The following is a 121,075-nucleotide window of genomic DNA, read 5'->3' as shown; positions in this document are numbered from 1 at the left end:
TGCGTGTAATAACAGTCCTTAACGGTGTACTGTCGGCGTTAGCTGTCGACAACCAAGATCCCAAACAGCGGACTGCTATTATACCGTGCTGAGGGGAGCCAGGCTCTATTGAGTACTTCCTACGCATGTATAAACAAAAAAGGTGGGGCAGACTCTCTTTTTTTTTTTTTGCCTTATACATTATTACCTAGAACACACGACATACAAAACGGACGTTACGACTTGTGAGGCGATGTTTCCCCCGGCATAATCGTTTTCCAGGGGAGAGAAATCCTAAAAAGGAAGGCGGGTTGCAATTTCAATGCATGCAGCTGCCGCATAAGGGCCTGATACTTGGCAGTACGTTTCACCTGCCAATACGCCGTGCTTACATGAATTTCGCACTTCGTGCTTACCATTTGCCATTCGAAAATCATCAAAAGCCGTAACTCATCTACTGCAGCTAGGTAAGCTGCAGGACGTGTGGTGTGTCGAACGCACCTGCATTGCATCGCAGTTGATTGGCTCTCGTATGGATTCTTGTCCCTTCTCGAAGAATACTACGAGCAGAAAAGCTCATATTTAGGCCCTAATCACTATGTCCTGATCGTGTCTTGCACATAATATACTCCCGCTGCCGTGTGCAAAAATAAATGAGCAGCACTTGTAGAATTTTATTGCAGTACGCAAAGGCGGTTGGACGCAGTCACTCGCTAGTACATGAGACAGCATTCTTATATAGCACAGCACACTCTTCACCGCAAACCAAACCAAAACCAAACTTGACCGCATAATACCCCTGTCACACGGGCATTTCGATCCTTCTCGAATCCGATCTGCATCGAACTTCCCGAGCACGCTCGAGTTTTGACGCTGCTACACGGCCACTTTCAATGCGCATTGAATGGTTGACTTGTGCAGATGAATAAACGGGACTCATTAATTTCGCGTTTCCTATATAACAGCGATATTAGTGGTAATTTATCGTATACCGATGCAAGCATCATTTGTAGCTTCGCGCGCATGTCCGTCTTAAGTTATGACAGTTCACCGGGGTCGAGGATGCAAATGGCGGCCGTCGAGCCGTCTTGAAATTCTCAATCCTGTTATGGGAACTGTCTTGAGTCAAGCAGGATCAAAGTTCGATCCTGCTTGGAAGCGGCCGTGTAGCACCATCCGATCTGCATTGGGTTCAAGCAGGTTCGGTCGAGCAGGATCGAAAATGCCCGTGTGACAGGGGTATAACACGCTCCAAGTGAACCATCATCCCGAATGACATCGTTCTCTTCCCTTATTTGCTGTAAACGGAACGCGTACACCTCTGTGTGGCACTCATGGAGTTATGTTAATTGTTACAAAAGAGCGTACGCCCCGCGCAGATCAGGGTTGATAACGCTGTCATTCTGTGCGGTTGTTGGTCTTCAGCGTGTTATGTGGTGTTCTGTTCTGTTCTATTCTGTTCAGTTCTGTTTTATTCTGTGAACGACTTGTATACTTACATCATTTCACGTCATCTTCATATCTCTCATCTAGTGTTACACATATAATGGGGTAGGGTACTGCTCCCAACGGTGAAAAACCTCATGTCGTAGTCAACAACAACAACAAATGATGACGATGAGATGGGGTCGATGTCGTAGTCATCATTTATCCATTGCTGTTGTTCTGTTTGGTACTGTGCTGAGTGAGATCGCAGATCGAGATTCGCTGACGGCCAATGTGTGAACAACTATCGCAACTTATATGTGTATATCTTGCTCAGAATCGTCATGCCAAACATTTGATAAGTATTTAACCATAGTTTCGGTTTACAAGAGGCTACCCTCGTGTACGCTATTCAAGAGACACATGCGCAAAGTATATCACTGTATATGCAATAAGGTTGAACATATTTCGGAACTTAATTAATCCATCACACAAAGCAAAAATTCCAGATTACTAGACAACATCCTACAAGATGACAGGGATCCTCACTGACCTCGCTATCGAACATCCTACAAGATTCACAACAGTGAACTAACCAAGGAAACACAGCTGTCACCTAGTGGTGACTGCGGTAACTGATTCAACAACGTCACTTTGGTATATCATTCAAAGCACACTTCTAAAGTGCCGTGGTGCCCTCCCACGAGTGGCCATATTTGACTTGAAGTGGTTTTTCCAACAAAAGATTTCTCGAGTACTTGTATCACCGGACTGTCGCCAACAGAGCTGACATCGCGCCGCGACAATGTCTAGGCGTCTGGCCGGGGGTGCTCCCGGTCGGCCGCCGATGAGCGCCTTACATGCGATAACGAACACAAGGACCTGCCGCCACACTCATTCCACTGCCGCCGCCATCATGGTTCGACCACCCAGGTGGAAGAAACTGTTCATGAATACACGCGGAGGATGGCTTAAGTCAGCGGCGTCAGGGAAGGGCTATACCTGTTCCAATCGTACAGCCACAATGATGGTGCTTTTAGAGGGCAGCGGACGACAAGAGAGCACCGTGTAATAGGGACGTGGGCGACGGCTTCCACTCACAAAAAATAGCAGGATATATACAGCCGTTCATAAAATGTCCTTTTATCGCCTCACTTAACTTTCTCTTTGGCCTTTCTGCTATTATGCTGCAGGGTACTCAAGACTGCTGTCTTCTTTATAGTGCTTTTCTCTGCCGAACGATGCTATACATATTTTGTGAGTAAACAATAAATTGCTAACGTGTAGACTGATACGATGTTATTGAGCTACACCCCAAAGAGAAAAACTTGTATATCTCCAAAAGTACTATTATCTCCTCCCTTTTTTCATTAATTTTTCCTCCTCATTTCGCTTCCGTTGGTTGGTCAGTTTCTGCGGAAGCGAACCACAGAGAACTTGTAAGTTGGCGTGGTTTCTGTTCCAAACGCTTCGGGAAAGGTTCATGTTGATCGACAGGGTCGTTATGCAAATGCCACGCAGCATTTACATCCGCCTGCCATTGCGCTGCTTACCGCGTACTGTTCACAATAAGTGTCACATAAGTAAGGGAGACATCTTACATTCTTTCCAATAACTGTCCCCACGGAACATTTTGAGGATCAAAGATGAAAACACACACATACACACACTCTCTTTCGAGATCCTCTTGCTTCTTGCTTAGGTCTTGCACATGAGCCTATTGAGAAACGATGTGCACACGTTGCTGAACATCTGCTGGTACAGAAATGATCGTGTGTACGTTGCTTCAGCGGAAGAAATGTGTCCCGTCGTATTAAACTGTCGTTTTTGCGAGCCCCTCCAGTTTAGTGAAATAAATATAGAGAGTAAAAATAGAGAAACTGCTTACTCTCGAATGTTTCCGCAAACGCACCGCCGCAGGTGACTCTCTTAATGGTCAGGGTGCAATTACTCCACAGGGGACAAAAGCAGAGCAGTGAACGACGGAAGATAGCCAGTGTGCCTCAGTACTGAACCTTCGCAATTTTTGTGATGGCACCGCGCCCTTTGTCTCTGATGACCCATTCGTAACAGCCCGTCTGGAGTAGCCGTTTGAAAAATGTACAGTTCGCATTCGATGGAGGCGTCTGGGAGGGAAGCTGGGTAAGGAATGACTAAGCGACAGGCATCCATCACTCTTTGTACCAATTTAACCAAGGTTGTAATCAAGAAAAGTATCAGAAGTAATACAAAGGGGGAATACGTATATCTTCCTTCGAGGCGTGTGGACACGTAACGCTATCGCTTAATTCGTTCTAGTATTTTCTGCATGCGGGCTGTACTACGGGCACACTAACTACAGACCATGCAGACCAGTTAGATTATTGATTAACATATCTTTGCTGTTTACGTATCATTTTCGGAAGCCTGTTGCTGGGTGCGCGTTCAAGTTCATTTGTTTTTCTCGTATCTGTCATAGTGGAGGCGTGGCGACCTCCTGTACAGACCTTAGGCAGCGCTCCTAGCTCCAGGATAGTATTGACGGTCGCCACGTTGCAAAGCGATTGGCGCTATAGCAGTCCTCTGTTTTTCGTTACGTGACTTCCTAACCGACTCAGAAACTCGTACAATGCTTTAAGCCCGCCCGAGCCGCGTGCTGGAGATTGGCCAGCATCGACAAGACGAAGTAGTTCCGACGCGTGCGTGCTCGTCTTCGCCGAATAATCAAACAATCATGTGATTGTGAGAGGCTCCGTCTTGTGAGTTAGGCTTATAATATGTGCATCCGGGCCATTTCGTATTACTGCTTTCGGGTGCGTCGGCGTCGGCATTTGCACTTGTCGCGCGTCGTGTTTTCGCCTGTAGAAAACGCTCCATGCGATGATCAACCTTTTTTACGAATTGGGTTGCGCGTGTAGAGGACACATTGCAGTCGACGAACGGCAGTACCCATATTGATGACACTACACATATCACTTCCTGTGCCTAATACACGAAAAGCAACGCTTCTGGCGGCCACTATCGCGGCTAGCCTGAAAGCTCGATCGGCGCGTGTCCTGGCTCAGGTCCGCCATCCTTAATCCAGCTCTGTACATGCCGCGGGTGGAACGTGTACGACAGTTCGAAACTTCGCCTGTCCCTGTCGCCTAATGAACCTTCGAGGCGGCAGGCAGATGCTGCTGCCGCCGCCGCGGACAGGTTGACATGAAGGTGGGGTGCTGACACCTGCAGTTGCGAGGCCTCGATTAGAGCAAGTTTTCGCTGCACACACAACTCCCTGTCTTTGTTCGCCCCCTCCGTGTTCCCTTTAATATATGTGAGGCTCAACCTTTGATGTCGACCTCGCGCCATGGCGTGGCTCCCCCCATCCCCATTTCTGATTGACAAAAGCGTTGTTTCCTTATTCCAAATGCATAAGTATAGCATTCGCCCTCTACCTACTTTTAAACTGATTTCCCTTTCCCTGTACATGTTCTGTGCTATAGTTAGTCTTCACCCTCTCGGAACCAGCTTTCCCGTATCTTGTGAAATGGAATATCATCGTCGTCATGTGGGCACGTACGCCGTTCCATGTCTTCGACAGAGGTTACTCGGGACCAGACGTACGGTGACAGCATCCTTTAAAATGATGTGCGACTTTTACGTGGAGTATTCGGTACATGGACTGTACACGGACATCTACAACGTTCGTCAACACACGGCCTACATCGTGGAACTATTGCGTATGAGGATATCCGTCGTTGGGATCAAGTATCCCGCACGTTCCCTGGATCAAGCATGCATGGCATGCATAGCGTCGGCTATACCTGCAAGATGTGTTCAGGAGTTCGGCAGAGTGTTGGTACAGGGGAGCAGTCGACTACAAGATGAATTACTGGAAAATATGGCTTGCAGCATGCCAGAACGTTGTGGCATATGCGCTGCTATGCAGAGAGACAACACAGCTTCTTGAGAAGTGTCTGCACCACCTATGATGACAAGGACGTCAGTGATGTTCACGACAGAAGACTATTGCATTACGTTCACTTTGTAGCGATAGCCGTATCGCGTTACGATGGTATAACCATAGGCGCTGACCGCTGGGTGGGGTGGGGGTGGGGGGGCTTCGGGACCTGAGCCCCCAAAACTTTCCCAGGGGGGTCCAGGCCCCTTTGAGAACTCTACCCAGGTAACACTCAAGGTGAACACTTCCAGGAACACTTCAGGGATATCCTAAGAATCGCATGCTTCGTGCGAGTGATCATGAAAATCCTGTAAAAGTTTGCCTCACAACGTCACAACACGGAATTCCCGACAACCAGCCCGACCTCTCTGTATGAATGGGGGAGGGGAGGGGGGGGGGTGCCCCGGCCCCCTCCGGCAGATTGAAAACTATCCGCCTATGAATGGTAACCATTGTTACAAAATGGCAAACAACGCTGTTTCTAGGTGGAGTAGCTGTTCCGGTAGCTTTCGGAGTAGTAGTAGTAGCAGTAGCTTGGAGTAGCTATTCCGAGTAGCTTCATTTGGATAGCACAGGTAACGGCTGACGGAAAAGTAAGTTTAATTCAATTCATCCAATGTACTGCCGTTCTGCACGAAACCTGCAGAGCAAGCAAAACATTATTTCGATGCGACCGAACTGTCGCTGTCCGTACATCCCAAGGCCAAAGCCCTCAGCATCCTGTTCCACAAGGAGTCCCCCAAGGAAGCATTCTCAGCCCGACAGTCTTTAACGTGGTGATGGCGGGCCTACAATCACTAATTCCTCGTAAAGTGTCGTTTTCCGTATATGCAGATGACGTCGCCCTTTGGACAGTAGGAAAATCACGCCCAGCCATACAGCGCCGCCTGCAGCTCGTTTTAAATAATATCCATACGTACCTCACGTACCTTGGGATGGACCTTTCACCCGAAAAGTGTGTCGAGCTCCCTTTCACGCGAAAAGCAATGGTCAATTTCCCTCTTTGGCTTGGTACTAAGAAGCTTGAGCCTGTACGCTTCCACCGCTTCCTTGGCGTGGTAATCGACTCGGACTTGCGCTGGGCTCGGCACATTGAACACCTTGAAACTAAAGTGCAGCGATGGCTCCCCGCAATTCAACATCTTTCTGGCTCAGGATGGGGCTGTGATCAGCGTTCCCTGCTCGCGGTTCACGCGGCATTGGTGAGGGCGACTGTGCTTTACAGTCTTCCTACTCTGCACAGGATATCAACAACTTCATTAAATACACTTCGGTCCCTGTTTGCTCGAAGCCTTCGTCGATGCCTCGGAGTTCCAAGAATGGCTGAAACACGGCAAGTACTGGCTGAAGCTGGTGAGCTCCCGATTGAGGTTCACCGTGAACGGGAAACGGCTCGGCAACAACACATCGCTCTACAACACATCGCTGATTTTACACCGCGGGAATGGGCAGTCTTCACAGACTCCAAATCTGCACTTCAAGCAATTGAAAATTCCGTCCTACGAGGCCCATCCGCACCCCTAGTCACAGATGTATTAATGGCTTACCACACTATCTACGCAGCAGGCCACTGGCTAGTTCTCCAGTGGGTTCCAGCCCATTGTGGTGTCGTGGGGAACGAGCAGGCCGACAGCGCCGCAGAAGCAGCACTCTCGTATCGGAAACGAACCAGTATTGTTCTGCTGAGAGGAGACCGCCGTTCAATTCTGCGACGCCTATTGACACCCCTGGCTTCCCGCCAATGGACAACTGAGATTCTTCCCCCTCTATGTTGAGCAGAGTTGATCCAACGCTCGCTTTCCGCATGCCACGAAACACCTCTCGTCAAGATGCTACATTAATCCACCGAATGCGCCTCGATGTGGCCTTTACAGCTCAGTGGCACCGCTTGAGACAAGCTGACTCTCCCACCTGCTGCCACTGTGGTGTTCTTGAGGATCTGGAGCATATTCTTCTTCATTGCCCCCACTACCACCCTTCCCGAACCACACTCTCAGAGTCTCTTCGTCAGCTGGACTCTCGCCCCTTCTCCCTATCGAAATTGCTTGGTCCCTGGCCTAATCCAGCCCACCAACGCTCTGCGCTCAAAGCTCTTCTGACATTTCTGGACACCATCGGACTTCGATCGTTATTGTGAAGGGGCTCGTTATTTTATTCCCCACATTTCCACCAGCAATGGGGTAGAGTATCGCCTGTGGCGATGAACCTCCCCACTCTCCAAAACCAAAAATAAAGTTGTTGTTGTTGTTGTTATTTCGATGCTGCTTTCTATCTATCTGTCCGTCGATTTGGCTGATTTACCATAACTGAAAATCAATTCGCAAACATAACCGAATAATCTGCGTAAAAATACTATATAATGCAATCTATTATCCCATTCCTAAAAATATAGCTGCCAAAGAAGTCAACATAAAAACATGCCTCATATTTCAAGGTACATCTTTAACGTCCGACATGTCTTGTTTCCGAAACCCTCATTGCTTCAGTGGCCTTGTTGCGGTTCAATATTGTTTACTGTTGCGTTCTATAACCCTATACACGAAAAAAGGGGGTCATGATAAGTGCCCTTGTGCGTGAGCCTTCTCATGCCTTCCCAGACATTGTGTAGGGATCGATCTCGGAGAAAGAATAATTATTGGCATTATCATAACCCCAGAGGTGTTCCGTGAATTAGTTATAATTGCCAGCCGTGACACTAATGCACAACAAGCGATGTCATTAGTCACCTTGCGGTTAATTAGAGCACTTTACCGAAGTATGGAGATTACAACGTGGAGGGAAGAGCAAACATTAATGCTTGGTAGCGTCCATGTTCAAGATTTTGCGGTCATACCTAAGCAAAAGAGGACCGAGATTGTATTTGTTATTGGCGAGACAAGCGTTCAAACAGTTTTAAATCGGAGACAGATATTCCATCGTTGTATAGCACACATCATAATTGCAGTAAGTTCATGTTTATACTGTAATATAAGACATTGACGTACACTCAACATGCTTAGACGGGTAGAAATCCAGCGAACCGATAGGGGAGTATGAACGGAACTGCCTCAGGACGAGAGCCGCCGATATTTCGAACAGAGACTCTCTCGTTCGAAATATCGGCGACTCTCGTCCTGAGGCAATTCCCTTCATACTCAACGTGCTTGTTTCACAGTGCTCTGCGCTTCCTCTTTACGTCGAAAAGATATTTCGACAGCTTTACGCCTCTAAACGTGTTTGTACTTTAACATCACCTCAAATTTAATGCATCTTCATGAAAGAACTGATGTTCTGAGGCTGGAACAACACAGAAGGGACAAATACATACAACGCCTCAATTTGCCTAAGAAATTAACGATGATGGATGAAAGTCACTGAAAAGGTTAGCTAGCTGTAGGACTCGAACCCACATCTTCTGGACTGCCTGTATCGGATCGCCTGCTCTGGATCGGCAATCCAGAAGATGTGGGTTCGAGTCCTACAGCTAGCTAACCTTTTCAGTGACTTTCATCTTTCATCGTTAACGCATCTTCGTTGTCCAGGATTCGACTTGATGTCGCTCTTTTCACCCGTCGAATTATTTCAAAAGCGCGCTAAGCTGCATGGACAGAACCGATTTAGGATATAGTAGTGAAGTTTTGCGACAGAGAAGCAAACGGAAAAACGCTCCAACAGATACATCTATTTCTTCCGGAACTGCTCGAGACGTTCTCTATACACATGCCTATATACGCTGGATACATCCGTACAACGTTTACAGCAGACGATAAAAAGGAGGCTCTATCTCGTTCTAGCGTCCCCTTCCATCTTATTCTTGTACGCATTTGCGCATTCGGGAGGCAGGAAAAGGAGCACTAACATCTTTTACACGCCTAAATAGATGTATAAAGCCTCGCCGACCGGGATTTTGACAGAGGGAGTTTTGTCTTTATGAGCTTAATTTTTTATTCAGTCTCTCAACCCCCATCATCTCAGCCGGGCTTCCCTCGCTGATGCCGTTTCTGAAGATTTGTTTCCGCTACTCGCGCCCGTAACGGGAGTCGAGTATCTAGATATGCACAAAATATAGCTATATACGTCACAGACACACGTACGTAGCACTTCCCCGAAGATTATATGCTCCCTCCTCGGTTCTTCCCTGCCGATTGCCCCTTCTTGCAGAATACCGCGAAAGGCATAAATTTTCTTTCTCCAAAGCTGACCGTTATGTTCCTTTTTTCGACGATTTTGACGAGCAGTAGAGTGCGCGTTTTGTCCGTGCGCTCAGTTTGGAAGACCTGACGAGCAAGCGCTAACATGGAAAGCGGTATCTCATAGTAAGCGATTGTCACGGAAGCAGGTCCAAACTTGAAAGTTAGTAGGGGGGAAAAAAATGGCTGCATCTTTGGAGATTCTGTGAAACACGTTTAAATGTTAGGGTATCGCAAGTGCACAGACATCGGTCACGACGTCATTCTTCAGTGGATACCTGGCCATATCGACATAAGTGGTAACGAGAAGGCGGACGAAATGGCGAACATCGCACACCTGTCATCGACAGAACATCTTGTCACGTTTTCTAAGCAGGACATCAAATCTCTCCTAAAATCTATGAGTGATGACATCCGCAGGACAAAATGGCACCAAGCCGACAGTGGTCCGTCACTGCTGCGCACGCTAGACCCGGAGCTGAACGCCCAGACACATAGAAACTCTCCTGCATCGTCTACGCCTGAATGTGCCCTATGGTCGCCAGTTTCTTCATAAAGTGCGCAAGGTGGACTCGCCCTGTCTACTGTGCGGGACAGTGGAAAACCCTGAACATATCATCATGCGTTGTCCAAAACATGCTGCAGAAAGAGGCATCTTGAGGCATGACCCTTGGCCATCTCGACAGCAGGGACTTCAGCACAGAGAAAGTCTTAGGCGTATGGGGCGCTAAGCACAGGGACGCGGCCTTCAATGCTCCTGTCAATTTCATTGTGAAATCTGGACTAGAAACCTATACTAGACGGTGCGTGGACATTACTATGATCATTGATGTGAACGGCGCGCTCGGTCCTGCGTGGTCGCGGTCGAGACGCTCGCCCCGGTGAACTTTTGCGGTGCGCTCGCACCTTCTGTGGTGCAATCGTACTTTTCCTTTCTTTTTGGGGGGTAGCAGAATTCGCTTGCGCGAATTCAACCTCCCCTTGTTATTTTACCAACCACCAACCAACCAACCAACGTTTAAATGTGGTACGCTCTGAAAACAGAAATTCACCACATTAGCACGGTGAAAGTCAGCCATGAGAATGAATGCCGTCATCACTCCTGATTTCTGGAAAGCGATGGGCGTACACCTATTTTGGTACATCTTTTTGTGACAGTTAACATAACATCAGAAGTGTCATAAAAAAAGCATAAGCCGGGGGAGAGAACGCTTTCATTCGGGATGATAGTTGACTAGGAGCATGTTATGCGTTGAAGTACTGTCCGGTTTCTCTTTCTTTTTTTTTCTTTTTTGCTATGGTCGTGACGATGCCCACTTCTGTGTGACCAGCAACGGCGTGCCGACTTAGAGATTACCCCCCCTCTGTGCGGTGCGGCTGTGCTATCTGGGTGATTTGCCTGTGATTTCTTCAGACGCTTTAAGACAAATGTCGGAACAGTTTCCTCTGAAGTCGGCCCAGGGCGCACGATGCCCTTGCGATAGCCGCGACGTTGTCCGCCTGAGCGTGGTCGACTATACGGCCAGCGGTTCCACAATCACCTCCATCACCACCACCACTACCATCTGTTTTAAGGCAGGCGGATCGCTCGGAAATACCATACCACCGCCACCATCTGTTGTGTAGCTTTCGGGCCGGGCTATACCTTCACATTTCTCTCCACATCTGTTATGGACGGACCTACGCGGCTGTCGACGTTGGTGGCCTTTATATAGCTATCGCTTTAATACCCAAATGTGTCGTTCAACTAGGTGCGTTGTGAACGCCAGCTGACGAACGGTTCAGTACACAAATAAAATGCGAATACGAATCGACTGGCCAAAATTAAAGCGGTGCTGGAATTGACATATTTATAAGACACAGAGAGCAGTCATCACACATTTAAAGCTCATTGTATGGGACAGTAATACATTAACTCGTAGAGTGACAGGATAGACCAACAGGCTGACAAATAAGCATTATTGAGTGGCCCTGTGTACTGACACGCTCCTACATAGCAACCATCTCACCCAGAGGTTAATTCTTCCGATCATTTCCTCTATCTAACACTCGCATGATGAACTAAAGTGACACCTTCCTATGGTCATGCCGGTAATTGTCTTCTCCGAAGAGTTCCCTCATCTTTACTCTTCCTCACATCCCTATAGCATACAAGAGTAGATAGAGTTCTTTCGACAAAATTGGTCGCTCGCTCGCTCTCGAGCCCCTTACGTCAAGGATTCGGGAAACTCAACGGGTATTTAGGCTCGGTATACGAACGCGATGCAGCTTTCGAGTTCGGTTATGTGCATTAACTGCCTCTTTGGCGGCCGGATGGCAATCACCTCATCAGAGAAACGCAAGTTAGCCAAATGCCGCAGTGTGATTTATGTCGCGGTGCGGCAACGAAGTGCGCGGCGGAAGCGGGTAATTCGTCCACAGAAGTGCTTTCAGAAAACTTTCCTAAAGTGCACTCGTGGCTGCGACAAGATCCATTATGTCAGCGCTTCCCCGAGAGCTTCTCCAACGCGCCCGTAATCGCGACGTACTCCAGCCTCCGTTGAACAACAGTAATGAGGCGGACCTTTCAGGGGCTGCGCAAACAAGGCAAAAGAGCCCTCTGTGTTCGGATCGTTTAATCGCCCCAATAAAGCCGTCAATTCCTCTCGAGGAGGTGGAGGGGTTTACCCACACCATGGGGTTCGCTTTTATGCGGGAGACGACCTGACAGGATTGGCGGTGGAATATGGGCTGGTCACTGAAAAGGGGGAAACATAAAATGGCGCGCAGTCGAATTGAGAGGGATTGGAACGTGTGGCACTGAACCCGAAGGAGGACGTGAGGATGGAAACGTTCTGGAAGCAAAGGAACTCACCATTCAGTACGGAAATGTAGGGCACATGACTCACGGTTCTTGGTTTCTTTCTTCTCCTTCTTCTTTTTTTTTTTTTTTTTTTTTTTATTGGTACAGCTTGGGAAAAAAGTTTACGGAACACTGGGGTGTCGCATTTCTCCAATGGAGCGACAACCTATCAGCAAACAAGAGTAGACACGCATGCTGAGAGATGGTTGGAATTGCGGACCAACCGTTTCTTATTCGATCTCTTCCTAATATCTAGCAGGGGGCAGTTCCGATGAAGAAATACACAGGTGCCGTGTTCCGTAAACTTTTGCCCCAAGCTGTACCATCCCAAAGCGTCGGCGAGCCAAAGAAGGAAAAGTTTTGTAAAAGACACGCAGCATTTGTAATAAATACGTTCCTGAATGGCTTTAAAAACAAAAATCTGCTACATCGGTCGCGAATTAACTGGCAGTCGCCTTCCGCAAGTCAGTATATTTTTGCATTGCACCTAACTAATTAATTGATTGACAGCAATTATGAAACGCTTCAAGTATCAATTTTGGCGCGGAGTGTTAACTACAAAATTGTAGAGCACCTTCAGACACACCTTCAGGACTCAAGTGATCGCAAACAAGTATCTCTTACGTTGTCCTTTTTTCAGGCTCAAAGAAACAAACAAAACTAAAAATTTGAAGAAAAGGAAGTACCACAGATCTAGGGTGCCTGAATACGAGCTCCCTGTGTGGACGCAGAAGGATCTACTATTCAGGCACCCTACGCGGAACAAAGCGTCCCTGCGCACGATCTCTCCTATAGTATGATGGATTAGAACGACTCTTCTTTAAGCTCACCGTATATAGTCCTAGGTTGGCACCAGCTCTCCTACCCCTACTCTAAGAACGTTGGTTGGCGGCCCCATGGAAGTCGAAGTGGACGTCGTTCATACAGCCGGACTTGCAGTCCCCCCTGACGGCAACATCTCTTTCATTTAAACGTTAACTTCCTCTTTGTTAACGACTAGCATACAAATATGTTCGTAATAAATACAATCTTCTTTTTTTTTCTCTAAGAACTGTAACCCCTGTGGCGCACATAGTTCACCCGAGTTAGAAACGAAATCATGTTCATTGGATTTAACCTTTTATGATTTCACTTCAAGCAATCATTGTACCACAGGTTCCTTATAAATTCAACCATTTATTAAACGCGTACTCAGCACCTCGTCAGGCGATTGATCTTGAACAGTTCGTCTCAAGTTGTACTCGTTGGAAAGATACTTAAGATTGACATCATTGACATCAATGTATACCAGCGAATCATGTTTTAAAAGGAGGAGTAGAAGAAGTCGTAGCAAATCGGACCGCGAATACCAAAAACTGGCGGTGGCATGACACTACGCCGGGCGATTCTGCCGTGCGATGAAGCTACCGAGCCCTGTTTCCTCAAGAGTCCGCACGTATTTCTTTATGTACGTCACGTAGATGAATAATTCTTGTTCACTTCTCTTGTGTGCAGTACAATGCATACCGTCGATCAGTTAGCCGTTCAATAGAGGTCGCTTTTCTGTCATTCTGTTCTATGGATCATTCCTCTTCATGCAGTCTTGTTGAGAACTTCTTCCTTGAGCTCATCCATGTTCTTGCAGGTGTTCGATCCTACGGTGTCGAACAAACGGGCCTGTGGATGCATTTGGAACGCATTTGTGGACGGGCTTGTGGACGCACGATCTTGGCTTATAGTGAGATCCTTGGCTTGGTGCGGTCTAGAACTCCATTGTTGACGATTCCCGCTGTTCATAGGATTTGAAGCAGTCGTGTTCAGCACCATAGCTCAAAGACATCGACCTTTCTTCTGTCTGCCTTTTTGAATGTCAAACAAGCGCACCCATAACCTAACATGTATTACTGAGAACAACGCATTTACACTCTAAATGAGTAGAAAACTGTAATAGAGTTCCGAAACGTACAGTCTCGCCGAACGAGGTAGGCATCTGTATCTCGCAGACAGCAGTACACCTTCTCTTTGCTCGAAAGCAACTCGCCGAGATCAATTCAGTTACCAATCACTATTCGGGGTGACTCATTCAATCAGTCACCAAGAATTGGTTAGAGTCACAGTTGGCTCTTGTCTCTCGTCGGATGCTCAAGTATACGGTTCACCAAGGTAAAAATCTTTGCCCACATCAATGTCCCACGCTATACTGCAGGTTCCCGGTGGGCTGTTTCGCCAAATCCCTCGGGACACACAGTTGCCTCGTAAGACAACTGTTGACGCACATCCTATGCCGTCGGATGCATCGGAACGCATACTGCAAGGGATGCAGACAAGAAATTAACTCTGCTTGGACGGCCCGCGCGTTCAGCACATCCAACACACTGGATGTTACGGAGGCCAGAGGGTCCCCAGGAAATTGCGCTTCCAGGGCCATGGTACCTTCCGTAGCTTTGCTCGTCGACTAGATATCGCCGACATTATCTGCTTCGGTCACTTCTTCGGTCTTCGGGGGGGGGGGGGGGGGATCTATTTCTTTTGGCAGGAAAAGTCGACCAGGAAGGACGACTTGCTATTCCTTGGTAAATAATTCCTTAGTGGGTAGTCAAGTTCCTGGGGTAGTCAGAGTCAGGCGATGTGGGGTCCGAGGTTTTCCGCCGTCCCACCCACGATATCACAGGCTGCTGAGGAGACCTGTATCCCGGAAGTAGTTGAGAAGCGCTGCGGTTATAACACCGCTGCGTGTGCCAAGTAATGTTGCAAGAGAAATGTTGGGGTATCTCCGAGGCTGGTCAGGCGAGACTTCAGCGTGTCGCGGAAGGTCTTGAAACGGCGGGAGTCGAGAAGAAGGTGTCGACTGAACGTTGCAGGTAGAACATGGGGGTGGCTTGCTGGTCCATTTTGAACCGCAGCGCCGGAGTACGGGCAGGACGTTGAGGCGGAGCCGATGGATGACAGATTCTTCCCTAATTGAGACACGACTGCAGAGAGTATTCTCCATCGTTGGGTCCATGTACCCCAAGAAGGGGTTGGTTCTGTCAGCGTCTTTGACACACAGCTTCGTGCTGACAGTCGGTCTTCGGCTCATACCTCGGAATAGGATGTTGCCGAGACAAGCATACACCTTGATGGATACATCTGGAACCTCCACAAGTGTCTGTAGATACTCCTATATATATAGTCTCCACACTAGAGAGAGCACTCCACTAAGAGTTCTTTAGCTGTTGAGCTAATAACTGTGGCAGCCAAGACCACGTAAGCGTCTTCATGGACGGCTCAGCCGGCACGACAGGTTCAGCGTGCGCGTGTGTGGTACCAGGACTAATGACTGAAGGGGCTCGTCTTTCATCACTTGCAACCTCATACATCACTCGCATCACTGCGAGCATTATGCTGTGCAGATAGCTGCTGAACAACTAAATTTTGTATCTTTTTCGCTGCACAATGGACCAGCTACGGAGTATGCAAAGCTGTCCTTCAAGCTTTGAGTTCTGTAATGCAATGGAAACCAGTACGCTGTTGTGTTGCTTGATATGTGATGGGAGGCACGCACCGTCAGGTTCACGAAACACTCTTTATTCGGCCGTCTTGTTGATCCTCTTGGATGCCAGCACAACAACCAGGTCATACTGAATGCACGTACATGGTTTATAGACGGTATCATGTATTGTGGATAATACAGTGACATGGGTAATATATGACACCCTCTCCACCTTATAGAAACCGTATAGAAACATTTTTGAAAAATAGGTGAAAACACAAAACGAGTAACGCAAGATAACAAAAAGGCCCAAAAGTCACAGCGCCCCTGCTTGCAGCTCTAGGTATGGTTGAGCCTGTCTGGTGGCATACCACTTGAGCTTCTGATGAGATACCGCTTGGGAGAACCACAGTCCTGCGTGGAAGGACTGTCAGGGTGTTGATCCTCATTTTGTGGAGCGTTACCCTGGTCTGGCTTTGTTGGTCGTCACTTCTCGAGACACCCAACAGTTTGTCGTCTTCGTTGCTATATTCCGCGTCAGGTGTGCGCTCGTACTCCGATCGAAGTGCTTTGAAGAAACTTGCGTTGCGTTTGATTACATGGTTCCGTCTTTTTGCTGTGATTTGGTTACCTTTGACTTCTGTTACAATATATGGCACCGGGTCAAATGTCGACGTCAACATGTTAATTTACTTCTGTTTGACCAAAACAGTATCTCCTTTCTGAAGAGTGTGTTCCTTCGTATGACATTTTTCGTCTGCTCGGGCTTTCAATATTTCTTTTGCTCTTGTATCGTTCGAGAGAGTAGTGTCGTGTGTGTCCGTGGTCTCATGGTGTACCGAACTCGGCAAGGTGGTCATCATTTTCCTTCCAAAGAGAAGCTGATATGGCGAAAGTTTTGTAGCGGCGTGTGCAGCGCGGTAGCAGAGCAGAGCGCGAAATAGAGTTCCTGTGCGAAGAGTTTAAACTCAGCGGAGTTGAAATGAGGTCCGTTGTCAGTTTTTATTTGCATCGAGATGCCGAATTGTGACAAAATTCCTCTTAGTACTGCTATGGTTGATGACGCTGTGGTTGGTGGAACGACCTGAAGGATTTTCTGATCCTTTTTGGTGTTTTACGGTGAAGCTGTAGGGCTGAATTCGTAGACACAGTCGTTCAATCCTCGCAGATGGTCGCGAAGTTAGATTTGTCAGTATATTCAGAAGTGGCTTGTGGTCAGTGTGTACCACAAGTTGTGTTCCGTAGAGGTAGATGTTGAAGTGCTCTATGGCACAGACCGCAGCAGGAGTCTCTTTCTCGATTTGCGAGTGACATTATTCTGCCTCTGTAAGGCTACGGCTGGCATAGGCCACCACACGAGTTTTGTCACCACCATCCTGCGCGAGGATGGCTCCTAATCCCTTTGAACCTGCATCAACCGTGGGATGGGTGGTTTTGTTCTGGTTGAAGTAGGCCAGGTTTCAGCTATGCGTGAGCACATCTTTTAGCTGGTCCAGTGCTTTTTGATGCTGTGTTGTCCAGTTCCATGGTGTGTCCTTTGTCAGGGAACGTAAATATGCTGTTAGCTGAGCTAGGTTAGGAATGAACCTGCCACAGTAAGTGATCATGCCGAGAAGGCTTCTCACTTCAGACACATCTCTTGGGGGTGACATACGTAGGAAGCCTTGAACCTTAGCGGGATCTGGTCTGATGCCTTTCTCTGAGAAGATATGGCCGAAGAATGTTAGCTCACGCTGGAAGAAGGAGCATTTTTTGGACTCAGTGTGATTCCACAGTAGGCGAGACGTTTCAGGGCAGCGTCAGGGGAGTCGTTGTATTCTCTTTCGGTCTTGCAGTACACCAGGATGTCGTCGCTGATGTTTATCACGCCAGGAATGGCCGCAAGTACTTGACGAATCATATTTTGAAGAAGTTCGGCGGCTGCGTTTATTCCGGAGTTCAACCGCTTGTACCTGTAAAATCCCATGTGAGTTGCGAACGTTGTGGTATGACGACAGACTCCCTTTAGTAGTAGCTGATGCTAGCCTCGTTTAGGTCCAGTTTCAAGAACATCATTGCACCGTTTAGACAGGTAACGAGGTCTCCTAGCGTAGGTGAGGGGCATGTCATATCCATCATCCCCAATGTAATGTAGCAGGAGTGATTTCTTTGGGGCTAGACTTGTGATATTGAGACCAAGAAGTAGATTTTCAAGTCTATTTATCCAGCGCTGCCAACGGTCCCCTTCGGTGTGATCCGAAGAAAGGTCAAACGGAGGAAAGGCCTGTAAGGCAGCGGGTACGACCGCCATGTGGAATGCTTGTTGCTCACCTCTTGTGTTCGCAGTAGTACCTCAGGATTCAGTGGCTTTGTGACTTCAGTGCTGTACGAGGAGTTGCACGCATCACTCGAATGTGCCCGAAGGAGTTCGCACTCCTCGCCAGTTGTTGTGTTGCTTGATATGTGATGGGAGGCACGCACCGTCAGGTTCACGATACACTCTTTATTCCGCCACCTTGTTAATCCCCTTGGTTGCAGGCACAACAACCGGGCCAGACTGTATGCACGTACATATCTTATAGATGATATCATGTATTGTGGATAATACAGTGACATGGGTAATATATGACATACGCTTGCTGCAGTATTTAGAGATTGCACGTGCTCATGCAAGAATTTTCGCAAGTGACCTCAATATTCGTCTCCAGTGATCCCGGATCACAGTGCAATGCCTGTGCATGCCGCCTCTATAGAGGCGACATTAGCCGACATTCATTTTTGACCTGTTTTGACGTTTCCATTCAGGCAGCACGAAGACGAAAATGGGAACGTTCGATGTGGGAAAGTCTTTTTGTCCTTTGTCCAGGGATTTCCCTACACCGCCCTTGGTTTTCTGCAGCACCCCCCCTTTTTTTCAGAAATTTCTGAGATTGCTCAAAACAGCTCGGCTACCAATACAAAAACCTATAAACATGTCCCCATAAAGATATACTCTGTCCCCCTTGGAAGCTCGATACCCCATCCCCCACCCCCAGAGGTCGATTTCTGGGGAAACTACTGCCTTAGTCTTCAGCAGTTACCAACCCTATGCAAATAAGATTGCCTGCCCAAAGCTAGAACAACAATGTGGCGAGACGAGCACTGGCTCATAGGTGTTGTAAGACAGTTACCCTTATGGAAATTCTATCGCACACAGTTGTCGCCATCACTGCGGTTGCTTGTCGAATACCTACTCTTCTATATGACTTCGCTTGAATGTCCCCTGTAACGGAAGGCGCATGTACAGGCTGGCGAAGTCGCCACCACCGAGCTCCAGCGCATGCAAATCAGGAACACATATCATCTTCTGGTCGTGCGCCAAAAATACGAGACAATCCGCCGACGTGTCCAGTCGCGCATTGCTAGATTGGACAATAGACCATTCAACATATCTGAAGCCCTCGGCTGCTGTGCGAACACAGCACCAGCACCGCATAAAGTCATCTGCACGGCTACTGCAAGTGTCATGACGTGGCTCTCAAATCTCGTTCCCATTGTCTCTACAAGCAGTCTTCTGATTTTCTAGGAAGATTCCGCCTCAGAGAGCGTCTCCATATTTATTTTGCTTCTTCACTACAGAAAAGAAGCCAAAAAAGTAGTTTTTTCAATTCGTTATAAAAAGTGTCGGTATAAGTGAGAAATTTTTTAACCATAAAGGGTATTGATTCCTGCGTTGGGTTATCCTCCGACACAAAGGTGGCAACTCTAGTTGTTTCTAATTTGAGCCCAGCCCCAGATAGCTTTTTGGGAATAGCAAGCCTACACCGTGGCTAACCTTTCCCTTCTCTTTTTTCTTTTACTTCGCATTAAACATATCCCCCCCCCCCCTCAGCCCCACTGGATGGCGCGTTTCAATCCCAATACCATGGACATAACGCTTGGACGTAAAATAAGGGCCCTGTGCCGACACTGCACAGAGCACTCATTCGGACAGAGTATGCCATTTCTGATGCATGTATATAGGGGCTTTGAAATGTCGTCAACAGCCATCCATGCCTAATGGCGTGAAATGAAGCCATAGGAATAAACAGACACCACTTTATTTATGGAAAAATAATCGAATATATAGAAATATAATGTAATCGAAACATTTTTGTTTAATTCCGTGTGAGCGCCGCGAAGCGACGTACAGATGTGGACAGATGGAGAGAGGACAGCAGGAAGGAGTGGGGGGCAGAGGGGTTAGTATGCGTTCTGGGCCGACTTCAGGAGGAACTGTGCCGACATTCGCCTGGAATGTCTTCGGAAAACCCTAATCGAAACAGAGCTGGGCCCTCAACTTTCGAATTGCACAAAAGAAAAAGGTAAGAGAACACAGGAGTATACTGCAGCTGTGTTGCACTCATGTTTGCACAAGGTGGAAAAGGCAGCAAAGCAACAGAGCGACCACGCTCACATTGACAAAAAGGAAATCAAGACAAGATGGTGGCTGCGCGACAGCCGTGCTTTTTCTCCCTGTTAACATGATAGGCCAATATCCTGATTCCTTTGGAGTGACTGACATCACGTTGCGGATATCTCAGACTGACAGCGATACGGAATCAGAGAGCGCTTATGATTTCCTATTGCTCCAGTGCTGGACAAAAGTCTACGGAACACGCTCCGGAGCTTTTCTTCCTCTGAGTGACACGATAGCGGCGAATGGGACTGTGCGGACTTACAGACATGTGCCTACCAAGTCACCTGTTTGCAATTCCGTACGGTTCCAATCGTTGCTAGCGTGTCACTCGGAGGAAGGAATGCGCTGGAGCGTGTTCCTTAAACTTTTGTCCAGCACTGAACATAACAGGAAGGTCGATTTTTTCTATGTGAAAGACTTTAAATGATAAGACATAAGCCGCGTTTACATGAATACGACACTTGTGTATCGAATCCACTTGTCGAATCGAGGCTTCCCATGCAAACGGACCGATTCGCTAGAAAAGCGCACTGTATCGAATCCGGGAAATAGACGTGGATCCAGACGGTGAAGGTGGCATGGCCGAGTGAATAGGATTGGTACCGAAAATAATAACGTTTCCGTTTCTGTTTCTGTTTCTCATACCCGAAGATCTCCGCTTATTGTTTCCATTTCCGTTTTCATTTCCGATCGAATTTTGATATCGGTTTCCGTTCCCGTTCTTAATTGAAGTAGATATTCGGTTCTGTTTTCTTTTTTTGGGTTCGAGTTCCGCTTCAAAAAATAAAAAATAAAGAAAGAAAGAAAAGAAAACCGGCTGTTCTACCCTAAGCAACGCCGTATTCTGTGTCATATACTAATTGATTACTTATACTGTGTCATACTGTGACATACTATATTTCTGTGTCACGGTTGAAGCACGAAAAAAAAAAAAAAGAACGAAGGAAGATTGTGGCCTTCTTGGAGCACTCATACTTGAATTTGCTGAATTTAGACTCACGATTATACGGCTTGACACGGATTGGATTGTACTGTCTAGTCCGGAGTGCGTCTTGAAAGGCGGATGTGAAGTGCGACCTCCTCGCTGGCTTCTCTGGGACGTCTGCACCTGCAACATGGGGGGGGGGGGGGGGATATGAAAGTGTATGAAATGAAAAAGGAAAGGTCAGCGAGACAAAGGTCAGCTTGTTATTCAGAAAAATAAATAAATAAATACAAAGAAATGAACGGATAATGCAGTGTCAGAGAGTGTACACAGGGCACTAGGCAATCACAGGTTGTTCGTAAGGCCCGAAGCTTGGAGAAAGCGGAGAAGGGCAGTGGTGACGGCCCATTGGGTATAGGCCGGAGAACGGCACCCATGCAACATGGTCACCAACACTCACACTTGTCATGCGTTTAGTTGTAATTGGCTGCAATACGCTGTGAATACCACATATATATATAAATAAATTTGTGGGGCCCATTCAGGAATAAGTACTGGGGTCGAAAAAGAGATTACAGTCCTATGAATTCTGTTTCTGTTTCGGTGTCTTGTATAGTGGAAACGAATATATATATATATATAGCTGAAATGAAAATTGACACACAGACTACGAAGGTACGGGAAGTAAGAAAAAAGGGATAATTTATTTACATTTAAGATACTTGGAATGCTAAAAGGGTTGTCGACGTTTCGACAGTGGCACTGTCTTCGTCAGGACTAAAGTCCTACTAAAGTCCTACTAAAGTAAGGACTAACTTTAGTCCTGACGACGACCACTGTCGAAACGTCGACAACCCTTTTAGCATTCCAAGTATCTTAAATGTAAATAAATTATCCCTTTTTTCTTACTTCCCGTACCTTCGTAGTCTGTGTTTCAATTTTCATTTCAGCTACATATATTCGCGGTCGTCCGAACCCCATTCACCAAGTATATATATATATATACCATATATTCTGTTTCTATTTTTGCTTCCAATTGAATTCGGGTAGAAACCATTTTTCGTTTCCGTTCCTGTTTCCGGTAATAATCCCTGGGATAAAATCATCCACTCCTTTGTGGCTACTCCAAGGTCGTGCTGTAGACTGGGAAGTGGTGAGTTCGAATCCTACCACCAGCTGTGCTGTATGAGGTTTTCCCTGGGTTTTACGGCTCTGCTAACTTTCCAGACGGATGGCGGCACAGTTACCCCTGAAGTCGACCCAGGACGCATGCTAACTCGCTTGGCTCCCCGTCCTTCTTGCTGTCCCCTCTGCATCTGTCCACGTCTGTATACGGTACGCATAGCCGCAGTTGCTTCGCGGCACTAACACGGAATCAGAAAAGAAAAACCGGGACGGGGAATGCACATTCACACAGTGCATGTAAACGGAAGATGCGCATCCAGTGTCATGAGTGGGTGCAAAAAGACAGTGCGTGTACGTGAGTCAGCGGCATCGAGATCGGCATCAACGGTACAGAGAACGAGACCGATCCTCGTGAAGACATTCTGCGAGAGACGTGAAGAACCTTGGACCGGACCGGCTACTACCACCACCGACATCTTCAAAACATCACCTTCTGCAGACCTGTCCTGACATCTTCAATATATATTTTCCAGGCATCCCTTCAACCACCGAGGTCCACCTTTTCCAGGGTTGCCATTTACATAATCGTTTCGGGGGATCACCGCAAGGCTTGGAGTCCGCTCGGCCTAGACCATCCACATTATCGCCATTCACTGGTATTAAAATATTAAAACAATTTTCGAATTGTTTCTGCGTCGCAATTCCTGGTCGTGTCACGCTAGCACCTCGTCCCAACCTTCAGTGATGGTCGCCTTGACCGACCACCCCAACTAACATCACATCCAGTAAAGCGAAGAAGTATGGGAAGATGTCCGCTGTGGGTCACCTACAGTCATCCGCTGCCGGAGGAAATGGTGACAGCGTCACGTTCACAGTCACGTGCTATTTTTTTCTCGCGAAGGAACGCCGGCGTTTCTCGGAATAGGTAGTGAACTGTAGTAGTTGTCTTGCGACGTAAAGCCCACTAATTATATATTATTAAATATCAGTGAGCTCCTTGACATCAGGAGGCAGATAAATGTAGTGTAATTTCTACTTTAAAAAAAAAGTTCAAGAAGAAATGCGGGCTCTATAGGTTACAAGTGGACTAGCTGAGTGCATATTGGAAGAACTTCGAGTCTATAGGCACAGCAAGATATATCCTATAATTTTCTTTTTCCTTTTTTTTTTCCCCTCCCCCGTCTTTTCTTTTTTTCTCTCTCTTCCTTTTGGGAAGAAACCAGTGGACGACGGGTTCAGGCTGTTTTCACGTTCGACGTGAAGGCGCGGGAACGGCCGCGGAAGTGGACCTCTACTTTTCAAATATGACACCGCGTGTCATCACTTTCGCTCCGGTCTCAATGTGCGTATACATGCAAACGCAGACGAATCGACTTCATTCGAAGTGCGACTTGGATACGATATGCTTCTGTCGAAGTCATATAAACGCGGCTATACGATTGTTGCGGCTCGTTCGACACTTTCATTTGTTAATTGTCAAATTGGTCGGTTAGTTGGAGAATTTGTTGTTTTCCCTACTCAGGGTTCCGAAATAAATCAAGTCACTCAAAGATTCACCACGCAAAATATTAATTAAATGCCGTCAGTAAACGTTACGCAACCCCACTAATTTTTGCAGAAAACGGCAAAGCCTGCGGGGTTTCGGTTTCTCCAAGGGTATGCGCGAGAGCTTCGTCTCCTATACCAACGGCGCAGGTACCACGGCGAGGCGACGGAAGGAGAATCCTTGGAGGAACAATGTTGCCGGGTGGGAGGCACATTGCGTGCGTCTTTACGCGAGACGCATACTTCACATCATGTAAGCGACACCTAGAGAAACAATATTTTGCGAGAGTACAACGCGATACATATGCGTTGTAATCACACAAACTTGATCCTCAAGACACGATTTTTTTTTTTTTTTTTTTTTTGTGATAGCGCTTTAAACGCAGTTTTGCTGACCCACACACACACTCTTGAAACTCTCAAGCATACGCGCTTTGTTTTGAATCAGTTTTTCACAAATGCACAAAAACGTTGTTCACATGGCGCTAAACATAGATCATGAAAGCGGCGGCGTATACACATTTTACGTCATTCAATGTCGAATTTACGTGGTAAATCTGTGGAAACTTTAGTACTGTGCCACCCTCAAAGTGAACTTTTCTGGCTCGCTCAAAAGTAAAGAGTACCAAAACAACAAAATACCTCAGACTGTTGCGCTTTACAAATGCTTCACATATTCAGAAGTGCTAGCACAGTGTAAGTCGCCGTCTTTTTTTAGAACGCAGTTTTCACGCCTAAAAGCGCACGCGACGACCCTTGACATTATCGACGCTATTTTTTATTTTTATTTTTAGCAGCTACTATCACATAAACGAGGGGGAAAACAAACCACGCAAGGAGGACAACATGCTGTCTGTATAATGGCTGCACTGTCTCATGTGCACATATCTGGCGTAAGCATCAAGCCCCACTCACGAATCGGGCAAAAAATACGGTGGGTGAGGCAGCACCTGTTCATCATCTCAACTGAAGGAACTTGAAAAATACAGGGAGACACCATTAAATACGCCAAGAACGCCATATGTATGCCGAGCGCTAAAATGGCATGGTACATGCAAGCTAGATGATGGACAAATTCCATACTGCGAAAGCCTGAGCATGGGCAAAAGACATAATACAGACGACTCAAACAAGTCGTCTGTGTTGCGTTGGTATGCCCATGCTCGGGCTTTTTCAGTATACAGTATGCCGAGTGAGTTTTTTGCCGAAGAGCTGCAACACGCATCGGTTCGCTGCGAATGACTTCCTTCAACTATAGATATCTTAATTCCAACTGCGTCCGCAATCTGCGTAAAATGATTGGTAGAATCCTCACTTAAACACGCGTCACATCTTTCCCAGCTCTACGCCTCCCGTAATGGGAACACGCAAGATCGCAACAGACACGCTGAAAAGGACCTTCGACCATCCCGTTACATTTGCATACCACGGGCGCGTTACACGTGTACGTTCAATCAGGTCGACGAAAAGATCACTCTCAAAAGCAGAGAGAATGCAAACGCTTCTTTAAGGGATATGAGTCGAGTGCACGAGTTATATAAAGGCTGCAGTCCCTCGTGTCCCTCAGAGCACAAAATGGGACAGAAAAGCCTGCTTCAAATCACGGCAGTGACAGATCCTAAATGAGTGTCGGGAGTGCCGTGTATTTTGCGGAGCAACAGCAAACAAAGTAGGAGCAACGACGCAATCATCGCGCCCACTGTCGGCAAGCGGAAGCATCAAAGGGCCGCGCGTGCCCTCACGGGAGGCCCTGCAGGCTAACGACGCCATCCGCCCTATGAGCGCAGGAGGGGGGCCTGGGGCCCCGCCCTTACAGGTCCTCCGCCTGAGTAGTCGCAGGCGTGGCTTACCGCGAGGGAGGCGGAGCTCATCCGAAGGACTCGCAGTCGAAGTGCTACGGAAGGAGAAATATCCGCGCCAGAGCTACACTCCCGCCCGACCACACACGCGCTCGCGTTGCTCGCTAGCTCAATTTTCCGCATTTTCGAGTTTGACGGGGTGGGGGGGCGCCGCCTTTTTTTTTACCACCTCTCAGGGGGCGCCACCGAACGTTCACGACCGGAAGCCCCAACAGCAGCCGTGGGGCAACTCTCAGGACGGCGTGAAGCGTGGAACAAGCCGTGAACGGATACTGTGTGTTGGTGGAACGCCAGGACGAGTAGACTCTATGGTGGCCGCGGGTGGTGGACTTTCGGCGCAGATGCAAGCTGGCAACCCGCCACGATCCGGCCACATGTCGGCTCGGGCCATGGACTTCTCCATAGATGCACTCATCGCGGGGAGCCGGAGGAAGCGGGTCCATCTGACGGATGACCCCGACGGCGGGGACAGCTCGTCCGACGCTGACGTCGCCGGCGACTTCAGCCACGCTGCGATTGCACCACTGGGTGAGTACATCGCATGCTGGCCAGTGAACAAAAGTACCCTCGGATCGAGGAACATCACGATCAGCTGGACTGTTTAGTACGTGCACCTGTACAGTGTGTGAGTTAACCGAGTGTGCAATAACGTCAGCATCATGTGTTATCTGGTAATACATCAAGGGCGCTGTAGCTCGGGGACAGTGACGGCCATAGCAAGCGAGTCACTGCTCCCAGGTTATCGTGGCTTTCATATACCTGTTGTGAGATAGTCGTGCTGCTGTGTTTGCAACAGCGAATAGTGTGCGAATGATAGTACTTTCTCGCGAGTACGTATCCGAGGAAGGTCCTTATAGTATGTCGTGTTCTTGTGTGAATAATGTTCATAGCGCCAAGGTACAATATTTGTCGCACAGGTGAATCCTCTCCAGATAAAGGCTGGCCAGATAAAGAGGCAAACGTGTCATTCTGCGATTTGGCATCGAACGATATTTTTTCCAAGGTGGTTAGATGATAAACAAATTCACTTTTAAAAACAGGAACTGATATTTTCTTGCATTCTCTCTCTGCAGAAAATGAATCACTACGGGATTAAAGTCACCAAATAAACCCTTTGGTATAATAACGTGTTTGCATAGCTTTCAATACTGTGTATTTAGAGAGAAACAGTTGTTTGTGCAGCTCAGCGCTGGGGGATCGTTAGCAGACGACAAAACAATCCGAAAGTGTTCTTTTTTAGCAAATTGACTACGCAAATTACACAAGACTGAGAGAACGCTTCTGCAGTTTCCGACTAAGTATGTTGCCCGTAGAAACAGCTGTAGCTCACGACTTTTACTAACTCTTGTGCCGTCACACGAAGTTTCCCTCACCGCTACAGGTTCCGAACATCATGCGAAAGCCAAAAGCACTTCATTTTGGATCACCACAAGGAGATGCATGGAATCACTGACTATATAGCGCTTTTAAACTGCACGCAGAGCAACCAACTACAAACCAAGCACACGGTTTTCATAGTTGTTATTGGACAGACGCAGAAACCTTGCACGTTGCATCACACGCACGTTATACCCAATTTCACTTACTATTTATTTAATTACCTTGCTCTTACCTATAGGTGGGGTATCTCAAATTATATTAGACTGCTGCAGGATTACAATTACGCGCTGTCTATAACTCCGAACCCGTAAAATAGTACCATTTAAATTGTCTGTGACTGCGATTGGAGCGCCGAGATAATTGTCCGTGATTCCAATTACGAGTAAGAGCGAAGCGTGACATGTGAAAGTGAAAACCTGTCTAATTTGGAAAGCGTTCCGGTCGGGTGACATTCCATAATAGGAAGGTTTTCCTCCATCACGTTGCGCTTAAGACCATTGAAAAGCCTGCAATATTTCAAGCAACAATTAATGAGTGTGAACGTTCGTTCGTTTCAAGCAATGCATTCGCACGGTTGGTCCCCGCCATTCTTTTCGGCACGCATGCAGCACAGATAGGTTGAGGCGGTACATGTACATGACGCGGTTCAACAACTCGCACATAATGTTACGTAAGCGTGCAAGACAGGAGGGGAGCAATCCCGCGGGTCAGCTTCCCTTGGATGCTGCATGTCAAGACAAAATTGGGAGAGTTTTTCAAACAGATCACGCGGGCCACAAATGTTTCCGACAAATACGCGATGAAGCAGCGTGTATAGCGTATCTTCACTCCAGAAAGTAATACTAGCGTCACATTGTAAGAAGTTATGGAACGACGTCCAGCACGGGTGATGTGTGTATCCTGTATATGTCAGGAAGTGCATCTGACCTCACCATAGTAACCTTGACATATGCTAGTTTACACACATTAGCTATAGAAACATGAAACGTTTCGCATTGCAGTATGGCTACCAGGCAATTTGCGAGTGTCGCTCTACTGCAAGAAGCATGCAGTTACTGATTTGCTCACTCATCCGCACTACATGTATTTATTGTTGTTACAAGAAGCTGCGGAAGAAAGGAAGAACATTGTCCCTCCTCTTCCTTCTCACTGGTGCTACAGATATGGCTGTATCCATGCTGCCGTTATTAGTAGAAGCAATGAGGAGAAATCTAATGAGGCAGGTCCTCGTTCTCCTCGCACGGCTTCTTTTGCATTATCCTGACGGAGAACTAACCGCCGTATTCTCACTCAGCCCTCAGGGATGCCTCAGGGCTGAGTGAGAATACGGCGGTAAGTGTGACTCAGTAATTTTGTTTCAACAGGCAACGATATTCGCACTTTTCTCTCTCTCTCTCTATCTCTCGCCGCTTTGTAACCGCTTGGGAGTTTGTGATGCATTACCAGCCATGCGCTTCCGGATTCTGAAAAGGCAGAGACAATGTTACTCTAATTTGGCAGTTCGAGTCAAACAATTAAATTCGTCGCAATACAAATTTGACGTCGATGCTCGAAGGGCATTAGACACGAGCCTCTCTCGTTTGGACTCCCGAGCCTTCGACATCACGAAACTACTAGGTCCTCCTTTGTCCGACAAGGCGCTAAGGGCACTTGAAGACATTTTGCATGCAACCGGGCTTATGGACATCCTATGACACGCTGAATGTGTGATGTGTCCTGTGTGTGCCCCCGGTGATTCCGCCGCTTTACTCTAACTTGGGCGCAGCTCTTGAACTTTTGCCCTACATGTTGAACTCCATTATCATCTCTGTTCGTCTCTGGACATCATCCTTTTGCGTTTTCATCATCTCATCATCGGATTGAACTTTCTGTATTAAGTGTACTGGGGTAGCCAGTTTGACTTCGTCGAAACTCACATCCCCATTTTTTTCTTTATTCACATCACATCACATCACATCACATCACAAATTTGACGAGAAAATAACTCGTAGTATACGAGCAAAGGTCGCAGCGACAAAATACATCTGACCCGATAATAACTGTCGGACAAATAATTTTAACGGCATATTTTTTTACGGGTTAGGCGATGCACCCTGCACATAGACGCAAGCGTAAATGGACCGATATTGATTTTGCGTAACTTATTATTTAAAACAACAATTTCGTCATGCCGTCAACACCTCGTACAAAAGATGGTGTTAGCGTATCCACATATTAGCGTATTATGTTAGCAATTAGCGTATTTACCATACACTGCAGGCACCCATGCATCCATCCCATAGGTTGGTGAAAAACGTACTTCAGATATACTCATCCTATGAACGCAGTGTTAGCAGCAAATATTACACACGAGGTCAAACGTAAATAATAAAAATGTAGCAAAGTGGTCGCTGAACGTACCATGTTCCTCAACTGAGAAGTTCTGCCACTTTGATGATCAAGGAATGATGCAATTCAGAGTAAAAGTCCGCACGGCACGCACATTGCAAGACGCACGGTTGGGTATATACAGGGTGTTCAAAATTAAGCTTTCACGAGCGCTACGCAAACACAGCGATGACAGGAAACCGGATGATAACTTTACGCTACTTGTGTAAGAAACAGGTGCTGCTAATTATGTAGCACCTGTTTCTTACTCAAGGAACAGAAAAAATAGCACCAGTTTTCTTTTGTTCGCCTATTTATGAAGTGCTAGTGAAAGCTTAATTTTGAACACCCTGTATAGGGCGACAGTCGTTCGCAAGTGGTTTGGTTTCGCTGCAGTTGCTTCCTGCCAATTAAGAGCAAAGAGTGTCATGCAAAATTCAAGTTCAAATGTGTTTATGATTCTGAGGGGTTAGCCCTTGCATATCGATGTCTAGGAACTTTGTTTTCCTGTGTATTCCTGTTTCGGAATGAATTGCACGAGAGCTTAGGCGTATAGCTAAAAAGTATACAATAAGCACTACTCAAATAGTTTTTATATAGCTAACATTATAAACAGCTGCAAGTTGCTCACTCTTCCTATGGTTTTATAATCATGAACCGCTCGGTGCTGCACGACGATAATATCTATATATAGGGTGTTTGCTCTAACATGTCCAGAAATTTTATTTAAAGCGAGCGATAAAAGAGAAACGAGCGCTACTTTTCAGTTACTTGACTAAGAAACAGCTGCTACTAGTGAAGCAGTACCTGTTTCTTACTCAAGTAGCAGAAAAGTACCACTTGCCTTTTTTTTATCGCTCGCTTTAAATATAATTTCTGGAAACGTTAGAGCAAACACCCTGTATACACTTGTCGCCAGTCGAGCATTGTTCATTGATTTTTCAGAAAACTGAGCTCCTTCCTAAACCGGATAAGTTGCAAAAATCAATAGGTCATGGCATGCCTCTTCTCATCGGAAATGGTTGAATTATGTGCTTCATCCGAGATTCCTACCGAGATGCCAATACATAGGATAGGATGAACGAACCTTCCGCCAATCCATTACTGAAACCCTGAGATTGGGGAAGAACACAGACACGACACGGACAAGACAGGGACTGTATTTCTTCGTGTCTGTGTTCTTCCCCAGTCCCAGGGTTTCAGTAATGAATTAACGCAGTCACCAGCTCGCCTGCTTCTTCGCCATTTTGTCTAGGACCGTCCGCGTTATCGCATGGTTTCATTACAAGATTAAGCTGATTTTCAAAGCAGTCAGTTCTGTGTATCACGGTTGAGGACACTTCAGGTCGTCATTGCTGGGGCATTGGGGAGCGTTTAATGTTCTGTTGTCCCACTTGAGTGCAACAAGACTCAGTGATTTACTTTATTGGGGACACATCTTCTATAAAGTACTAAGAAGTAGTAAGAAGAGCTCACGATCATTCCAGATGACGTCGACATTTTAAGGCCGTGGCATTGTTTTTCTAAGTGGTTGCAACGTGGCCCTACAACTTTTTGTATCGTTAATAGAGGTTAAATACGCATGAAAAGAGTGGATGTTTTACGTGTTACATTTTGTTTCTTCTAAATAGTAACCAATGTGTCACCTGCGAACATATCACGTACCTCTGCCTTTATTTATTGTAAGGGTTCTGTCCGTTTTGAAGAAGTTCTGTTTCACGTATTTTAAGCTCGTCCTTTTTGTTCGTGTAAGTCTGAGTTACTTCCTGCAACTCATTATTAACCTAAAACCCCTCTTGGGCCGTGGGCAAATCGATCATCACAGAGGTTGGTCATCGAAGCAGACGCTTCCTCACGTGCACGGGATAGCCCTTCTCGTCTTCAATTTCCAGTGATGTTGTCGCGGCAGAGGTGCACATCTGTCGATCGCGCTCTCCCAACAAGGAAACATGTATCCTATGTAGGTTCCGCTCACACGAATACGGAGTAGCAGATACTTGTAACCTTTCACTGCGAATTCCCCCTGACCTTCAACACCTTGGATGTGAGTTGCAGCAACCCCGATGTCACTGGTTACGGGAGGCAAAGGAAATATCTCAATTCCAACGACAGCGAATGCATATTTCGCGACACAAACAATATGACGTGACACACACACACAAGTAAACACTACGTGGCGGTCACAAACTTTCCACGGCGTTACATGTTCTACGAGAACACCGTGCATGTCAGCCGATAGAAAAAGCATGAGCGAAGCTCTGACGAACGCTTGCGTTATCTGCTGCACTTGTGAGTCGAACAGCTTGGTGGTTGAGTTTGCGTAGATGCGTTCAGAAGGATCGATATAAGACTAAGTCACAAGAAAGGCACCACCTTATTGGTAATATGAGCTACGTGTGCTCTTGTGTGACTTTATGTAACTTCTCTTGAGATGTGGCTGGCAACGATTGGAAAACCGAACACCAGTATACCCCGGATTGTACCAGCATATTATAAAAGACGAACTCTGAGATGAAGCCAACATACAAACAACTACTATTTACAGCACGATGGCAGTGGCAGCGAGTGAAGCAGCAATCAACCCATATGCACATAATCATCGCCTTTTAAACGGCGTCCAAACGCAAGAGAGAATTACAAATGAGAGCGTCCCACACTGACTATAACTCTAGTACGTCAGATGAGCGCTAGCAGGCACGTTAATCACGTCCCAGTCCTGTACAACGAACTTTTCCCGTGCTATACACCGGGGCGCGACTGACCCCTTTTAAGCCACTGCCAGTCTACCAGAGTTCTAGCTGGTTCGCCTGCTCGTGGCGACCTAAAGAATTATAATCCCCATCCATGTTGGCCGGAACTACGCGTCGTTCTTCAAGGACCTTGCAAAAGCGGGCAGCGAACTGAACGACAAACGCACGCGCTTTCTGAACTGTAAACTGTTCAAAATGGGAGCACGCCGACGGCGAATCGGCGTCTCATGCAAGAGCGATATCACAAACACAGTACAGCACACAACCAATAGCGCGTGATGTGGTCAAGGCGGCAAGCGGCCTGCGTTCAGCCAGTTTTCCACGCGTCTTTAACGTTTATTACACGACATCGAGAATTGTGTAATGATCATGTCACGTTTACGGGAATGGAACGTAACTTTCAAAGTAGAAGTTGTACGGCTCATACGTTACGTCAGTATACGAGACTGTGAGAGTGTGCAATATATACCGTTTGCCCTTTGAATTTCGTTCTTAAATTTGAATCAAGAGCTTTCCAACGCATGCTGCCCCTGTCCCAACTATATTTTATGTATCCCCATCCTCCTATGCTTCAAGAAAACTGGCACAGAAAGAGGGAAAGGTTTTCTTTACGTTACAGCGTAACTTTTTCGCGATATTGGTGTGTGTCGCTAAGTTCCAGGCTATAACATCGAACAAAACGTGCAGACGGAGGAGTCATTACAATGCGGAATATCGAGACAGCAAAATACGGAGACTCTGCAGGCAACTGATTGAATTCCCCATTCATTGTCATTAATTTATGTGTTGTTGTTGTTGATTGAATTCTAGCGCGTGCACAAATATAGAGTTCTATATGCGGATAATCAAGAATTGAGGTGAGATGACACATTAGAGGATGCAGGTAAAATTCTGTTCTTGAATGGCGCTACAGTTATAGTGAATATAGATACAATGGATTTGGGCTTTCCGGACTTTGGTTTTGTGCGCGCACGGCCCCTATCGTGCTATTTTTTGGTGGCGTTAGGGTTAAAAACAACGTTGCCAATGATTGAAGTTTCGATGCGTAATACCAACTTAGACGTAGGACAGAAGACAGAAATTTTAAATGTTGAACGGGAATTGCCACCTCCCCCTAGGTTTGGTTTGCCGTGGAAAGAAAATTTTGATGATATTAGCTTCCACCGGTAAGGAAACCCAAATAAGTTGTATGTATGGGTAGTAGGTAATAGCTAATTATTAAAATGTCGAAGGATTGCCGGTGTCCGTAAGGAATTTGACTAGAGCTCTGAGCGCTGGTCGCCTTACATCTAAAGCGACTAGCTCCCCAGAAGCTTCCTCAAGTCAGACCAGGGTGTCTGGACAAGTCAGTCCATGTTACGTCTATGGGACATCACGAACGACGGCGGCTAGACCGCGGCCAGCTTGTAGAGCAAAGGGAAGCTTCAGGGGGCTTGGAGTCGGTAAAGATGACACAAGAGGAGCCTGGATACTATGTAGAGCAGCTGAGGTCTAACATGTTGGGTGAGAGGAGCGAACACTCAGTTGGAGATCCTCCTCATTGTTCCTTTCTAAACCTGCAGTTTTTAGGCACATTGCTTTGATGTAAGGCAACCGATCTCCATGAGACAGTAGAATGTTCTTTAAATTCGCGCTGCACATTACTAAGAAGAGCACCGACCTCGAAACAGTGCACATAGGAGCTACGTATTGACATTCAAGATGCTTATACGCCGCGTTCTTCAGATTACACGAGTGCGTGCCGGAAGGCACAGGGACATTATCGCGGGAAAATGCGTACGAGAGCTGGGGAAAGAGTCCCCCATGTAAAGCTAGGTCTGCCGCACGTACGGGGTGCATTAGGTGAAGTACGCTTTACAGGCGTAGCCCGTCACATCCGCGGCATGGCGAGTCGCGCCTTGAGCGACACTAATCGCGTCATTTCATACGGCGTACTACGCGGTCAGTGATCATCAGTCCACGTCAAGACACACACACACAACCGAGCATTGGGATAAAAGCATCGGTCGCTTTTCCTGTGTTTGCGCGTGCGCGCGTGATTATTGGGCGATATTGATAAGTGATAAAAAGATAAAAACACTGAAACTGCTGTTTATTAACGTACAAACTTTCTTGCAGTAGTCTGCATTTCGTCAGGTACGACGAAATACAGACTACTGCACGCTTGTACGTTAATAAACAGTAGTTTGTGTTTTTATCTTTTTATCACTTGTGTCGACCGCACTTGACAAAGTTTCTGCATTTCTCGATTGCGATATTGATAACTACAATATGACACCTTGAACTAAACTGACATCCCAGATTTCCTTATTTTGCTGCATGCGCCCTCGGTGTAGTAATTATGGGGTCGAACATTTCCCTAGTTATTTTTTTGTTTGTTTTTGTTTTTATTTCTTCACGAGGTCGGCAGAAAACTTCCACAATGAAGCCCAGCTACGACGAGGTGTGTTACTCTGTTCTTATACATTCTTTCACGACTGGGACGCCATATTAAATGCTAAAATGAGCAAGCAAGTTCATTATAAACACGTACCTGTCACAATAAAGTTATTAGCCAGTCGCATTTGCCAAATTGGAAGTTTTAGTGGCCCCAAAGTTATAACTGGCAAACTTGGCGGTCGAATTATTTGCTCTTCGTCCGAGTGTTTGAGATGGCCATGCTTACAACAAGTAACACCGCAGGCATCGGGTGGAACATTTTCAGGAAAGCAATCACTCTATTTCAACTGGCACTTTATTACGCAGACATCCAGATACCGAGTGCTAGTCAAACAGGTATATGCGGTATGTCCGGTAATGAAATGATATTCCCGACATTCTTGACGAGTTCCAAACAAATTGCAAGCTGCACTTCACTCTGAGATGCCAGCAGTCGCTACAGATTTAAAAAAAAAATGCACTAACAAATGAAAAAATATATAAAGAATACTGCCCGGCGTGGAGTTTCTTATCGATGGGAACCATACTTATTGTATATCGGCGATGCTGCTGGCTCTCTGGGCCGATAACCGGCGCCTGTTGGCGTCGATCAGTCGGACGCCGCAGAATGCATACTCCCATCTGGTATCGGCCTTCTCCCTCTCCTTCGTCCCTATTTGACCCGCCCATTTGCCCTCCCGCCACGGCTTGTTGCTGCCTGGAGGCATCTATACCACTATGATCGGCTTCAACATTGCTTAACTTGTGTTGCCGACATCGAAGGGAACGCCTTAATTTCATCACAAATGCTTACTCAACGAGTAATCGTCACACCTTCGTGGGGCCGCCCAGTGGTTAAGTGGGACAAAGCTCATCGCCTCAAATGACGTGGAACGTAATTGATTGGGTACTCCAAATGCCTGTTGCTTATAGTCGCCGATACTTAACGTAAATTCTACAGTCACCGTTACGCGTAAGATATTAGGGTAGCAACTTTCAAAAGCTCAAATACTGCATGTACCGCATGTATGCAGTAGATATACACCTCCTACGTTAGACTGAGCCTGTCTCGCTCTACAATTATAGTCATTTTCAGCTTGATTTGTAATCCAAGGAAAATGTTTACCGGAACAACGCCCAATCCACACGAGGAGCAGCAGAGGACCTAGTTTTCGACGGCGCCACTGGATATGAAAGAAGAGTGCATGAAGTACTTGGCATATTTATGGTAGTATTACATCCCTTGAGGAGCTATCCACGTAAGCTGTTCGTAATCCATGTACAGACTGGTCCAAGCTGAGTACTACGAGGTTCAATTTTCCCTCGAATTACTCGAATTACGAAGCCAAACAAATAATTGGTGTATCATATTTTCCGTTACTCGGCTGTTACTGTACCATTCATAATGACAAAAAGGAGCTGAACGCGACGAGTGGAATGGGTACAAAAACGAGGATGAGTTTAAATGAACCTCCAAGAGGAAAAAGAAACACTGCAACGCCGGAGTCAGTCAGCAATAACTTTAGTTTTTCGCCATACCTCAGCAGTGAAAAATAATCGCCATTTTCCCTTCAGTTCCTTCTGCCTTGGCGCGTTAGTACGAAGGCGGCGGAGAGAAGGAGCTGCAGGCGATCGATCGCTCTCAACTTTTCTCAGTGTGCTGTGACTAAGGCTGAACGCTGGAGTTACTCCTCTTTATTAGACATATGCGAATAATTGTTTAAAAACCGAAGCAAATACGAAGCGAATAGTTTATAAAACGGAGTCAGTACGAAACGAATAGTTATAAAATCGAATAAGTACGAACCGAATAGTTGTATAACAGGACCAAATATACACGTGCAGCGCATGTACGGATATAGACATGTGTAAAGCGATATATTCATACGGATCAGCGCACCCTGTTTTATGCCCTCTGTTGTACCGTTTTCGGGCTTTATTTTTTTTCTTCTGTGTTAGCGCCGCGAAGCAACTGTAGCTTTGAGCGGCGTACAGACGTCGACATATGGAAAGAGGACAGCAGGAAGGAGTGTGGGACAGGGGGGTTAGTATGCGCCCTGGGCCGACTTCAGGAGGTACTGTGCCGACATTCGTCTGGAAAGTCTGCCGGAAAACCTAGGGAAAACCGCAGACAGCACAGCCGGTGCTGGGATTCGAACCTGCGGCACCTCCCAGTCTCGGCGTGAAAGGCGATCATCCTAACCACTACGCCACGTGTGCAATCACCTTACGAGTGCAGTCACAATTTATTTGTTGTTTTTGTTGTTTGAAACACTTCAAAAAAAAAAAAAACGGTTTGGAAGAAACATGGATTCGATTCGAGATTCGGATATAGAATTCCGTATTCGATTCGGAAATCGGATCGAATATAGAATTATCCGCTTCGGTATTCGAAAGATTGGAATATATACACTTGCCGCGTCTTTATTCTACCGGCCAAAAATTGGGAAGCTTACACCCCTGTGGGTCCTGCGAGTCTGACAGCATGTCGGAGGCGCGTGTCTGCGCTGGTTTCCGATAAGCCAAGGCGCCAGCGTCAAGCACTTGGGTATACACAGTGTCCCGCATAACGCCTCGAGGTGCTTATGTTCTCGAGTTTTCCAAATCGGGGTTTGTATAAGATACAGCAGCATGGCACCATTCTTAACAGTGTATTGGCGGCCGTTTGTCTCAGAGATATTCCTGCTAGCAGAGTGTTTTATCACACGCAGCAGCAATCGTCAGATGCAGTAATTGCAGTTTCGAATGTTTACTCTAACCCCTCTTTGTGGGAACACGTATCGCTAGCTGAAGCAAAATGAGATTGATAAGTGCGAACCGCTTGCCAGCAGTGAAGTATATCGCATGATATAGAAAGACTCGCGGAAGATAATAATGCGCAGACAGCTGAACACGTGACACAATGGAACTGCGCGCACGGTGTAGTGGTGCGTATACCATTGTCGGTTTCGGCAATATCTACGAGTTAAAATGCGACGCGGAACAAGATCCACGCCACTCGCGCACCGGTTGTAAGAAGGCCAACATAATTTTGGTACAATGGAGTAGCATGCAGTACTCAATATTCCTCGTTCGTATGCCGTTTTGAGCTAATATAGAGGCAGCATCCAGTACGACGAGGTCGAGGCTTGGTTGAGGACGAGGTACGCTGACATAGCCGAAGGAAACTGAACACGCTGGAAACTCGAAAGGCTGCCAGCGTGCCTCGTTCTGCGACGGGACCAGATTCATCTAAAACGGCGCACAGACCACACTTCAAAAGATCTCGTCCTGGGACACAAAAGTCATTGCATAGACTCCGTACTGTTTGAAAAATGAGAGAGAGAGAGAGAGAGAGAGAGAGAGAGAGAGAGAGAGACTGGGTCGTATGAACGCAACACAAGGCGAAACACCAAGGGAGGTTCATCATTACACTTTCACCAAATTACTTCTTTAGCAATGGGATAGAGTATCGCCTGTGGCACCCGGTGGCACACCCACTCTTTATTAAAGTGTTGTTGTTGACAAAGAGGTAATCATTGAAAACTAAGGGTACTAGAGAGGGACTCCATATTTTTCTTTTTCGAACCAAAGAACCAGAAAGCGACTTAGAATCACATCCCTTGATTGTCTCGAAAATACGTTAGTCTTCAACTTTGCCGCTTTAAACCTTACCGGTGAAGATATCAACTGACTTATTGGAGCGATGAGCATAAAAGCCTTCTTTGTGCATGTGCACAACAGTGGCGATAGGAACCGCGTTTCCCTCTTGGGCGGCAGAAACATTTCCATAGCGGGTCAAGATAGGCGATAAGCCTGACACGTTGTGGCGGCCAAAATGTTTCCTCGCAGTCATAAAGCACGTTCTCGCCGAGACGGCGCCTGTTATGGAGGAAACAAAAACTGCGTGACACCCTGATAGCTACCGCACTACGGAGAGAGTTCCGGAGCTCCCTGGTGTCTGTGTGTGCTCTTCGCCATGAAGAAAGATACTATGGGGCTGATAATTGCACAAAGAGGAATCGCGCAGAGTGCATCTTTCGCTTTTTAAGGGATACGGGATCGATACCGCTCGCCTGACTTTCGTTAAGGCACCATATTGACTGAAGCAATTGCAACGATCTGCCGTCGTTATTAGCCATTCCACACATATACCGGTACGAAAGTGATGCTTGGAAGGCGGCGACCGAAAGCTTATCTTAGGTTGACGCATGAGTGTGTGACTTCAGACAAGAAGGGAGCAGATATCGCCGGCTAGGATCAGTGATTGTGGTTACCTCTCAGATCACGAAGGGTTCCAGATTCGCGTAGGGAGACATCGTTCGGCCCGTGGATTAATTCTGTCTATCCTCGAGGTGTATCTGCATAGTTCGTACAAACACATTTTACCACAGTGTGTAAATCCCCAAGTCTGACATCATGACGCTGAGGTCAGTGAAAGAATACACCTTGCGGTGTGGTCCTTGTAGTCAGATGCGGACATTACCGCGTTCGTGAACGCAAAACCATTGCAACTGCCATTGTACAGCATACAAGCAGGGCGCCGAGCTGCCTCGTTTATCCGAGAAATTAAGCCGATTTATCATACCATGTGCAAGCCCCACGGGGTCAATAAAGATAGGGTACGAACAAGAGCGTCGTGCATCTACCAGCCATAAAACTTCAATGTGACACTTCAAACATAATTTTTATGACATGTATTAGAGACTACGACGCGCTTTGCACGCTACCAAGCTAGACGCTACAACAACAAAGGTAGTAAAGTGTTAGCTTTCTTAGGTTACTTATATGGGGTTTGGCGCACGGTAATTCGGATTGGCTACAAATGATTTCCGGCGCACGTCAAATGAATCTCAGGTGGTCGAAATTATGTGCTGTCCTATATACCCTAGCTGCGACACGTGCACCATGTAGCCACACAATTGTGGACGGGCTCACCTTACGTGTAAATCTACTCCCTATTATTATTTTTGGCTACAAATGCAGTCATGAAATGAAAAAGAAAAAAAGAAAGAAAAGAGCAACACATGGCGATGCTAAGGTACACATATAAAAAGACCAAGCAATAATTGGAGAAAGATACGTCTAGTAGGGACTCTGATCAGCTACATGTACTGAAAACGAAACAAAAAATTTCAAGTACTTGAGGAAAATGGACCTAAACCAAGGGGTAAAAATACTGCACACTGCATACTGCAAAACATTGCATATGCTGCAGTGCTGCGAGCGAAAGACTGCCGCACAAACGACATAGGAATATACCCCGTGCCCTTGACTGCACACCACTTTCTGAAAAGTCAGTCATGCTGTCGTGTTGATGCACAGCAGATACCGTTCTTTAGATTTTGCAGAAAAAAAAGAAAGAAAAAAGAAAGCAGAAACAGCAGATCAGAAACATCATGTGCTTATACAAGGCTCGTTCAAGGTTGACCGAGACTTTTGCCCGAGAAAAATCAGTGACCAAATGTAATTGCATAAAACTTTCCGAGGGCTTCCTTCTCAGCATAGCGGCACTTGCAGCAGAGGCAGCTATCATGGCGGCGAACAGTGTGTCTGTAGCTGTGGAACAGCGATGCATAACCAAATTCCTTGTGAAGGAGAATGTCAAACCAGCTGAGATTTTGCAAATATTACAGGCACAGTATTGGGAACAAACGATGTCAAGGGGAAGAGTGTACGAATGGTGCAGACAGTTTGACGAAGGACGGGATGCGGTGACGAACGAACCACATGGACACGTTCGTCCGACTGCAGTCGCGCCAGTGAACATCGGAGACGTTGAGCAAGCCATCCTCGGGAACCGACGAGTAACAGTTCGGGACATTGCAGCCCAGCGTATTATTAGTGTCGGCAGTGCGGAGACAATAATTCACGAGCACGTGCTATTCCGTGAAGTCTGTGCAAGATGGGTTCCCCGACACCTCACTTGTGTCCAGAAGGGAGCACGCATGACAGTCTCTGAGTAGCTGCTGAACCGGTTTCAATCCGAAGGGGACGAATTTTTAGAATCAATCATCTGGAGGCATCATTTCACCCCAGAGACAGAAACCCACCCATATTCCTTTTTTTCTTCTTAGTAAACATATACAGCCCCAGAAACGCGAATGCTGGTTACACCATGTTAGCTGAATAGCCCATACAAAAGAGTGCAATGACAATTCGGTGATAATTCGTGGTGATGTGATGTGATGTGAATACGTTGTGAGACAATTATTCTCATGAAACACATTCTGCCATTGGTCATTTAAGACCTGTAGGAAGCTTCTGTGAACGAATCTTTTTCATCTGGACGTAAGTAAAGTTACCGACGTCAAATAATGCGTGCCTAACTAACATACGAGTATTATGGGCTCCCAAGCAAGTACTGGGACACTAATAATAAAGGCTTCGTGCGACACATCAATTTTATTGCCCCGAAAAGGAGTAAATCAAAACACATTTCATTCAAAACTTCAGAGCTCTTCGGTTGTCATTCAAAACGATATAAATATTATATGTCGACTTAATCGCTAGCAGTGATCACACCTTTCAATATTTCACTTCACAATGTCGCTTTCATGCAACCCTCGATAATATTGACGTTTCACGGGCGTGCTTGGTACGCTATTCCCACGATGTACGCGGAGTCAATATGCATGCACGCCAACAGTCAACAAGCGATCATGCGGCTCGTGGAAGAGTGGTACAAGCAGGACTGCACAGAAGCGGCCTCAACGCAAGCGTCGTTCTCTGAAGTAACGATCGCCGGGCAGCAGGCGCTCCACTTGCCCACCACAATAGCGTTGAACTCGACTGTTGCATCTTTGCGTGCGCATTAGGCACGCTCCAGCAATGCGCGCGCATTACGCGCTGATTCTTGTACGATACCGTCATTGTTCAAACGGGCAGATGTCGCCAGCTGGTGCCGCTCCTGTCGGCCGCAACGGGATGCGCTTTGCGATACGCTTTCGATAACGAACGAGAGAATTGTTTCCAGTTAACGAATCCAAACACTTAACGAAACTGTGTGTGCAAGCGGTAAGAACTTTACATGGTATTGGTGTCGAAAAAGAAAAACATTAAGATGTTGGCTCCATGTACACTCTTAGAGTTAGAAATGAACTTCAACGCAAAGCGCGTTCCTAGTCAACCATCATCTTGAATGATATCGTTATCTGCCCTGATTTGTTGCAAACGGGAGACATGCGCCTTTTTTGTGACAATTATGAAAAGCATAAGTGTCGCAAAAAAGGCGTACGCCTCCCGTTTTCAATAAATCGGGGCGGATAACGACATAATTCGAGATGATGGTTGGCTGGACCAGGCTATGCGGTGAAGCTCATTTTTAAGAGTGTACATGGATGCAGGCTATAGATGACCCTCTGCTTGCAAACATGTGACGTCACGAGAAGACCGGTTCGAGGTTATATTTTGCTATGGTGGGCAAGGAGCGGGAAGAACTCCTCGGCTGATATAGGCTGATAAAGCTGATAGTGCCCACCAGCATGCCTTGCGCGGCGGCGGTTCGTAATCGATGACGTACGGGCTCAGGTCATCTATACTCCGTATCACTTGTACAACTACGTGCTGCATGCTAACGGAGGGTAATGAATCAATAGTAATTAAGAAATAAGTGTAAAGATAGATATGGCGCTATATACCACCGGCATGGCCGCATGCGCTCGTTGGTGGTAGGCAAGGTCATGCTGAAGACTCGGTGGTGGTGGTGGGTTCGAATCCTACCACCGGCTGTGCTGTCGAAGGTTTTTTCTGAGTTTTCCGGCATACTTTCCAGACGAATGTCGGCACAGTTCCCCTGAAGTCGGCCCAGGACGCATACTAACCTCCCTGTCCCCCACTCCTTCTCGCTGTATTCTTTCCATCTGTGCACGCTGCTGGTAGCCACAGTTGCTTCGCGACGCTAACACGGAATCAAAAAGAAAAAAAAAGAAAGAAAGACATGGCTCTGGAGACTGCCAAAAGACTAACAAGCACTCACTTAAAGAAGGTAGAACCGAAGGGCCAAAGAACCCAAACAGTGAAACACATTGTGCGCGCCCGATCTCGATGAAATGATACCAGAGCATCCGGAGCTCGCCACGTATATGGGAGGGCCAAGCGCCCAAAATCGTCAAGAAATAAAAGGGTGGACTATCCACACTCGATCGTGTGACCTTCTTGGGTGTAATTAGATGAGACCCTAACTGATTCCTTTTTTGGTGTAAATCAACACCCCAAGACGGATGTACACCCTCCAGGAGAGGTGCTGATTCAACACCATCTGGGGTGTAAGTGAATGATACCCCGATTCCTTTTTTGGTGTAAATCAACACCCTCAAACAATGGCGTAACGTGTGCACCTTAGTTTACATAGTGAGTGTATCATGCATATCAGCCAAAGTAAATGCATAAAGAAAATGTAATGAATTGTGGACCAATATGATCCCAATATGGCAATTCCAAACTGGTGCCATATTGGAGTGCCGCGAGCAAGGACTGAAGGTGTTTTGGGAAGTTTTTTTTTTTAATTTGTGAGGGAAGGTTTTTCAAAGTGCACGTGAAGGATGAAAATAGTGTATAGAATACCCCCAATGTCTACAAGTGATTTGTTTGCTGCGGATGGGACACTTCCGGAAGCATAAGCTTAATTTATACAGTGTCGTAATTTCGGCTGTGACTTTGTACGTAAAAAGTATTTTTTACGCACGTAGGCCTGCTCTCGAGTACAAAACACATGTTAGGAATCTATGAAGACAGTTGGCATAAATAAATGCAGATTTACTTCCTTTCTCTACAAGAGTGGAAAGGTGACCTCGCCCAATTGCCGTACATGCGGCGAAGCAGAAAACACCGAACAGATCTTGCTTTGGTGCTCCCGAAACAGTTCACATCGACAGTATATTCGTGCTGCCCTGGACCCACCAGACTCTCGCCCGTTAGACTTTGGGAAGCTGCTAGGGTATTGGCCGGTTGCGCTAAGGCGACGAGCGATTGGAGTCCTGGTGAAATTTATTATGGCCCCCTTCCAGATATTTATAGCTACGTTTCTCTTCTTGTTTTTCGGATTCGCCAAAATGTGCCCTGCAACATACGACGGTACCTACACTACGGAAGTAGGAAAGCGGACTCCCCTAACTGGCCGAATGTGTGGGTCTGCTGGAGGACACAACATATCTTGCTGTCCTGCCGACAATATTGTCAGCATTGGCAACATCTCCAGCCAGCACTAGCCCAACTGGACAGCAGACATTTTGACGTGGCGAAGGTCCTATGGGTCACTGGCCGCAGACCCATAGGCCACCAACACCACAGGCAGACACAGGTACAGAGTGCACCCAGGTACCAGATACACCAACAGACACAGGCCTACACCAACCAAGTTTGTGGATTTACAGTGACCACGAGTGTGGTTTCTGAGTTCCCCGTGCTCTTGCTTTCGTTTATTTTCTTTCCTCTCCCAATTACGAGAGCTGGGTTACCGTCCCTTTCCACGAGCGCCACATACTGCATTTCAGTTTTTTTTTTTTTTTTCATCAAGACAAACCAACCGTCTCAACAGACACAAACGATAACAATGACAGCGACGCTATGTGCTCTCTGTCGCCCACTATTGCCAACGCACTGTCCACGTAACTACTTTGACCGGAGGAGGCGGCGCCTCTCCTGGGCGGCTAGCGGTCTTGTAATCAAGGCCACGTCAAATATTTACTGCCTGTTTTGCTAGGTGCACCCGTCTTAAAGATAGCTTTCTGAACGTTGTCTGAACGGTCTGAACCGACGAAGTCTCCTGATGGAAAACCTCCGAAAGACAGCTGTAATTAACAACTGGAACGCCAGGTGTGCCCCTGAGGAACATTACGGACATACAACTTGAAGGATGATACATTTTTTCATTCATTAAAATGCACTGATGCGCATCATTAATTTTAGTCGTGCAATGTAAAAATTCGTACAGTATGAAGGGTATAGTAAACATCTTTGTGCATTTGCATACAGACTCCCTTGGCAGGTACAGTGTACCCTAGAAGCGTATAGTTCATTAGCGCATTATTTTAAGGGTACATTTCGGTTACATATAAAGCACAAGTGCATGTTCATCTCGGTAGACCTTAATGCATGGGTGCGCCTATATTTCCGTATTTATTGTGCATTCGTTTTCCATCCCTTACCGCTGGGACTTGGACGCTAAGCGTCTCCTGAGCAAACTATACGTCACAATTTATGCCTTAGACCCCTTCCGTTACGCGTAGTTCTTTAAATCTCTGCAATGGCGAATATGCATTTCTTACTTCTGCCACGCACTGCCCAACCGCATAAAACAGACTCGAGGTAAATCCCAGATGTATGATATGGCGCATCGCTGAACACAAGGATTGATTCCCGAATCTGGCTCCAGGAAGGAAACACGGGCCAAAGCCTAACGAGCTGCATAGAGTGAGCGTGCCGTGACCACGTTTACGCGAGCGCTATTTTCCGTTTCATTCAGCAGCTCGCCCCGCGGCCAGGTGCAGCTTTCAGAGGGGCTTGGTGTCCGAAGGATGCGCCGTGATGCCTTTGCTCGGAACGTGGACGGGCGTGAAACAAGCGTGGAAGCGACGAGCGGATGCCGACAGACAATGCCAGCTGAAAGAGCGGAACGAATAACGGGATGTTGCCGGGGAATCAAATCGGCTCTCAAGAAGGAATTTCCCACGCAGCCAGGTGGCCAGCCTTTCTTGCCAGCAAACCAGAACGTTATTCAAACTGGCCGGATATTTTCAATATTTCTGCGCTCCATCCTAATCACATTGTCTGTATGTGATGAATACAGTGGTAACCCAAACCACTGGCTGGAGAAAACCGCGAAGCAATCGTGCAACCATGCGACATGTGGCAAGGTTAGATACTGCTATGCTGGCATTTCTGGCGCACTATCGCATAATGCGCTTTCACTGCAAATTCTGAAGCGTCAGCTGACGGTCCCATTTAATCCGTCTCGAATACGATTTGTGCCACACTGCGGACAGGACCTGCAGATCAGGTGCCACTACTCCTGGTACGACGTAACAGCCCCTACAGGAACTGGCTTAAGATCGCTCCACTTCGCTCCTCTAAACTAAACTAAACTAAGCCCCAGGAAGCTCCAGTGCACGTTTAATATACAGGACAGTTTTAAATAAGCGCTCCTATGCCCTTGTGTACTCCAGCTTCAGGAAATGAGTTCATAAGCTTACACGCGATTCGTATAGCCAATCTACCACAAGGCAGAGGCTAACCTTATAGGGTTCTGCTCAATGTACCAAACGAAAATCTGAATAATGTTAACAATTCAATGCTAATGATTTATAGTGCTACCACAAGCTCAGTATTGCGTATGACGCAAAAATAGCATAAGACATCTTCGATCGTATTGCTCTCTCTTCCAGCCCTGCGAGGTACTGCCAGCAGACAGCATGAGCACTCTAATGAGGTGTGCTGCTTTGTTCCGAATATTTCCGATTTACAGCTCGATATTTCCTTTTTTTCTCTCCTCGCTTATTATGCATTTCTCACGCTGAACGGGAGTCGACCATTTCGTAGCGCAATTGCATATTCGACAGAAAATGTCACTCTCTTCCTGACGACGTAAGCAGAACTCAGCATTTCGAGTGCTCTGTGTTTTCTAAAAATGGCTTCTGCAATGGCTGGCAATATGAAAGAGTGGCGGCGTACCTTACAGACGTCACTCAACAAGTTGCGCCTTGCGTATCGTACATCTTCCTACAAGACACGGGCAATGGAGGGGGAGAAGCTCAAATTACAGAGCGGGCCCTTCTAGCGCAGTAATTTTCACGCCTAGGTCTCGACCCTTTTCACGCCCACACCAAGAGGTTTCTACAATTGTGAGCCGATTTTAAGGCTTCAGGAAGTACGCCTCTGGTAAAAGGGGTCCTTTGTAGGGGATCGAGTTTCGAAACACTGTGCACGTGTGAACAAAGCGTGAATCCGCCAACCGCGGATTTTTATGCCTTCATGAGAGTACCTTAAAGGCTGCACGAAGGAAATATCTCGTTTGGAAGGACGATGCAAACAAACTCGATCCGTGTAACGGCGACATCAATCACGCTATTTTTCTTTTTGCGTTATATTCTGGTATCCAGTATTGGCGATCACGGGTGACATATTTTAGCCTTTCTCGCCACGCATGACATGTATTCCTATTGGATTAGATTGGATTGGAGCTAATAACACGGAGATTATGGCTCCACAAGTGTTGAGCCAGCTGCTCCAGCTCACTTGTACAGCTGAAAAAAAAAAGGGGGGGGTTAGTAGCACAGACCACCAGGTGTTGGTGGGGTTGATGATGTGATGACAGCACAAAGAATAAAAATGTGAAAAATTATCATGAAATTATTAAAGTAGTTCATGGGTACGAGCTGTTAGGAGCGTGACCGGCTGAGCTAAGATGGTGACCGACCGCAGCCTTGTTGAAATTTCTCACGGACATCGCAGCTCCTTGCACGTATTAATAGTTTTCTGTCCCTTTCCCATTTTCACACGCAGACATGTATATACAAGCAAGGACACATTCATTCTTCCAAGCGGCTTGGAGTAGCCGGCCCCTTGGTTGCAGGAGGCCAACGTCTCCATAACTTTCTTCTCTACACGTCGCTCTTTTCCGTGGGTCACCGCCACGGTCCACTGTTTCGTACTGACATCATGTGTCAAAACCTTTTGTCCGCTTCGATGACCCGGAAATATTTTACCACCTCGCCGAACGCCCGATGCCCGACTTGGGGATGCCACAGGCCGAATAATTTAGGAACGCTGAAAGACCAGCTGTCTAATTCTGCAAAAGGCAACGGCCTTCGCTGTAGCGTTCGCATGACAGTCCCACTCCACTGACAGAGCCATTAACAATGAGGATAGCGTTTTCAGGAAGGACTTTTTTTTGTTGTTGTTGTCTCTGCTAATTTTATCAGCACGTCGTTAGTTGCTAAACATAATACAATTTCTCTTTTGCAGCCTATATCTGCTCAACTCCTTGCTGTAACTGTAACCACGGTTCCTTTGCACATTGGTAAATGTCCGCTACGCGCCATGGAAGTAATGAATGAACACGTTGAAATAATGCACACTCCACGCACGCACAGCGCCGGTTTCAAACGCTAATAGCCTCGAATGCTCACCAGATATCCACATCATCAGCCCATCAGCGCTCCTTTTCTTTTCTTCGCAATCGTAACCACGTCTGCGCCTGTAGGTTTCGCAGCTTTTGACATCACGCCCACTAATGCAGTTTTCGCCGAAATAGAGGACAGATTAAAGGGAGAGCCCACGCAGCCCAAAACGCGGGAGAAGCATCGCTTCACGACCGACAATCTGCAAAACGAGAAGCGCTGAGCATACGGTTGGACCATTTGCATCGATATACATTCCCCAGTATCCACGCTTATTACAAAAGCGTCGGTCCTGTCGAGCGAATGTTGCCGGTCTTAATCTAATTTCACTCGATGTGTTCTAACATCGATGGGGAGCAAGTGTGGGCTTCTATTATTAAATTTCAGAATGGTAGTCCCCGACGGGGTGGGAACACTATCAGAGAACACTTAATTCTTTTGAGACTTCCCAGCTTCGAGCCTCGCACGCCGCGGTGGCTCACCAGCGTTGTTTGAATACTGCTGGTTGAGATCAGACGTTCCCGCCGCCTGTGATACTTCTGCAGAGCGTACAAAGGAGGCCACGTGCGGAGAGGACAGCCGTGCCTGGCTTCTCAAAAATCGCCGTCTGTGTAATGTTACGCGGCGCAGCACATTATCGACGACTTCACGAGCTAGTCACGCAGACTTTGAAGGAGCCGCCGCAACGCTCACAGGTTGTGCTATAATTTCACTCACGATGTTAGCTTTAGGAACCATCTTGTTTTCCTACTTGTGCTCTCGTTTTGGCTCGACCATCCCTTCTTTTGTAGTGGAATTATTCCTTCAACATGTCGCTCCCAGGGTGACTTTATCAGGGGATGACTAGAACCATGGAGCTGAAGCAGCGAAATTCTGAACTACAGCTTTCCATTCTTTCGTCTTCACTGTAACTTCGTCGTGATGACAAATGGAACAAGACAAAAAAAGAAAGTCATTTCGGGAAAACTCGCAACTGAATAAAAAGAGACTTAGTTTTACTAGGACAATACCGAAACCTACTAAAACCATAAAAAAAAAACAGATTTACTGGTTTCGGTTCAGCTATATAGGATAATGGGGCGTCTGCAAAGCATGCAGAGGAAAGCGGCGTGACAGTTCTGCTCTCGAATTCGGGATTAGATTTACACGTCGGCAGTGCGGATGTGCTCGTATCGTAGTGTTTTAAAAATTGTGCTATCTCTGCCACTTCAAAGTCTTCAGGTGGCTGCATAGCATCTTTTGAGTTCTAAAAGCTCGAGTCGAATTGCAACGTTGACTTCACTTTCCCCCTGTCGAACTTTCCCTTCCGATTTTTGTTCACATTCTGAGAACCAAATGCGATCCCTCACGGTAAGCCCCGTCAGTCACGTGTACTTAATCAAGAAAGGTGCCTTTCCCTGGATAAGTTTAATGACGTGCTGCTGCTTAAGTGATCTGCAGTACTCTGGTTCCTGTGCCCAAAAGTGCATAGCTCAAGATATTTTGCTTAAGCCAAAGTATAATCATTTTTTTAAGAAAAGATAAAATGGAGAGCGTACCGCCCATAAAGAGGCCCTGCTGCTCCAACTCTCGTATTTGCAAAAGGCAAGACTACATAAAAGAACAAACAAACAAAAAACGATGGATACGGGGACCCCAGAAAATGGGGTCCCCCTCAGGGGAAAACCCCTGATCATAGTTTTCCACTACATTCGGCCGCCTTCGGAGTCCGCCTTCCTAAGTCTACATAGTAATCGCGCTAAATAGGGCACATGCAAAGCCCGTGAAACAGCATGATGAGCGACCTCGGATAAGATGGTGCTATGGTATAAGGGGTCAACAGTGGATCAACCCTGTACAGAAGGGAGGACCGAGACGCGTCAGCGAGCCACTCTTCCTTAGCCAGTTGGTGACACGAAGTGGTCAACATACACTTAGCGACAGAATTAATTAAGTATGTTTGTCGAGCAAAACGTTTCCAAAGTGATCTACTGGCCACAGCATTCGCTGCGTCATGCTCACGTACATGCCCAGCATCCACTGCGTTATATCATGTGTGCATCCGGGGCAAAATACATTTTTGTAAACTAGTGTAACATGTTCATGTAATCTTCGTATATTTTAATGAAGTCCGTTGTTAAGATACCGTGTAGGTAGATAAACTGCGTTTTTGCACTGTACGTACAGGGCCTTGTGGTAAAGCGACAATTGATGCATCACATAGTTCATCCTCGTCGTCTGGATGCCCGTGTACCTCAGCTACCGTATGCCAATGTATTCCAATGCGAGGAGCTTTAACTGATACGATACGATACGCTACAGATACGATAAGTTCGTCTTTTACTTTTCTTTGAGGAGGTTCTCTCGAAGTTTCTTCTTGCGAAACATCCCAATAGATTCCGAGATATCCTTTCTTTGCCAAACCATTTTTAGCAGGTGGGTGGCCTGGGTTTACACAAAGTAAGTGAATCGCAAAATTGTCTCTGCTTTCTTTCGAGTAACGCGTATGATATATCCAGACGTCAGTTTACCACGGCGCCATTAATTTAGCCGACTAGAAGCGAAATGGAAATGCGTTATCGATTGGTCCGAATACACAGATCGCAGTCGCAAATCCCGTCCAAAAACCCTGCTGAATAATGACCAGGCGTTATGGCATGAAGCTTATGTTCGAGAGCACATCCGAAACTCGATAGCAAATCGCAAACTGACAACGTCCATTAATAACACTCGTCTGTAAAGGCTGATCAAACATCTCTGATGAGCGCACGCTTATGCACACGAATGAGACCGAAGCATATTTTGCAAATACAAAGCTCGTTGGTACAAACGTGCTTGTTGCTCAGTTAGAGGAACAGAAATCGATCCTGTAGGAGGTTCCAGAGCTACACTCTTAGAAATGAACTTCACCGCATAGCACGCTCCTAGTCAACCATAATATCGAATATTGTTATCTGCCCTGATTTGTTGAAAACGGAAGGCGTACGCCTTTTTCTGACAGTTATGAACAGCATAAGTGTCACAAAAAAAGGCGTACGGCTCCCGTTTTCAACAAATCAGGGCAGATAACGATATCATTCGAGATTGTGGTTGGCTAGGAGCGTGCTATGCGGTGAAGTTCATTTTTAAGAGGCCACTTAGAGATCACTGTACTATACACTGTTAAAACAGAACTTCACCACATAGCACGCTCACAGCCAACCATCATTCAGAATGATATCATTCTGTGTATTGATTTGTTGAAAATGGGAGGAGGCGCCTATCTGGGACACATTATCCTGTCCCAGATAGGCGCCTCCCCCCTGTTTTGAACAAATCAGGACACAGAATGATATTATTCGGAATGATGGTTGGCTAGGAGCGTGCTATATGGTGAAGTTCTGTTTTAACAGTGTACTCTTAAAAGGGAACTTCCCCACATAGCACGCTGAAGGCACGTAATGATACCGTTATCACTCCTGATTTGTGGAAATCGAGGGCGTACGCCATTTTGTGATAATTGTTATAACTGCATACGTGTCACAAAATGGTGTACGCCTTCCGTTTTCAGCAAAGCAGGGGTTGGCTGGGAGCGTATTATGCAGTGAAGTAACTTCACCATCACTACCACCACAACTTCACCACATAACGCGTTCAAAAAGAACCATAACTCAAAATGATATCGTACTGTTCTCTGATTTGTCGGAAATGGGAGGGGTGCGCCTTTTGTGGCAATTTGCATATGCGTTAATTGTCACAAAAAGGCGTAGACCCCGTTCTCGCTTTAAATGAGAAGGCGACGCAGGTGACTTATTCGACGCAATTGTTGGGCGCAGGGCGTGTTATGCGGCGAAATTCACTTTAGGGTGCAGAATGCTCTCATCGACAGCTAGTCAAGGATACACGCGTAATGGCATTTTAAAGGCACTAAAAAGTTAGGAGAAATTACGAACATTGGCAAAAATTTGGTTGTACAGGCTAGCTTTTCATACAACCTTAAAAATGAACTTCACCGCTTAGCACGCTCCTAGCCAACCATCATCTCGAATGATATCGTTACCTGCCCTGATTTGTTGAAAACGGGGGGCGTACGCCTTTTTTGTGACAATTATGAACAGTATAAGTGTCACAAAAAAAGGCGTACACCCCCCGTTTTCAACAAATCAGGGCAGGTAACGATATCATTCGAGATGATGGTTGGCTAGCAGTATGCTAAGCGGTGAAGTTCATTTTTAAGAGTGATAGGAACTTCAAAAGGAAGGAAAGTCTCAATAAGAAGGTGAAAGGGCGTGTTGGCTAGCACTGAACATGGTAAACAACGCATAGAAACAGGGACGGACACAGGCAGCACTCAACTAGCAACTGGTTTATTTGGACAGAAACAACTCTAACCCTGAAACTCCAGAAGTTTCTGGACTTTCTAGGCTAGAGTTGTTTCTGTCCAAATAAACCAGTTACTATTTGAGCAACAACAATAAATAAATCGTCCCAATGAGATGGGGTGTAACGCTATACGTGTCCGTCCCTGTTTCTGCGCGTTCTTTATCATATTCAATCTTATCTCAGTTCCAAGTCCACTGGGAGTAACCCTTTGTGGAGCGCTTCAGACACTTTTATCGCATGCGGTGATGCGTACGAGCACCATTGGGAGACGGCGGATTGAAATCATGACTGTTTCGAACAGATTTCCTATAGGGTAAGGTGGTCTATGTTGAAGACAGTTGAACTATTTTGTTAATAGCAGAGAGAATAATCGCCTACATTGTACCATAATTCGTTATCTGAATCTCCAAACCTTTAAGAAATGATCAACAAATTACTGTGGTGCTAAACCAGATATTTATTTCGTACGAGCCAAAAATGACAGGCTACACATTTTCATCAACTTACCCCACCGTATGGATAAGTTGGACATCAAAAATTGATGGCGGGTTTAAGTTTTGTCTTTTGTTTGGGCCAGCCGAAACGGTCAGCCCCTAGTAGTGCACATGGAAAGACTGGGCAGTGACACAGCATCATAACGACGAGGTCATATTTTATTAGCCGCGGAGCAGAAGTGAGCAAATTGGAAGTCAATGCTCGCGAAAGTTACAAATGGGACATAAAAAGGCCCCTCTTACCTCGACCACATCTGCAAAACAGCGTCTCACGTCTTTCTAAAAAGCCACGTGCAGAACGTCAACACGTTACTTCATAGCCCAGACAACGACTGTGCTCACCCTGGTGTCACAGACGAGAAAAAAATATTGCTAAGAAAATGTCACGCGAAAAACCCAAACTGTCCTCAACTTGCCCCCGTCTTCAAGTAGCCCCACTTTACCCTACTCATAAAAAATGTCTCCCATTCGGGTTGCATGAACATCTGTACGGTGACGCTGGGGTGTGAAGATGAGGATGAAGGTGGTATGTTAACTTTTGCTTATAGACGACCTGAGCCGCTACGTCATCGTCTACGTAACGCCGCCGCGCAAAGCATGCTGGTGGGCACTATCAGCTTTGTCAGCCAATCAGCCGACGTGTTCTTCTCGCTTCTTGCCCACCACAGCAAACTATAACCTCGAACCGGTCTTCTCGTGACGTCACATGTTTGTAAACTGAGCTCGCCATGTAAACACTAATTAATGCGTCCTGGAGTAGTCAGTCCCGAGTTTTTGGGACTAACATCTCCATCATTTTTTTTTCTTTTTTTGAATCAGTCAATCAATCGCCTATGTAAATATTACATGTTATACGCCTGCACGTTTCATTAGTTATTTCGTTGAATGTATCCTTCATACGCTCGAAGTTGATGAGGATGCTTTAATGTAATGCGGATTTCAGGTATGTGACGACCAAACGTTACAGTTTCGTTTATGGGAGCGGGTTTTGTCACGGAACATGTCTTAAACATGTCCTGGCGGTTAGCTCGCCGGGTTTTGTCCAAAGCATCGCCAACTAATTTGGACAAATTTTCACACTCTGAAAACAGAACTTGAAAACTTGAAACACACAATGAAAGCAGAACACACGCTCCTCTAGCTCATAGATTGAGAAGTTACCCGTCAAAAAGAACTCGTTACAAGTTAAGTTACCGTGTTCAAAATGTAACTAAGTTAATAACGAAGTTCTTCAGCCTGAAATGTAACTCGCAGTTACTGAGTTACTTAAAAAAAGAACGAGTTACTTCCAAGTTATTTCGGACACAAAATAGCATTACGCAACACCCTTCCCTCTCCCTGTTTGAGATATCTCCCTGTTTGTAAATAAATGGCGTCATAGTGTTCGACAGCGCCAAAATTTGGTAGAATTGAACTACGCTCGAAGCTAGAGGTGAACAAGGTCGCGCCCGAAAGCCACGGTCTTGAGGGGATTACAATATGGTCCCTTAAAGGGACGCGGCCCTCGGTCCTACTTTTCTTTCAATGGGAGGCAGCGAGCAAGTGCCCGTTCGTGGAACCCAGCTCTCTCCTTCCGATTTGTTTCGGTTTCAGTCTGTCTACCAATGTCATGATGACGTTTCTCTGGTAGCGGTCTATTCGAACGCTACTCCCTGTGGGCGCACAATGGTTCATGTACATTTCAATGGCAGCGGTTCTTACTTCCTGAATAAAATACTGTAATTGATTGAATATCACGTTTTATGGCAAAAAAATGCCATGAAGGAACCGGAGAGAAAGCAAGAAAATATGTGGACGTCAGTGAAAAGCGAGTTAAAAGTAACTTGGAACTTAACTTCAGTTACTTTGGCAAAATTACCTGAAAAAGGAACGAGTTCCTCTGAAAGTTACCACGGCGCAAAAGTACCGAGTTAAGTTACAAGTTACCAAAAAAAAGGAACTTAGTTACAGTAACGAGTTACCTCGAACTCTGCTCTAGCTCACCATCGTTTGGAATGATATCGTTTTCTCAAAGTGTTCTCTCGAAAATGGGGGGAAGGGGGGTGCGAACGCCTTTTTGGGACAGCTCACATTTATGTTACTGGTCACAAAAAGACCTCGGGAGTGATTACGGTATATTACAGAAAAACAACAGAACTTTACCGCATAGCACGCTGTGCGCCAACCATTGCCACCATGAATGATGTGTTATTGCTTCCGATTCCAAGAGAGACGGGGTGTACGCCTTTTTGTGGCACACTCTAAACCAGAGCTTTACCGCATAGCACGCTGTGCGCCAACCATTGCCACGAATGATAAGGTTATCGCTTGTGGTTCGAAGAGAGAGGGGGCGTACGCCTTTTTGTGTCAATTATCATATATTTAAATCGACACAAAAAGGCGGACACCTTCCTCTGTCTCTTCGAATCATAAGCGATAACCCTATCATTCGTGGCAACGGTTGACGCACAGCGTGCTGTGCGGTGAAGTTTTGTTTTTGGGATGTGTGAGGTAAAATTCAATTTCACCAAAACCACAGGCCAACCGATGCACAGAATGATACCGACATCACTCCTCATTTAGGGAAAGAGCGGAACGTACGCCATTTTGTGACGATTAACAAAAATTCAACGTGTGTCACAAAACGGCGCGCGCCTTCCATTCAACGAACCAAGAGAGAGGTGCTATGCGATGAAGTTCTGTTTTTTAGAGTGTGGTCGGCCGGGATCGCGTTATGCGGTGAACTCCAATTTGTAGAGTGGGACGAAACGTCGCCCCCTCCCCCAATTTAATGATCCCCGTCGCGTTTTCTCGCAAGCCTTTTTAAGCAATTTTTCTCGTTCCATCTCACACCGACCTTTATTATGCTCACCCTAACGTTGTAACTTTGCACCACATACAGTATTTTTTTCGCATTTCGCGTCGACATTTACCGTTAGTTTTGGCTGTCTGGTTGCTGGAATTATCGCGCAGCCCCGCTTCGTTTTGATCGGCCGCTCCATGTCGGGAAACACAGGGCTTTCAATCGGATGAACGCGCTGTCATTAAGGCGGGACAGTTAGATTGTTAGATATGGCTTCATGGAAATCCTCGTACGACTGCGCCATGCTAATGTGTACATTAGCATTCGCCAACGTGAACTAAGCAAGTATCGAAGCAAGCATAATAACATCTAGTTCTGAAGCTCGGTCAATCGCATCTCATCTTACGACCAATCTGTAGGATGGACCACAAATGATACTCTGTCGAGACTGTAATGGGCAGTTGGCAAAGCGGCTATAGAGGCTTCAACGTTGTCAGGTCGTAGTCGCGCGATCATTCGTGGATCTCGAAACTAATGAACGCAAAAAAAGCTGAGATCTATCTATAGTTTCGAGCATCTTAAAGTCGGCTAATGACTTTCGCAACGAGCAGTGCTAACCAGTGCTAACCAGCAGTGCGTAACCAGTGCTTCTCAAGCAACGTCATGCTGCCATAAAAGGTGCTGAAATGCAATTGTTGGGAGGGGGGGATACTTGTGTAAAGGTAAAATACGGAGAGAGGTTGGTCGCAGAGGGGGATGAATTGCCACGATTCCAAAGGCTTCTTTTAAAATTTTCAGAGGTCCTTCGGTAATTCCGACCAAATTTCCTATGACGTATGCCTTCTGCCATGTTCGGTCTTGAGGACAAAGCCGATATGCATGGAATTACTCGGGGTTACTTATCTTTGCGAGGTGTTCGGATGGCCAAGAGCTCATCCGTTTGGCAGGAGCTATACCGTCATTAGAATCACGTCAATCTGGGAGTAGCAGAATTCGTCGGGTGACGCGTTCAATTTTATAGCTACAGCTGTTAGTGCCTCGTTTCCCGAGGTCGCGGCGTCGTCCGCAGAAGGGAAAGCGAACACAGTATTTGTGACGACGACGGCGACGAGGACAATGTTAGCATGGCGCTTGAATCAAAAAACACCAGTAGTGATTCTGCTTCAGACGCCATGGAGATGCTGGGGCCTGCTGGCGCACAAGCTTTGCGGCGCTTACCAGAACGCGAACGGAAGCGCAGAGTTCGCGAAGACCCGCCTCGTCGTGCAGCAGAGGCCGCAAACAAGAGAGTGCGACGTCAGGATCCCAACGTGCGTGCCACCGAAGCTGAGGCAAAACAACATAGACGCGAAGACCCTGCATGCAGTGCGTGCCGCCTATAAGCAGAGGCACGGCGGACTCAGCAGCAAGACCCTGCAGTACGTGCAGTGCGTGCAGTACGAAGCAAAGAGGCGTCAGAAACAAGAGAAAGCCGAAGGAGCCACGAATGGCTTCGCTAGGCAATTCAGGGAGAACCCATTTGGGTACAGCTCGGTGTGCGATCGCTTGTGGTTCAAGGATTATCTTACAGCGCTGCCGTTGACTTGCTACGCACTGCTTGGACTAGAATTGGGCGGTTAAAATGACGGCCCAATGCCGACGGTGCTGTCACTGAAATTCGCGTTACACAACAGTCCTGTGATTTTTCTTTTTTGCGTTTTCTCAGTTGAATTACCGTCACTAGTACCGTCAAGCCCTTCACTGTCACTCTTAAGACATAACACTACAAAAACACGTTCAAGGCTAACCACTGCACACAACCATACCGTTATCACTCCTGATTTGTGGAAACCGAGGTGCGTACTACAAAACAGAACTTCACCACATAACACGCTGAAGGCAAACCGTTGTACAGAGTGATACCTTTATCACTCTTGATTTGTGATGAGCGCGGGGCGTACGCCATTTTTTTACAATTAACATAAATGAATAAAGGCGTACGCCTCTCGTTTTCAACAAATCAGGGGAAATAACTATGTCATTCGGGATGATGGTTGGCTAGCTGCGTGCTATACGGTGAAGTTCTGTTTTAAGAGTGTACGCCTTTTTGTGACAATTCACACGACTGTATAGGTGCCACAAAAGGGCGTAGTTTTCAACAAGTCAGTGGACATAATGATGTCATTGGTGATGATAGTTGGCTAGGAGCGTGTTATATGGTTCAGTGTTTGAAGAGTATCACAGACTCCATTGGAACAGGCAGCACAGCGGCATTATGTCCGCTCGCTAAGACAGCAGGAAGGGACTGAAGCAAGCCCGCCGTGCGGTCATCTCAAGCCGCTGAAGGAGAAAGAGGGCGACAGTAGCAAGCCATGGACACTGGCTGACTTCACTCAACCCCTACACTGTTAGAACAGAACTTCACCACATTGCACGCTCCTAGCCAACCATCATTCCGAATCATATCATTCTGTGTCCTTATTTGCCGAAAATGGGAGGAGGCGCCTATCTTGGACACATTATGCATGTCCCAGATAGGCTCCTCCCCCTGTTTTGAACGAATCATGACAGATTGATATCGTTCGGAATGGTGGTTGGCTAGGAGCGTGCTATGTGGTGAAGTTCTATTTTAACAGTGTACGAAGAAGAAGAGGAACGAACACGTGATACTACCCCGATGTCACTCACCACATGCTCCGAAAGGAGAGTGGAGAAAGGAACCGAAATGAATCCATCACGTGATACTGCTACGAACATGCGCTTTTTTCCGATTTGTAGAATACGCATTCATACCCCCCAGGGCCGTCGCCAAAGTATTGCATACCAAAGAATCGCTCGCTTTCTGATACTGGAACCAAACTGTATCAGATACTTAATTATGTTGTTTATTTTGGCCTCGCATTTCAGTAGCAAAACTGCATTGTGCAAACACCCCACGCATGACGGTGCGTCGGTATTTAGCAATATATGTACTATGGTGGTCTCAGTGTGTCACGTTGAATCGTGACAAGAATATTACAAATATAGAAGAAAGTTTGCTGTGCCTATCTCGTGTTACAAATTTTTTAGAAATGAGAAACATGTACTCTCTAAATCGCTGCTTTTTCTGGGTTGCAGAAAAGCTCGTACAACGAGCCACCAGCCCTCTTCATACCCAGCAAAGGTTGCTGGCCTGTTCCCCGGTGTCCCAACATACTGCCAGGGATTTCAAGTTCCTCGGACCGCGAAGAGACAGTGTGACTCGCGAGACGACGTACAGTCACGTAGAGGCAACGGTCTTATCCCCTTCGTCGAGGTCACCGTCGTTTGTCGAAGATGACTTTCCAGGACCAGGTACTCCTTCCAGCCCTGCAGGGTCGCCTGCGGGCCCAGGCACATCGAACGCCGGTGAAGCCACAACAACGTGTTCGACAATGGACTCTAGCCCAGAAAAGAGCAGTGCGAGCACTGGTAAACGTAAAGACGGCAGTGCGCCAAATAGTAGTGGTAAAAATGCCGGAAGGATAGAAAACCCTCAAATTCTACCCAGATGTAACTGTGACGAACTGCGAAAAGTGGACGCCCATCTGGAAACAAAGGACCTTTGGGAGAAGTTTCATGAACTCGGGACTGAAATGATAATCACCAAAACTGGAAGGTCAGTATAGCATTGCCTGTGATGTCTCCTGAAAGTGGTTATATGTTTCGTGATTTGCGCCACAAGAGGCCTGGCAACCATGCTGCAGATGGGGACCATAGAAGCGGTGAAGCAGAGTTATTGATATGAACGAAAACAGGTTTATTCCAGTTCTCGGAGCAGTCCCAACACGTCCTTCTCTGTCACGGTGCCCCAAGAACGTGTTACTTAATGTAGGTTTGAGGGAGCCTTTCCCATATGCGACATTTTCCTGCGCCGTCAAAGTGTCTGTTATCCTTTTTACAGGGTTCAAGAACACACAATGGGTAAAAGAGAAATCATATCACGAAAACGGCCGATAAATAAGGAAAGGTGACAGCGGTCTATAAATCTTGGCCGCTTAAGTTCATGTCAGTGTTTTGGTGTTTTTACGGTTTAGTTTTCTTTTTCTTTTCGAAGTGTCCGTTTCTTGCTCACAGATAGGAGCTGGAGAGTAACAGAAGCTTTTGCTCTCAACCACAAGTGTGGCTATTTACACGGCCACCTTGCGAAAACCAGTGCTGCTTGGGTCCCCAAATCCCTGATTGAATTCGAAATGGATAAATAAGGTTCTGGGGGAGTCAAGTGGTACGAGGCGGTCTGACAATACTTTCCTGTAGAACTAAGCACAAGAATGGCATACTGAGAATGACAGCGAGGTACGGCAGGGTAATTCCCCATGCATGGACATTGGACATGGTCGTGAACGTTCTGTTACAATAATCAGCAAAACAAGGAAGAAGCAACGGAGTTCGTACGCCTACCGGTTCATGCAAACCTATAGCCCATGTTGGTGCTCCATGGTAACAAATATTCAGCACGTCCTCGGCGCAACACTGTTAAAACAATGGAGGGGGGGGGGGGAGAGATTGGCTTGTCGTTGTTGGCCACATGCGAGTAGGCATCGTTACGGTTATAGAAGAAGAAGAAGAAAAACAAAAAAGGTGAAGGATTGAAGGTGAGGTACGTACGCATAAACGCACGAGGTTACGGGGTTACTGTTAAAACAGAACCTCACCGCATAGCACGCTCTTAGCGAACCACCATCCCGAATGACTGTGCACTCTGATTGGTTAAAGACGGGAGGCGTACGCCTCTTTGTGGTACGTATGCAGTTATATTAATTGCCACAAAAAGGCGTACGCCCGGCGCTTTCCACAATCATTCTGTGCAATGGTTGGCCCTCATCGTGCTATGTGGTGAAGCTATGTGGTGAAGGAAACGGATATGCAGAGAAGCCAAATGGCTGCATAACGGCATTCTTGTGGAACAAGGTACATGTTCAAGCCCTTCCAAGCCCCTTCCCAACTACTACATGGAAGTAATGAATTCAAATGAAGTGCTCTCGTCCTCCACGGGAATCGCCGTCCCCACGTTGAACATGGAGATCGGTCTATGGTCAGCTTCTGTGCCTTGGTAGTTGTCTTCTGTCGCACCTTATTCCTGTAGCAGTTGACGTGTCCTGTACCAACTGACGGACTTGGCTTAACTTGAAACGGAAAACATTTCCTCCAGTTTGAGGAGACACAGAGGCACGAAGTGGGCAGGACAGACCCGAGAGCTATCTTCTTCACCTATCGTCAAGTCCTACCGTCTTGGGTCTGTCGGCAAAGTGTCTGTTTGTTGAAGGCAATCATGGGTATTATTTCTTCCGTGCCCTCAATGAATGTTGCCCTTTTTCACACGTTCACCAGGCAGCTTACCTTCCCTTATTTTGGTTCTTTGCTCAAGAATCCCAAGGAACTATATCGTGCATTCGCTCAACTCTTGCCGCGCTGTAAGGACAACATCGAGGAACGCCACTATGCTAGAAATAGGACAATCTGCCACAACGCAGTTATATGGTACGAACCCTGCTTGAGAGCTCAGCCTTCTGATCTATCCCTGTCACAGCATTCACCTCATCCAGAGAAAGGGATGGTGCTCGTTATCAACACATTGCTGACTGGAGCAGATGTCTTGGATTCCGAAAGACAGTTCAGCCCCCTACGTCTTGTATTCTTACGCCTGCATCACGGCTTTTGGCACCCGATCAAAACCTTGAAACAAGGTTTTCACGATTTCCACCAGCCTCACTCATCTATCGTCACCTTCTGATGCAAAATATGAAAGCTTCTTCGATAGACGTGCTTCATTCTAACCGCAACATGACCTCGCCACAACATGCTTCAACGTGTATGCGCCCGAGTATGGGCCCAAGTAAAACAGGTACCAGCAAATATTTTTCTTATTTATATTTGGGTCCGCATAACCCAGACACCACAGCCCTAGCGCGCGGTACGACAATACTTTGGGTTCACACACGTGGCCTCGGCGCCAACTTCTCAATTCAACTAACCGTGATGCATGGGACATAGGAGTAGAGATGATGCATGACGTATGGGGGAAAGGCGCAATCGTTGCATGCGAAACTGGGCATCGTGGCGTGCCTGTAAATTGATCCACACATAATATTTCATTAGGCTTTGGTACCGCAGTGTCGTAATATCACGACAGAGGTAAATCTTTCAAAGGCATCCGCACACGCGTTTCTCGGAAACGCCTCAGCCAGCAGAGGAGCTGCCAACTTCCGGATTCAAAGCGGGTCCGCGCGCTCTAAATCATTGTATGAGACGTCAAGAGAGTCCTGATCTTTAATTGAAGGTTCAACCGGGGTATATGGCGTTCACATTATGTTAGAGATATATTAAAGCGAGATCACATAACGCGTTATACTCTGCTAACAAGGTTCCATATAGTGCATCGATGGGGTATTATAGCTAACACGTCGTTAACTGTACTCGAAAAATTGTAGTTGCAACGTATAAGTGTCGTACAATCAACCATTCAATGATGCTCGACAGCCGGTTCCTCGCATTTGTTTCGCTCTAAGCATCATGAACAGATTGAAGTGCGCACACAAGTTAACACTGTACAGTGTTGGTTTGAGGGGATTGGCGAAAGATAGGAGTGTTTCATTTGGTTAGCTCTGTGTGTTTCCCTTTTCTTTCTGCTTTCTTGACATTATTTTTTTTCTCAGTCATTCCCGTTACAACGTCGACAACAAATAGCTCAAAGAGCAGTGACAGATATACCCATATACTGCTCTCACAGAAGCTGAAAGCAACTATAAGGTTGAATTTCAGTACCTCTATATACAGTTCTCGCTATGACTACTGATATCCGGAACAGGAAGCAAGGCCACCTCGCGTGCAATACGTGTGAACTAATACGTTGACTTCCTATTTCACAAATGGCACTTTTCATCAGGCACACCGCGCAAGCGCGAAAATGGTTCGCGCATCACCGCCATCTTACTCGTATAGTCTATTGCACTAGCGGCAACCATGCCACCAGCAGACAGATATGATATCGTATGATATCGTATAATAGCGTATGATAGCGTACGATAGCGTACTAGCGTTATGTCCAAGGTATATGTAGACAAGTAGCGAAACTCCCATAGGCCCCTGCGTCTTCAGAAGTACGCCATGATAAAGGCAGTCAGCGCCATCCGTGGACGTCGGCGTTATGCATAATAAGCAGTGCATGATCAGCCCTGACACATTTATTTACGTTTTGTTTCCTTCCTGTACCAAACAGCTGGAAAAGATATTCGAAACCCGTTGTCTCACCAGCCTTACCAAACTTTTTCATTTTCTAACCAAGCAAAAAACAACTACCAAGGACAAGAATAAAACGAAGAAAATTCTGGCCCGGCAACAAACAACAGCCTTATTTTGAGATGATGAATGGGGAGTTTCATCGCCAGGTGCGATACTCTACCCCATTGCTGATGGTGATGTGGCCCGGGCAAAATCTCATCAGCAAGTGGTTTAATGGCACATTGCAACGCATACAGATATCACAGCTATTGACAATTCTCAGTAGAAGGAGCACTGTGATGACCAAATAGAAATCGGAAAGGTTCTCTAGGTTCACTTGTCACTAAGAGGAAGAACGCACTCCGGAGAACCCCCAGAAATAGTTGTGTATAGGAATTAGCTGTTTACGATTTTCCCGCGAGTGGCTGTAATGGGTCCGTTGCGAAAACAAGACGTGTCGTGCACACCCAATCCCTGCTTGCACTCATGTAGACATCGTAGCGTGCATATCTGGCCCGCAGAGGATCTTTCATCTGTTCTTTAACAATAATCAATAATCCCGGGTTTCACGTCGCGAGACAGCTGTGATCATGAGCGACGCCACAGTGGTCGGGTGTGTAGATTAGTTTTGCCCACTATCTCCGCAGTATCCCACTATCTCTCTCTTTGCCCACTTTTGCCAATATCTCGATCGACATACGGCACATCCCATTCAACGTCCCTCACGGAAGCTATCGTGCCTGAGCAACTTATACCCTTCCACCAAGTTGCCACCGTCCTCGGCCGGGTTTGAACCCGCGATCTTGGGATCAGCAGGCGGGCACGGTACCGACTGAGCCACCGAGGGCCTCTCTGTATTTCACTCCTATACGTATACAGGAGTGACGTAGTCTCCTATATCTTATCCTACGTACCCAAGAAGCTTGCCTCGTTTACTTGCGTTGTTTTAAACAGAAACTTGTATGTGCGTATGTGCGTGTATAATTGTATGTGCGTACTACGATGCACGTACACAAGAGTACACGGATCAGCAAGCACATTGCGGCACATGCGCAGAACAGCAGGATCCGGAAGGGCACGTTATACTTATACTCTGTTCATAGCTTTGTCGTACACGTAAGGGTGGTGAAACTGCGCTTTTCCTATACTGACAATCGAAATGCATCATTAGTATCCAGGTCAGTAACGCGTTTCCTGTAAAATGATTTCATTTACGTTCATAGTGGTGCTGCCAAAACCCAGGCTCGCTCGCTCGCGCATCACGAAGATGACAGGGTTGCTGGGTCCGATTTGGTATTTTCTTTAGCCTTCGCCACCTGTTTATGCCTATCTTGTTGTGTCGGCATGCTGTTCTGGAAAACTATCAACCATAAAAGTAAACACCGATATCATATTTTATACGACTTCATGAAAAAGAGTCCTATACAGTTGAAGTTTCACTCTTTCTGAAGTGCACGTTAAACTTGGCATATCAGCCCCACCAATACGCTACATACCATGTCAACTGCGTTGTTACAAATTTGTGACTGCCGGGACAATCTAATTAGTATATCAATTGCTCAAGGCATCGCGAAGCCTCTCAATCTTTGCAATCCGGCGGCACGCAAGATTTCTCAACCGAATCAAAATGCCGCATTGCTCACAAACCCAAATTCCAAGTTTTTAGAATCGACTCAAGGAGAGATAATCGAAGCTATAATTACGAGAACGGCGTTTCTCATGTTCTATACATTATTGGAGTTCCTCTTCATTCTGTCCTTCCCCCGCTGTGATGTACACCCTCCTCTATTCCCACGTGCATTTTTATGCTCGTAACTAACGGTACATATACACTAGTGACCGAACGTCTTGAGAGTAATTTCCCAAAATTTTATGGCGCCATAATTGCGAAGCAAAATGCCCTCAGCTCATAAAAGGCAACCCGGTAAATCACCTTCATGATAGCTACGGGTCGCGCGCGCCCCCGCGTTGGATTCAGGAGCTTTCTGTACTTGGCCCGGAAACGAGCAGCATACAATAGAGCAGGAAACAGCCCGAAATTCTCAGGAGACAAAAAGAACGTTTGAGAAAGCGGCGATCCATCAAGCGCAGCTCTGGGAGTTATTTATCAGCAAAAGTGTTGGTAGCCTTCGGCGGAAAGCAGACTTTCGCTTTTTTGCTTCTTCTTCTTCTTTTCCTTCCCAAAGGGCTTCCTTTTTGTGGCGAGGAAACCTTAGTGGGACTCAATTGAAAGTGACGTGTGAACGAGGCAGACGATATCCCGCATGAATATTTTAGAACGAGACCGCCGCCTTTTTTAAGGCGCCAAAAAATTATCCAGCCTCGCTGATGGCGAGCGTTGATGCAACGGCGTGCTGAACTCGGGAATCATTTTTATCAAGTTGAACCACGCAGAGTGGAGATGTCGGGAAGCTCTTTGGCGTTCGCCTTTCTTTTTCTTTCTTTCTTTTTTTTTTTTTTCACACGCATCGGCAGCTACTGGAGAAAGCTACCCGGCTGACCGATCAGGCTCAATATGTAGAAGCGGGCTGCCTAAACAGCACCGCGGAAACTGAGATGCACGATAAGCGTCCATGGAAAGGAATTCGTCGTACCAACGTGGCCGGTACTTGCGTGGAAACTATGCAAATGTGCACACTGAATTGTTTACGTGGATATAATCTACCACACTACCTAAACTCAATAAATGGGATGCGCTTAACGGTCCCACCCTACCTACCAGGTAATTGACCCTTCCTTCCACACATTCTCATTATATCGCAAAGAGTACTGATTACTGAACAATGTTCCATCCGGTTCGAACTTCATGCACTAATAGTGTTGTTCATGAAGTTTAATAAGGCCTTTCAGACACTGTGGTGGGGACGAAATAAAATTATAAACAAGGTCAATCATCATACCTGAATATCACACATGAATCATACCTTAGCCTGAATGAAAAAAAAAGAAATATATATATATATATGCGCCGGGCTTACGAGTCCCAAGTAGGACGAAACAGCTGTACTCGGCTGGGAGTGAACGATCAAATTGTAAACATATGCTCAACGTGCAGCCACAGAGCTTTGGCTATTTTGCCTTTGTATATATATATATATATATATGTGTAGGCATAAGTGGTGATCAGCGTATTTGCCTTCTGCTTTCTAAAAGATGTACAGTTCTGAATTTTAACTCTGTCTAAGACATGACACTGTTATTTATAAAGTAATTAGACGCAATCTGCCTCATTGTCCGCAAAATTCTAAAGCATTTAGTCACGCCTTCATGTGCCATTTATTGCACCAATTTTCAATAACCTTTACATCAGTCGAACGTACGCACTCATTATCAGTAGACGCCGCACGGTAAAAACGACATCATCTGCGTACAGGCTGACACATGGCTGAGTCGTGGAGGGCAGGTCGTCGATATCAATTAAAAACAGAAGCGAACCTATAACCAAACCCTGAGGCCCCCCAGATATAACTGTAGCATGTCCTCAAAATGAGTTTCCCTCCATTCCACACGAGCACCTCCGAGTATCCCCGCGTCCGGCTCGTACTGACAAGTCGTTCGAACAACGCCAGCATCGCTAACATTCACCCTTGTCTGGAACCTCTCAAATAAATGCTATATACTCTTTGCATCACCCTAACCCTGCTACACAATTCTTGAAAAGTGCGATGTTGGCAACAGTAAAAAAAAAAGGGGGGTGGGAGCGGAACCTTAATTTTCTTTCTCACTTTCTCGAGAGCTCTTTAGTATCCCGAAAACAGCCATATTACTAACTTCTCCCGCTCTTGTTCCACACCACGAAAGACCCCGTAACGGCAATGGCTACACATAGCAGAGTCATTCTGCACACTGTTGCAGATGCCGTCACATAACTCACCGCCCTCTACCAGGCAAAAAAACGCAGCCTCGCATGTTTCAACTCCGGCAAGCCGGCCTTGTTTGCGTGCATGTAAAACTGCGGTTTAGCTCTTGGCATTCTGTGTACTGCGCCCAGAGGCTTCTTTGGCAGCTTGCTCGAAGGTTTCTCGCAAACCCGAAGTGACGGTTATGCATACATAACGCGGCGTACACAAGAGAAAGAGCGAAAGTAATTTTGGAGCTGATGGACGACTTGCTGAGATAGGCTATGACGTTTCGCTTCTGTTTATCACTCTCCGCCGTTGGCCCTTTCCTTCGAGGGATATTGCACTGATCCTTCCTTCATCGCGATGATAGTAGGAGATATGCTGGCGAAAGGTGTTGGCAAGGTGCAAGAAGCCCGTCCTGCTTTTTGTCGCAGACAGGTTTTAATGCCGGAAAGCGGGACCCTTGCACGGCATAGTCTCGGACGAAGAAATTGGGCTTCTAGAAACTAGACGTCTGCACTATAACAACTTTACTATTTCTATTTTATTTACTTTCTACTATTTCTCTAAAAGTTCAGCAAATTTTCAGACTTTTCCTTTCTGCGAGTTTTCAAAACTTGGGGGCGTTCACGTCGCATTACCTCACCGCATAACAAGCTCCTGTATAGCCAACCATCACCCCGAATGACTTCGTTCTTTCTCCTGGTGTGTTGAACACGAGAGGCTACGCCTTTTTGTGACAGCCGTGATGTTGGTCGTCACAAAAAGGTGTGCGCCCCGCACTTTCTATACAATGGTTGGTCTTCAGCGTGTTATGTGGTGAAGTTCCGTTTTAAGAGCAATATCATTTTAGCGCGCGGTATCAGGACATCATGTGCCCAACACAAATGGATTGGTGGAGACATCTCCCTGCAATGGATCCCCTCCCACGTCGACACCATTGGCAAGGAAAAGCGAACCAACAGCATCTGCAGCGCACCTCAGCAGTAGCCCCAGATTGCCAATCCCGGGAGACAGCGACAGACGATTTGTTCTTAATGAGACAGTACAAACACAACACCCTAGGATGAGGAAAATCCTGCAAAATCATCGACTAGGTCTCCCGTTTAAAGGTCGTTCCCGGAATACACAAACTCAATTCTTTAGACTGCGAACAAGAAGCGCTTTCCTCTGGATAATGCAAACTGCAGACACTGTGAACAAACCGAAACAATCGAACACATCCCGATTCATTGTCGTGCATATGCTGAAGCGAGGGGAAAATACCTTGGTGTCACGTGGTTTCCATGAGCCAGGGATTTCCTCAACGCCCCGACGACACTGGGGAAGAGCAGACCAAGTCACACAATCGTTTTCGGAACACACACTTTTAGGCTTTCAGACATTGCATAAGTGCGACATACGAAGAGTAAGAAAACAAACTTGCGGTAAAAGAACGTCCAGTCGCTTATGAGTGAGGTCCCTCGCCGAGATGACATGCCAAGTTGAGATGAAGAAAAGCAGAGAACACTTTTGCACAGATTAATTAAAGACTACACCAGCCCAATACATGGTGGCACTGCATCGAGGCGCCCGATATACGCCACGAGAAAAGAGTGAGACTCCTTCAGCGAGCCCGGTACCAACTAACTACAGTGCGTTATTCTGTCCCGTACCCGTTTCGGGACCAGAACAACCCACTTCATAAATCTGTCGTCCGTCTCAAACCCCCGAAAAGTTCTTGGAATAACACGTGTAGGAATGGCCGCTAACATAGTGTAAGGCATTCGGACTGTTTGTTGCCCGCGCTGACGTGCCGGACAGATGTTTCTTTTCTTTTTTAACAAACGGGAAACTACCATACACCCGTGTGAGATGTTGCCCCTTGTTCGAGGATTGATACACTTGGACACGGCAGGAATTGTATGCTGGATGATGTCCTGCATCCCGGGGGCTTTCGCACTGAAAGATACTCCAAAACTCGCAGCTTATCGTCTGCCTCGTCCTGGAAACTGGACTCTCCTAAAGACTATGGCTATGGAGTGACTATGGAGAGACTATGGAGTGTATTTGCTCACGGGACTTCTCACCAATCCCATAGCAGTGACCGGTCTACAACTGAACTTTCGACCGTCAACGTTTCATCATCTCATATCATATCTCATCCTGGTTACGCTAGTCATGACGCTGCAACCTGAGTGAGGCCAATAACGGCAACCTGATCTCGTCACAACCACCTCCACCACCAACCTCTGTTTTAAGAGTGTGGTGCGTAACGAAAATCCCAATGCGGGAGATGACAAGACATTTTTGGAAAAGATCTTTGCCACCAGGTGGCTTGCTTTTTAGCAGATCTACGGAACTGGTGTGGTAACCACGCAAAGTAACTATAACTGTATAGCTAGGCTACGCTTTAAATACAACTTGGCGGTGTGCTTCACGGGATGTGCCCGTGTGAACGCCATCGAGAGTTCGTACTTGTGGAACGCCCTCCGTAAAGCCTAAACTCTACAGAGCTCCATATCTCAGTACCGTGGCAAACGAATTACAGCTGACACGCAAAGAGGATGGCAGAGGAACGGGGATACTTCCGTCTGCCACCGTCTGTCATTCCCGATGAAGTTCAAGAGGCCTCAGAAATTATCCCCCAACCAAAACAGATTAGCTTACATAGTTGTTAAATTGGGGGAAATAAGGTGTCGACGATACGCATTTTAGTCATCATCTCATAATAGGACACGATGGAATTCAAATATTGCCTTTTAGTTTCATTGCAAAACTGCATGATAGAAATTCATCTTCAGGCGTTATCGCGTTAAAAGAGACGACCGAAGGAAATTTGTCTCGGGTTGTGTTGCCGATCCTGCTTTACACATCACTTTACAGTCGATTGCACATTTCCATGCAGGCAGAAGTGCCCAGCGGAACAAGTACTTAGTATGTTCGAGAAAAGCACATATGTGAAAGTGGTTAATTTCGCGGTTTTAAAGCGAAGTTCGCGATGTCGTGTGGGAGCGCGTTTCGGGTATATTTCGTGGGACCTTAATTTCGCGAATTCGTGTGGAAGCGGACGGAAGCGGAAATCGCGGGATCGGGGGTTCATGACATTGCCGACAGTAAACACAGATAATTAGCCGACCTCTACATGCCAGCCTCTACACATGCCGGCTGACTTATAGAGGCTCACCGTGAAATTCAAACCCGCAACAATGACATACGTGCTGGTTTTGTGAAAGCAGGTATCTGCAATGCGAAGTGATACAGTATGCGAATAAACTACTGAGGCTGAAGTGGCGTTTCAATTATGTTTGACAAGAACACATTTGTGAGAATAAAGGTCGTTAATTAAGTCCATTTGCCCTTGTGGAGCTCATATCGTCGCGAATTCCAGTGTCCATACTTTTTCATCCCAGCTACCTATATTTCGAGAAAAAAGTTCGATCGCGAAATTCACGAAAATTATGTCCACGCGAAAATCCCTACTTTTACAGTATACACCGTTAGGAAGGATGAATTGAATTGAAACATTTTAATATTTTTAGTACATAGATATGCGTACTAATACTATTTTATGTACGTTTCATATGCTTTACTGCAGGGGAGTCCTTATCAGGTCGCCTTCATGTTGTCTATATTCACTTAATTCTTCTCCTTAAATCTCTTTCTTCATAAAGACCACGAGGGTTGCGTTTGCTCTAAATTTTTGCGCTTACAACGCTAATGTTTAACGTTCAACCTCTATATCGAGCCCAATAACCGGCACCCTGAATATGTAGAGCACAACAGACCATAATGGAAGTCAACGATGAAAGATGAAAGTCACTGAAAAGGTTAGCCTGCTGTAGGGATCGAACCCACATCTTCTGGATTGCCGGTCCAGGGCTCTACCAATTGAGCTAAGCTAACACGCCTCTCCCGTGACTTTCGGGGTGCGTCATCTGAAGGGACGACAAACCAGCCACTCACTCTCACTCACCCTCCTTTCACTCTTACATTTTTGCTCACTCATACACACACTCATACGACGGAAATCGACGCAAGCGGCACCTGTTGTTCCAGCCTCAGAACATCAGTTTATCTCTTGTTCATAATGGAAGTGTACTATCCGCCTTGACAACGATGATTTTCCGAATAATACACTATATGAAATTATCCGTGGTATGTTCCTCGATACCTTTGAGTTCGTTCGCAAATTAAGTGGGTTCGGCTAGCGAAATACATGCGAAGAAGTGCTCCTCTTCTGGTGGAACAATCTTCGGCGGCCAGGCCACCGGCCCACTGCGTCTATCTAACGGCGCGGTGTGGGTCGACCGCTCCTCATCTGGGGAAAGGTAATTGCCGCTCTGCCGATACATGTTCTTTCTGGAAACACCTGCCGACAATTTCCTAAGATAATACATGGCAAAAAGCAACCGAGGTGCGATGGAGCTAACTTCCCGAAAATTGCATTCGCCCTTCTGGACGACGTGAGCCATTTATACCTGCGGAGAAGGCGTACTATTACTGGTTGATGCAAACTCCAATAATTTATTTTCTAATTGAACGCGACTAGCCTTTGTTCAATGCTCAACGTTCAAACTGTTCTTCGCTACTAAAGAATGCGAGGCCATCTCAAGTGAGTGGCCAGAAAATTAATAATTCCGCGCTAAGTTCCCTTTTATTTGCTTAATTTTAGCAGCGCTCAGCGGCTTCCCCTCCTATTGACACAGACTATTTATGACAATGACGGGTGGACACGCGCAACATTTCTCTATTGCTAATTTGCAATTTCAAAATCAGTACAAATCGTAAATCAGGAAATGCAATCGAACGCAAAGCGCGCTTCAGAAGATCAGGCACTAGTGTTGTACTCGTTGTGTGCAAAGGAGTCGTGCGCTTTATTTATTTATTTATTTTTCTGCTGGCGCCAGTACTTTTGCATATCTCTCTTACATCGAGCATAATGCTGCAATGCACACGATAGCGTGAACTCCAGAGGGGTGATTATGAGCGCACACTCAATCCCGAGTGGCATTTGGCATGCAAGACTGTGCCTCAACAAAGCCTCTTTTCCGCCTACATCAACATTTTTGATGCAGACTTTCCGTGCGCTGACCACAGCGAAGCGGTCAAGCTGACGGATATGCAAATTAGTTTAATGCTTTTCGTAACGCTTACTCCTCCTTGGTGTGAGTTCATGGGCGAGAACTAAATTACCATAAATGAGGGCTTCGCGTTATTCACTGTACGGTTGTGAAAGAAAAGAACAAAACGTATACGCGGAGTTCACGTTTATCGCGCTTCTTGCTCACTGGCACAACGTGCAACTCCTCATCACTCAAGTATAGTGTTCCGTGAAGGGTGTCGCTGCGCATGAACCGAAGATGAACACGGTTATTTTACATCCACATACGTTACGCACTGCAGCCATTTATATCCTAATCGTGCCAGCCTTTCGTGCGCCGTCTTGCACTTTTCCGATAGGGACCAACCAGAACCCTGGATCATCGATCCACAGACCCTACCTGGACATTCCAATCTCCTCTTCTGATACTCTCTGATCGTTAGCCTCGACACCAGTCCCTCGTTCGAAAACCTAAAGCGGCATAGTATCCGACATTACTCTTATCGGCACCAGTCGATGGAAGAGTGTCCTGGTTCTTCTCACAGCCCGCTCTGGAAGAGCGCTCTATGACGTAAACGCTAAGTATACATGGGCGGTATGCACTGCGCGTGACGTTCAATGTAATGCAGCTGTAGGAACGGGACCATCGACAGAAAGGAGCGCCACTCCACTGCATTCCACTGAGGTTCCCACATGCACGGTGTTCTACATCGAGATGAAATTCGCATTAAATTAATTTCCCTTCCTTCTTAGATTGGCCTTCCTTCTCATATGTTGACATTGTGGGATGGGTCTCATTCAGGGATATTCCCAGGATTTTCGTTTTCGGGGTGTGTGAGTGGGGGGGGGGGGGGGTCCCGTGTGGGGCTGTGACACCCGTATTTGCTGCTTTTCTGGCTTTTGGCCTTTCTAGCAGGCTGTTTGGGGGGGTGTTGCAAGATTTTTTGGGTAGCATTAGGAAATGTGGGGTGCTGGGAAAATCCCTGGCCTCATTTGCGATACATTCTACATCTTCTGGATACATTCTACACTCTTAAAAATGAACGTCACCACATAGCACGCTCCTAGCCAGCCATCGTTATTTCCCCTGATTTGTTGAAAACGGGGGGCGTACGCCATTTTTGTGGCATTATGCAGCTCATCATTGCCACAAAAATGGCGTACGCCCCCGTTTTCATCAAATCAAGGGAGATAACATTGTCTTTATGTGCTTGTAAAACACTAAGGAAGCACAACAAAGAAGACAGCGACGGTGTTTTTGTGATATGAACATGTCGGTGTTCCTCCATTAATGTCTACTATTTTGACAACTAAATGAACTGCACAAAACTTACAGTAGTAAGACTCATGTGTGGATGCCGGACGGTCAATGTACGTAACTGTTCGTTATATGGCGTCGCTTATGATCCTATATAGTTGTCTCGAATTCGAAAGCTACGAATTGTAAACAAAGGGCTGTCACTTTCATCGCCCTCTCTGATTTGGAGTAAGGTTTCACGCCTGCTCATCTACCGCTCGTCTACCCAACGTTACCCCCCCCCCCCCCCTTCGTGATGTCCTGTTTGCGAACGATTCGTTCACAACGTTCGAACAGTTTACAAGTGACAATTCAATGAATGGTTGACCAGTCAGCTACAGCTAATAAACTATATCAGTTATAGCGAACGGAAAATATCGTGGGTACATGTATTCCGTGTATCTGAGTTCCGTCGGTACACTCGCATCTATACACCGAAATACATTGCCTAGTTTGCGCGCCATATGCAAAGTGAAGCCATCATCACACGCGTCTTGGTCTGCCGCCGTTACTCCTCGGGGGAAGAGTGTGTAAAATGACGGGTAGAAAGGCTGGTGAAAAGCGTGGAAGCCCCATTGAACCGACTTCAGTGGCGATTTGTTGTTTCACTGAATCAGTGACTGTCTCGCAGCTCCGAGAGATGATCTGTTCGTACGTCGCAGCTTGTTCACTTGTTCAACTGCGGGCAATGTTCAACTTGCTGTTCGATTGACTCCTTATTACTCGTTATGACTCGCTATTCATGCAGTTCGTTCGTTGGGCGCGAGTCGTTCACTTGTGACTGGTTAATTCGGCCCTATGGTTCACTTCTTCACGAAGTCGCAGCAATAGCAGCATAAATAAGCGACATTGTCAAGCATATCTAACAGTTGTCGCAGCACTTACCTACAGGACACACGTTAGCGCCAACGTTAGGGATACGCCAACGTCCACTTGAAAATGACACTAATGCCGAGTCATGTGCCCCAGTGTTCGTCCTTTCATCCGGCCAGTGCTCGCTCAACGTGTGGGGTGCCGTTTTGGGACATTTGTTGTGGGCCCCCCCTTGACTTCGGGAGGGCGCTTCAGTATACGGCTTCCTACTGCGACGTTCTCGACTACGTCCTACCGCATGTCGTGTCGTGTTCAGAAGCCTAGCGTTCGTTCCATCACGACCGTAGACCAGTACACCACCACCGTTCAACAGATTCAGAAAGGACGCGTCGTAAAGCATCATCCTTGATCAGCCAGCGCAGCTTGCGTCAACGTAATTTGAGCTTATGTGGTGGCACCTTATAAAACTGTTCCTCGTAAGACTACGGATGGCACAGAGCAGAACTTGTGGGAAACAGTTAGCTACGGCATGGCGGAAATTTGATGCGTGGCAGTGAAGTCCTTGCTGAACACGACTTTTACCTGACATAGCCTGGAGCTGTTTGCCGTTCTCGCACCTATCGTTTGTTTTGCTTTACCACCGCTCGCTTTCCTGCCCCAACTATAATAACAAAAAGGGGCGAGTTGCCGTCGGCTTTCATGTGGGTCGAGTGCCCTTGTGTAGATGAAGGAGCGAGGTGCCCAATCCTCACACACCCCAAAGAACATAAGTCACGTCTCCCAGACTCGCACACGTACATGCAGCGCCGTGAATAGAAGAAGGAAAGAGACATGTTTTTTTTTTTTTTTTTACAAAAGGCAGCGCGACTTTGATGGCGAAAATGTTTATCCCTTACTTCGCGGGGATGACCAGTCTACGGGAATAACCTCGTCAATGTTGCGAGGGAAGTGACTCTGAACCCTCGCAGAACTTTCGTTACACACAGCTAATCTTCTGCACAAATCTGCGAGAGCACCCTTCATGTGCAAAAGAACATCAAGAAACATTTCAAACATCAAGCATCACTAAACATGATGTCGACCCCGTCACTGAGTCAAGAACGAAATGAACGAATGTCAGAGACGAAATAAAGATGGGTTCACATTCACTCAGAGGGTTCTGCCCATCACTCGCCTGCAGCCCATCACTCGCCTGCAGCCCTTTGGGTCGCTCCACACAGTAAATCATTTTACACCTTAATTTGCTCAAACAAGGTGTATTCTTATAAAAACACCCTTTTCTATTCCACAAAGAGTGCAAAAAGTGAATTACTAACGGTGTAATATCGACATACACCACGTTTTATGCAATGTGGATCATTAAGGGTGTAAAGTGGGGTGTTGACACGAGTGTTTTCCGTCGAATGCACGTTTTTTACACCCATTTGAATTGGGAGTATGGTGTTAAAAATGGTGTTTTATTTCGTGAGAGAAAAATTATGCTGGTTTCACAGCTCCGCTCAGCAAGTAATCACATTATAGACAATAACCTGAGTTAAAAACACAGTATTTGACAGGGAGGGGTGTTAGAAATTTAGCTTATATCTTTGACTCGTTGCATGCGTGAGTGTTAATTGCAAAAACACATTCCCGCCACCGCTACAAACGTTTCCCGCCCCACCACATGTAACGAACGTGCCCCAACAAATTGTATTTCAGTATATGATCCATCCGACACGCCAATATAGGCTACTGAGGGTGCCCTAGGTCTCTTTATGCCTCTGCACTCACGTTGGTCCCACAGTGTTACCAAGCTAACGAGGCGTGCCTGCGACGCATTGCGCTCCGGTTAGGTTCTACGATGGAACCACGGCTGGAAGTCTACCGTGTTCGCGGTGCTGCTTGCCATAGAAGCAAGAACGTCGAACTGCATGTCTCGGCCAGTGGTTTCGGTATGCTGCCGCGGAAGCTCCTATTACACTATTTGCGGGGGAATGTTTGCTAGCAAATAATTCCATCATAAAAGGTGTTTTCAATAGAATACTCCCTTTTTAAGGGTGTTTTTGTTTTTATACACCCATTATAACAGTGTTTTACTAGGAATACACTTAACTAAAAGGTGTATTAGAAAACACTCATAATTTGAGTGTAAAGGCAACACCAAAAAGGTGTGCGCCATGGGACAAGCCATTTACACCAAAAAAGTGTAAAAAAGTTTACTGTGCACGGTAACAATTGAAAACCTTTTATACTATTAACATCATGCTGGACCCATATACGGCAAAAGTGTAGCAACATCGATTTTGTCTCTTTTCCAGAAATTCGCCAGTTTTAATTGACAATGGACAGTATAGAATTTAAAAACGAGTCCGTGTTGTAAAGTGCGTTCGTTGAATTGCGTTTTTCGAGTTTGTAATAGCAAGTCCGCGTGGTTGAAAACTTGGGCCGTGTGCATAAAGTTGCATTTAAACTCGGGCGCCGATGCTGAGTTACAAGCACCGTATTGTTCACACAAGTGAAAGATACATTTTGTGCGCGTGGGTCGTATGCGGGTAGTCGGATCTCATATGTCATATGACTTTTCTAACCATCGCCTTCTTACTCGTTATACTTTTGAAGCGTTCCTGAAACGTACTCCATTCTCGTCACGTTTTGTTTTTATTCCGTGTTAGCGGCGCGAAGCAACTATGGCTATGAGCGGCGTACAGACGTGGACAGATGGAGAGAGGACAGCAGGAAGCAGTGGGGGACAGAGGGGGTTAGTGTGCGTCTTGGGCCGCCTTCAAGGGCATTCTGTGCCGACATTCGTCCAGATGGAGAGAGGACAGCAGGAAGCAGTGGGGGACAGAGGGGGTTAGTGTGCGTCCTGGGCCGCCTTCAAGGGCATTCTGTGCCGACATTCGTCTGGAAAGTCTGCCGGAAAACCCAGGGAAAATCTCAGACAGCACAGCCCCGCTGGCTACCGTGGGCTAGCCCGTGCCGCCTTGGCCATGGCGCCTCACGTTTGTAGCGAGTCCGGCAAGCGGCTCAAAAATCACGTGGTCTAAGCAAGTGCTAAGTTGGCTGGGAGTCAGCTGGTACTACATACGGGTTCTCATAAGGAGCTTCGGTTGTAGATGGGGTGCCTTCCCTATTCCGCAGGGGCTCTCCCATCTCTCAGCTTCTCTTAATTATTTCCTACAGGTTGCACACGTTCACAGTTGCGGAAGTCACTGTGTCTAGATCGTCTAATAAGAGATACGGTTAGACTCGTACAATCGACAACGTATAGGCCTTTTAGACGTTTGAAAATTACGTTCGCTTTTCACGGCTCGTGACGAATGCGGGGCATTGCTAATCTCCTCGGCAGGGCAACCAGCTTTGTCCCAAAATTCCTATTCTCGCATCAGAATAATGTCCATACTCCTATATATCTTGTATTGGGCCCTGGATTACATTCCCCAGGAGGATAGTCCATTGAGAAATATAGTCGGGCGAAATGTGACTTAACCGTCTGAGGACCTACACAATACAGCAATGATAAATGTTTCGGAAATAATATTATTAGTAATCTTATTGAACATATAATGATTACATATATTAATTCAGCCTATTCAGATCTCAGAGTCTAAGAGAAATATTTAAAGCCGCATTGATACCGAAACTAAGGCGTGTTAAAGACACCTTGTTGGGTAACTCAACTTGCCCCTATCTCAGGGAATAAAACCACACAGTTACCGCACATATGAAGCATCATTGAAAAGTACGAACAATGGAGCTTCTAACTTACTTCAACAATTCGTAGTATCCAACTCACAATAATAATTCGTCCAGTAGCTTCGCAATGCCTTTCTCTTGAGCAAGGATTTCAAAGCAGCCTCGCCGATGCACAGCCGTCAAGTTCCAACCAGTCCAAAACTGATCCCGAACAAGAGACATACGACCACATCATGAAAACCGCTCAGTTCGACAAACCCCGATTTATTCTGACGAATTTGGGCGATAGCCACATTCTTACATCACTCTTTTTGCCACTTTCCTGGTCCTCTTCGCCTTCCCTTTGCTACGCTTACTGTCTTTGGAGCGTCTACTTGCACTTCCTTCCGGAAGCACAGTGTCGTCGGATGAGCAGGAAACTTGGGGTGCCCCACAAGCGGGACAAGATTTGCCATCATGGAGAGCTTCAACACCGCGCCAATCCTTTTGTTTTTCGCAATGGTTGTCCGTGTCTTCCACATTGTAGGCTTCGACAAGATTGGTGCCGTTTCCACTCTTTTCTGGGGTCTGCGCAACCTCCAAGGAGACTGCCATAGGTGCTCGCATCAAGAACAGCAGAGCGCCCAGGGACCAGAAGTCAATGGCTCGCATCCTTGTTCTTCCTTGGAGACCTTTCAGCTATTTCAGCATCCAACCCGCAGGTTCCGAAGACAATTTATGAACGATGCACGACGAGCCAAAAGCTCTCGTGCACGGTCATCGTTTTCTACGCTCCTATAGTTATTCGTGGCCATGGTGAATGTCATGCTGTAATACAATTTGGCAAGAAATCACGTTTAGTGCTTTTCCTGTTTTTTTTTTCTTACAAAAAACAAACAAACAAACACGTTCAGTGTTTGGTGCTTTATGGCAAAAGAGCAACTAAGGCCAAATAAAGAAATCACGTAGCTAGTGAATGTATGGTGCACTGTGCAAGATATCAGGTTCACCGAATGGAGGAAATTGAAATGAACACGTCCTTCTACAGGACAGGAGAACAAGAAAAGTACAGTCGGAAAGCAACTTCCGTATTTAGAAGCAAATAAAAACATGTCAGAGGAATACAACACCGAAGAAAGACAGAGGCTACATCACAGGATCTACCTAAAGTAACAAACAGTATTTGATATTTTTCGAATCCTCTTCACGTGGTGATTTGACCTCTAATCTACACTCAGACCAAAAAAAGAAATTCGTGAAAGATATTCGCAGAAGTGAAGAATTGGTATACTCTTAGAGTTACGCACTTTTTAGTTTGACGAACTACCATATCATACGTAGAGGGGTAGAAAATCCAGCGAACCAGTAAGGAAGCATGAAGGGAAGTGCATCAGGACGAGAGCCGCCGACTGTTCGAAATATCGGCGGCTCTAGTCCTGAGGCACTTCCCTTCATACCATGTAATACGTAGCGCATAACAGCGTCCAACAAAATGCTTAACGGGAGTGTTCCCCAGTTTCTGAAAGTGTTTGCAGGAAACAAAATATCATCCCTGACCTTGACGTCTCGACGAGATTGGCATTATTAAGCATAACTTCGTCGAAACCGCAAAGAATATGCGTACATTCTGCTATTAAATGGTTGAAGATCGGTAAATCGTTAAACCAGAAGCCCCAACAAAGTAGGCGCTTTCTACGTCGCAGTCTAATTGCTCGCCTCTGACATATTGCGAAGAAAAGCACGTGACAGCAGAGACATGTTAAGCAGTGACGTCAGCAAATCAAGCCCTGAATCAAAGACACGGGCTCCGTCCCAAGAAAAAAAGAAGAAACTTTATGGAAGCCATGTAGTACAGAGAAACAAGGACATATTAGAGTGATAAATATATGCTCGAGAATTTTAGATTGCAGATTTTCTTAGCGACACTGACTGTTAATTAACGACAGAATGCCTTTTTTTATGCATTGACATGTCGTTTACGGTATAGCGGCCCATATCCTCCAAACGCCCATTTCCACCGACGTCCCAAATCGACCAAAAGCTCATTTCCTCCGAACAACAACAACAACAACAACAACAATAAATGAAGAAGTGACGATGACATGGGATGTTTCCCCGTGGTAGCCACAGGACCCTACCCCACTTCACAGTGGTTAATATGAGAGGATGAATTTCCTCCGAAAAAATATTCGGAGGTTCTGGGTTTTCGGTTGATCTGGGCACGCGGGTGGCAGTGACCTATCTCCCCCAAATGCTCTTTTCATCCGAGCGCCCCGAACCACCGAAAGCGGGATACTTGAAAGGACACGCTTCCCCCGTTTAACAGGTAGAGGAGGAAGGGCGAGCGGTTCCCGAGTATGCGGGAATTCAATGTACAGCTCGAACCAGAGTTAACTGGAACGCCACTTCGACTGGCGGAGCTAAAGTCGGGGAGAGAGCAACCCTATAACGGCTCTTACGATAACAAAGGCGAATAGTGTTTCGACTGTCCCACTGCTGCTGTGGGGGTGTCCTGGGTGGGTATCCAATCCTGCAGTTGCAGGATTGGATACCCAAGAACCGCTCACCCTTACTCCTCTCCCTGACAAACAGAGGAACCGTGTCCTTTCAAGTATCCCGCTTTCGGTGGTTCTGGGCGCTCGGATGAAGAGAGCATTTGGGGGATATGGGTCACTGCCCCCCGCATGCCCAGATCAACCGAAAGGGCCAGAACCTCCGAACATTTTTTCGGATGAAATGAGCTTTTGGTTGATTTGAGACGTCGCTAAGAGTACTAAAAGCGACGCTTGAATCCATGCACCCTTTTTCACGGTCTCACGTTGAACGTCTTTTTTACTCTCCGTATAGGCGGATGTTCCCCACGCTGCGGGTGTCCTTCACCGGTTTGCAGTTAGATGGGCGGTACGTCGTCTTGCTGGACATCGTTCCCGTAGACAACAAGCGGTATCGGTACGCGTACCACCGGTCCTCATGGCTGGTGGCTGGCAAGGCAGATCCACCTTCTCCTGCCCGCCTCTATCCTCATCCCGACTGCCCTTTCACTGGGGACCAGCTGAGGAAACAAGTCGTCTCCTTCGAAAAGGTCAAACTTACCAACAACGAGATGGACAAGCAAGGACATGTAAGCAAAGCATAGCCAACATCTAACTTGATTACGCAAGAAGCGCAACAATAATGGATGTGTAGTATAGTCCTTCCAAGAGCGCTTGCTGCCTCTTCCTGATGTACAGGATGTTGTAGCGGTTGCCGTTTTATTTGCAGATTGTACTCAACTCCATGCACAAGTACCAGCCCCGAATACATCTAGTGAAGCTTCGACCAGACTCCAATCCAACGGTGATCACAGATCTCGAAGCTGAGCAGTATCGTACATATATCTTTCCGGAAACCGTATTCACAGCTGTCACTGCATATCAAAATCAACTGGTACGTCACGGTAAACTCTCAAAGTGCTACGTTTAGCTGTACTGCTAGAAATACACTTATGTAGAAAATGAACCGTTGTATTCCAAAAATAGTCTTCGTGTATTAATTAACAAATCAATGAAGTCCTTGTCCATTTGTCCTTGACTGTGCTTGGAATATATCTGTTGCAAAAATAAGGTCCAGAACAGCGCTTGCTAGGAAACTGAAGCACAACAAATTAAGTCTATATCATTTTGAATTCCTATATTACTTCCAGCGTCATTTCACTTATTGACTTCTATAGCTGTTCTGTAATCAGCAGAATAAGACCGTGTAGTTTCACCTCAGTATACCTCAACTTCCTGCTCACTCTGCCTCACAGTGAATCCCGCACCATCTGCATCCCCCGCTGCCATTCATTACCCTTTTCCCCACATGTTACTTTTGAAGCCTGTACGAGTTACTGCTAAAATCTACATTGTTCGTTCCTGGAAGTATTGTTTGCCGCCTGTTTGTGTTTACGTAATTGTTGAAAATTCATGGTCGTACTACTATCCCGCACTGTTATTTCACTCCGCAAAAAAACAATCGAACGAAATTTCCCTAAGGAGAAAAGCGAAGAAAAATAACAGGTTGAAATTATTAGTTGCCGTTATACGAAGATTTACGGATGAGAAGTATTCCCCACGTTTGTAAATGCGGTGCTCTTTTGCAGATTACGAAGTTGAAAATCGACAGCAATCCATTCGCAAAAGGGTTTCGGGATTCCTCTCGCCTCACAGATTTTGAAGGGTAAGTGCAAGGATTTTATGTAGCTCCGAAACGGTGCGAAGACAAAACGCAAAGCGCGAAACAATAAGCCCCTCTTCTTTTCTTTCAGAGAGTCCGTTGAAAACCTCCTGCGAGAGCACGCGTTCCGGCATTCACCCTTCAGGGCGTTTATGGCAGGAGACGTACCTCCTGAACAGCAGTTCCTAGCTTCAGCAGGCGGTAAGAGCAAGTTCTATGCTTTAAATAGAATCCGCTAAGATCAGAGTGTGTCTAAAACGTAATCGTTAGTAAGAAAAGTGAGCTCGAGATCGTAGCGCATAATCTGTTCGCGTGTAGTCTCAGGTTACAGTGTTCATCTGTATAGCATCACTATAATCCGCACGACACAAAATTGACACAGTTATAGAGTGAAAAACTTGTATTTGAGAATACGTCTAAAGATTTGGCATAATTTGGCACACAGTTAGCGTTCCCCGGTATAATTTTTGACGACATATGATTTATTATTTAAAAAGGCGCAGGAACCTTTGATCAATCGTTGTCAAGATCGATAGACATAGACAGAGCCTATGAAGCCAGACACTTGGCCACATGACACGGACAAGTCTTCTAAGCGAGTTTTTACGTTGCCAAGGTTTGTTGCTTCGTTTCAAGGAAGCGTAAAGTTCAACTTGATAACGACGAACACATTAACTATGCGGTCCAACTTCAAATATTAGCCTCCAGCTTTTGCCGTAACGAACATCACCCACTAATGTTGACTTCACTGCTTATCGGGTATGAGTAAGTGTGAAAGCACGGCGTTGGCGACATATGGTTACACCAGATAAATTTGGGGGGTGACACGACACGGGACAGGACAAATTTTATTGAATGCCCCAGAGAGAGAAACGTATTCTACATTAAAGAGAACTGCGGTCGAAGTGAAAAAGACGACAAAAATTGCACCCACAAGAGGGACACAGTAAAGGCGAACACGTCAGTGTAGCATCGACTCATCTTCCATCCCGCACCGGATAAAAGCGTCAAACCGTACATAAAGCGACACACGCCCCAAGCAGCACAATGTACTGAAAGTCGGGTGCAGTAGGGGTGGACGGGTAGGTGGAAGACCTTGAACATACTCACGAAACTAAAGAACATTGATAAGACACATACCGTCCACCCCTATTGCACCCGACTTTTAGTGCATTGTGCTGCTTGGGGCAATGCGCACAATCTTGTTCATGATCGTGCCCATTCATCATCATCAGGTCGCCTGTTTGCTCGCCATAAAAGCCTACAGGAATCGACGTTAGAACCGACATGAAAACATGATTTCCAGGCTACATGCTGAAAATTTTCACCCTACATTGATCGTTCCTGTTAAAATAAAAAAATAAGGCACGTGTACTGCCGAGCATTCCTGAAAATGTCTTCCGTGGTTCTTGTCACTTGTGGCACGAGCCCTCAAAGGGTAAAATACGGTAGGGATAACGTTGATGCTGTACATCTCAAGTGCATGTTCCGGTAGCAAAGAAACAAAGGTGTGGTTAGGAAGAAAACAACCTCGTACATTCTAAATGGCAAAGCACAAACAAAACAAGGACTGAGCAAGTAAGCAAACGAACAAACAAACAAGGATTCTATCCTTGCCTTTTTGCGCTTTACCATTTAGAGTGAACCAGTACCTTGTGCCTCAGCTCCCTGTTGAGTATCCCGTACTTCACATGTGCGCCGCGCCAGAATTGCATGTCGAATCAAATCACAGAAATGGGAGTTCATGAAGCAAAAAAAATTCCTTTCTTCATTTATAACTAGCATTTACAATTACTTGTGGCGGCCTGTAACGACAACTTCAGTGAGAACGTGCAATAGACGACACGGGCGAGCAGCTTCCGTTCGGGCGGCAGCGCCCAAAACTCGGGCACGGCTGGAGATGCTCCCCTTTATTATCTTGGACACAGAGGCAACAGAGATCTTTCTCGGGAGGGGTACATGAGCAACGATAAGCTAAGCTGCAAGCCCCTGTTGCTATTGCACAATCAGTCAACAACTTCACTCGACAATCGTTACTCATGATGACTTCCTCCCTTCTGCAGTCCTTGGGCGCATTCCGACGAGCAGTGAGCTTCTCCTCCTTGCAAACGGAGCTGCTGCAGCCTCATCACCATGGAAGCTTCCCGGCATGCCTATGAGCATGGTGGACCTCAGCGCACTGATGTCTGCACAGCAGCAGCAATTCCAGGGTTTTCCCGGCCTGTACTTAGGCTTCCCACGGACGTTATACCCGCATTATTCTGTTGTGTCCTCAAATGTGTCGCCAAGTTCCCGCTCACCTCCAACTACCTCATCGGCGATGGGTGCCGCCTCTTCGATCCCGTCACCAGCCCCATTGTCGCCTCCTGGCAGACCTTCGCCGGGCTCTGCGACGGGCGGCTCGCCCGGTCCACAACTCGCCGCACCTGCCACGTCGCCGTACACAAATCGTGCCCTCTATCCTGGTCTCAAGTTCCATCCCTATTTTCACCCAAGACTTTTGCGAACACCTTCCGTGCCACGTGAAGGCAGCCCCGTAGACTACGACAGCGTCGTACCCCAAGTGTGAATAACTTCGTCAGTCCGGCCCGGTGCCAAGTGCAATATTCCAGTCATATCAAAACCACACGGAACGAACTATTCCCCTTGGACACGAAACGTCAGTGGTTATGCAGTCACAATAGCAAGCGTGGAAAGTATCAAACCACAGGGATTCTAGCGCTCGGTGTGTAAATCTCTTTGGAGATCGTTGTACATACTGGTCATACGAAACACCTTGGTCGGTTCATTTGTTGTTGTTAGGAAAATTTAGTTAAACGTGCAACAGGGCCGCGAACAGCTTTTAGTTGTAACGTGATTTCTATGAAGACATATCAATGACATAAAATCAGAATGCACAACATAGTGCCACGCAGCGACGCGTCGTCTGAACATTTTTGGCAGACACGGGACAGCGGCCTCCATATCTGATCAGCAAGACATAATTGAGGACACCATGATCTAGCTAAGCGAAAAGTGCATAGCCGTAGAAAAGTGGCATACTAGTATATTTGTCCATTATGATAATCTGAATGTTAATCGTTCTCTGGTTCACCAAACTCACAATCAAAACAGGAGAACTTCCAGGCTCATTAACAGTTCCTTCTATGGTGACCTCCAGACGACCCAAAAATTCAAGCTTATTTACTGCCAGACTTTGTAGTGACGTGTCCCATTTCACTCCTGCATTTTACGCCTCGTGGAGCAGATAGAAGGAGAAGAACGTATTCATGCAAGGTATAGCAATGCTGACATGCCCTGCTTGGGGTTGGGAGCTCCATTTTTACGAACAAATTGTATTAGCCGTGTCTGTCCCGATTAGTCTATTTGCATTCCCAAGTAAACCGACTACACAAGTGTGGAACTTTGTAGCATATGAAAGTCTATGAAAATTTGCGCAAAATATGTTGATCCATCACTAGCTACCACAATCCCCTATTTATTTCACACCCATCGCGTTTCAGAGGCGACGAATACTTACAAGAAATGCAAATGGCAAGTGCGTTCTGTAACCGATGCAGACGACACCATAAAAACTGTCCCATGTAGCCCCCTCTGTTGCCGTAACTGTGGTGCGATACCTCAACTTGTAAATATCTGTACAAAGAATACTGTCTCATGATTGTCGCGGTGTAGATGTGCTGTTTGAATTGCGACCAGAGCGCTTGTGTGCATATATTCCAACTACTTCAGTGTTGGAGCCCGAACGTATGTGTGTGATATAAAATTTACTCGCATCTATTGAAATTAAATAGATTCTATCAGTGCCCCGTGATGTATACAGGTCTGCATGGCCCATTTCTTCATTACTGTAAATACATGGCTCGTTTCCGTCAGTCGTTCCGTAGAAGTTCAGACTCAGAGTACCATTTCTCGTAGGCTGTCAACACACACAAACGTACGCGTTTTTGTATGCATAGTGCTTGAAACAGCTGATGTAGATGGCAGAAAATAAATTAACCTGAAAACCAGGCACAATTCTTGCATTCGTTCTCACTTGCTTGTAAGCTATGCGCACAATCCAAGACATCTAACGATACTATTACTGCAGGTCATGCAAACATGATTTCTCCAACCCTCTTCTTTCTGCAGCAACAACAACAGATCAGTTGACAACTGTGACATGGGGTATTGCTTGGTCGTCATCGGCATACATTTCCTACTCACAGATGCCCTTGTACTTTCATGGTACACTCTAAGGAAAAAAGGAAGAAAATGGGGAGTAATTGCAGCTTCTAGTCCCCTAGACTGCAATTACTCCTCATTTTAGTCCCCTAACCCCGAAAATTACTCCCCAGTACAGTACTGTGCATAGCCAATGAACTTCGCAAATGGCCTTCCGAATGCAACAGTCTACGGAAATATGTGCTATTGGTCAATTTGGTGGCATAAGGCTGTATAACTCAGCCGACTTAGCAGTTTTCCACCCACGCAAAGTAAGAAACACTTAGCGCTTCTTTCTTGGCGAATTGTGCCCTATGTATGTCGCAAGGTTTTATATCACTCGATATATCACGGTTGACGGTTTGATTCAAGGTATTTTCGTGCATGCACACGAATTATGTACCTGGGACACTTAGAACAGAGCGTGAAATGCAGTCTCCACTCTGTGACACTCATTTACTCCCGTGCATTTACTCCCGAAAGAGACTATTTTTTGTGGCAATGCATTTAGTTCCCAAAAGGAGTAAATGTACCCCTTTTCTCCGTAGAGTTATAGATCTCCGGCAACCACGTACCTTGGACAAGGGCAACGTAGGGCGCAAAGTCGATCTCTTTTTTGCGTGCAAATCGGCACATATCGAATTAAAAGAGAGATCGACATAGCGGGAATTAAGTGGCTAAAATGGGGTAGTCCAGACGGCAGCTGTCGAATGAAGCCCGCCATGTAAACCGGATACCAAAGACCTCGACGTCGTGGAGGAAACAACAAACAGTTCTACAGAGCGACCTGCTCAGTGATATGGGTGAATCGTTCCTCTCCCACATCGTTCAAAACATCTTTCGTTCACAAACACCGCGCTCACAGAACCGCTACACACTATACTACCTGCAGACTAATAGCCTTACTGGACGACCTAATGACATCATAGCCGGAATGGATACCTCGCTGTACCGTGCCATTCATGGTATTTACCGGCATTTACCATGGCAGCCGCCCCGTGCGCACTCGCCAGAGAGGGCGCCGAACGGCAGGCCCTGGCAGGTTGGTTAATTGGACAGTATAAAGCGGGAATTAAGAGAATTTGAATTTACGATCTCCCCCCCCCCCCCCCCGACAGTGCATATGATCTTTTCTTCTTTCTTTTTTTTACGGAGCTTCGGACGGCAGTGAGAGAGAGAGAGAGAGAGGGGGGGGGGGGCTTCACGTTTACCGTGCCCCGGGCGCAAACTCACCTCGGGACGGCTCTGGTGACGAGGATATTGCTGTTTAACTGTGAAAATCTGACATGGACCGCTAACAGTGAATGGTGGAAGTTAGGCTAGTTTATATCTTACTAGCGCATCTGATGTCATGCGCAGTCGAGACTTGTGTCGGTCAACGCTAGGACTGCGGTAAATAAATTGGATGAGGTTGAAAACGTCCCGCACAACTACGATCTTCATAGCCTTGCTGTGACTGAGGCATGGCTGACATTGCCATAGAGGATGGCGAGGTAGTGCCACTTAAATACGCTACGACAGTTGCAGAAACCACGTGAGGAAGTGTCGTGCACCTAAACCTTGAAATGTTACCCCGTTATTTAGGAGAGGGACCAATGAGGTCGCTCCACGGGCAATAACAGAGAGGGGGAAACTGGAGTGCTATGCAGACAGCTGACCTACTTGCATAGCGTATTACAAAATATATAGGGTGTTTATTTTTATTCTTTACAGATATTTTATAAAAAGGTATGAGAACAGCATAAATGACGTTTTTGCAGTTGAGTTATATGGCCAGGCGGACATCCTCTCGAAGAAGTTATGCAACTACAATGTGACTAATTAAATAAAATTCATTAATTAACTCTTTAATTAGGATATTTTAGGATATATTAATTGACTCTTTAATTAGGATATTCACGTCAGAGAATCTCATGATTTGGAGCGATGGTGATGATTGGAGTAGGTGCCGCTCAGCTAGATAAACTGCTTTCCTGCCAAGATAAACCTCCGACGGCAAAGGTGATATGCGCTCCTCAGGCGCTCTTTTTCTGTTTCGGCTCATATCATATGCGTTTTTCGGAATTTTTAAAACGTGGAATGGCTTTCAACGAGGACAGTCTCTCAATCTGCTATCTCGTTTTCCCCCGAAATCTCCTGATTAAAGAGTTAATTAACGAATTTGAGTTAAGTTGTCTCCTAGTCGCACATACTTTCATCGAGAGGATGTTCGCCTGGCCGTTAACTCAACTGCAAAAACGACATTTATGCTGTTCTTAAAACTTTTTTTATAAACAAATATGTAACGAATAAAAATAATCACCCTGTATGGAAGAGATCGGTGCTTCCGTGATGGGGATGTTGCTCTAATATTCGAGGAAACTTTAATGGGTCAACCACTGCTGGGCAGAATTGCTAATCATGAAAGCGTATGGTGTTCCATCGCACTGCATGATTGTAATATTGTTATTGGATGTGATTGTTATTGAATTCTGGTGATTTCTCTCCTCAACCAGGGATACAATTGACAAAATCATAATTGACAAAGCTGTAACAGATCCGTCGATCATTGCTGGCCACGTCAACAACGATTTCCAGTCAGCGTCCCCACGACCGTGTAGGTTTCCGCTAGAGGACGAGTTGAGCGTGGAATCGACAGTGCCAAATGTAGAAATAGCTGAACAGGGAATTTTCCAAATTTTACTAAACAAAGAAAAAGAAATCGCCCGGCCTAGTGGCATCCCAAACACCATTCTAAAACGATGCGCATCATTGGTTTCAAAATATCTTTTTTTGTTGTTGTTGTCGTTGTAGTTTTCTCACTCGAGCAACTTTACAGAAGGATAGGATGTGCTAGGGTGGTTTCCATGCAAAAAAAAAAAAAAAAAAAAAACGGAAAGAAATCACTTCTAACAATTGCTGACCGTTTTCGCTCACAAGCACTTGATGCAAATTAATAGAACACATCCTATACCAGCACATAGTTACATTCCTGGAAGCAAACGGGGTGCTTAACAAATGTCAACACGGTTTCCGCCAAAGATTCTCAACGGTTACACAATTGGCCACTGAGATACCAGGCCCAGGGAGAAATAAACGGTTTAATGGGGCATGTGAGAGAGACCGTGGACAGCGAAGCTTCCCCGTCGAGGCCAACGATCGAAGACGAAGCTGATCCTACTAGCTGGTGCTGAAGAGCGCGCGAACAGCTGACGACGTTTCGTCTTCCTCTCGATCAGCTGTTTTCTTGCTCTCAGGCCACTACATCCCTCCCACCTTAGCTGTAGCCATAACGTTGGGGGCCTCTCCGGAGACGCGAAGGATAGCGCCTGGTGGCAGCATCTCCTGAGCCCATGACCTGTCCAGGCTCGTGATGACCAGGAGCAATAGCGTCATTGTTACCATGGGGTTCGTGGAAGTCGTTCTGGTTCCCCTCTTCTGGACGAGGATCTCGGCGGCAAGGAGGGGGAAGAGGAACCTCGTCTTTTCGGAATACCTCTGGAACTGAAGCTTGGTCAGGCCAGGAATCAACGGAGTGCCGGCACTTGAGGTGGTCCTTGTGTACGCGGTGTCGCCTCTGCTGCTCATCTTCGACGACGTAAATTGCCGACCCTTGTTTGGAGAGAACGACACCAACTTTCCAGTGGGATTTCTTGCCAGGGTCCAACATCCAGACCTTTTGGTTTATCCCAAAGCTCCTGTCTCGGCTGCACTTGTCATAGTTGCGTTTCTGACGTTCGCGCGACATGCGCACTGTACCGGAGATATCGGGCTGACCAGGACGAATAAAATCTAGGAAGTGTCGAAACTGACGTCCATTTAACATTGTACAGGGAGAGCGCCCTGTTGTGGCATGCGGGGTTATCCTGTACTTGAACAGGAAACTACGAACACTGTCCTTCGTCCCTTCCAGCGCTGCGCGGCGAAGGGCTGTTTTGAAGGTACGCACAAAGTTCTCCGCGAGACCATTCGATTGCGGATGGTATGGCGGCGTCAGAACGTGACGTATCTCGTTTGCCTGAAGAAAGTTCTTAAACTCCTTGCTGGTGAACGGTGGACCATTGTCGGTGACCAGAACCTCTGGCAAGCCATTTCGTGTGAACATGTCGGAAAAAGCAATAGCAGTCTTCTCAGCAGCTGTGCTTGTCAGTTGTTCTATTTCCGGCCATTTGCTGTAGGCGTCTATTACTATGAGGTAGTGCTTCCCATTCAGCTCAGACATGCAGACGTACCCAAGCAGGCATGCAGACGTACCCAAGGTTTATCTGCGGGTTCCCATTGGTGAAGTGGCACCGGTACCTCGTGGGCAGCAACAGAGGCGCATGGCTCACAACTTCTCACTTCCCTTTCGATATCTCTGTCGAGGCCCGGCCACCACAAATAGGACCGAGCTAACATCTTCATCTTTGTTTGTCCAATATGGCCCTCATGAAGGAGACTTAGCAGAGGACTTCGGAATTTGGGTGGTATCACCGTTCGTATCCCCCAGAGCAGACATCCTTTGTAGATCGTTAGCTCCGTGCGGCGTTGAAAGAACGCTTCCAAACAGGGATCGACGTGCGTCGGCCAACCACCGGAAACGAATGCAGCCACCCTGGCCAGGTCCGGGTCCTGTGACGTGGCCACAGCAATATCCTCGACGGAAATGGGTAAGGTAGAGACCTGATGGTCCAACACTACGTTTACCTCTGTCAGGAAGACGTCGAAGATGCCCCGTTCCATCTCTCGGTCAAAGTCTCCATCTGGACCCTCAGGCAGACGAGAGAGGCCGTCGGCGTTTCCAAATTTCGCAGTTGGCGTATATTGAATGTCAAAGATGTAGTTCATTAAGATCAAAGCCCATCGTTGCAAGCGACTGGCGGTTGTCGCAGGAATTCCTTTCTTGGGACCAAAGATCGTGGTCAGGGGCTTATGGTCCGTGTACAGAACAAACCTTCGGCCCCAGAGATACTGATGAAACTTCCTGACGCCAAAAATGATGGCTAAGGCCTCCCTCTCTATCTGTGAGTAGTTCTTCTCCGGGGCAGTCAATGTCTTCGAAGCGTGTGCCATTGCCATGTCTTTGCCATCGACCTTGTGATAGATAACAGCTCCAAGACCTCTAGAAGATGCATCTGCGGCTAAGAAAATGGGTTTTGCAGGATCGAAATGCGTAAGCGCGTCCACAGATACCAGCATCATCTTGACCTTTTCAAAAGCCTCCACACAACCCGAAGACCATTCCCACGGTACGGCTTTCTTCAGGAGGTCATTGAGGGGCGCAACGACATCAGCAAGCGATTTTAGGTATTTTCCGTAATGTTGTACCATACCAAGGAATGACCGCAGCTCGGAGACGTTCGTGGGTGCTGGCATATTGAGCACTGCGGACACCTTCTTGGGCGATGGCCGGAAACCCTGTGCGTTGACTACATGCCCCAAGTACTCCACTTCGGCCCGAAAAAAAGCACATTTCTCGCGCTTCAGTGTAAACCCAAACTCGCGTAGTCGGCTAAAGACCTGCTGGAGATTGTCCAAATGCTCATCATCGGATTTGCCGGTGACGATGATGTCATCTAAATAGCAGGCAACCGACGGTATGCCTGCGGTGACCTGCTCCATGATTCGTTGAAAAACTGCCGGTGCTGAGGCGATTCCAAAGGGCATTCGCGTAAATCGGAAGAGTCCTTTGTGCGTATTGATGACAAGGACCTTCTGTGCTTCGTCGTCGAGCTCCATCTGGAGATAAGCTTCCGACAAGTCTAACTTGGAAAACCGCTGTCCGCCATTGAGTACGGCTAACAGCTCTTCAGGCCTAGGGAGTGGGTACTGCGATACAGCCAACTGCGGGTTCACCGTCACACTGAAATCCCCGCAAACCCGAACAGCCCCATTCGGCTTAGGAACGACGACGATGGGGGTAGCCCACTCCGAAACGTCGACCGGCGTTAGCACTCCGTTCTTAACTTGTCTCTCGATGTCTGCTTCGACTGCTTGCCTCGTAGCAAATGGAATCGGACGCGGTTTAAAAAACTTTGGTTGAGCAGCCTCCTTGAAATGTAGATGCACCTTCGCCTTTGTGCACCTCCCCAGACGGGATTGGAACAGGTCGGGAAACTTGGACAAGACCTTTTCGAGTGAACTTCCAGGCCTGACAACACTTCCGACGAACAACTCATTAAGATCCAGTCCCAGGTGACGAATCCAATCTCTACCCAGTAGGTTAGTGTGCTCCATGTTAGTAAAGAACACTTCTAACTTCCTCTTCCGTCCACCATAAGATACTTCCACTTCCGTCTGGCCACGAAGGGGTATATCGTCTTTGCTGAAAGACCGAAGACGGAACCGTGGTTGTTTCAGCTTGGGTTTACCTAACCTAACATAGGTAGAAGTATTGAGAAGAGTGGCCTGCGATCCGGTGTCCACTTGTAGCAGCACATCGTGCGACCCTATCTGGCAAGTCACAAACTTGTCTTCACCGGTACCCGCGAAGAAAACATCCGAAACATACTCCACGTTCCGATAGCTCTTCTTCCCTTTCGGAGGACGATTGGCACGGCACATCTTAGCGATATGGCCAGTTTTGCCGCAGTTATGGCAGTCTTCATCTCTGAATCGACATGTGTCCGAGTCATGATTAATATTGCCGCAGCGAAAACATCTTGCATGATCGCTTCTTTTTTCTAACTTATGCACGGTCTGCTCGGCATGAAGTTGGCGAGACTCGGCTTCTGCGGTCAACGTTTTGTCAGCCATGTTGGTAGCAGCTTCAAGTGTGAGACTCTTCTCTAGGACTAAACGGGCGCGAATTCGTGGATCATGAAGTCCCACAATGAAGGCAGTTAATAAAGAACATGCTCTCACATCGGTTTCTGCTTCATATTCACAATGAGGGATGATGGCGGAAAGGCGTTCCAAAAAGTCTTTGACAGACTCCGACTCGTTTTGACGGGTTGAAAAAAGTTTCCACCTCTCAAATTCTTTAAACTTCTTTGGGGTGTAATGCTCGGCAAGCTTCCTTGTGAGTTCAGAATATGCAACGGACAGAATGTCCCGTGGCTGAACAAGGTTGTATAAATGTTTGAATACTTCAGGGGTGAGCGACGCCAGTCGCCGCTCGTCGCCAGTTGAGATACCAGGCCCAGGGAGAAATAAACGGTTTAATGGGGCATGTGAGAGAGACCGTGGACAGCGAAGCTTCCCCGTCGAGGCCAACGATCGAAGACGAAGCTGATCCTACTAGCTGGTGCTGAAGAGCGCGCGAACAGCTGACGACGTTTCGTCTTCCTCTCGATCAGCTGTTTTCTTGCTCTCAGGCCACTACAGCCACTATATATACATTACATGATTTCGCTTGGGTTGGTGACAGGTGAGAACCTGTAGTATTCCCTTTATCAGGCTGGCGGCCGATTCAGCAGTTGCTTAACGACAACGTCAGATCTGTAATGGAATACTCACATCGAGAATACTTGCAGCTCTGCATTCAAGAAGCTTTCTACTCTGAGGGGAAAATTAAAACAAGCACCACCTTTTTTTTTTTTTTTTTTTTTTATTGACAGCGTACAAAGCTTTCATCCAGCCTCTTGAAATACGCCGCTATATAGTCTGGGACCCATCAACACAAATAAACATCGATAAAATTGAACGTCTACAAAGAATGTCAGCAAGATTTATGTACACTAAATTTAGGCTTTTCGATTCTGTTTCTGTAACTCCTGAACCGGGTAAACCTCGAACCTTTGAGAGTAAGAAGAAAGACACGTAGACTGAAGTTTTTCTACTTAATATGGGCCTTTGAGGTATAAATATGTAATAGTTGCCTAGGCATTGATCCGACGTTGTATACCTTCCTCCACCAATACGCCAGTCAACGAGGCTCAATCACTCGAAGGTAGTTTATAACACGACCGCCGAAACATTCCTTTTTTTGCAAAAATATCGAGGAATGGAATGCCCTGCCTCCTGTCTTAAAAAGCTTTGTCTACGAGATGAAAACCTTGTTGATATATGATTTTTCTTTTTTTAATCAGGTGTGTGGTTCATTTGTGAGTGAGGTATCAATGTTAGTTAACTTTATAGCAGTATGAACGTATGCTACTAATGTGACTGCTTGAGCTCGAGATGGGCCTGCAGTACAGCTAAATAAAAATAAATAAAGAACGCGTCTCAATGCGAACGAGCTTATGCGTTCAACGTAATCCTTTATAAGAGATCTTATGGAGGACTTGCAATTTCGCGCTACAGTAACAGCAGACACGAAAGACCGCGCACACTTTCCCGAGGCTGCTACTTGGACACCTAGCGAAGTAAGTGACCCGCGTAGGTATGTAGCAGAAATGACTGACCCGTCCATAGGGGAGCTGGCCATATCTTGCATTTTGTCCAGGTGGTCGGCGACGAAAGTAACTGCAACGCTGTCATCTATCTTCACATGAGCACAGCGATCCGGTGACAGTACGTTGAGGCAGAAGCCTAAGCTCAGAAGCTGCCGATATTTGGAACATTCTACTCCTGGGAGGTAAAAGACGTAGAGTAGAAGGCTCGGTGGAAGGACAGTTCGAAATATCGGCCTCTCCTGACCCGAGGCTCCTTCCTTTTCATCTGTCTTGTTCGGCGACACCATTTCTCTTCGCAGCACGAAGCGAGACAGCGCTTATGATATCTGCCCGAAATACGGTAGCGTGCAGTGACAACGCAATTGGAATACCAAAGGCACCGCTTAGCCGAGTCGCCATAAAATAAACTTTAAAATTCGAGAAACGGATAGTGCGAGGTGGGAGGCACGGACGTATTAGCGTAAGGCGATTAGAGGCTCGCAATCCAAACTAATCCTGCCGCACGAAGCCTTTATGCAAGTAGTATTCTGGCACCAGTATTCCACTTATCTGCGTTGGTTTTCATATAAATTTATGGCGAAGACATAATCAGTCAGGTATGTTGCCGCATGTGTTCGGTGGTAAAACACCAGAGGCTAAGTACGTCGGGTCACCTGCTAGGATGAGACGTTGCCGTCTTGTCAATTAAATCACAACAATGTCTCTCTGCAAAGTGTGTGTGTGTCAGCAATGTGTGTACGAAAATTCCGAAGTGAGAATGTTATCAATATATTTCCTCCACGTCCACACGAAGTCCACGCGACGCAACTACGATTATGGGCCACGCCACAGCAGTCGATCTGTGGACAAATTTCGCCCAACTGAGGGTCATTTAACGTGTACAGATATCTCAGGCACATGGCACACCGTATTTTGCGGTGATCCCGGAAGACGGCGTTGTCCCAGCAACTTCATTGTACCTTGCCATCAAGTTGTTGGTGTCCTCGACCGGGTTCGAACCCGCAGCCTTTGGTTCAGCATGTGGGCAGACCACTAACTGATCCACCGAGGCCGGTACAGCACTTCCAGACCACACAACCACTAACCCGGCCTGAATTGTTGAGTATTGTTTAGCAATACACGGGAATGTGTTACGTCGTCTTCCCGAATGAAGAAGCACTCGAAATAGTAAAGCGAGTAAAGCTTCCACATGGAATTATATCTTCTTCTTCTTCTCGTTCTTTTACTGTTTAATCAAAACAGACGAGTGGAAACTGTGCGTAGTTGGGGAAGTTAGGACCTGCGACGCCCCGGGGATGACGAGTAATAGGCGTCATTTCCGCTACCCGTCAGGCAGTTCCGTTCTATATGCATCACCTTGAACTGAAGTCACAGGCTAAGAGGCCCTCCCCCCCCCCCCCAACACACACACACACATCATGATGATGGCAGTGCTTTTGGAGAAACTGTATTTCTAGTTTCCGTCAAGGTAAGTTTTCATGTGCGAGATTACAATGTACACGCATGACTTCACCAGGTTAACGGTTATGCGAACCCTGTGCGACAGATGACGTGGCTGATCGATAAATTTTTGCGACGCTGACGTTTAAGTGCGGGTCCAGCCAATTCTAAATGAGCTCTATCGGTACGACAAGGCATCTATTTTTCCATGCTCACAAGCGTGGTGTTTGCATGATGCATGAAGTATAACCTCTGTGGGAAGACGTGATGTTCTCGGTGTGACGTCACAAGGGAAATCTGTGGACGTAGCGCGGACACATGATACGTATTAGGCTCACTCGCCTTGGCATTCATTGATTTTGAAATTGAGAAGCATAAACTTGCCATTTGGCGTCAAAACGTATATTCGATGATTTCTAAGCTAGATGAATCTCAAAAGAAATAATTTCGAACGAGGCAGTCGCTCATCCATGTCACCATCTTTTCGTTTAAATCTGGTTACGCGAACTTTTTATCTGGCTATCTTTAGAGAGAAACGGCAGGCAAAGCCAAAAATATTAGCCCAGGTGCTATTGCCGTCTGGGGTAGTTCACAAGTATCTCTGGGCAGAAGAACTGCCGAGGAACATACACAAAAAATATAATGCGAGGGCAAAACGCGGCGTGAAGAAATTCGCACGTTGCTCGGTGCTGATCACCGCGCGAGGCGTAATTAATTTCGTGCCGCAGGGGGCGTTGTCTTCAGCGGCTGCCTTTGATCTTCACGAGAGGTGGTCCCGCGAAGGCATAAAAGAGTTTAGCCCAGCTTACTGCCACCCATTGCGCAATCAGGTCTATTACTGCAGCCCGTTTTCGGCCTTTGACAACGAGTCAGTCCCATGCCCGCTGTGCGCCGCTACGCGATAATCATCACTCTGTACTCACCTGTCGAGGTTAATTTGGGTGTGGATTGCCCGGGACACATTTGTTACTTGGCGCAGAAAAACGCGAGACACGCTTCGCACGCTGGCTTACGAATCATAAATCTGTCCGGCGTTGGCCATTCTAAGAAGACGCGTATAGGCTTTACTTAAAAAGACAAGATGAAAATGGCGTGCATATTAACTGTATACCACAGTCCCTCGTGGAAATCGTCACCGTAAAAATTTAAGCGAACGTCGATCTTGGCTACACATCGTAACAAAAGTACCAGGGAAATTTGCAAAGAGTCTTTTCTTTTTTTACGCACGACGAATTAAACTGGGTCGGCTCACCCTCTGTTAATCTGTTGCAGCGTGAAATTGTTTACTTGATGCACGAATAGGAAGCCAACCTGTTCATAATGCCATATCGGTAGGTTGGCACACGTGCCTTGGTGATATACCCGTTACTGACTCTTCCTCTCCTCTTTTTTTTTTTCACTCTTTGCTAACCATATGACTTATCACGTGCCTGTGTACGGGCCCTTGCACATTCAGGACCTCGTTGTATGCACTGACAGTAAATTACTTTAGTTGAGAGTAGCAGCTGGGTCTTCCTTCTGTTGAACAGTTACCAACTACCCCGCTTGCTTGCGGTCTAAAGAGATACTTAAAACTGCTCACCATAATTCACCCTCACTCTTCTTCATACACAACCATAACACTTCCCACCATTTACAACACTATGCTTCGCTGCCGCACACGCGCCATCGACGCAAGAATACTTTCGAGGAAATGGACCAAAGCACAAGCCAGCAAAGCGACCCCTATCACGCAGAACGGCCGTGATAAGAGCGAGATAATTCAGCGGCGCACAAAGCGCAAGTCATGCAAGCAATGCATCGAACGCTCGTGTCAGCGGTTCCACACGTGGGATAAATAAATAAAAATAACAATAAGAAAAGAGAAAATAACGTGTAACTTGCGCACATGCAGTGCTGATAAGTTCAATTCCACAAACTGCTCGACGTGATAATACTGGTGAGCGTTAGTAGACCATTGATAACATGGCTTCCCATGTACCGTGTCTACCGCACCCAATCAACCTAGAAAGATTCTGAGTCATGCACGTTGTCATTGGTTCCCGTAGGCGTGGTAGATTCACCGTGATGTTATCAACGCAGTATCGCGGCTATATAACGGCTCTGCGATCGCACGATACAATGGAGGTTGAACGTTACCAGCTGACTGTCTATCTCGCTATTTAGGGATTTCAACTCGCGCAAGGAGGCAGCAAGTCAATTTCTTGAAGACTCTTTGAGCTATTTTTTTCAGCAACCGATCGCTTCACTGGGATGTTCTGTCTTTGCTCTCAAAAAGATAATAAAATCGAGTAAGGCCGTCCTCGTCGACGGAACGTCGCTGTAGCCCAAACGAAAAACCTGTCGACTCACATTAGTCATTCACACACTTCTTCCCTAAAAAAGACTGCAATTAATTCTGGGACTAAGGCAGAACTACCCCTTGATGGGAGGCATTCATTATTTCAAGTCTTCAACCTTGAGGTATCCCAAGCACTATTAACGCGTGATCAACACAAAACCAAGAAAACAGCAGCAGTGGCTCCATCTGCAGAAATAATACAGTGCAAGAGGCTGAAATGGCTTCACTGCAAACCGTACCCTGGAATAGAATGTCGCGGTATGTGGCAGCAGTCAGCGAGAGTCATCGTTAGACCTGTACGACGCATAAGTTACCATGTCAGGAGAAAAGAAAAAGGAAAGCAGGGTCGTTCAAGGACACACCTCCCGTTGACACAACGAGGCAGTGACAAATTCGATCTTGCACTGACTGCGTCGCCTGCATTCCTGGCCACCTGCCGTCGGGGCCCCCGGTGGAATCTTGCGATTAAGATGCTCGGTATTTCCTTCGTCACTTTTGTTTCTAATAGCGAAAAGGTATACATCATGCGTCTCGAGCGAAAATAAACCAAGCTCTCAGCAGAGCTTCTTTAGGAATGCAAGACGAGCTTGTCATTTGGGAAACAGCACTATGCCGCGAATGTTCAAATGATCGCGCAAAATCGAGCTTCTTGTCATTCCCACTGCACTTCTCCAGAGCCGTCCCAAGGTGAGCTCCCGCCTGGAGCAGGATGAATACGAAGCACCCCAGCTAGCACCACCACAAGTTCTGAAAAAAAAAAAAAAAAAAAAAAGGAAAGAGGAAGAAGAAGCAGAAATAGCTGATCTGCAGTCCCTGCGGCTAAAAAATTTATCTTGACCCTCGATTGAAGATGAAGCCAGAGCTTGTGTCGGCACAGTTCCCCCTGAAGTCGGCCCAGGACGCATACTAACACCCTGTCCCCCATTCCTTCCTGCTGTACTCTCTCCATCTGTCCACGTCTGTACGCCGCTCGTAGGCACAGTTGCTCGCGGCGCTAACACGGAATTTAAAAAAATGAAGCCAGAGCTTGGGCAACACGGAGAAGAGAACACGTTGAGCTGCTTGGTGTTTGTCTTTTGTCTCCCCCCATGTTCGTCGTTGTTGAACCGGTATTTTCAGTTTTCTCTAGGATCTATCCACAGGCTGCGGGATGTCACAAAATGGGCTACAAAGTGCAAACGGGTAAAGCTGTACATATTTATCTGTTGCAGGAAATTTTATTCGAAAAGCCTAGCGGGACTGCACCGCAAGTATAGATTAGCGAAAACGTCTGGAACTGTTTCCCCTTTACTTTGAGGAGAAGTGTAGCCATCGAAGAGTACAACGCATCGTATCTATGCAAGAAAACATACTTTTGTAACGTACAGAAATAACATAATAGACGTCAGAACAGGCCGCCAAAGGGAAGTCCATACGTCGTTCTCCGTATACGGCAGGTTACAACGGACCATCATTATGTCATGTACAGTGTCTTCAGACAGGTTTCCTCTTTGTGGAAACGAACAACGTGCAACGCTTGGTATCTTAAATGATCACAATAATACAGTTCATAGCTCGTAAGGGACGCATGCAATACATGTCATACGATGCCTATGTCATCGCGATTATGGGTCCGAGCGCGTAAGGTCGTATGTTGTCTACACAACTTCTGAATGAAAAACACATGACGAAGAGATCTATGCTTCAGAAGTACGTGCAACGTGTTGTACGTGCTATCAGAAGCACGTACAAAACCACTAATCAGAGTTGTAAAGCGATACAAATATCACATCCAAAGATGTTCGCGTTAACGCTTGAACCGATTCATATGAACCGGTAACCGAAATCACATTTTTCGGTTCAGGGTACGGTTTCGATTTGGGTTCCAAGCGGTTTTCGGTTCCGTTCCGTTTTCAGTCCCTGGATAAAAGCAGCCGCTCGATGGTGGTTACTCCTATAGGTCGTGCAGTAGACTGGTGTGTGTGTGTGTGTGGAGGGGGGGGGGGGTTCGAGTCCTACCACCGGTTGTGCTGTCTGAGGTTTTCCCTGGGGTTTCCGGCAGACTTTCCGGACGGATGTCGGAACTGTTCCCCTGAGGTCGGCCCAGGACGCATACTCACCGCCCGTCTCCCCCTCCCTAGTCACAGCTGCTTCGCGGCGCTAACACGAAATCCAAGAAATCTCGACTTTCGCTTTATATAGAGTAGAGATAGGGTGCAGGCGAAGCTGCTACTTTATCAAGAAGGAAAACCGAGAGGCACGGACGAAAAGGACACACACACACAGTGATGCTCTCGTGTTATTGTTCAACCTAGCTCCCGTAACCTGCCGTCCGGCGCCCGGAAATTTGCGCTTTTCCTCTCCCTCTCCATGCGGAGTGCGCTCTCATTGGTCTCCGCAAACGAGTTGTCTAATCATCGCGGGACATCGTTTGAGGAGACCAACCCGAGGCCTGTTTCGCGTTCTGTGTCTTCTTGACAAGGAGAGGGAAAGCAAAACATCGCGGTTTCTTTCGCTTATAATTACTAATGACACAACGGATGAATCCCGTTCCTTTTGCGTTGGTGTCAAGGTAACGGCATCTGTCATTCAGCAGCGAGGATTTTTTTGCACTTCAGTGCCCCTTCAAAACGCCGGAGAAGACGAAGCCATCTGCCTGTCACGCGGCGTCACGCTGCGCGGGGGGAGGCTATCGTATGTCCTGGGCCAGCTTCATTGATAATTGTGCTGACATTTGCCTTACAGCGCCTGAGGAAAAGGCAGCAAAAAGGCAGCCAGAGAGTACATCCGGTGCCATAATTCCAAGCCGGGTGGTTGGGTTTATGTTGTGCGGTTGTGTTTGTCTTGCTTGCTCTCCCTTTGCTCTCCCCATCGTGGACCTGTACCAACTAGCCCGTCTTGATACGCTAGTACTATTACAATGACCTCCACTCGTGGTAGTGGAAAGCAAAGCAGATAGGAAATACTGTGATGGCGCCTGTGGGTTGGTTTCGTGTATGAGCAAAGCTTAATCGAAAAGTAATCGATTACCGATTACTCAAAATTATAATAAGATTACTTGAAAAATTACTTGCTCGGAAAACCAATCGATTACTCGCAAAATTAGTCGAAAAAGTAACTGATTACTAGTAACGCAATTACTGGTAACGCGTTACGTATAAGTCTGCCGAACAACGACGACCCTATGGAAGAATATGCAGACGACGTTTGCATTTGCTCGAAACATCGTCCACGAATACAGTGCCGCCCGGACAGGCATGCTACTCGAATAAGCTAAAAAAAGAAAGAAAGAAACCATCTGTTGGTTTTCGCGGGCTATGACACCCCCACTGCACCCATCATCACATCTACCGATTACAGGGTTCACTGCAGTGACACACAACTGTACCGTTCATCTGCATCCAATTCTTCGTAATTACGTCACCATCAGAGGGGTGGATCCATGTTTTTTCTTAGGAGTATAGGGGTGTCCGGCCTGGAACAGGGCATTCAATATACATTTGCACTGCTTAAGCTCAACTGATGCAAACGATGACAGTAATCGACGGTGGGGTCAGGGTCTCCCCCCCCCCCCCCCCCCTCGAGATCCGCCCCTAGTTACCATTACCAACGTAATCGCAATCATAAACATGAATGGCGGTAAGCCTTATGATAACGGTAACCTCTATATGTTACTTCCTCTCCCCAATAATACGAATTAGCCCTTTCAGTGGCCATTATCTAACCTATAACCCGCCTGTCTCGCAGAGCGGATACAGATGGATAGTGGGCTATCGATACGAAGTCAGCACGAGTCACGAGCTCGTTCCAGACATCATGGCTACTTCTCGAAATGTTCCAAGGGAGAAACAGGCGACAGCTTTCTGATCTGGGCCACAAAGCGCATGGCTAAGGGCTCGCAAGGGGATAAGACTGATAGCACATCGACTCTTGTGAGTTCAAACTATAGGATATGCATTCTGCTTCACAGCCGGAATCATGCGTCTTGGAAATTCCCTAAAGACTTGCAACAGACACTTGCACGGTGGTTCACCGTTGACCAAATAGATGGGTCGGTGACTGAAGCAGATGATCACGCAGTTCTGCACCGCACATCTATGCAGTGTAATAGCTACATTGTTCAATCACATAAGATTTGCCACGAGCACGAAGCAGACTTCGCGCGTTTGCAGCCATGCATATGAGGCTGACCAGCAAAATGTGATCACGTTTACGTTTATCATATGCTCTTCGGTTCCCGGTTCCCTCATACAGCATCTTGGCAGCAGTTTTCAGCACCACGCCACACAACAGCATATCTACTAGCTCTATAGTTAAGGACAAGCCAAAAGCTGGAGGACCAAGTACCGAAAAAGAGTCTGTGATTTGCGTATCTGCCCAATGCACTCACGCCGTATAGTAGTGAACAGTGCAGTACATGATGGCTAACGTGCTCTTAAGATTGCCGTTTCTTCCTTCCCTTGCGGCTCAGGTGGAAAGCCGCTCAGCGCGTAGTTATTTACTGCTGCGAAGCAGTGGATTGAGAGGCGATAGCAGAGGCAACAGTGTAGCGGCCACAAGTCGAGGTCTTCTTCGGAGATTCAACTACATCGCCCTCGGACTCTTGGGTCAAGGAAGTTATGGAGGTGTCTACAGGGCGCACTCGCTGAGGCTGGATACAGACGTCGCTGTCAAGATAGTATGCAAGGCGAAGGTGCCTAGGAACTACGCCGAAAAGTTCTTAACCAGGGAACTCCAAGTGATCAGGTACCTGCGCCATCAGAACGTCATACGCCACCTAGAAGTAATCGAGAGCGTTAATAGGTGAGAATCGAATCCACCTTTAGTACCCTAGCGGACCCTTCCACCAACTAGCGATCCGTAGAGCGCAAGCTTGCAGCATTTTAATTATTATCCGCTGCGAAAACGCATGATACACTACGAATCCACGCTTGAAATTTACACGTCAACCTACCCATTCTCCGTGATATCTTTTCTTTAGACGTGACTTCACACCCTGTACACTATTGCGGAATTGCGTCATGCAGGGTTTATATTGTAATGGAATTAGCGCACAATGGTTCTCTGCGGGACTATCTGCGTCGTGTCAAGCGCGTGGGTGAGGCAACAGCCCGGGGGTGGTTTCGACACCTGGTTGATGGAGTCACTTACTTGCACAACAAAGTAAGCACCAAATCCGTTGCATTACTCATCCTATGTATTGTCGCGCTGTTTGATGTGTTGTAAGGGCGCCGCATAACTGTCGTCAACTGGTGCCGGGTCTCTATGAGAAGGAGCGGCGGGCGGAGTGCGTAGCGTTTTTGCCCATTTCCCGCTCGATTTAGAAGATTTTTTCGAGGCACTGCGCTAAAATCAGCCCCTACATACCCCTTTAGACTCTTCGCGGCGCCCATTGGTATCATGCAATGACGCACATAGATTATGAAGCCGTGTGCCACATCTGAGCACGTTCTTGCATGCTGTCGTATCAGGGAATCGTGCACCGTGACCTCAAGTGCGACAACTTGCTACTGAGTAAGCAAATGGAGCTGAAGATCGCAGACTTCGGCTTCGCCCGTTCGCACTTGCGCCTGGATACCAAGTCACAGCGGTTTAAGTACCAAGGCCCACTCAGTTCAACCTTTTGCGGAAGTTACGCATACGCTTCACCAGAGCTTCTCACTGGCATTCCCTACCAACCACACCTAGCGGACATATGGAGCATGGGTGTCATATTGTACTTCATGACGGTAAGCGTACAATAATCGCGAATTTCCTTTGTGGACGCACGACCCAATCATGACTTCTTGGGAAAATCACATCAGGCTAAGAAACTTAGGCGGACACGTTATCTTTTGGCGAACTCAAACAAGACACGTATCAAACCGTTTTAGTGAAGGAGTCGATAGAAGGGAGAGAGCGCAGACTAGCTGGTACATGATGACATAAAGAAAAACCAGAGACACGGAGACAAAAAACGAACTTGGCATCCTCGTGTCCACAAAGGAAAATCACCATCGATTTTTGAAACCTTCGTTATGTTTGTCACATAGATTGAGCAAAAACTCCATAGCTAGACAAATGATAGTGTTTGACGTACAGATATGACTTTCGAAGTCATTCGAGCATCGGTTTGATCGGCCGCCGCATTACGTTGAAGGAGCAAGGAAACAACATTTATGATTACACGAAACCCTGCAAGCAGTCTACACGAGCAACAACCATGCGAAGTATTTGCGGCAAGCAGCGTCTCAGTCACCAATGAGTAGAGCGTTGAAACCTTGGAGGCGCTGTCGGAGATCCTGCTGCCCAAAGTCACCGTTCAGCCAGTCGTTGTAGACAATTTCATGCACAGCAAGCCTGCTGTGGCTACCAGTGACCGCCTATGCGGCGAAACGTTGGAGGTGCTGTCCCATCGTGCTTCCCAAAGTCGCGGTTCATCCAATCACAGCAGGAAATTCCGAGCACAGCAAGTCTACTCTGGCTACCAGTGACTGCCTATGCGGCGAAACTTGGAGGTGCTGTCCCACCCTGCTGCCCAAAGTCGCGATTCACCCAGTCACAGCAGGCAATTCCAAGCACAGCAAATCTACTGTGGCTAGCAGTGACTGCTAATGCGGCGAAACTTGGAGGTGCTGTCCCACCCTGCTGCCCAAAGTCGCGATTCATCCAGTCACAGCAGGCAATTCCAAGCACAGCAAGTCTACTGTGGCTACCAGTGACTGCCAATGCGGCGAAACTTGGAGGTGCTGTCCCATCGTGCTGCCGAATCGTGCTGCCCAAAGTCGCGGTTCATCCAATCACAGCAGGCAATTTCAAGCACAGCAAGTCCACTGTGGCTACCAGTGACTGCCAATGCGGCAAAACTTGGAGGCGCTGTCCCACCCTGCTGCCCAAAGTCGCGGTTCATCCAATCACAGTAGGCAATTCCAAGCACAGCAAGTCTACTGTGGCTACCAGTGACTGCCAATGCGGCGAAACTTGGAGGTGCTGTCCCACCCTGCTGCCCAAAGTCGCGATTCATCCAATCACAGCAGGCAATTTCAAGCACAGCAAGTCTACTGTGGCTACCAGTGACTGCCAATGCGGCAAAACTTGGAGGCGCTGTCCCACCCTGCTGCCCAAAGTCGCGGTTCATCCAGTCACAGCAGGCAATTCCAAGCACAGCAAGTCTACTGTGGCTACCAGTGACTGCCAATGCGGCGAAACTTGGAGGTGCTGTCCCACCCTGCTGCCCAAAGTCGCGATTCATCCAGTCACAGCAGGCAATTCCAAGCACAGCAAGTCTACTGTGGCTACCAGTGACTGCCAATGCGGCGAAACTTGGAGGTGCTGTCCCATCGTGCTGCCGAATCGTGCTGCCCAAAGTCGCGGTTCATCCAATCACAGCAGGCAATTTCAAGCACAGCAAGTCTACTGTGGCTACCAGTGACTACCAATGCGGCAAAACTTGGAGGCGCTGTCCCACCCTGCTGCCCAAAGTCGCGGTTCATCCAATCACAGCAGGCAATTCCAAGCACAGCAAGTCTACCGTGGCTACCAGTGACTGCCAATGCGGCGAAACTTGGAGGTGCTGTCCCACCCTGCTGCCCAAAGTCGCGATTCATCCAATCACAGCAGGCAATTCCAAGCACAGCAAGTCTACTGTGGCTACCAGTGACTGCCAATGCGGCAAAACTTGGAGGCGCTGTCCCACCCTGCTGCCCAAAGTCGCGGTTCATCCAATCACAGCAGGCAATTCCAAGCACAGCAAGTCTACTGTGGCTACCAGTGACTGCCAATGCGGCGAAACTTGGAGGTGCTGTCCCACCCTGCTGCCCAAAGTCGCGATTCATCCAATCACAGCAGGCAATTCCAAGCACAGCAAGTCTACTGTGGCTACCAGTGACTGCCAATGCGGCAAAACTTGGAGGCGCTGTCCCACCCTGCTGCCCAAAGTCGCGGTTCATCCAATCACAGCAGGCAATTCCAAGCACAGCAAGTCTACTGTGGCTACCAGTGACTGTCAATGCGGCAAAACTTGGAGGCGCTGTCCCACCCTGCTGCCCAAAGTCGCGGTTCATCCAATCACAGCAGGCAATTCCAAGCACAGCAAGTCTACTGTGGCTACCAGTGACTGCCAATGCGGCGAAACTTGAAGGTGCTGTCCCACCCTGCTGCCCAAAGTCGCGATTCATCCAATCACAGCAGGCAATTCCAAGCACAGCAAGTCTACTGTGGCTACCAGTGACTGCCAATGCGGCAAAACTTGGAGGTGCTGTCCCACCCTGCTGCCCAAAGTCGCGATTCATCCAATCACAGCAGGCAATTCCAAGCACAGCAAGTCTACTGTGGCTACCAGTGACTGCCAATGCGGCAAAACTTGGAGGCGCTGTCCCACCCTGCTGCCCAAAGTCGCGGTTCATCCAGTCACAGCAGGCAATTACAAGCACAGCAAGCCTGCTGTGGCTACCAGTGACTGCCAATGCGGCTAAACGTGGAGGTGCTGTCCCACCCTCCTGCCCAAGGTCGCGATTCATGCAGTCACAGCAGGCAATATAAAGCACAGCATGCCTATACTCTGGCCACCAGTGACTGCAAATGCAGCGAAGCCTTGGAGGGGCTGTCCCACCCAGCTGCCAATAGACGTGGTCCATCCAAACACTGCAGGCAATTTCAATCACAGCAAGCCTATATTCCGACTACCAGCAGCTCCTCATGCGGCGATACCTTTGAGGCGCCGACCAAAATCGAGGTTCATCCAATCGCCGCTGGCAAATTCAAGCATTGCAAGCCCGTAGCTACAAGTGACTGCCACTGCGGCGAAACCTTGGAGGCGCTGCCCGACCCTGCTGTCCAAAGTTGTGGTTCATTCAATCACCGCAGACAATTTCAAGCACAGCAAGCCTTCTGTGGCTACCACTGACTTCCTATGCGGCGAAACCTCAGAGGCGTTGGCCGACCGTGCTGACGAAGTTGTAGTTCATCAAATCACCGCATGCATTTTCAAGCCCAGCAAGCATACTGTGGCTACCAGTGATTACCCATGCGGCAAAGCCTTGGAGGAGCTGGCCCACCCTGCTGCTCAAAGTTGCGTTCATCCAATAACAGCACGCAATTTCATGAAACAGCAAGCCCATACTATGGCTCTCAGTGACTGCCAATGCGTCGAAACCTTGGTGGCGATGCCCACCGTGCTGCCCAAAGTTGTGGTCCATGCAACTTCAAGCACAGCAGTGATTCCCATGCGGCGAAACCTTGGACGAGCTGGCCGACCCTGCTGCTAAAAGTCGCGGTCATCCAATGCATGCAATTTTATGCACAGCAAGCCTATTGTAGCTACCAGTGACTGCCAATGTGGCAGAACCTTGGTGGCGCTGCCCAGCGTGCTGGCCAAAATTGTGGTTCATCCAATCACCCCAGACAATTTCAAGTATAGCAAACCTACTGTAGCTACCAGTGATTACCCATGCGGCGAAACCTTGGAGGCGCTGCCCAAAGTTGTGGTTCATCCAATCACCGCAGGCAATTTCAACAACAGCAAGACTACTGTGGCTACCAGTGACTGTCAATCTGGCGAAACGTTGAAGGCGCTGTCCGACCCTGCTGTCCGAAGTTGTGGTTCATCCAATCATGGCAGGCAATTTGAACCACAGCAAGCCTTCTGTGGCTACCAGTGGCTGCCCGTACGGCCAATCCTTGGAGGCGCTGTCCCATCTTGCTGCCCAAAGTCGCGATTCATCTTGTCACAGGAGGCAATTTCAAGCACAGCAAGCCTACTGTAGCTACCAGTGACTGCCCATGTGCCGAAACCTTGGAGATGATGCCCTACCCTGCTGTGGTTCACCCAATCACTGCAGACAATTTCAAGCACAACAAGCCTGTCGCTACCAGTGACTGTCCATGAGACGAAACCTTGGAGATGCTGTCCGGCCTCGCTGCGGTTCATTCAGTCGCTGCAGGCAATTTCAAGCACAACAAGTCTGTCGCTACCAGTGACTGTCCATGCGACGAAACGTTCGAAGTGCTGCCCGATCCCGCTGGAGTTCAACCACTCACAGCAGACTATTTCAAGTACAATAAGCCTGTCGCTACCGGTGACTGCCCATGCGACGAAACCTTTGACATGCTTCCCGGCCCAGCTGCGGTTCATTCAATCGCTGCATGGAATTTCAAGCACAACATGCCAGTCGCTACCAGGTCTGCCCATGCCACGAAACCTTGGAGGTGCTGCCCGACCCCGCTGCGGTTCATCCAACCACTGCAGACAATTTCAAGCACAACAAGCCTGTCGCCAGCAGTGTCTGCCCATGCAACGAAACCTTGGAGATGCTGCCCGACCCCGCTGCGGTTCATTCAATCGCTGCATGCTATTTCAAGCACAACAAGCCTATCGCTACCAGTGTCTACCCATGCCACGAAACCTTGGAGGTGCTGCACGATCCTGCTGCAGTTCATCCGATCACTGCAGACAATTTCAAGCACAACAAGCCTGTCGCTACCAGTGTCTGTCCATGCCACGAAACCTTGGAGCTGCTGCCCGATCCTGTTGCAGTTCATCCAATCACGGCAGACAATTTCAAGCACAACAAGCCTGTCGCTACCAGAGTCTGCCCATATGACGAAACCTTGGAGATGCTGCCCGACCCCGCTGCGGTTCATCCAATCGCTGCAGACAATTTCAAGCACAAGCCTGTCGCAAGCAGTGACTGTCCATGCGACGAAACATTGAAGATATCGCCCGGCCCCGCTGCGGTTCATTCAGTCGCTGCATGGAATTCCAAGCACAACAAGCCAGTCGCTACCAGTGTCTGCCCATGCCACGAAACCTTGGAGATGCTGCCCGATCCAGCTACAGTTCATCCAATCACTGCAGACAATTTCAAGCACAACAAGCCTGTCGCTAGCAATGTCTGCCCATACCACGAAACCTTGCAGGTGCTGCCCGATCCAGCTACAGTTCATCCAATCACTGCAGACAATTTCAAGCACAACAAGCCTGTCGCTACCAGTGACTGTCCATGCGACAAAACCTTAGAGGTGCAGCCCTGATCCCGCTGCGGTTCATCCAATCACGGCAGACAATTTCAAGCACAACAAGCCTGTCGCTACCAGAGTCTGCCCATACAACGAAACCTTGGAGATGCTGCCCGACCCCGCTGCGGTTCATTCAATCGCTGCAGGCAATTTCAAGCACAACAAGCCTGTCGCTACCAGAGTCTGCCCATAAACCTTGGAGATGCTGCCCGACCCCGCTGCGGTTCATTCAATCGCTGCAGGCAATTTCAAGCACAACAAGCCTGTCGCTACCAGTGACTGTCCATGAGACGAAACCTTGGAGATGCTGTCCGGCCTCGCTGCGGTTCCTTCAGTCGCTGCAGGCAATTTCAAGCACAACAAGTCTGTCGCTACCAGTGACTGTCCATGAGACGAAACCTTGGAGATGCTGTCCGGCCTCGCTGCGGTTCCTTCAGTCGCTGCAGGCAATTTCAAGCACAACAAGTCTGTCGCTACCAGTGACTGTCCATGCGACGAAACGTTCGAAGTGCTGCCCGATCCCGCTGGAGTTCAACCACTCACAGCAGACTATTTCAAGTACAATAAGCCTGTCGCTACCGGTGACTGCCCATGCGACGAAACCTTTGACATGCTTCCCGGCCCAGCTGCGGTTCATTCAATCGCTGCATGGAATTTCAAGCACAACATGCCAGTCGCTACCAGGTCTGCCCATGCCACGAAACCTTGGAGGTGCTGCCCGACCCCGCTGCGGTTCATCCAACCACTGCAGACAATTTCAAGCACAACAAGCCTGTCGCTAGCAGTGTCTGCCCATGCAACGAAACCTTGGCCCGACCCCGCTGCGGTTCATTCAATCGCTGCATGCTATTTCAAGCACAACAAGCCTATCGCTACCAGTGTCTACCCATGCCACGAAACCTTGGAGGTGCTGCACGATCCTGCTGCAGTTCATCCGATCACTGCAGACAATTTCAAGCACAACAAGCCTGTCGCTACCAGTGTCTGTCCATGCCACGAAACCTTGGAGCTGCTGCCCGATCCTGTTGCAGTTCATCCAATCACGGCAGACAATTTCAAGCACAACAAGCCTGTCGCTACCAGAGTCTGCCCATATGACGAAACCTTGGAGATGCTGCCCGACCCCGCTGCGGTTCATTCAATCGCTGCAGGCAATTTCAAGCACAACAAGCTTGTCGCTACCAGTGTCTACCCATGTCACGAAACCTTGGAGGTGCTGCCCGATCCCGCTGCAGCTCATCCAATCACTGCAGACAATTTCAAGCACAAGCCTGTCGCAACCAGTGACTGTCCATGCGACGAAACATTGAAGATGCCGCCCGGCCCCGCTGCGGTTCATTCAGTCGCTGCATGGAATTCCAAGCACAACAAGCCAGTCGCTACCAGTGTCTGCCCATGCCACGAAACCTTGGAGATGCTGCCCGATCCAGCTACAGTTCATCCAATCACTGCAGACAATTTCAAGCACAACAAGCCTGTCGCTAGCAATGTCTGCCCATACCACGAAACCTTGCAGGTGCTGCCCGATCCAGCTACAGTTCATCCAATCACTGCAGACAATTTCAAGCACAACAAGCCTGTCGCTACCAGTGACTGTCCATGCGACAAAACCTTAGAGGTGCAGCCCGATCCCGCTGCGGTTCATCCAATCACGGCAGACAATTTCAAGCACAACAAGCCTGTCGCTACCAGAGTCTGCCCATGCCACAAAACCTTAGAGGTGCTGCCCGATCCCGCTGCAGTTCATCCAATCACGGCAGACAATTTCAAGCACAACAAGCCTGTCGCTACCAGTCTGCGCATACGACGAAACCTTGGAGATGCTGCCCGACCCCGCTGCGGTTCATTCAATCGCTGCAGGCAATTTCAACGCTACCAGCACCTGCCCATGCCACGAAACCTTGGAGATGCTGCCAACCTCGCTGCGGTTCATTCAATCGCTGCAGAAAATTTGAAGCACAACAAGCCTGTCGCTAGCAATGTCTGCCCATACCACGAAACCTTGCAGGTGCTGCCCGATCCAGCTACAGTTCATCCAATCACTGCAGACAATTTCAAGCACAACAAGCCTGTCGCTACCAGTGACTGTCCATGCGACAAAACCTTAGAGGTGCAGCCCTGATCCCGCTGCGGTTCATCCAATCACGGCAGACAATTTCAAGCACAACAAGCCTGTCGCTACCAGAGTCTGCCCATACAACGAAACCTTGGAGATGCTGCCCGACCCCGCTGCGGTTCATTCAATCGCTGCAGGCAATTTCAAGCACAACAAGCCTGTCGCTACCAGAGTCTGCCCATACAACGAAACCTTGGAGATGCTGCCCGACCCCGCTGCGGTTCATTCAATCGCTGCAGGCAATTTCAAGCACAACAAGCCTGTCGCTACCAGTGACTGTCCATGAGACGAAACCTTGGAGATGCTGTCCGGCCTCGCTGCGGTTCCTTCAGTCGCTGCAGGCAATTTCAAGCACAACAAGTCTGTCGCTACCAGTGACTGTCCATGCGACGAAACGTTCGAAGTGCTGCCCGATCCCGCTGGAGTTCAACCACTCACAGCAGACTATTTCAAGTACAATAAGCCTGTCGCTACCGGTGACTGCCCATGCGACGAAACCTTTGACATGCTTCCCGGCCCAGCTGCGGTTCATTCAATCGCTGCATGGAATTTCAAGCACAACATGCCAGTCGCTACCAGGTCTGCCCATGCCACGAAACCTTGGAGGTGCTGCCCGACCCCGCTGCGGTTCATCCAACCACTGCAGACAATTTCAAGCACAACAAGCCTGTCGCTAGCAGTGTCTGCCCATGCAACGAAACCTTGGCCCGACCCCGCTGCGGTTCATTCAATCGCTGCATGCTATTTCAAGCACAACAAGCCTATCGCTACCAGTGTCTACCCATGCCACGAAACCTTGGAGGTGCTGCCAACCTCGCTGCGGTTCATTCAATCGCTGCAGAAAATTTGAAGCACAACAAGCCTGTCGCTAGCAATGTCTGCCCATACCACGAAACCTTGCAGGTGCTGCCCGATCCAGCTACAGTTCATCCAATCACTGCAGACAATTTCAAGCACAACAAGCCTGTCGCTACCAGTGACTGTCCATGCGACAAAACCTTAGAGGTGCAGCCCTGATCCCGCTGCGGTTCATCCAATCACGGCAGACAATTTCAAGCACAACAAGCCTGTCGCTACCAGAGTCTGCCCATACAACGAAACCTTGGAGATGCTGCCCGACCCCGCTGCGGTTCATTCAATCGCTGCAGGCAATTTCAAGCACAACAAGCCTGTCGCTACCAGAGTCTGCCCATACAACGAAACCTTGGAGATGCTGCCCGACCCCGCTGCGGTTCATTCAATCGCTGCAGGCAATTTCAAGCACAACAAGCCTGTCGCTACCAGTGACTGTCCATGAGACGAAACCTTGGAGATGCTGTCCGGCCTCGCTGCGGTTCCTTCAGTCGCTGCAGGCAATTTCAAGCACAACAAGTCTGTCGCTACCAGTGACTGTCCATGCGACGAAACGTTCGAAGTGCTGCCCGATCCCGCTGGAGTTCAACCACTCACAGCAGACTATTTCAAGTACAATAAGCCTGTCGCTACCGGTGACTGCCCATGCGACGAAACCTTTGACATGCTTCCCGGCCCAGCTGCGGTTCATTCAATCGCTGCATGGAATTTCAAGCACAACATGCCAGTCGCTACCAGGTCTGCCCATGCCACGAAACTTGGAGGTGCTGCCCGACCCCGCTGCGGTTCATCCAACCACTGCAGACAATTTCAAGCACAACAAGCCTGTCGCTAGCAGTGTCTGCCCATGCAACGAAACCTTGGCCCGACCCCGCTGCGGTTCATTCAATCGCTGCATGCTATTTCAAGCACAACAAGCCTATCGCTACCAGTGTCTACCCATGCCACGAAACCTTGGAGGTGCTGCACGATCCTGCTGCAGTTCATCCGATCACTGCAGACAATTTCAAGCACAACAAGCCTGTCGCTACCAGTGTCTGTCCATGCCACGAAACCTTGGAGCTGCTGCCCGATCCTGTTGCAGTTCATCCAATCACGGCAGACAATTTCAAGCACAACAAGCCTGTCGCTACCAGAGTCTGCCCATATGACGAAACCTTGGAGATGCTGCCCGACCCCGCTGCGGTTCATTCAATCGCTGCAGGCAATTTCAAGCACAACAAGCTTGTCGCTACCAGTGTCTACCCATGTCACGAAACCTTGGAGGTGCTGCCCGATCCCGCTGCAGCTCATCCAATCACTGCAGACAATTTCAAGCACAAGCCTGTCGCAACCAGTGACTGTCCATGCGACGAAACATTGAAGATGCCGCCCGGCCCCGCTGCGGTTCATTCAGTCGCTGCATGGAATTCCAAGCACAACAAGCCAGTCGCTACCAGTGTCTGCCCATGCCACGAAACCTTGGAGATGCTGCCCGATCCAGCTACAGTTCATCCAATCACTGCAGACAATTTCAAGCACAACAAGCCTGTCGCTAGCAATGTCTGCCCATACCACGAAACCTTGCAGGTGCTGCCCGATCCAGATACAGTTCATCCAATCACTGCAGACAATTTCAAGCACAACAAGCCTGTCGCTACCAGTGACTGTCCATGCGACAAAACCTTAGAGGTGCAGCCCGATCCCGCTGCGGTTCATCCAATCACGGCAGACAATTTCAAGCACAACAAGCCTGTCGCTACCAGAGTCTGCCCATGCCACAAAACCTTAGAGGTGCTGCCCGATCCCGCTGCAGTTCATCCAATCACGGCAGACAATTTCAAGCACAACAAGCCTGTCGCTACCAGTCTGCGCATACGACGAAACCTTGGAGATGCTGCCCGACCCCGCTGCGGTTCATTCAATCGCTGCAGGCAATTTCAACGCTACCAGCACCTGCCCATGCCACGAAACCTTGGAGATGCTGCCAACCTCGCTGCGGTTCATTCAATCGCTGCAGAAAATTTGAAGCACAAGCAGCCTGTCGCTACCAGTATCTGCCCATGCCACGAAACCTTGGAGGTGCTGCCCGGCCCCGCTGCGGTTCATTCAGTCGCTGCATGGAATTCCAAGCACAACAAGCCAGTCGCTACCAGTGTCTGCCCATGCCACGAAACCTTGGAGATGCTGCCCGATCCAGCTACAGTTCATCCAATCACTGCAGACAATTTCAAGCACAACAAGCCTGTCGCTAGCAATGTCTGCCCATACCACGAAACCTTGCAGGTGCTGCCCGATCCAGCTACAGTTCATCCAATCACTGCAGACATTTTCAAGCACAACAAGCCTGTCGCTACCAGTGACTGTCCATGCGACAAAACCTTAGAGGTGCTGCCCGACCCCGCTGCGGTTCATTCAATCGCTGCAGGCAATTTCAAGCACAACAAGCCTGTCGCTACCAGTGTCTGCCCATGCCACAAAACCTTAGAGGTGCTGCCCGATCCCGCTGCAGTTCATCCAATCACGGCAGACAATTTCAAGCACAACAAGCCTGTCGCTACCAGTCTGCGCATACGACGAAACCTTGGAGATGCTGCCCGACCCCGCTGCGGTTCATTCAATCGCTGCAGGCAATTTCAACGCTACCAGCACCTGCCCATGCCACGAAACCTTGGAGATGCTGCCAACCTCGCTGCGGTTCATTCAATCGCTGCAGAAAATTTGAAGCACAAGCAGCCTGTCGCTACCAGTATCTGCCCATGCCACGAAACCTTGGAGGTGCTGCCCGATACCTCTGCAGTTCATCCAATCACTGCAGATAATTTCAAGCACAACAAGGCTGTCGCTACCTGCGTCTGCTCATGCGGCAAAACCTTGGAGTTGCTGCCCGATCCCGCTGTAGTTTAGCAATCACTACAGGCAATTTCAAGCAAAGCAAGTCTGTGGCTACCAGTGGCGCCCATGCGGCGAAACCTTGGAGGTGATGCTCCATGATGCTGTGGTTCATGCAATCATTACAGACAATTTCAACCCCAGCAAGTCTGTGGTACCAGTGACTGCCCATGCGGCGAAACCATGGAAGTGCTGCTCCATATGCTGCTGCTGTTCATTCAATCACTACAGATAATTTCAAGCACAGCAAGTCTCTGGTACCAGTGACTACCCATGTGCCGAAACCTCGGAGGTGCTGCTCCATGTTGCTGTAGTTCATGCAATCACTACAGACAATTTCAACCCCAGCAAGTCTGTGGTACCAGTGACTGCCCATGATGCGAAACCTTGGAGGTGCTGCTCCGTGCTGCTGCGGTTCATCCAATCGCTACAGACAATTTCAAGCACAGCAAGTCTGTGGTATTAGTGACTGCCCATGTGCCGAAACCTTGGAGGTGCTGCTCCATGTTACTGTGGTTCATGCAATCACTACAGACAATTTCAACCCCAGCTAGTCTGTGGTACCAGTGACTGTCCATGCGGCAAAACCATGGAAGTGCTAGCTGCTCCATGCTGCTACGGTTCATCCAGTCACTACAGGCAATTTCAAGCAAGGCAAGTCTGTGGCTGCCATGACTGCCCATGCGACGAAACCTTGGAGGTGCTGCTCCATGCTGCTGCGGTTCATCCAATCACTACAGCAATTTCAAGCACAGCAAGTCTCTGGTACCAGTGACTGCCCATGCGGCGAAACCTTGGAGGTGCTGTGCGATGCTGCTGCGGTGCACGCCATCACTGCAGAGAATTTGAAGCTCAGGAGGCTTACTGTAGGTACCAATGACTTCCCATGCGTCGAAATATTGGACACGGTGCCGGATCCTGCTGCAGTGCATCCCATCCCGCAGGCAATTTTAAGGTCAGCAAGCCTGCTGCAGCTACCAGTGCTGTACACCCATGTGGCAAAACCTTGGAGTGTATCAAGCCTGTTTTGAAATGCAGTGGAAGTTAGCAAAAGCGCCACAGAAGCATTTCAAAACCATCAATTCGTGCCTTGTGAATGGTGTTGTGTTCCACAGTCGTGACCTGCACTATGCCGTGAAGTCTTAGCCGTGCATGCTCACGAACGAACTCAGTGAAGGAGGGGAACAATGTTTTTCTGGGGACCACTTAAATGCATTTTGTAAAAGCTTCGCCACTGTTATTCTTCTTGGTTCATACATACAGCATTAGTTGATCATTTAAGAGTTGTGAATATGACAGTTTCAGTGCACTCTCTCACTGCTCATTTAAATTAAATCACATTACTTGTGACCAAACAACGTTTTTTCACCAGGTTGGAACCCTTCCTTATGAAGAGTCAAATCATGCAGCATTTCTTCGCAAAGTCCAAGAACCCGTGATCTTTCCCAAACATGTGGCCTTGACAGAAGAGTTTTGCGCGCTACTACGCAAGATTTTTGTCCCCGCAACAGACCGTGTATATCTGGTTGAAATCAAGGCAGATCCATGGTACAACATGGGAACATTTTGCTCGAACAAAAAGAGATTCTTTTATACATGCAATGGATTGGCAGTGCCACGACGACGACATATGCGTTGTAAAAATATCACATAATTACCAATAGAATTTGTGCAGCCATAATTAAAGGAATAAATCAAATCTGTAGCTTGCATTGGTAATGTGCCCACCTAGTGATTATGAATGCCAGAATGCTATGAAAGTGAGGCAAAAGAGTATCCGATCCAAGTCATCATAACACAGAACATGTCGTTGTGCCACAAACATCCAGAGAGTTCTCCGTATGATTCTAGTAACAGCTGTGACAAGGGCTATGGTTAATGGGGGAGGCTGTCTTAGCCATACTCACCTACCTAAAACTCAGTGACAGTACGTGGAGTGCTACAGGCCTATGCCTTCTTTACAAATGTTGCTTTGTCTGGTTGTGTGTGCTCTCTTTGTATTGGTAGTAGTAGCCGTAACACTTGAGCAGAAGGCAGAGCCCTAGAGTGGTGGTCTGAAAGGCCCCTCAGAACAGGCTATGAACATAGAACACACTTTTGTTTACAAGCTGTGAATGCAGAAAAGGAGAGCAAGCTAAAAGAAAACCTCACTCTGAAGGTACTGTTCAACATACTATTTTTATGAAGAAAGAAGGAAGTCACTGACAAGGTTAGCCAGCTGCAGGACTCGAACTCACATCATCTGGATTGCCAGTACAGGGCTAAGCTAACACGCCTCTCCAATGACTTCCAAGGTTGCGTGATCTGAAGGGACAAACCACACTCACTGCCCTGGACCTGCAATCCAGAAGATGTGGGTTCGAGTCCTGCAGCCGGCTAACTTTTTCAGTGACGACTTCTTTCTTCATTCATTGTTCTTAGGCATTTGAGGCTTTGTGTGTTTGTCCTTTCTTCTGTGTGTCCAGCCTCAGAACATCAATTTCCATCGTCCACTATTTTTAGTTTGTTGTCACTTCTATGTCACTTGTAAAGAACACACATCTTAACAAAGAACATTTGTAGGGCCTAAAAAGTGTTTACAATGGGATCATTAGTATGAATTTTTCAGGGAAGCAAACTATGGTTGGTACTGTACCCAGAGCCGGCAAGTAAGGTGACTGCCTTAAGCCCGGCGCTTGCATAGGCCCCGCGCACGAAGCCCTCAACCAATTACTTTTTATTAAATATCAAGTATGCACTTAATCGTGTGAAACAGGCCCCATGATGTGCCTTTGCCTCAGGTCCTGCACACCCCTAGCACTGGCCCTGACTATACCCTTCCAAAGCAGTCATGATCCACGACAGAATATGAATTCACATGCATCAACTATTGCAAATGTTCGCAGCCATCAGTTGCCATTGCAAAACAGGAACACCTTAGTGTAGCGCATAGCACAAACTAAAATGCTGAATACTTTCAAAGTTCAGCTGCAGGTGGATTGAAGTATGCCCACATGGCTATTCAGCAGCAGAAAGGGAATTTTCCTCAAGAAGGATACGAAGTGTGCAGCATCCTATCAGCCCAGCACTGGAGATGGATGGCGAGATATGTAAGGCCGTATTTCAACACCCTGTGTACGGTCACATTCAGGACAAGGGCGGTGGACTTTTAGCGGTGGTCATGATTCTCAGCTACCCATGACTGATTTTCTTCCTTGACATAGTGATGATTCTCTATCCAACACCTGTGCATGTGCATTCTCCCTCATGTTCAGCAGGATGTTCAGCAGAGGATTGTGCAATGACATCTGCTCTTTTTTCCATGACAGGATTTTAACACCTTTTATTATCATGTTATATTGCATAGTCATTCAAAACTACATAACAATCCCTGTCACAACCAGTAAAATTTGAAGTCACAATGCTCATTCGCACGAAATCACCAAAGGTTTTCAAAGATCACATATGACCGACGTTATACCCCTTTCTTTGTGGATCACCTACATAAGTACTGTATGTACCTTAGCATGGTTGTGTGCATCTTGTAAATGTAGGCCTGACTGTGCCCATTCACTCCATAGCTATGATCAGTGGAATCCAGCCCTTTCCATTCCAGGTTCACAATCAGTAGGTGCATCACAGTTAGTTGATTTCAATGGGTGGAAGACCTACTTGTGCCTGTGCAAGCTCATGATCGGCAAGCCCATTTAGTCTGTGCCCAGGGCTAGACATGTTCTGTGATTGCGATTGGGTCACTCAGTACCTTGCTCTGTTATCATGGTCAGAAGTGTCACTTGCGGGCTTCTCACTGAGGGCTCATGAACTCCAAACTTGCTCATGATTCATTTGCTGAGCTTTAGTGCTTACTGGACCAATTTTCAATAGTCCCACTCCCACAACTTTCCCAAAGTTGCTAAATATGTTTGCCTTTCACATCGCATTCAAAAAGTCATTTCGCTGACGGGCTAGCTATTGTAGTTTTGTGGAACATCAATTCAACATAGTGACAATTCTCAACCAGTATACTGAGACATAGTGCTGTAATAGTCATTCCAGTTGTCTACCAGCTAATAGGAGTTCTGTTTGCAGTGCTCCCATGACACTCACGAGGCATTATTTCCCCTGTATTCCAACATAGGTAAAATAAAAGGTTCTAAACAACATATCTCTAATACAATCTCGACAAAATGCAAGGCTGGTAGTGTCTTTGTACATTGGTCCACATAAAAAATTAAGTATCAATTGACAAAAAGAAAAAAAGGTACCAAATGGTACCAACCAGACCTGTATACTACATAAAAATTTCCACGTGGGCAGAGCCCATGAGTTGCTGCATGGTGAAAAATATGTTCCATATTTAACAGAAGTAACTTTAGTGTTTCCGATAGTTATGTAAACTTGTTGCCCGCGGGAAGGCACTATAAATTCAGTCTGGCTCAAAAGTCTGAAGTCGGTGGCTTGACTATCACAGATCGCGACAGTAATTTTTTGTGATGTTCCCCTCCAGTTAAATAGTACATTCGCAAAATATTTAGCTTCCTCTTCGCACCGTTCTCTCACCAGGCGGCGCAAAAACACGTGAAACGCAAAAGCTTTCTTCATTCCGGGGCTTCCTGCGTATGAGCTACTTGTTCAATTTAGAAAATTCCACTGTGCTCGTGCTGAGAAAGGGCAAGACCACCTCTCAGCAAATTGTCATGTACCTTTGACAAAAATCACTGGGAGAGAATGATGCCAGAAACAAAGCCCAGTGTGACAAAGTTAAACATTTTTTTATAATACTATCATCAACGCGGCACCGTGCACGATTATTTTTTATTTGGTCCACATCACAAAGACATTTAACAAAAAGAAAAACAAAAGATCATTGCTCTAGCTCTAGGTTTTTGGTAAAACGAGGATGTTCGGATTTAAAAATTATGAAATGATGGTCATCCTAGGATGTCCATTTTGGGACCACAACATAACGACTGCCGCGTAACGATTTTTTTAAAATCCGGTACTGGCAACTTCCAGCCCCGACAGAGTCTGTGCGGCCTTGAGCAAACATGCCTCCACAACACTCTGCTGTCTCAGCATTTTCGGCATATTTGTCGACCACAGGCGAGCCATGTCTCACAAGAATGTGCATTTTGGATTGTTGAAAAATGCAAGTCGCCAACATTGGGTAAATTTCGGGATGCCCACAGCATGTGAACAGCAGTAGAGGCAAACACGGGAGAGAAAAGGGGCAGTTATAAATCATCATAAGAATTCATGGTATGTGGCAGGAAACGCAGGTCTGGCTACTACTGCTTCTGAAAGCCATTGTATTAGCAAGACGCCACTCATCCTTGAGACCCGTGCTTTGTCTCCCAGTGGCCCGCTTTCCCTTTTAGGGTCGTTGATATTATTGTTAAATCCTTTGGTGCGGAAAAGGATTTCTGTTTTCCTCCTCATTTTCTCATCAGGCATGTGCACGTATATTTTTGCTTCTTTAGTGTCGTGTTGAGCATAGAAATAAAGTGCAAGCGAGCTGGTGTATACTTGACTGGACCAACACTGTTGCGTCAAATCCCTCCAACCTCTAGAAAGTTGTCAGATGTGATGAAAAATGCTCACCTGAGTTAGTTTTCACTACAGAGACCCCTTCTAATAATTACTTAAGATTCCTAGACATAATGTTCTTTTCTAAGTCAGGATTCTGTTGGGAATATGGATGGCTAAACCAAAAACCTCTCCTCCATCGCCAGAGTTGTTACCCCAATTCTTGCAAAAAGCGGAATTATAAAATCGGTCTTGTCTGCTGCTATGAAAAAATGGTGTGTTGACAGGATTTCTGTCACCATACATCAGAAGCTCTCGCGTCTACTACATGCTGGGTACAAAACAGATTCAATCAGAAAATGCTTGTGGGACCTCCTTATTCCATACGATCGCGCGACAAGAAGCCCTACGAACCACCGTCCTGTCATCAGTCCTCTTTTCCATCCTATTTCCCACTCACTAGGAAAACTGGATGTTGCTTACGGTGTACGTGTGGCATACACGATACCTAACAAACTCTCAAATCCGTTTATATGCCCCTTACTGAAAACGGTTGCACCCTAAACCACAAATCCCCTTTTTGTGAATCCCTCCAAAAACATTGTGTACTCAATTCATTGATGTGAATGTGGAGCCTTCTACATTGGCCAAACTAAAAGATGTATTAATGAGCGTCCCGCTCGTTGGTGGTAGCTAAGGTTGTGCCGAAGACTGGGAGGTGGTGGGTTCGAACCCTACCACCGGCTGTGCTCTCTGAGGTTTTCCCTGGGTTTTCCGAAGACTTTCCAGACGAATGTCGGCACAATTCCCCATGTCCCCCACTCCTTCCTACTGTCCTCTCTCCATCTCTCGACATCTGTACGCCGCTCATAGCCACAGTTGCTTCGCGGCGCTAAAGCAGAATTTAAAAAAAAAAATGTTTCAAAAAATTCACCAACCTCTGAACTATCCCAACATTTCGACAACTGTTTCGATTGCCTTCCTCTTGTCCTGGCTTTGTCGCAGCGATGTCTTTCCCAGAGCCCCAAGCCTCTTCGTCATATCACGTTCCTTTTCCGAACATACCTCGTACCTTTATTCACGATGACAA

General features: G+C 47.2%; 2 protein-coding genes across 3 annotated transcripts; both read left to right on the top strand.

Annotated features, from left to right (window-relative positions):
• Window positions 1-25,694: 25,694 nt before the first annotated feature.
• Window positions 25,695-85,406, top strand: LOC135377689 (T-box transcription factor TBX20-like). Its single transcript, XM_064610287.1, has 7 exons — window positions 25,695-26,187; window positions 58,385-58,904; window positions 80,043-80,316; window positions 80,457-80,621; window positions 81,316-81,392; window positions 81,481-81,590; window positions 83,453-85,406. The coding sequence occupies exons 1-7, from the start codon at window positions 25,968-25,970 to the stop codon at window positions 83,956-83,958; spliced, it is 1,872 nt and encodes a 623-aa protein (XP_064466357.1). The 5' UTR covers window positions 25,695-25,967; the 3' UTR covers window positions 83,959-85,406.
• Window positions 85,407-101,471: 16,065 nt separating this feature from the next.
• Window positions 101,472-116,146, top strand: LOC135377688 (testis-specific serine/threonine-protein kinase 4-like). Of its 2 annotated transcripts, none has more exons than XM_064610285.1 (5): window positions 101,472-101,578; window positions 102,118-102,449; window positions 102,674-102,809; window positions 103,118-103,375; window positions 115,853-116,146. In XM_064610285.1, the coding sequence occupies exons 1-5, from the start codon at window positions 101,531-101,533 to the stop codon at window positions 116,132-116,134; spliced, it is 1,056 nt and encodes a 351-aa protein (XP_064466355.1). In that variant the 5' UTR covers window positions 101,472-101,530; the 3' UTR covers window positions 116,135-116,146. The 2 variants fall into 2 exon arrangements, with proteins under 2 accessions (XP_064466355.1, XP_064466356.1); XM_064610286.1 differs by lacking the exon at window positions 115,853-116,146 and adding an exon at window positions 103,786-104,736.
• Window positions 116,147-121,075: the final 4,929 nt, after the last annotated feature.

The sequence above is a fragment of the Ornithodoros turicata genome, chromosome 1, assembly GCF_037126465.1.
Source record: "Ornithodoros turicata isolate Travis chromosome 1, ASM3712646v1, whole genome shotgun sequence".
NCBI lineage: Eukaryota > Metazoa > Arthropoda > Arachnida > Ixodida > Argasidae > Ornithodoros > Ornithodoros turicata.
The sequence above is the reverse complement of the archived record's forward strand: the minus strand, read 5'-3'. Positions and strand labels throughout refer to the sequence as shown.

What these genes read in the sequence shown, in the direction of transcription:
- LOC135377689 (XM_064610287.1), top strand. Translation starts at nt 25,968, where the DNA reads ATGGTGGCCGCGGGTGGTGGACTTTCGGCGCAGATGCAAGCTGGCAAC. An exon ending in ATAATCACCAAAACTGGAAG is followed by an intron (nt 58,905 to 80,042) that starts GTCAGTATAGCA and finishes CTCTCCGTATAG; the next exon opens with GCGGATGTTCCCCACGCTGC. An exon ending in AGATGGACAAGCAAGGACAT is followed by an intron (nt 80,317 to 80,456) that starts GTAAGCAAAGCA and finishes TTTTATTTGCAG; the next exon opens with ATTGTACTCAACTCCATGCA.
- LOC135377688 (XM_064610285.1), top strand. Translation starts at nt 101,531, where the DNA reads ATGGCTAAGGGCTCGCAAGGGGATAAGACTGATAGCACATCGACTCTT. An exon ending in GTAATCGAGAGCGTTAATAG is followed by an intron (nt 102,450 to 102,673) that starts GTGAGAATCGAA and finishes TGCGTCATGCAG; the next exon opens with GGTTTATATTGTAATGGAAT. An exon ending in TCACTTACTTGCACAACAAA is followed by an intron (nt 102,810 to 103,117) that starts GTAAGCACCAAA and finishes CTGTCGTATCAG; the next exon opens with GGAATCGTGCACCGTGACCT.